The following is a 144,179-nucleotide window of genomic DNA, read 5'->3' as shown; positions in this document are numbered from 1 at the left end:
AGATAAAGAGGTTCCAATCTTGGTTAACCTTAGGTCCTTCTCAGTTCTTAGGTTTACGTCAATCGTCTCTTCCATGATAGCCGTTGGGTCATCATCGAACCTCTTCTTGAACTGCTCAACATGGGAAGTAAGCTCCTTAGTTTGAGGATTTCCTCGGACTCTTGATTCTTCTGATCTTCATCATGGTCGTCCAATTGATCATCTTGGGTATTATGCACCGTTATTGGGCTATCTTGAGCATTTTCCATTTTTGAAAAGTCTTTTTGATTATTATCAGCTTTATCATGTTTTGAATTTATACAATTTTTGAAAAGTTGGAAAAGGTCGTTAGAGAAATGTTGGGGATAGGACGCGTAGGGTCATTAGATGGCCACCCCATGCCTATCTATTTTTTGTTACCGGGACTTGAAGGTGCCACTGGTATGCTTCCAGCGATTCTTAAGATAAAGGGATGATCGACCAATTTCATTCCTAGGTTGGTGTTGGTGGATGAGCACCCTTAGTTGTGTTAGAGCCAACTGTTCACACCTCCTCCAGATCCAGGTCAACAAATAGGTCTTCAATTCCTAATCTTTGTGTGTGTTGAGATGTTGAAGAGGGACTATCCCCTGTTGGGGATTCGAGGATCACTTTCGGCGATTTTGGAGGATGGGAATCGAGAGGATCGAGGCTTTGAATCCCCCTGATATGATGCATGAAGGGCTTGAAGGATTTATCGGGCTTTGAAATAGGGTGAGAATACACCCGAGCCCTCTTTGATCCCCTTTTCCAGTTTTGGCTTCAGGTGATGCAGAAATCGCTTCTTTTACACCTTTCTCTTGACTTCCCAAACCATAGCCAGGTAAGAAGCCTCAGGAAAAGATCATGTGCCAAGCTTCGAAGGACCCGAAGCCGTATCGATGTTGGCAATGGATGATCTCCTCCATCAATGCGGAACTTTGCAAAATTTGAGGGACAGGGTCACCGGCCTTTAGGCGTAAAGTAGCACAATCAGCTTGCTTGAAGGAAGTGATCGGGATTTCTCTGAGCTCGACCCCTATGGCCAGTTTTCCGCTATATGTGCTAGGATTAAGAAAAGAAGGGGGGTCGGAACAAACCTTTGCAATGCCATTTTTGCTTGGAAATTTTAGACACTGATGTAGAGGAAACGAAACCACAAGCTTTCGTGGAGCCAGGGTCTTCCTAGTAGCATGTTAAAAGAAGGTTTTATTTCCAAGACCTAAAAAATTATCGGCTGAATGGTGGGGCTAATCTCGAGTATAAGAGGCAATATGACTGCAGCCTACCTCTTGGTCCCATCATATGTAGTGATGGTTAACTGACACGATTCGAAGTCATCTTGGCTTTTGCCTATCTGCTTCATCGTTTTCATAGGGCATGCATTCAGGCATGCCCCATTATCAACCAACACTCTCCTTATCTCATATCCTTTCATGAAAATAGTGATATGAAGGCGATTGACATTAGCCGAGGTGTCATTGTCCGTGAATATGATTGGCGTTGGTGCAATTAGTTGGTTGATCATCCCGCACAACTCATCCGGTTGTGTGTTGCTCGGGATGTGGGTCTTAGTAAGAACCTTTTCAATTTGCGCTCTATGTGCCAGCGAATTCACAAGCAACTCCAAGATGGAGCTTTGAGCCTGGATCTTCCCAAGATGAGTCGGTAGATCATATGTGGTGGCGAATCCTTGAGTTCTTTTATTAGGTTCATGATCTGCAACCCTTACTGGTGCTTTGGCTGTTGAAGTGGCTCCCATTCTTTCATTAAGAGTGTTTGCCATCAATTGGATGGGTTTGAACACTCGAACAATTCGGGTCAAGGAATTAACTTCGTCAACCTGGAGCTCGATAGGATCAGCCCTAGCAAGAGTGATAGGAGACCTCGGGGTGTTGGCCCCTTATTTGGAAGATGATCCCTTTTCATCAGCTTTGACCATGTCAATCTTGCGGGCATCATCTTCGTCATACTTGTCCCTCTTAGGAGGATCATCAGAGTTTGGGGACAAAGAGTTTCCTTTAAGAAGACTCAAAAGATCTTCTTCAACTTCTTCAAGATATCACAACCAAATATGAATTGGCTAGAATCATCTTCTTCGTCTCTGTTTTCAATCATGTGAATGATAACATCCTCCTTTGAGTTACTTGGACCTCCCGTTTCTTCAATCGTTGTGGCCATATTTTTGGTAGAGGGTTTGTGAAGATATCCATCTTTTGATTAGGTTCTTCAACAAGTTGATTTCTAGGTCCCACTATGATGTCACCCCTATTAATCAACCCTTAAACCACCTGCTTCAAGTACAAACAGGTTAGGGTATCATGGGCAAGGTTTCTATGCCACTTTCACCATCTGTTTTTGTCCTTAAGCTCAAATGGTGGTTGAGATGGTGGTGGGAGATGAACCATGTTTTTCTTCAAGAGTAACTCCATCACTTTTTCTAACTGGTCTTTGATATTTTGAGCGTTAGCTCTAGGCTGACCCCTTCGATTTTGATTTCTATTATTATGCTGGGTGGCTGAACCCTGAGCCGGTCCATTAACTACAATTTCGTTAACCTGACCAAAAGTTTTCCCCTTGTCGTTGCTCTTATTTTTATTATAGGGAGTCTTGATGGGTTTGTTATCGTTCCTAGTATTGAGGGGTGTCCCTCTCGCCCTTTCATGTCGCACCACCCGCTCGATCATGGAGTCAAAAGAGTGGGGGATATGTCCCTGGCTAAAGAAGGTCATATACTCAGGAGCTACATTTTCTAAGGCCATGGAGATTTTAGCTAGGTTCGTAAGTGGACATTCAATGACCCGCATCGCCACCTCGTGGAATCGACTGATAAAATCCTCGAAGGATTCTCCTGGGTTTTGATTGGTTGCACTGAGCTCGCCTAGGGAAAGATATCTTGGTGTCGACCCATGGTAATGAGAGGTGAACTGGTTGAACGTTTCGTCTGGAGTTATGTGTGGTTGAGCGGTCATTAGCCTTCGATGTTATTTTAAAGCCTGACTGTCAAAGTTTGTGAAAATAGGGCCTTCAACTGGTTAAGCCTGTCTTGCAAGGCTCGGACGGAAAGGAGGTACGCATTGACGTGAATATCTGGTTCATTCTTCCCATTGAATTTGTTTTTAAACTCTAGGATGACAAACCCAAGGGGAAGGTCTTCCATGCCTGAAAGGGTCTCATGAACATAGGCCTTTGGGGGTAGGATTTCATGCATACCCATCCTTACAATCATATCTTGTATCGTTTTTAAGGTGCCTTCTTGTTGACTATTTGGTGTGATAGTAGGCCCACCGGTCGGTGGGTTCCCAAGTGTAAATTGGTAAGTTGAGATTTGAGGTAGATGTGGGCCTGTATGGGCCTAAGGTTGATGGGCCATGGTCACCAAGACAGTTTGATACATTTGGGCCTGAGGAGCTACCCATAGGTGACGCTACAAGTTGCAGAAATGGCACGATTTTTTGTATCAGGTGAACTAAGGGGGCCCATTGAAAAATCGGCTGACTCGGTTGTGCTAGGGGTTGGCCCATACAGCTAACTTGGTTTGGGTTTGACCCGTGAGCTGGGGCATGAATAGTGTAACCTAAGTCAAGCAGTCTTTTAAGGGAAGCTTGGATGCCCATCTCGCCTAAGGGTTGATCTAAATTGATACCTTTGCTCCGTACAATGTTAAGAACATCGTGAGCGGTACTATGGTGGATCGAGGTTAGATTGGATCTCCTAGACCTAGGTGAGTCTTAGGTCTGAGACTGCTGCATCCCTGGGTTATCTTGGTTTGCGTTTTCAGAATTGGCGTTAGATGTCGCATGAATGTCTTACCTCGCACGGCTTCTGCTTTGGTTGCCTAAGGTCAGACGGCTCCTACTGTGGCTACATAAGGCTCCCTGTAGGACAATGCCCGGCCATACCCCTTGACTGTTCAATGTTTTCGGCAGAGCCAACTTTTCGGACCATACAGAGCTTAGGGTTAGGAGTGGATCCCTGAGACTCAGCTTCTAATTGAAGACCTAGATGATGGATTAATGGATTGGTCTGAGTTCTGGCTGTAATCCCAAGGGATTGCGACATGCTAGTCCCTAGGTTTGAGAAAGTTCAGTTTAGCGTCAATCATGGAGCGGTCACCATAATCGCCTTGGGTAATCAACATGATGACTTTCTTTGGCCGGGTTCTAGAGTCTAGGCTTAGGTTAGATCTAAACTCGATGATATAGGGCAGACTCAGCCTGACTCTAGGGAAAAAACCTTAACTAAGACTATGGCTAAGACTAGCCCGGAATCTAGACTTACTAGACTCATTGGGTTTTGGTTCAGACCCTAAACTAGCATAAGCCTAGTCTACCTCTAGAAGCAACTCTAAACTTAGACCTATGCAAGAACCTAGACTAAGATCTAGACTAGATGGGTGCGAGTCTCGGCTCGGACTAAGAGTGGGTCTAGGTTCAGATCTGGGTGTGAGCCTGGTTCGGACCTGGACTGAGCTAGGTGCAAGCTTGAGCTTGGACCTAGAGGGTTGTGAAACTCAGAACAGGTGTAGACCTGGACTGGATCAAAGTTTGTTTAAGCGCAAGCTCTGGCTCGGACCCAAAAGGGGGCCTAGGTTCGGACTTAATGTGGATCTGGTTCAGAACTGGGATACGCTGGGTATAAGCCTGAACTTCGACCATAGAGTTTTAATGATCAGACCAGGTATGGACCTGGACTGGATCAAAGAGAGTTAGAAATGAGCCTTCGGCGCGGACCAAGAGGGGGCCTAGGTTCGGACCTAGGTGTGAACCTGGTTCGGACCTTGGTTAGGCTGGGTACAAGCTTGGACTTAGACCCGGAGAGTTTTGAATGATCAAACCAGACGAGGACCTGGACTGGATCAAAGATGAGCTAGGAACGAGCCGTCGGCTCGGACAAAGACGGGGCCTAGGTTCTAACCAAGGCGAAACTTGGTTCGGACCTAGACTAGGCTGGGTATAAGCCCGAACTTGGGCCCAGAAGCTTCAGCTAGAACCAAAGCGGGTTCAGACTAGAATCTAGAATTAACGGATCAAGAATAAGCAAGCAAGCACGTGAAACGTTTGACCTAGTCAGATTATGGGTAGGCTTGGCTTGAGAATGCAGTCCTAACTATTGAAATGCGGCTAGGCTGATATAGGTCCCCACTTAGGCCCTGGCCTCTTGTTATAGGATGTTCACCAGGTCCTACTATATACGAAGTTACTTTGAGGGAAAGGATTACGAAAGGGTGCTCACAGTTAAAGTTACGTGGATCCCAACCGCCTCGACTCTCAAAGCTAGGCTCTCCTCACGCCGTTAACGCTGATTTTGAGGGTTTTCGAAAAAAAAAATTTCTGGTTTTTCGGGATTTCTGGTTCGTGTGTGCTAGAGTGTGTAAAGAAGCACGGAAATGAAAATAAATTCAAGCACATAGGCACACAATAAGAAAGAAACAAGTGAGCACTCGGTGTTGATCGTGCCTAACGATGCGTGATGATGCGTGCTTCTAGGCGAAACTCGCTCGAGGCACAATATAAATGGAGGAGTGAGGAACCCCGAAGATTGTATGGTCAAAGCAGTGAAACCAGGCACAATCCATGCAAAGTCAAGCGTGACCCGAGTCGAGGATGACTCGAACAGGACATTGTTCAACCCTCAACAATAGATATATATATATATATATATATATATATATATATATATATGGGAAAATGATCCAATGAGCCAGTGGGCCACAAGAAAAAATGAGCCCAACAACGACTCAGATTGAATCTGGGCCGATTGACGATCACAGATACTCAATAGTGTTTGGTGAGAAATAATTAAACTAAGCATGATGAAAGCAGGGAAACATGAATTCAACCAAAATTAACTAACTAGAATGAAAATCAGAGTCGAGAATAGAGCCGACCTACCTAAAGAAAATTATTTTCTTGGTATTTTTAAAAAATTTATTTTCATTTTGTGAGCATGCAGCTAAGAGTCTCTGGAAGAGACCTACAAAGTTTCAGAACAATCTAATACTTTTTAGTTTGGGCGACACCAGGTGTGTCGCCCAAAAAAATTATTTTTATTTTAGTTTTTTTATTTTTTTTGATGGATTTTGATATAATGAAACTACTGTAAACTCGCAAAAACAATAAAAAAAAATTTTTTGATGCAATAAATTAAAATAACTGGAAAACAGGGAAGTTCAAGTAGGACAAACCTGTATCAAGTAATTTATTTTGCTCTGAAACTTTGTGAGCAGATTATAGAGAGGTCTTGGAATATATTTACAAATTTTCAGCAAAATGAAAAATGTCTTGGTTTGGGTAACACGGGTAGTGTCACCCTTGTAAGCTAGGCGACATAAGGTGTGGCGCTTAAACAATTATTTTTTATATTTTTTCCTTGTATATATTGGTAAAATAAGCTTGGGAAAACAGCTAAATAAAATATTTTTCTATGAAAATAAATTAAAATAAAGCGACAGGAGGGGACTATAATTAACAGAATAATATTTGTTTTGTATTTTTAAATATTTTATTTTGACTTGAATTCAGTCACAGGAAATCCTCTGGGACACTATTGCAAATTTTCAAAATATTTGGAGATTTTCAAAATTTTGGTGCTTGAATCACGCTCGATAGCCCTATGGTGGGCACCAAACTGTTTATAGCGCAAAATCGACGCGATTTGCGGAAGTAGATCTCTCAGATCTAACACTTTAAACTGAAAAAAAGAAATGAAAAAGCAATGGTAGATAAAGTGGGAATAATTGGATTCAGATCTGATATCAGATCTGCCAAAAAACGAGCAGATCTACTCTCAGATTTGTGGCAGAGCCTGCATGATCCAAAGCATTTCAAAACACGATTTTCAATCAAAATGAATTAAATCTAGATCAAAATAAATACAATAAAAGAAAAGAGGAAATGAAGGAGAAGAAAATATCGGACCGGGCAGGATGGCCCTAGCTCCTGAGGTCTTGGGGCTCGCCCGTATCAGAACCGATTCCTCTTGCCCTTCTGGTCCAGATGTCGATCAACAAGTCTCTGGTAGTGGTAGGCTGATTGTGCCCTAAAACTGGTTTAGAACTAGGTTGATTGTGCCCTAAGTCTAAGGTGTCATAGGTTGGGATTCCTCTCTAGTGTCTCTCTGTGTCTCACGTAGTCTAGGGTTTCAGTCTCTCTAATCTCTCATCTCTCTCCATAAATCTGTCTCCTTTATATGGTACCCAAAATAGGTTTTTATCTACGAGGGATTTGTTGGGTAGGGTTATCCCTATAATAATAAAAAACATAGTCAAATGAATGTTTTATTTTTTAAAATTTAGATTTGACCGAAACATAGAGCATCACATGGAAAAATCACCCAAAAGATAACCGCAAAACTCAAAAAAATACGTTAAAATTGTTTGCCCCAAAACGCGGCTGGGCGACACAGGTAGTGTCGCCCAAAACCATTTTTTTTTTAATGGGTATTGTAAAGCTGTGTCTTACGAAAATCTCATAAAACATTTGGGTCAAAATGTAGTTTTTTACTATTTTTAATGATTTTTTCCGTAAAACAACGTATTTACTAGATTCTGGGTCAAAACAGGCATTTGCTGGGTTCTGGGCTGGCAGAATTGTTCCAGCTCAAATGGTAAGTTGTGTGACCTATGGATTTTGGGTTTACTAGGCCAATTTGATCCTAACGGTCTGCGAAAACCACAGAACTTGCGAGATTTAAGCGGAGTGTCTACATGGCTCTGCGACAGATCTGAGAGTGGATCTGCTCGTTTCCAAGCAGATCTAAATTCGATTTGTCCCACCTTCTCTACCACTGAATTTTCATCTGTTTAAGGTGTCAAGATCCGAGATATTTTCATCAGAAGATCTGACAGATTTTCATCATAAGCAGTTTGGCGCCCACCCTAGTGCTGTTCGAGCTTAATCCAAGAGCCAAAATATGATTTGTATTTACTGTTTTTCATTGATTTTAGTCACAAAAGGTCCCAAAAGTTGACTGTGACCAGAATCCAGGGTTTCGGTGTGGCGAAACCCTATTTTTCCTGGTCGACACCTGCAGTGTCACCTGGGCGATACCACTAGTGCCACCCAGATCCAGGGTGAGAGTCCCCGTGTCGCTCAAATTTCAAAGTTTCAAATTCTTATGAAAATTTGTAAATATACTCTAGGTTATATATTTTGACTGATCAAAAACTTTTAGATCACAATAAACTTTTTAAAAATACCAAAAAAATATTTTACTTGATACTGATTTGTTTTGTCTACAATGTTCTTCTTTACTCTGTTTTAATTTATTTCATCATAAATTTTATTTTTTATAATTTTTCAAGATAATTTTAGCTTTATTTAATCAATATAAACAATATACAAATAAAATAAAAATATAAAATAATAATTGTTTTGGGTAACACTAGCAGTCTCGCCCAATCAGCAAGGGCGACACTAGTAGTGCGGCCAGGGCGACACCACCTGTGTCGCCCAACTGCAAGTGTCCCAAAAATTTTATGGGACCCCACATGTCCCTTTTAGAAGCGTTTGGCCCTCTGTTGACCAATATTTGGCTTAAAATAAAATTTTTAAAAATATAAAAAAATTATTTTTCTTCATATAGGTCTGTTATGTTCCTGGCTTTTTTATTTTATTTTAGTTTGTTAATTTTGACTGAAATAATGTTTTTCTTGCTTTCACCATGCTTATTTTAACTGTGTTTCATCAAATTTAAAAGATAAAAAAATAAAAAAATAAAAAAAAATACATTAACGGTTGCGTGCACCCTCCTTGAACCGTGTCCCGTTCGAGTCACCCTCGACTCAGACCGAGCTCGACTTAGCACGGACTGTGCTTGGTCTCACTGTTTTGACTGTACTTTATTAGGGGTTGCCTACCCCTCCATCTATATGGTGCTTTGAGCGAGGTTTGCCTCAAAGCTCGCATCGGTAGGCACGACTGGTGTCAAGCGCTCGCTTTATTTCTTCAATGCATTGTGTGCATGCCGGCTTGCCACTTTATTTTTTATTGCGTGCATCTTTACACACTCCAGCACACACCATATCGGGAATGCCCGGGAAACCAATAAACAAATATTTTAAAAACCCCCAAAATCTGAGTTAACGCCGTGAGGGGAACCTCGCTTTGAGAGTTGAGGCGATTGGGATTCGTGTCACTTTAACTGTGAGCGCCCCTCCATAAGCATTTGCCTCAAAGAAACTCAGCATATAGTAGGACCCGGTGAACATCTTATAACAGGAGGCCAGGACTTATGTGGAGATCTATATCAGCCTAGCCGCATTTCAATAGTTAGGAACCCACTCTCTAGCCAAGCCTACCTATAATCTAAGTCAAAAGATTTTGTGTGTTGTGTTTGCTTTTTTCTATTGGTTAATCTTAGATCTCAGTTCGAACGCGCTTTTGGTCCGAGCAGAACCCTCTGGGTCCAAGTCCAGGTTTGTATCCATCTTAGCCCAGGTCCGATCTAGGTTTCTCCTTGGTCCAAACCTCGTTCCTAGCTCATCTTTGATCCGGTCTAGGTCCATACCTGGTCTAATCATCAAAACTCTCTGGGTCCATGCTCAGGCTTTTACCCTGCCTAGCCTAGGTCCGAACCAGGTTCACACCCAGGTCTAAGCTTAGGCCCCATTTTAATCCGAGCCAAGGGCTCGTGCCTAGCTTAACTTTGATCCAGTCCTGGTCCATACTCGATCTGATTATCACAACCCTCTAGGTCTAAGCCTACGATTGCACCCAGCTCAGTCCAAGTCCGAGCCAGGTTAACACCCAGGTCCGAACCTAGACTAACTCTTGGTCCGAGCTGAGACTCATGCCCATCTATTCTAAGTCTTAGTCTAGGTTCTAGCATAGGTCTTAGCTTAGAGTTGCCTCTAAGGTTAGACTAGGTTTTACCCTAGTTCAGGGTCTAAACCAAAACCCATTGAGTCTAGCAAGTCTAAGTTCCAGTTTAGTCTTAGCTTAGGTCTCAGTGCCCCTTGAGTCAGACTAGGTCCGCCCTAAGTCGTCCAGTTTAGATCTTACTTAAGTCTAGATTTTAGAATCAGGTCAGAAGCAATCACCATATCAGTCACTCAAGGAGACTATGACGATCGCTCCACGGCCGACTCTAAGCCTAATCCACCCAAACCTAGGGACCAGTATGTTCCGATCCCTTGGGATTATCAAAAGACCTCAGGTCAATCCATTATCCAACGCCTAGCTCTTCAATTAGAGGAAGAATCCCATGGGTCCACTCTTAATCCTAAAATCTATGTGGCCTGAAAAGTCGGCTCTACCCGAAAACTTTGAATAGTCAAGGGGTCCGACCCGGCGCCGTCGTAGAGGGGATCTTAGGAAACCAAAGTAAGAATCAAGTGAGGGAAGATGTTCATGCAGTATCAAATGCCATTTCCCATAACTCAAACCAAGATAACCCTGAGGTACAGCGACCTCAAAACCAAGACCCACCTAGGTCTAGGGGATCTAACCCAACCTTGAGCCACCATAGTACAAATCATGATGCCCTCAAAAGTCTTGTTGACCTAGGTTACATTGTTCATGCCCCATCTTATGGGTCAATCCCAAACCAACTTATTGGTATAGGTCAACCTCTGACACAACCGAGTCAGCCAATTCTTCAATCGGTTCCTTTAGTTGCTCCGATCCAACAAACCGCGCAATTTTTGCAACCGGTGGTGACACCTATGGGTCAGTATGCCCCTCAGGCACAAATGTATCAAATTGCCCCAGTGACTGCAGCTCATCAATCTCAGGCCCATGCAAGCCAACATGTACTAGAAGTTTCAACTCATCAATCTATGCTTGGGAACCTACCGACCGGTGGGCCTACTATCATACCAAATACTCAACAAGAAGGCACCTTAAAAGTAATGCAGGATATGCTTGTAAGAATGGGCATGCATGAAATTCTGCCCCCGAAGGCCTATGTTCATGAGACCCTTAGAGGCATGGAAGACCTTTCCCTGGGATTTGTCGTCCCAGAGTTTAAAAAAATGTTCAGTGGGAAGACCGTTCCAGATACTCACGTCAAGGCGTACCGCCTCTCCGTTCGAGCTTTGCGAGATGGGCCTAACCAACCGAAGGCCATATTTTCACAAACATTGACTAGCGAGGCCTTGAACTTGCATCGGAGAACAATGTCCTCTCGACCACACATCACCCCAGACGAAATGTTCAATCTATTCGTCTCTCATTACTGCGAGTCGACACCAAGACCTCTCTCCCTAGGCAAGCTCAGTGCAACGAAACAAAACCCAAAAGAATCTTTCGAGGATTTCATCAGTCGATTCCGTGAGGAGGCGATGCAAGTCATAGAATGTCCACTTATGGACCTAGCCAAGATTTCCATAGTCTTAGAGAATGTCTCTCCTAAATACAGGACCTTCTTCAGCCAAGGTCTTGTCCCCCACTCCATCGACTCCATGATTGAACGGGTGGCACGACATGAAAGGGCTAGAGGGACACCCCTCAGCACCAAGCCTGACAATAAACCGATAACAAATCCCCAGAATAAGAAAAAAAACAATAACAAGGGGAATGCTTATGATCAAGTTAATGAGATTGTCGTTAATAGACAGGCTCAAGGTTCAGCTGCTTAATGTAACAATCAGAACCAAAACCAAAGGGATCAGCCTAGAGCCAATGCTCAAAATAATAACCAAAGGCGAGAGGATAATTTAACCTCTCTCAAAGACCCATTAGAAAAGGTGCTGGAATTACTTCTGGCTAGAAACATGGTTTTCTCCCGCCACCATCTGAACCACCATTTCAAGTAACAGATAAGAGCAGGTGGTGAAAATGATATCAAACAATGCTCAAGATACTCAAAACTGTTTGTATTTGAAACAGGTGATTCAAGGGTTAATCAATAGATGGGACATCATTGCGGCACCTAGAAATCAACCTGTCAAAGAACCTAATCAAAAGATGGGTTTCACAAATCCATTCCCTAAAAATATGGGGACCGAAAAGCCAGGAGCTCAAGACAACACGAAAGATAATGTCGTTATTCACATGATTGAGAGTGGAGACAAAGAAGATGATCCCAGTCAATTCATATTTTCTTGTGAGCATCACTTTCAAGAGTCCGAAGAAGATCTTTGGAGCCTTCTAACAGAAAACCCTTCATCTCCGGACCTCGATAACCTTCCCAAGTGGGACTAGTATGATGAAGATGATACACTAATGATCGATATGGTTAAGATCAACAAAAAGGGACCATCTTCCAAACAAGGGGCCAACACCCCAAAGTCTCCCATTACTCTTGCTAGGGCAAACCCTATTGAGCTTCAGGCTGGCGAGGTTGATTCCCTAACCCTAAGAGGTTGAGTTTTCAAACCCATTCAATTGATGGCTGATACTCTAGATGAAAGAATGGGAAACACAACGAAAGTCAGAGAACCAGCAGGGGTCGCAGATCATCAACCGAATAAAGAAATTTAAGGATCCGCAACCACCTACGATCTACCGGCTCATCTCAAGAGGATCCAAGCTAAAATCTCCATCTTGGAGCTACTTGCCAATTAACCAGCACACTGAGCCCAGATTGAAAAGGTCCTCGCTAAGACACACATCTCGAGCAACACACAGCTAAATGAGTTGTGCGGAATGATCAACCAACTGATGGCACCAACACCGATCGTGGTCACAAATGATGACATCCCAACCAGCTTCAACCGCTTTATGTCCAACCTCTGTACATCACCGTTTTCATGCAAGGATATGAGATACAGAGAGTGCTTGTTGATATTGGGGCATCCTTAAACATATGCCCTATGAAAATAGTGAAGTAGATAAGCAAAAGCCCAGATGACTTCGAGCCATGTCAACTAACTATCACTGTATACGATGGGACCAAGAGATAAGCTGAAGGCATATTGCCTCTCACACTCAAGATCGGCCCTACCATCCAAGTTATAAAGTTTAATGTCTTGGACATAAAACCTTCATTCAACATGCTGCTAGGAAGACTGTGGCTGCATGAAAACCTCATGGTCGCCTCTACACTCCATCAATGCCTCAAATTTCCAACTAAAAACATTGTCGCGAAGGTATGTGCTGAACCCCCTGCTTTTCTCAAATCCAAGTATACATAGCGGGCAGCTAGTCGTAGGGATCGAGCTCGGAGAAATCCCACTCACTTCCTTCAAGCAAGTTGATTGTGCCACATTATGCCTAGAGGCCTACGACCCTGTTCCTCAAATTTTGAAAACTTCTGCATCGATGGAGGACATTATCCAATGCCGACATCGATATGGTTTTGGGTCCCTCAAAGCTTGGCACATGCACTTCTCCCAAGGCTTCCAACCACAATAAGGCTTCGGGATTCAAGGGCAAGGTGTAACGAAGGTAATTTTTGAATCACACCAAGCCAAAACTAAAAAGGGGGATCGAAGAGGTCTCATGTGTTCTCTCACTCGATTTCAAAGCCAGATAAAGCCTTCATTCCATTCAAGCTTTGTATCTGGAGGCATTCAAAGCCTCGACCCTCTCAATGCATGTCCTTCAAAACAGCCAAAGCTGATCCTTGAATCCCCAACAGGGAATAATTCTTCTTCCACATCTCAGCACACACAAGCACTGGGAATTGAAGCCTTTTTTGCGGACCTAGATTTGAAGGTATGAACAATCGACTCTGACACAACCACGCATGCTCATCTACTGATACAAACACAAGAAATGAACTGATCGATCACTTTATCTCGAGAATCACTAGAAGCATACCAGCTACACCTTCAAGTCTTGGTGCCAAAAAACGGATAGGCGTAGGGCCACCCTGCACGTCTCGTCCCCAACAATTCTCTCACGAGTACCATAAGGGACCCCTCTTGCGATGTTTCAAAAACCAATGAAAATTCAAAACATGATAAGACAGATAAAAAGGAAAAAGAGCTTTCAAAAATGGCAAACACTCAAGATTGCTTGATAACGGTGCATAATACCTAAGACGACGAATTGGACAACCAAGACGAAGATCAAGACAGCCAAGAGTCTGAAGAAATCACTCAACCTGAGGAACTCACTTCCCATGTTGAGCAATTCAAAAGGTTTGATGGTGACCTAATGGCTATCATTGAAGAGATGATCAACGTAAACTTAGGAAGTGAGAAGAACCCAAGGTTAACCAAGATTGGAACCTCCCTATCTCTTGAGGAGCAGGAAAATATGATTTCCTTTCTCAAAAAATATTGCGATGTCTTCGTCTGGTCTTATGATGATATGTCAGGGTTAGATCCCACATTGGTGCAACATAACCTAATATTCAACGAAGGAGCAAAGCCTGTAAGGAAGAGATTTCGACGTCAAAGGACCAACCTTGAGCTCAAAAATAAGGAAGAAATTGATAGACTGCTCAAGTCAAAGTTCATTACCCTCGTTAATTACTCATAATGGTTGGCCAACATAGTGATCGTACCCAAGAAAGATGGGAGGATCCGAGTGTGTGTCGACTACAGATACCTCAACAAGGCATATCCCAAAGACAATCTCCCGTTACCAAATATAGATGCGTTGGTTGACAACACTACGGGGTACGAGATGTTATCATTCATGGACGGCTTCTCAGAATACAGGTGGCAAAACTGTAAGGCCCATCCCTTTTGAAATGCTTTTCAACTTCACTTTTAAATCATCCATTTTAAAAAATAAAACCGTTTTTGAAAGGACTTCCCCCAACACTACAAGAGGTTAAACTGTTAGTGAATCTAGCCTCATTCTCGAAGCCAACTTCCTACACCTATTATGAAGGATTGAAACTAGTCAGGCACTCCATCGTTGTATGAGTATAACTACCAACTACCACATATAAGAGATGGGTGAACTTCACCAATGACGAAATTGGCTAGTCTGTGAACATTTTTCTCTCAGCTGGATCCCTTGAGGGAAAATGAGGCAAGATCATCCTCGTGTGTGCGTATGATGACCCAATAGTTGGAAATTCGGGAAAAAATCCCTACAACCAAGGGGCTGAGTTTGTAAAAATTCAGTTTGAAAAGTGTGTGCAAAGAAAGTGTTATACTATGCTTCGATGAATCAAATACACATGTAGAGATGAACAAAGACCTCCCAACAGGGGCAGCAACATGGAGAAAATAAAAAAAGTAGAACGGATTCCACAGTCCCAGAAGACCAATCAAAATGGGAAATAAAATTTCGATTTTATTCATCCATTGAAAATGAGCTTATTACGTGCATTCACGCAATCAACTCTGGTCGTGAGACCGAAAATTCTTTTCTCCTAATAGACTTCAAAAAAAATAAAAATACTGAAAAACAATGGTGATCATGAGATCAACTTATTCATGCCAAGAAAAGAAAATAAAGAAAAAGAAAATATTTTCTATTCAAACTTTGGTTTCGGATCAACATCCTTCTCCTTGAGTTCCGCCACGAAGGCCATCCATCGAGCCAATTCGACTTCGCCCTCTTCCAAGCTAATGTTAAACACGTCCTCATTGGATTTGATTCGTTTATTTTAACAAGAGGCGCCATCTTCTCAAGGAGACATGAGATCCTGAGCAGGAGCAGAAGGTTCACCACGAAGTCTCGAAGATCTGGGGCATAGTGGAAGAGGACAAGCATGTTCCCACCAAGAATCATAGATGGAGGTAGTTGTGGGCTTGTCTTGCTTGACCAACCCCTCACTGGAAGAGGACTTCTTCCCCTTCCATGACAAACCTCCCTTAACAAGAAGCGTGGAAGAGTGTCGTTGAAGCGGAAAGATAGGGCGACGAACGATCGCCTCTCTAGAGAAATGTAATTTTGAGTATGGCGAAACTGGAGAAGCACCCTTTGAGGGAAGAATTGCCAAGACATGAACATCCCAAAGTAGGTAGAAACAAGGGCACATTCTCAAGACCCCTGATCATCCAATCAAATGACGACAACTTGTCAAGAATCCTGGGAAAATAGTTTACATCACCAGGCCGAGTGGTATCACTGACATATGTTAAACCCAGAGTAACAGACACAGCTGTTGTGGATTGAGGGGGATGGATAACAACGATATGTTCATAGGCCAAAATCTACAAAAAATTAGAAGCTAAAAACACACCATCCGGAGCAGATTGACATGGGCAACACTGGCAGTGTCGCCCAGCCTGTGTGGTCACCACCAGTGTCCCTCAAGCGACACCACCAGTGTCGCCCAACTGACACCCTCTAGGTTCAGTCCGAGATTTCTTCAATAAAATTTTAGTGCAAAAATATTAGATCTACGGACAAAAACCAAAAGAAAAACTGAGTTGCAGGGGCAAAAATAAAGTAAAATTGAATTCGAAAATATACCTGCAAAATCAAAATTCTACCCTCAATGAATCGATCACCTCGGGTGACCTGGTTGGTAAATGCCTGCCAACATGGTCGGAACAATGGTGTAACCCGCTCGCTTCGAGAAGGCATGGGTTAAAGGAATAAGGGAACTTCGAACCTTTGTACGATCGCTTGGAAAACAGCAAAAGAAGAAAAATACGGATCTGTTCGACGGCTCAAGACCGCTCTCGATTCCAGACCAGCAACTCCACATCAACCCACTAACCATGTGGAGAGCCCCCAACAGTCGCACACCCATGATGGAATGATCGTCGGTGGCATTAGAAAGTTGATACGTAATTCCAGCCAAGCTCAAGCTAGAAACCCTGGCAACTTCCTCCATAGTTGGTGTTGTCTCGCCCGTAGGAAGGAAGAAGTTGTTCGTCTGATGGTTGAACCTCTCAACAAGATCTTCAAGGAGTCAAAAGTTCACATGGCAAGAGGCCATGTTCAAGATGGCTATCATTGAAACAAAGCCGAAAAGGCCATTGAGCTCGGACCATTGCTGAACAAAAAGAAACCAATCCCTGAACCAGGGTCCGATGATAGGAAAGTCGTTGACACGTCGAGGAACTTCACCCAATAGAAGGCTATCACGACCATGCCCCGACCTCCGTGCCATACGCGGTGACGGGCATTCGAGTGCGGGTTCGTGAATCCAATTTAATGTTTGTCACTTAGGAAGGAGTGGACTCAATGCCTTTATTTCGGTAATCGAGCAAACCATTAAAAAGAACTGAAATGATAAGTCAACTAGTAGATAAGCAAAGAAAATCGCAAACACCAAAATTCATAATATAAAGTTCTTCCAAAATATTACATTCAGCTCGGGGCATCTATGCCCAAAATTACATGTGTCAACAAAGAACAAAAACCCAGGGTCAAATAGCCTAAACATAAACAAGATCTAAGCACCTTCTTCGCGAAAACTATCGGGTCTTCTAGCCACAAAACCCGAACTCCCAGCCCTGCACCTGTTGCTATCAATCTACAATGAGAGGAGAAATAATGGGATGAGCTATACAACCCAGTAAGTAGGTTTAGTGTTATGCATCTATAGTGATTCTATCCATGTGTGATCACAGTTCAATCCATCAATATAAAATCGTAGTTTAGCACATATGGATATTAGATCAAGACAGCGAGTATGAACATTTCATTTACACGGCAGTTATCATCCTAGGAGCCACGAAAGCCTAAGGATGAGTGCAAGAAGAACCAGTAAGATCAGAGGGAAGACGATGAAGAAGGAAGAAGATGAAGATGAGAAGAAGAAAAATGAATTTGAAGGATGAAGGGAGAATGGGAAAGAGGATGATTTTTATAGAAAACAAGAAATCCGACCCAAAACTCATCCTGTAGATATCCACTTCGGCCAAGAGAGGATTTGGATATCCCTAAAACCTTCCAAAAAGATAAACTTTGATTTTGGAGGTCGGTGGTTTGGGCAACACGCTTGGTGTCACCCAATTTCGCACTCATGTCGCCCAATTTTTTTTGCAATAGCCTCTTTTTTTTTCTACTCCCAGCCAAGAGATTTAATAAAAATAAAAAAAAATGTTTTTTTGGGTGGGCGACACCGATCGTGTCTCGCAGACATGGGTGACATCACCAGTGCCGCCCAAAATATTTTTTTCCAAAATAACCCCATTCAATTTTGGGATCTTCAGGGGATCGATCTTGGTTCTATAATGAGTTTTGATAACTGTTTCAAAAAAATTTATTTTTCAAAAATTTTCAAATGCTCCTCAGTGGCACGAGCCTAAACTGCCAACCAAGTTTCCAAAAATAAAAATTTCAAAAAATAAAATAAAAAAGAAAATGCTTCTCAATGACAAGAGCCTAAACTACCAACCAAAGTCCAATTCAGAAAATGTCAAACTCGTGCAACGTAAAAGAGCAGAGACAGGAAAAACGTCAAACTCGTACGACGTAAAAGAGACGAGACAGGAAAAATATCAAACTCGTGCCACGTCAAAGAGTCGAGACAGGAAAAACATCAAACTCGTGTGACGTAAAAGAGCAGAGATAGGTAGCCTCTAGCCCGTATGATGTGAAAGGTCGGGTGTATCCAGTTCAACGTCAAACTTGTGTGACATAAAAGAGACGAGGCAGGTAACATCTAACCCCGTATGACATGAAAGGCCGGGTGTATTTCGTCTAGCCCTATAAGACGTGAAATGTCGAGTGTGTTTCGTCTAGCCCTGTATGACGTGAAAGGTCGGGTGTACTCTGTCTATCCCCGTATGACGTAAAAGGGTCGGGTGTATGGTCCATCACTGCATGACGCTAAACTACTTAAAGGGCTCTATGCTTGCAGGAGTTAAAACTGCAAACCTACCTTGTTGTTCGAGATATCTTTCTCTTTTCAAAATTTTCACTATATGTCTAGTGTTTTCAAAAACATTCATTTCTTTGTTAAAATTGTAACATGTCCTTGCTTCGGGTTCTATTTCAAATCTCCCCCTACTTTCAAAATTTCTAAAACGGCTTTTAAAATAAAGGAGCTGGGACACCCGTATATGATTATTACTGCATTGCTGCTATTACTGCGTTGCTGCCTCGTCTCTCTCTTCGAAATCCATCAGACAAGTTTATTCCCATAGAAATTCTTTCCCTATAGACTGCCTTAGAAAAATCAAAGGTAATCAAAGAAAATTCCAGGGTTAAAAATTTCAAACTGTAAAACCCCTGAAGTTAAGCGGCATGGCTAGAAAATCCAATTCGAATTTCAAGCTTGTGTAATTCACCGACATCTTATGCCGAAAACCCTAGGAGGAAAAATGCCCTAAGTGGGTGAGCTCGATGAGCGTAATGACTTGGAGGGATTAGTTAGTGTGCCCTCTGACCACGTGACCTCATAAAGAAATTTAAAATATCTGCAATATCTTTGACACTCACCTGTCCCTCGAAGGACAGGGAGTGTCAAAGAGGGGCAATTGTAGACACCCCATTTTAAATCTAGAAAATTCTATGATTTTCTAAACTTTTAGGACCACATTATCCTAGTAAAACAAAATCCATAGTCCACACAGCCTACCCTGTGACCCGGAACCAATCTGCCTACCCGGAACCCTGAAGAAACCTTGTTTGACCCACAATCCTACAAATGCCCTGTTTTACCAAAACAATCATTACAAATAGTAAAAAAATCATTTTTGACCCAAATTTTCTCTGGGAGATTCACAAGAGGCTGAGGAAGACATCTGAAAAGAAAATTTTCAATTTGGACAACATTTGATTTGGGCAACACGAGTGGTGTTGCCCAGGCTTGGGCGACACTAGCAGTGTCGCCTGGGCGACACCACTAGTGTCGCCCAATTTCTTTTGTCCCAAATTGAAAATTTTATTTTTGGAGTTGATTTTATACTTTTTTATGTTATTTATACTATATTTATTTGGGCGACACCAGTCATGTCGCCTAGATCCGTACCATTATTTTGATTTTCTGATGAAGATCTGTTGGTTATGGAAGTATATCCTTTCCAACATATCCTTGACCCTTATGAAATATATTTTTCATGGCAATTCTAATCCATCTCTAGATGGCTTCAGAAGGATTAAAACCCTAGAGGATAGATTTGGTTCAGAGATCCTAGCCTCCTGAACCCCTAACCTTAAGACAGAAAACCTATACCTAGGGCACAACAACTCTAGTTCTAGATCCATCTCCAAGGCACAACAACCCTTTTTATACCAGGGACTTGCGATTCAACATTCGAATCAGAGAGGCAAAAAGGATGTCGGTTCTAATACGGGCGAGCCCTAGAAGACTCGAGAGTTCTGGGCCATCCGGCCAAGTTTAGTATTGTTTCTTCCCTTTTCCTTCTTCTTCTTTTTACTATTTTCATTTTATTTTGATCTTATTTTGATTAGTTTACTTTTAAAATTGTAGTTTTAATGCTTTGGATCATGCTGGCTTTGCCACAGATCTAAGAGTGGATCTGCTCATTTCCAGGCAGATCTGGCCTCATATCTGAATTTGATTTGTCTCACCTTCTCTGCCACTGCATTTTCATTAGTTTAAGGTGTCAAGATCCAAGAGATCTTTGTCGGAAGATCTATCTTATTTTCATCATAAACAGACACCCATTGGCTGGTGGTTAGGAATCCTCGCAATGCTAACCTGCTTAGATTGTCGCATGCAACTCAGAGGCTGACAGTTAGTTTCTATGGAGCTAACTCACCTGGCTCATGAGACACTCATCAGCTGAAGGTTAGGAATACTCACGATGCTCGACGATTAGAAGTTCCCATGGAGCTAACTTGCCCAACTCACGTGACATCCATCGGCTGGCTGTTAGGAATCCTCGCGATGCTAACCTGTCTAGATCGCCATAAACTCACCCAACTCACGTGACACTCATCAGCTGGTGGGTAGGAATCCTTGCAATGCTAACCTGCCTATATCACCGAATGCAGCTCAGATGCCGGTGGTTAGAAATTCTCATGATGTTGATTTTCTCGATCCACGTGATACTCATTGGCCAGCAGCTAAGAGTTTTCGCAAAGACGAGCCACCTAGGTCATCTCGTACTGTTCATTCTCAGAAGAGTCCAAAAAGTACAAACAAGCGTACAAGGTGCATGTTAAGATAGTTCTCAAGCATGCACATTGAGTTCTTACTCAATACGTCCTAGACAAAGCGAGGGAAGCCGTTTAAACAGATCAGTGTCGTACACGTCCATAACAAAGCTGTAGACCGGGATCGATCTGGAAGGAGATCTCTCACGACCTATGAGACAAGTTTCTCAAAATATGGTCGTGTAACACGATCAGGGCTGGTTAGGTGCCTCGATCTCTCCCTCATGATCTAGATCATCTGGCGGCACGTATCTCAAGTTTCTAGGGAACCAGGACTTGAGATCACTCTCTCAGGAACCTTCCTCAAGAGCAAAGGCAGGTATGCCAACCGATGAGAGAGGAATTTAATGTGGGTTCGAGACTTACTCCGGCTGGCTCACGTGGGTGCCCTCTTAGACCATAAAGAAAGCCCCCCAGCTGCTTTAACTGGTTCGAAATCTCTTCCCTTGATGTGCGATCACCTTGTTTTTTGGACAGCATTAACATGGTTAATATTCAAGACAACTAGCCAAAGGGACCCACCCTTATCTTAGGGAAATGTACGTTCATAAGGGAGGGTGATGAAGTGGAAGGTTTAAATAAAGATAGAAAAGAGAAGGGAACGTGATGAAGGGATGAGACTAGCATGATAGCTGAATAGTGACCAACTCGGAGTGGTAGCAAGATGGGCATGGTACTCAAGACTAGTGCAACGATAATACTACTCGAAACTGAGGCCGATAGGACTGTCCTAATCTGGTGTGGTAGCAATACAGGCATGGTACTCAGAACCAACACGATGGCAATACTTCTCAACAACTAGACCGTTAAGGCACTGCTAGATTGAGTGAGAAGAAGAGAGAATGAAGAGAAGGTGTGAGGCAGTGCTAGATTCAGTCAAGTGAGAAGAGAAGGCGCTAAGGCAATGCTAGATTCAGTCAAGTGAGAAGAAGAGAGAATGAAGAGAAGGCGCGAGGCGGCGGAGAGATGGGGTCCCGAAGGTGCTAGGCGTTTCCATCCACAACCATAGAGCAGCAGTGTCGCGGCCTTTGGATGGCTTTAAACACTACTACTCATAGTTAGAGGGTGAGTAGTGATCTACGAGCGACACTGGGCATTTTCGTTGACAACACGTGAAGGCAGCACGCCCCCTCACGGGCGGCGATAGCCTCTTGTGAAGCGCACGATGATAGCCACATGTAAAGCGCGTAGCGATGGTTCTTTCTGAGGCACACGGCTATAGGAGTGGGACGCAAGGGAAACCTGCGGACAACGATGGGCACCTAGCATTCGAGAGAGGCATACGGACGGCGATGGGTACCAAGCCCGTGAAAGAAGCTCACTGAACGCGATAGGCACCGAGCGCGAGAAGAAATTCGTGGACGGCGATAAGCATCAAGCGTACGAAGGAAGCTCGCGGATGGCGATAGGCACCAAGCGCCCAAAGGAAGCTAGCGGACCGCAATAGGTATTGCTGCAACCCTTCTTAGGCAGCAATAGGCATGCAACAGGATGAGATCTTTGCGGGCAACAATGGGCTTCGCTGTCCGTGCTCCTCATAGAAGCGTCAAGAACATATTTGCGGATGGCAATGAGCAACGCCGTCCACAAACCACGCTAAGCGATAGAGACGACCAAAGAGGAAGAAGAAAGGAGCTTACGCATGGCGTTGACTTCACCATGCATGACCTATGAAACCATAGGAAGGGAAGAAGGAAAGAGGCATGCACGACACTGCCACTACCGTGCATGGCCTTTGAGAGAAGCTCAGATGAAGAGGAAGAAGAAGAACAAAGAAAAGAAGAGAAAAATGATTTACCATGAGCTTAGGGGTACCGATCCAAAGGTTTCTCTCTCCTTTCTCTCTCTTTCTCCAAACATGACCCAATAATGAGAAGAAGGAGAAATTTTATTACGCAAAATTCTCCTTTGTGAATGAATCTAAGGGTCCTACGTACAATGGTAGTACGTGGTATATATAGAATTGTGCCCAAATATGGGTGAATTAATAAAATTTAAACCTAATTGCTGGAAATTAAGATTTAACTGAATTAAAAGAAATTAGAAAATAGGGTGCAAAATGACAGATTTGCCCCTTCCTAACATTATGTTGAATTCCAAAACAGTCCTTGTGCTACCCTAGAACGTGCGTTATTTTTCATGAATGGTCCGGGGTTGTTCTGGTCCCCATTTAATAGAAAGATGATTGTTTTCTTGTAGGTCTCGGCATGGCGATTGATTTTATACCAACTTCGAGCCATGGATCGTATTTTTAGGGCACGATCATACGTCTTGAAATTTGGATGAATCTTGAAACTTCAGATCGATAGTATGCTTGTTCCTTGATGTTTTTCTATAATTTTTTTACGGGATCACACTGAGCATGCCGTCACGATAGAGTGGCAATAATAGTAGCTCGATTCTGTGTCCGGACGAAGATTTTGCAACTTTGGAGTGTTGACCAGAATCTAGAATTCCAATACCAAAATTTGTAGTCACTTCATTGGCATCATGTGCAAAATCTGACCGTTCATCATGCGCAGAATCTGACTGTTCATCATACGCAACATTCAGACCAGTGATACGCATCGACCTTACGTATGCGATGGAAGTGGTTTCATGTCGATCGGGCTCGCGATTGCCATGATTTGGCTACTCAAGCGAGGAACGATACTGTTGATTTTCTTGCACTTTCTTCATGGATCAGCAACTTCTTTCTAGCTTTTCTTGGTGCTCGGGCGTCGTCGCGAGGCATGAAACATATCGAAACGCTCATCTTGATGAGACGAACAAGCGTAAAAAACTTGAGCACGATCCAACTCGAAACAGTTGAGATATGAGCGTCGAAAGTCACTGTTTGTGACCATCCCTTTAATGGAGTTGAGTTGCAGGGTGGCCACACGGGAATAGCGTGCGGCTCCTCTTGTTTCGCTCTTTCGCATATAACTTCTTCCTAAAATGTCTGTTTAAGCTAAAATTTGACCCCTGGGGGTTTTCAACAGTTCCAGATCTAATGGAGATTCTCCCCACAACAATTTGACGCACTAAAAATATAGTTCTAGTTATGGAATCCGTTTCAGGGTGCTAGAGGCTAATTCTACCGAAACTATTTCTCAGTCTGCACTGCCTTGGACATGTCAGAATGTGACAAAATGTGGCTTGAGACTTTTAGGATTCATCATGAAGATCTTGACCTGTTCTAGGTCCATTATGAGATTATCAGAATTTTCACTGTTTGTTAGGCTTTATTGACTGGCTTCTCCCTTTATTCCGCATCGGGGACCAAGGTGCTAAAAAATTTATTCAAACAGCTTGCCCCGTAGAATGTTGTTCTTTCAGAGAAATGAGAGGCCCAACAATCAAAAAGGATGCTCAAACGTTTGGATGCAATGTACAGGTCCATCCGTGGAGACTTTAGGGGAAGAAGAGATTTTTTAAGGGATCTGTAGAAGTCCTCACCCTCGATGGACTATTTGTGATTTTGATAGCTTCAAGATTTTGTAGGGACCTCATTGGTTAGAATCAAGCCTATCGGGTGACCAAGTGCGATGAACCTTTTGTCGGCGTCATTTGCTGCTGCACCAGGTTTGCTTTTGATGATCTGGGTATCTCTGTAGGTCCCGTCCATCGGGTTCCAGTCGGGGGCTTCTAACCTATCCCAAAGATCTGGGCCTATCGACTAGGGGGAATTTTGGTGAGGCGGCCTCGAGGGCCCCATCCTTTCGGGTTCAATCGGGGACTTTTTATGGGTCTGTCCCGAAGATCTGGGCATGTCGACTAAGGAAGTTTTTGGCGCGATGATCTCATGGGAAGGCATTACCCTGAAGTCTCTGGTAGGTTGGGCCCTAGCTTTGTCAGTTTCTTGCCTTTGTGACGATCTTTAGCATTTTGGAGGGATCTTTCGATCGTCATCCTCACCTTCAAGGACTCTTGTTGTTTTTGGAGGTGAAGTGTGGGACATCTTATGAGGCTCGCACTCCTGGGTGAACCATTTTGCGTTGTGATTGGATGTTGGTTGTTGAGGACTTTAGTAGACCTCATTAGTCAGAATTATGCTTGTCGTGGCAATTGGGTGCTGGTTGAGGCTATGATTCTATGTCAACCTGTTTTGTTGGTCCAGGCGCCCTTTGTGGTTTTCACTTGAATTGGGGAAGTGGGGCCAGAGAGGAGGTTTTCACCAACCTCCCTTATTTTTGGGCTCTTTTACCCATGACCTTGCGGCCATGTCCACCTTTTTCATCTGTTTTTTCTCACGGTGCCCTTTTGGGGTTTTCACCGTACCTGAGTTTTTGTTCTCATAGAACTCGTTTACTCATGGTTTCGTGACCAAGCATGTCCATCATTTTCATTCATGGTGTTCCCTTGTTTAGGTCTATGCCATGCCTGGTTTTTTTGTGAAGGTGTGTTTAGTGTCATGCCTTCGAGACCTATGCGAAGCCTTCTAACGTCATGCAGCCACAACATGCACTATAGTTTAGGGTCATACAGTTGGACCGTAGTGGAGATGAATGGCAGCCTGTGGAGGCCATGGAGGGAGTATAGTGGTGATTTGACTCACTTTGTGAAGATGGCACGAAGCTACCTACGAAAGATGGATGATGGTGGGCAAAAAATGGTGACCCACTAGCTGATGACGAGTATGGATGGTGAGATGGTTCGCCCTTTTGTGAGCATGGGTGAGACTCACTGAGGGATAATGAATAGTGGTAGTGAAGTGAATGGGTTCACTGGAGAAGAAATGAAGGTGTTGTGCGCACATGAATGGATCGGTTAGGGAAGGCGTGCGTAAAGATGCACGTAAAGGATGTGTGTGCATATGTGGGGGAATCTTTAAGGTCATGCCTCCTGAACCTGGGCAAAACAGTTTAACGTCATGCGGCCAGGAAGTGCATTATGGTTTAAGATCATATAGCTTTAACCGTGGTTATGTAGCTTAAAGTCATGCAACTAGGACCACGCAGTTTAAGGCTATGCAACTAGACCTTCGCTACAGTTTAACCATGATGTTAAGCCTTTTAATGTCATGCAGCTAGGACGTAGACTATGGTTTATAGTCATATAGTTCGAACCGTGGCTATGCAGTTTAAAGTCATGCAGTTAGGACTAGGCATTTTAAGGTCATGCAACTAGACCTCCGTTACAGTTTAAGGTCATATAGTTTGGATCATGGTTGTGTAGTTTAGGGTCATTGCGCTAAGACCATTGTGTGGATCGCCATGTAAGTGAAGCTCCATGGGGGATAGGTCTATGGATAGTGATATGACTCCCTCGGGATAAAAATAGCTAAGGCTATATACAAGAGGGAGCTTTAGATGAAGATGGTGGCCCTACAAGGAGTGGCAAGCGGAAGTAGACTTCACTGCGGATTAAGGGGGTAAGTGTGACTACCTAAGGATGATAGGTAATGATGTGTATGTAACTCTGCTGAGAATGACAAGCTAGAACACAGATGCAACCCCACTGGGGGTTGAAAAGATAAGTAGGACCCTAACTCCCTAAGGATAGTGGGCGGCAATAGGATGTGACTCTTATTGGGGGATGTCGATGGGAAACAAAACCCTCTAGGGACCCCTCTTTTTGCATACACCTAACTCCACTGGGGATGTTGATGAAATACACCTAGCGAAGAGGTGGTCCATCTAGTTAAAGTTATGCGTATGGACTATTTGTCGTACCGTGCGTTACTTTTTTCAGGTCTTGTAGCTTGGAACAAGGCCATGCATTTTAAAGTCATGCAGTGAAGACCATGCACTTTAACGTCGTGAAACTAGACTTTCGCTACAATTTAAGGTCATGTAGTTTGGACCATGGCTGTGCAGTTTAAGGTCATGCAGCATGGACCATGGCTGTGCAGTTTAAGTTCATGCATCCCGGACCATGGCTATGCAGTTTAAGGTCATGCAGCATGGACCATGGCTGTGCAGTTAAAGTTCATGCATCCCGGACCATGGCTATGCAGTTTAAGGTCATGCAACACTGACCATTGTAGTTTAAGGTCATGTAACTAGACCTTCGCTACAGTTTAAGGTCATATAGTTCAAACCATACAGTTTAGGATCGTGCGCCTGGACCATGGCTGTGCAGTTTAAGGTCATGCAGCATGGACTGTTGTATGAGTAGGGAATGTAACTCCAGAGGGAATAGAGTCGTAATTGGGGTCTCGACTCCCTAAGGAGTGAGGTTGTGGTGCAGGCAATGAACTTCCTGGGGAGGCCGGGCGATGGTCCGGGTGGGAGTGCTATGGCATGGGCTCGACACTAAGTCTTGGATGGCGCATGCAGCATTAGACCTTGAGTGAAACACACGGAGTTAACCACTTGGTGAGGTGCGCGACAGTAACTCCTAATGGATGCATGATGATATCCCTTGACGAGGCGCACGGTGATATCATCTTACGTAGTGCATGGTGATTGCCTCTGGGTGAAGCGCACGACGATAACTCTTACGACTCTTGGGCTTAACCCGCCCCGCCTTGGTCTTATTGCCACCAGAAGTGGGAACTGGAGCATCATTTCAAATTTGTGAAGGGCAATTTGTGGTACTACTAAGTATAAGAAGGGGGATAATCCCCACTTCACTGTTTTACCGAAGGGTAAAGCAGTTGAAGAGATTAAAGAGAGAGAGAGAGGGAGCTTCCTTCGAGAGTTTCCCGGCTAGAGTTTTCTCGACCAAAATCTGCAGTTCCCGGCCTTCAGGAGCTTTCTAGCGAGCTTGAGCAGGTTGAGGCCTTCACAGTGTGCTTGTGAGTATTTTTGTGGAGAGTGATGAGGTTCTAAGCAAGGAAGAGGGCTTCTCGGAGCTTCACCGAGACTTTTTCGGTGAAGCTGCGAGAGTGTCAGTGGTGCTTTACCGGAGTTCAAGTGCTTTTTCAGTTGTTCTGTGGTTACGGACAGGTTGCAAAAGGGTCAAGGGGCTCTAATGGCCCTCTAGTTATCAGAAAATAAGAAGGAAGAGCGGCAGTGGGCTCACCGGAACCACAGTGAAATTTCGATGAGTTGTGACGAACTATAGAAGTGCAAAAACAAGGAGAAGAGAAGCCCACAGGGTCACAAGGGAGCTTCTTAGGGATTTCAGTGGTCCTTTCACCAACTATGGTAGCGAGTAGAAGGCAGGGAAGTTTTTTCCGGTGAACAAGAGTGAGTTCCCGACGAGAAGAGGAAACGTTGGTGAGAACTCGAGGCATCACAGGCTTGCAACGGTCCGAGACGAAGGGTTGTGAGAAGGTGAACAGTTGGGGAGGAGCGATGGTTGGGGAAAATGAAGAGGCATGGGAGTTAATGCCTCTTGGGAATTGGTAATAGTGGGAACCGGGGCACCGCGAGGGCATACACGACATTAAGTTGTATGCAGGCCTTCACGTGTCTCTAGGATACGCACGATGATAGCCACGCTCGGGAGCATGCCGCTTGCGGCAATAGTCTCACGCGGTGCTGGCCTGCCTGTGATGATGGTAGCACTCGGTGTTGCGGTAGTTGTCACCTACAGCGTTAAGTCACATTCGGCGATGATCACGCGCGACATTGAGTTGCACGCGGATGCTGACCATAGACGGTGATATCTTGTGGGGGCCAAGAGTGATGGCAAATGAGAAGGCCCTACCGATGTGGTGTGTTGAAAGCCTAGTCCTCCAACACAATAATGAATTCCATGTCGTTTTGGAGGAAGGGAATCCATCATGGGAGCTTGTCATGCCTCGTCAGATGAATTGAGGCAAACTCGAAAATGGTGGCTTCTTCTTTTTGGCCTGTAACCGTCCTCTTTGGAAGCACCCGGTAGATGAATTGAAGTTGACTTCCAAGTGGTTTTGCTTCTTCTTCATGATGAGGGCATTCCTTTTTGGCCTGTAACCATCCTCTTATCCTTAGATGCAAGAGTTTTTGGCTTGTAATCGTCCTCTTATCCTCAGATGCTAGAGCTTTGTAACCTCTCTGATGATGAGCTTTTGATTGTAGCTTGCACTTACGGAAGAAAAAGAAGAGGAAGGAGTAGAAGGAGAGTTAGAATGTTCTGAGTAGCTTTTTACATCGTCGCCAGAATTGGACGTGCGCAGGGGGTATTTTAGGTCTTGCCCCGGCTTTGACCGTTGTGAGGTGTTTTTAGTGTCATCACCCATATTGGACGAATCCCAAGCTATTAATGACTCAAGGATGACAGGATAAGGTGAGATGTGCCTGGGATGAAGTCCTGTAAGGTTGGCAATGGAGGAAGGGGCCCGAAAAATTCTTCCTCGACTAGTGGCTGAGGAACTTGACTCCTTCGACGAGTTGATCTGGGCACTCGTCTGCTTTGGATCCCTGAGGAGGGGTTTGGTTCATCCTATCAGGCTGATGAGTAGCCCTGGCTTGGCGAACTGCCTCACGCTTCAAGGATTTGAGTCTACTTCGTCCATGGTAGACTTCCCAAGGCTGAGAAGTCGAGGGCTCTGAAGGGTCCAGTGTATGCTCATAGGGGCCGTGTAGTGGAGCTTCCTCTTAAATGGGAGCGATGGCTTGGAAGTGATTTGGGAGGACGGCATAAACAATGTGGCCTTCTTGGACTTTCTCCATGACTATAGCTTCGAACCCAGAGCATTCCTTGAGCCCGTGGCCCCATACCTGGTGATATGGGCACCAGAGGTTTTCTGTACCCTAGGTAAGACACTTAGGCTGTCTGGCGGGCTTCGAAGTGACAAGACCCTGTTGGAGCATTTCGTCAAAGAGGTCCTACAGAGGATCTAGCTCAGCACTTCCCTAGGCTTGTGTCGGGAGGTCTTCTTGCACTGGTGGAAGAGGGACTTGAGGGTGTCCTTCTCTGTTACCATGAACTTTCTGGCATTGCTTTATCTTCTTTGCCAATAGCTCATGGAAGCCAGTGCATTCGCTCAAATCATGGCCTCGTATCAAGTGATACGAGCACCAGAGGTTCTCCATTCCTGGAGGAAGGAACTTGGGCTGCCTTGTCGGCTTTGGCATGATGTGTCCCTCTTCGAGCATTATGGAAAATAGTGCACGAAGGATAGTGGTGCCCCATCATCTTCTTGGATCGTCACTATGTGAGAAGCCTCAGTTGCCTCGAATGCTTTCTTTAACTCTTCGGGCTTATAGTGTCTTTTAGCTTATAGCAGTCCTGAGTGGGGTGGCCTACTTTCCTGTGATTGGCGCAGTACCTCTCGTGTGTCTCCATTCCAGCTTGTTCTGGAGTGTTGACTTTTGGTAGCTGGATCATATTTTTCTCTAGTAGTATTCGAAGCAGTGCGAGAACCCATTCCTTATCGAAAGGATAAAACTTGTTCTGGTGTTGGGTCCAGTAGTCACTTCAATTTATGTTTTTAGGGAGCCAGACCTTATTGTAGGATTGCTGCTTTTCCTCGGCATGAGGTGTCTGTGCCTTAGAGAGGTCCAACGTTTGAGGAGCAGCTTTGTTAGTGTCAGTCAAGGTGACGACCTCTCTGATCACCGCTTTTTGCTGGTTGCCCCAACTGTTGAAGCGAAAGTTCGAGCCAGAGGGTTGCTGACGAGATCCACCATGGTGCTTGGACAAACCCTCTATACGAACTACTTTGAAGATGAGCTCTGACATGGAGGGTGGATTGGAGGCCTCGACATGCAGGGCAATCTGGAGAAGCATATTACGTATGCAAGTCTGGACAGCTTCTTTTTCAGTTATGGGAGTGGCATGAAAGGTTTCTAGCTCTCTCCATCGGGCAATGAACTTATCAACTGACTCACCAGGGTCTTGAGTCAGAGTAAGGAGCTCGATGGTTTCCACGTTCCTTTGGACTTCGGAGAAGCCTTGATAAAACAACTACTCCATTTCCTGCCAGGTGTGCATCGAGTTTGGAGGCAACCAATTCCACTGGAAGGCTGGCCCTTTGAGAGTCTCGACGAATTGACGGAGAAGGAGTCGCCCATCAGTCATCGTCTCTCGACAGATCGTTTGGAAGTGAGCAGTATGTTATTGCGGGGACGTAGTACCATTGAATAGGGGGAGCTTTCCTTTTTGATAGTTCGAGGGAAATGACACTTGGTCGATGTACGAGGGGTACAACTTTTGATAAAGCGGTGCCTCTTGCATGCTCGGGACCTTGTTCTTGAGACTGTGGGCCACCATGACATCTATGTCTGTTTGAGAAACCCCACGAGGAGTAGAGCTGTCTTGGGAGATCGGTGAGGGAGTCTGTCTAGGACCTGTGTCTTCACCAGAAGGGGAATCAGTCTCATGGAGAGAAGAAGGGAACCTGGAGGCTTCTAGGAGTTCCATCTTCTCGAGGATGGATTGCATCATTACCTCGAACCTGTTCATCCGCTCTTCTTGAGCGTCGTCCAGCTCGTTGATCGCCATGACACTGACCGTTTCTTCTGGAAGGTCAGTGCCAGGTTGAGTAGTGGATTGCCGGGGTTGGCGAGTCGTAGGAGGCAAGTCGATTTGTAGGGGCTCAGCTTGCCCCGATTGGACTCGAGCCTTGTATGCCAATCGTGTGAGGACTAGTTCTTGATGTTCTTGGGATCATGGCTTCTTAGCGGTGATCACCAAGCAATATTCTTGGACTTGCTCAGGCTCTAGGATCCATAGAGAGAAGAAGGGATTATGAGGCAGGAGGTCACTAAAGGTGGTAACCTCAACTGCCTTAGGGGATTTTTTTGTCAGGATCTGCAAACCTTTCCTATGCTTAATCTTGAGGCTGTTATGAACCTCACTCTATAACCGAGCCTGAGGCTTAAACTGCCCCGTATTTCTTGAGCAGGAGAGGGCCATGTCGATTAGCTGGAGAAAAGAATGGGGTCTAAGGACAGAGGGCAACCTAGGTCACTACCTTGGAGGATGCAAGCTTATGTCTTACATAAGGCCATTGCCCCGGATTCCCTTGTGCGGCTGGGGTATATGCCTGACTTGAGGCAGCTGACTCAAGATGGTACTCTTAAGGAAAACCTTTGAGTATCAGGTCTCGAGATGCTTGCCTGGTGAAGGAAGAGTGACAGAAGAAGGAGCTGGTTCATGACTCTTCCTGAGATGAAATCGAGGAGGAACCTGCAAAGCTAGTGCATGTGCACCTTTAGGGTTAGCCGTCCGAGTGACTTGGGGGTTAGCCCGAGCTCAGTCAACTGGTCCGACCTTGGGAGCTCAAGACCCACGAGCTTGGGGCTATCAGAAACCGAGTGGGAGCCTATCTCTCACATAATGAAGCTATGAGTGCTGAGAGGAAGGACAGATCGATCGACCCTAGTGTGCTCGAAATAGCGCAGAATTGGCGCTGCCCCGTGCTGTGGGATGCAAATGTATGGCGCATGTAGGGTTTGGCCGGAGAAGGCCTAGCCTGGGACACGAGCTCAAGGCAACATGAAAGTTTCCCCAAGGTGTGGCTCAAGTGGGTAGACCACGAGTTTTTAGATGTGTGTGAGAGGTGGAGGCCATAGGGTCTCCACCTTGGTGTGCCGAGCCTTTAAGTATAGAGGTTCGAAATAGAGAAGGAGTATGGGGTATTGCCTTATAGCAACCCTTAGGAGCGATGGCAACCTGCTTGCCTCTCACGAAAATAGTCAAGGCAGCCTTCCGACGTACCCCAGCAATATGACCGACAAGGGACTTGCCAGTAGCAAGACCCAGATGTCATGGAAAGTAGTGCAGAAAGTAAAAGGTGATACTGATCAAACAAGCCCGAACCGACGAAGGGGTAGTAAGTCCCCAGTGGAGTCGCCAAGCTGGTTAGGTACCTCGATCTTGCCCTCCAAATCTAGATGATCTAGCGGCATGTATCTCAGGTTTCTAGGGAACCCAGGGCTTGAGATCGCACTCTCAGGAACCTTGCTCAAGAGCAAGGGCAGGTATACCAACCAATGAGAGAGGAATTTAAGGTGGGTTCGGGACTTACTCGAGCTGGCTCATGTAGGCGCCCTCTTAGATCATGAAGAAAGCCCCCCAGCTACTTTAGCTGGTTTGGAATCGTCTCCCTTGACCTGCAATCACCTTGTTTTCTACACAGCACTAACATGGTTAATTTTCAAAACAAGTGGGTCAAAGGGACCCACCCTTGTCTTAGGGCAATGTATGTTCATATGAGAGGGTGATGAAGTGGAAGGTTCAAATAAGGATAGAAAAGAGAAGGGAGCTTGATGAAGGGACAAGACTAGCATGATAGATGGACAGTGATCGACTCAAAGTGGTAGTAAGATGGGCATGGTACTCAGGACCAGCGTGACGACAATACTACTCGAAACCGAGGCAGATGTGACTGTCCTAATCTTGTGTGGCAGCAAGACGAGCATGGTACTCAGGACCAGTACAGCGGCAATACTGCTCGACGACTAAACTGTTAAGGCGGTGCTAGATTGAGTCAACCCTCAGTCAAGTGAGAAGAAGAGAGAATGCAGAAAAGGCGCGAGGCAGCCGAGAGATGGGGTCCCTAGGCATTGACACCCAAACCGTGAAGTAACAGTGTCGCGGCCTTTGGACGGTGCTAGACACTACTACTCATGGCTAGAGGGTGAGTAGCGAACTATGGGCAGCGCTGAGTGTTGTTGTTGACAACATGTGAAGGCAGCATGCCCCCTTGCGAGGGGCAATGGATTCTTGTGAAGCACGCGGTGACAGCCACTTGTGAAGCGCGTGGCGATAGTTATTTCTGAGGCACATGGTGATAGGCGTGGGATACAAGAGAAACCTGCGAATGGCGATGGCCACCTAATGCGCGAGAGAGGCTTGCGGACAGCGATGGGCACCGAGGGTGAGAAGGAAGTTCGCGGATGGCGATAAGCACCGAGCACGTGAAGGAAGATCGTGGATGGTGATAGGTACTACCGCAACCCTTCTCAGGAGGTCATAGGCATCGCCGTCAGCGATAGGCGCGCAACAGGATGAGATCCCTGGAGGCGGCAATGGGCTTCGTCGTCCGTGCTCCTCACTGAGGCGTCGAGAACACATTTGTGGAGGCGATGAGTAGTGCCGTCTGCAAACCACACTGAGCGATAGAGATGAACGACGAGGAAGAAGAAAGGAGCTCACGCATGGCACTGACATCGCCACGAGCGACCTGTGAAACCACAAGAAGGGAAGAAGGAAAGAGGCATGCACGACACTACCACTGTCATGCATTGCCTCTGAGAGAAGCTCAAACGAAGAAGAAGAAGAAGAAAGAAAAGAAGAGAGAGAAGATTTACCTTGAGGCTAAGGGTACCGATCCAAAGGTTTCTCTCTCTTTTCTCTCTCTTTCTCCAAACGTGACCCAACATTGAGAAGAAGGAGAAATTTTATTAAGCAAAATTCTCCTTTGTGAATGAATCTAGGGGTCCTGCATACAATGGTAGTACGTGATATATATAGAATTGTGCCCAAACATGGGTGGATTGATTAAAATTAAACCTAATTGCTAGAAATTAAGATTTCACTGAATTAAAAGAAATTAGAAAATAAGGTGCAAAATGACAGATTCAACCCTTCCTAACATTTTGTTGAATTCTAAAAGAGTCCCTGTGCTGCCCTAGAATGTGCATGATTTTTTATGGATGATCTGAGGTTGTTATGACGCCCGTTTGATCAAAAGATTATTGTTTTCTGGTAAGTCTCGACATGGTGATTGATTTGATGCCAACTTTGATCCGTGGATCGTGTTTTTAGGGAAAGATCATGAGTCTTGAAATTTGGATGAATCTTGAAATTTCGGATCGATAGTGTGCTCGTTCCTTGATGTTTTTTGCGTGATTTGTTCAATGAATCACATTGAGCATGCCGTCACGATCACGTAGCAACAAACATGGCTTGATTCCCTGTCCGGATGATCACGTGGCAACAAACTTTAGAGTTTTTGGCCGGAATTTGAAATTCTAGTGCTGAAATTTGCTGTAACTTCATTGGCTTTGTGTGCAGAATCCGACCGTTCATCATCCGTGAAGTTCATACCAGCAATAGGCATGGACCTTACGCATGCGATGAAATTGGTTTCATATCTATCGGGTTCCCGAGTGCCATGATTTGGCCGCTCGAGCGAGGCACGACGCTTTTGATTTTTCTGCACTTTCTTCACGGATCAGCAACTTCCCTCTAGCTTTTCTTCATGCTCAGGTGTCTTCGTGGGGCATGCCACATATCGAAACGCTCGTCTTGATGAGACGAACATACTCACAAAATTTGAGTGCAATCGGACTCGAGACGGGTAAGATATGAGCATCGAAAATCACTATTCGTGACTGTCCCTTTAATGGAGTTAAGCTGCACGGTAATAGCACGGGAATAGCTTGCGGCTCTTCCTGTTTCACTCTTTTGTCTATAACGTCTTCTTGGAATGTTTGTTTAAGCAAAAATTTGATGCCTGAGAGTTTTCAACCGTACCGGATCAAATGGCGATGGTCTCACAATAATTAGAAGCACCAAAAATATAGTTCTAGTTATGGGGTCCGTTTCAGGGTGTTAGAGGCTGATTCTGTTGAAAATGTTTCTCAGTTTGTAATGCCTTATACATGTCATAATACGACGAAACTTGACAATAGACTTTTAAGAGTCCTCATGAATATCTTGACCAGTTTTGAGGCCATTCTAAGACTGTTGGAATTTCCACTGTTTGTTAGGCTTTATTGACCGGCTTCTCCCTTTATTCCGCATTGGGGACCAAGGTGCTAAAAAATGTCTTCAAACAGGGGCAGCCACCCAAATGCTCGATGAAAGTGAGGAAACCCCAAGGGCAGGATCGCCCTAGTTTTTTATGACATCGCATCCCTCTTGTCTAATGAGGAGCTCCCGCCTGCTAGACCTCTTGCAAAGAAGGCAAGACACCATCTAGTCATTGAAAATTTGCGCATTGCGTCTATGGTGCGGAATGATCCCACAATACCTCTGATGTTTTTCCCTTTCAAATTTCCAAAATTCATTGCATCGGTCTCAGATAATGAGTCCCCTAGACCTTTAGAACAAGACCCTATCGTAAGTGTGCTGATGGTAAGAACGGGGAACAACCCACCTGAAACTGAAGAAATGGAGCTCTTGAGGGCAATGTTGGCCCAGAAAGAAGCAGAGTTCCGAGCATAGATTGCCAAGCTCGAGGTGTTGAGAGCCGCTAGAGAGGCTCCTAATCTCAGCGGCCCTTCAAGACAGCAGTCCTAGAATCCAACCATGGAGAACCAATCAGCCCCCATGCCTACACCTCTTCAATCTCCAACAAACACTACCTTAACGGAGGAGACAATGCGAAATTTGGTGATGGAGAAACTACGATCACTCCATTTCAAGGATACAAACCCTGGACACTTATCAAAAACCATATCTAGCGTATGTTGATGAAGTGTCGTATCCCACAAGTTATCAGCACCCCAAATTCCTGAAGCTTGATGGGAAAGGCTCCCCTCATCAACACTTGGCTCACTTCGTGTCTGTGTGCCTAGATTCAACTAACTCTTGATGCGACAATTTGCACAATCACTATCAGCTCCAGCTTTTGCGTGGTACTCATAATTACCTCCTGAGACCATATTTATATGGAAGCAAATGCAAAAAGCATTCTTAGCAAGGTTTCACAGCACAGAAAGAGTGGTCCACTTGGCTGAACTCCTCAATTTGAAGCAAAGGGATCATGAACCAGTGCAGGACTATATCACTCGGTGGCCAAATATCAGCATAAGACAAGCAACCCCGCTCCCTGAGGACCAAGAGGTGCTCATGTGTATTAAAAACATGAGATCTAACATTGTAGTACACCTGCATGGTTCCAAATCCCATAACTTCAACAACTTGGTAACTAATGCAGCTAACCTAGAAAGTTTTATGGAGGTTTTGGCCTAAGCCCAAAGCCAATAACCATTAAGAGGGATGCAGATATAGGTAAAGTCAAATTGTTTAATCCAAAACTTCCATGACTACTTCGGTGGTCACCCAAGCAGGGAAAGGAAAAATTATCCACCGCTTAGGAGTTATGACTCTCGACAACCATCGGGACATGGATGAGGAAGAGGTGGAAATCGCGGACGCGTCGGTAGGGAATACTCTTTCGATAAAGACTTGGTTCCCGATATTTTCAAAAATCTTATAGCGGCTGGGACCATTACGCTTCCCGCACCAAAGTAATCTGAGCAGGTCGGTCGAACTAATCGAACCGACTACTACCCATACGATCAGATGGGAGGACATGTGATAAATATTGCTATCCCTTAAAGGATATCATCGAAGGCCTTAATAAGGACGGAAAACGCAAGTGTGTTGAGCAAGAAACACCAGCGGCCAAGACTATGACTGCCAACATAGTTTCTTTGTGATTGATAAAGCTAAACTCCAACCAGTAGCTGAGAGCCTCCCATATCAAGGGCCCTACGACTTTGATAAAGACATTGTACCGTTCATAAATGAGAAGCTCCACATTGTGGGACTTATCCCCCTTGCGAAAAGGTGGAAAACATCAAAAAGAATGCCTCCATTAATAGGAGCTCCCTTATTGCCAATACTATTGTTCCCGTACTCATGGGCTTGAAGATTGTTGGCCAATGAAGGATTTGATACAAGAATACATAAATTAGGGGACCATAGTCATCGATCTTATCCCTCCTAAACATCGGACCCACCAGGTCCCCGTATTGGAGAAGGTCGAAGGTTGCCCTTACCCAGAGCTATTCGAGCTATGCTCAGAATACTCTGGGACTCTCAACTCCTCATTTGATACCGAGGAGATATCAGAGAATGGCTTGACTACCTATGTAAAATGCAATGAGAAAAGGCATATGTATTCTGAAGCTCTGACAAAAACCAGTTTGAAAGATCTTGAGATGACACTATCACAAGCAAGCATAGTCGCGGAAGCTCCTCCCACGCCTCGAAATATTACAAGCGACGGTAGGAACACAAAGAAAGGAGGAAATAGAGGCCCTCATTCAGCAGTACGGCCTCGTCCTACTTTGAAAGACTTTATACCCAGACCCTTGATGATGAATGGTCTTCATGAGCCAAAATCAGCGAATGAAGCCCCTTTGGGAACAATTGCCAATGTGACTTGGGTAATCGAGGCTATGTTCAAGCCCCAAACCACGCAATTGGAGTTGAGATCTGGCAAGAAGACTCCAAGATCAAACCACCCAAAGTTGTGCCCCCTAAGAAGGTAACACCTATGATGGAGGTGTGGGCTGAAGCATCCAATGTTGTTGGACATTCGAAACAACCAGCAGATGGAAAGACTAACGACTACAATGTGGCCTCTCATTTAAGAAGAATCTTGGCCGCCATAAGCATCTATGACACCCTTTTGCTTTCAAAAGAACTCCGGGCTGCTTTGATACAAGCCCTCTCATCCCCTAAAGAATTTCAGGCCGAAGTGGACCAGGTTGAACTTGACCCGGCAGTTCTGCCTGGAGCTATGCCAGTCACCTTTTCTAATACAAACCTGCAACTAGGGATGTAGCCCCATAATTGCTGGTGGAGGGGATCTTACATGGCGTACACATCAATCGGATAATGATCAATGGTGGATCGGCTGTAAATCTACTTCCCTTAAGAGCGTTGATGTCTGTGAGGATGGATGTCCAAAACTTACAGGAAGGGCATATGGTGATACAAGGTTTCAACCAGGCTACCCAACAGGCTGTGGGGAGCATTACATTGAAGCTCAGAACTGGTGAGCTGGAAGCTTATATGACATTTCAAGTTATTGAAACCGAGGCGTCCTACAATAAATTGTTAGGGCTCCCATGGTTACATGACAATGGTGTGATCCCCTCGACTCTGCATCAATGCTTTACATATTTCCATGAAGGGAAGGAGAATACGTTCTATGCCGATCAAAAGCCCATCACCAAGGTAGTGTCTCATTATACAGATGCCAAATTCTATAATCATGAGAATCTTGACTTCCTCTCCATTTAGGAACTAGAGAGTGAGAGTGATTCTGACGAAGATTATGGGATTGGGCATGCATTAATCAAAGCTTTCGAAGGTCTAGACATCGAAGAAGGAGCCAAGTCGCTCACTACAAGTATTTCGGTAAGTGTTGATCCATAGACACCATACTAGATCCAAGAGGATGTACTCAATTCTCTGTTAAAGACAAAATTCAAAGGACGGCAGGAGGAGAATGAGCCTTGCCCCTTGAAAGATGGAGCTTCAAAACCACAATGGTCCCTCTATAGCCCTAAGGCTCACAGGATCATGAGAAGTATGAATTATGACCCATCCACCAATCATGGCCTAAATGGCGGAAAGGGGATGATATTACCTTTTCAAGCAATCAAAAATGTATGTCGAAAGAAGTTCAATACTCAGGTACTCAGGTATACTTTCACTCTTAGGACTGGCGACATAGACAGACCAATGTGCCATAGCGTCTCCAAGTAGCCACGATGACTATAATTCAAGTTCAAAAGATGAGATGGAGCCTGGACCATGCTAACTGGAGGACAGAGATCAGGCCACAGTTGACGAGTTAATAGAAGTTGAGTTGGGTGAAGAAGGAGATCATAGACCCACCTTCCTAAGTTCATCTTTGAAACCAGAAGAAAGGGAGCAATACGGCGATTTCCCCCATTGTAATCGAGACATTTTTGTATGGAATTACCATGAAATGCCCTGGTTAGAGTAGTGGCATCTCACATGCTCATCGTCAATCCTCACATCAAACCGGTGAAGCAACCTTAGAGGAAGTTTCATCCAGATATAGCACCCCAGATTGAGGCCAATGTTAACAAATTAGTTAAAGCTGGGTTCATTAGGGAAGTCTTATACCCTAAATGGCTTGCTAATATCGTACCAGTCAAAAAGAAGAATGGACAGATAAGGGTATGCATTGATTTCGCAACCTCAAAGATGACTTCCCTTTGCTCCCTTTGCCTCTCACTAAAATTATGATTGATTCAACTGTAGCATGTGAAACCTGCTCATTTATATATGGGTATTCTTGCTACAATCAAATCAGGATGGCCCTTGAAGACGAAAAATTGACAGCCTTCGGGACCACGAAGAAAATATATTGTTATAAAGTAATTCCCTTTGGGATTGAAGAATGATGGTGCCACTTATCAGCATACCATGACAATTATATTTGAAGACATACTCCACGATGTCATCGAATGCTACGTCGATGATCTGGTTGTCAAGTCAAAGGATCAGTTCACTCACCTCACGGATCTAGAAGTCATATTCAAAAGGTTGAAGAGACACCAACTGAAGATGAACCCATTAAAGTATGCCTTCAAGATGAAATCAAGGAAATTTCTAAGCTTTATTGTGAGGTACTGGGGAATCGAGATAGACCCTACCAAAATACACATCATTCAGGAAATGCCTCCGTCGAACTTGAGGTAGTGGAAATCTCTCCAAGGTCGGTTGGCATACATTCGAAGGTTCATATCTAATCTTTCGAGGCGATGCAAGCCTATTCCTAGGCTCATGAAGAAAGATGTCCCTTTTGAGTGGGACAAGTCTTGCCAGACCACCTTCTAGGACATCAAGGACGATTTACTGAACCTGCTGGTTCTCACAGCTCCCGTCCTCGACAAACGGCTCATTTTATATGTGACTTCTTTGGAAGGATCATTGGGTGCCCTCCTAGCTCAGCACAACAAAGAAGGGAAGGAGGTAGCTCTATACTATTTGAGTCGTACCATGATGACAACCGAGCACAATTACTCTCCCATCGACAAAATGTGCCTAGCACTAGTATTCACCGCCCAAACGTTACAACATTATTGGCTCGCTCACCCAGTGCATTTGATCTCTCGAGTTGATCAAATTAAATACCTCAAGGTAAGGCCAGTCATTTTTGGTCGACTAGCTAAGTGGACTTTACTCCTTATGAAGTTTGACATCACCTTTGTCCCACAGAAAGCTATTGAAGAGCAAGCATTGACCAACTTTTTAGCCAATCATCCATTACTCAAAGGGTCCTCTTTGAATGAAGACCTGCCAGATGAGGAAGTCATGTGTGTAAATAAACTTGCCTCATGGCAAATGTTCTTTGATGGTGCTTCTCAAGCAAAAGGCACTAGAGCAAGTGTGATATTCGTCACACCAGATAAGGGACTCTTGCCTTATGCCTTCTCACTATATATATATATATACATATATATACATATATATAGGAAAAAACTGGGGTTAGCCCACTAGCTCATGTGAACATATGAGCCCAACGGCCCAGATTGAATTTGAGCCGATCTGACGATCATGGATGTCAGGTAGTGTTTAACTTTTTTTTTTTTTTTTCTACAAATCCAAATCACTTGAAATTTTAGGTGTGTGTTCATCAAAAATAGATGAATCTTCGAAAAATACCAAAAAACATATTCATTCCTTTCTCTCCCCTCTATCTCTTGCACATCTCGGCAAAATTTTATAGCAATGCAATTTGAGGGCACAATAAAAATGAAGTTCAGACCTATCACACACTTTATTGCTTCACCATAAAATGTCTTTGAGTAATATGTCATGTCAAATTTTGGGTGTTATTAACAATGATATTGCAAACTCGATAATTTTGAAATGTTGTCTCACTTGGAACACCAGAAAATATGATTCAATAATCACATTAATGGAAATGGTTTTTTTTTAAAAAAAATAATAATAATTAAAAAATTTGATATTTCCAAGAAAAATAAAATCTAGACAATCCAAATAGGGAATTTGCATTTTCTTGATTTCTACCAGATGCGATCCAAACTGGAAATTGACTTTTCCAGGATTGAAATCTCAACTCCAAGATTGACGTTTCCCACGATTGAAATCTCAATTATAGGAAATCTCAATTCCAAGAAATCGTAACTCCAGGAAATCTTAATTCTAGGATGGAAATCTCAATTCCAGGAAATCTAAACTCCAAGATTGATTTTTCCCAGGATTGAAAAATCCAAGGATCCAAATGGGCCCTTAAATTTTGGCCATTCAAATGTCCTCATATTAATATCACAGCATTGTACGATCATACTTGCCCACCTCTAAGGCCAAACATTTAAATAGGGAAGTGAGTAGCTTGCTTGAGTTTACGTTTCTTTTAACAGGAAAAAAGGCAAGTTTTTTTTGTCTATTAAGGGCCCTTTTGGTTTCTTGGATTCAGATTTTTAGGAGTCACTTTTTCTGAAAAAATTGGGTCAATCGTATTTGGTTTGCTTAAAGTTGATATTTCTATTGGAATTGAGATTTCTGTGAGATACTTGAATGCTCATTTTAAGCCTAAATTTTGGAAATTTCAATTCTACCAAAATAAGTGGAATTGACTATTCATGGAAATGATCATATTTTTCTATTGAAGAACAAAAAATATTAAAATTTTAAAAAGGGAAACTTTATCAAATTATAAAGAGGGAAAAACATATTAAAATTTTAGAGAAGGAAACTATCTCAAATTTTAGAGAGAGAAAGCATATGAAATTTTTTAGAAGGAGAAACTAAATGATTTTTTAAGAGAAAAACTATATCAAATTTTTAGAGAGAGAAACTATCTCAAATTTAAACTTTTAGAACAACAATATTAAAATTCTAGAGACGGAAACTATCTCAAATCTTAAATTTTAGAGAGAGAAAGTATCTTAAAATTTTAGAGAGAAGAACTACTTAAAATTTTTTAGAGAGAAATATCTCAAATCTTAAGTTTTAGAGAGAGAAATTATCACAAAATTTAAGTTTTAGAGATAGAGCACATTAAAATTTTAGAGATTAGAAACTATATCAAAATTTAGATAGACAAACTACTTGAAAATTTTAGTGAGAGAAACTATCCTAAATTTTAAGGTTTAGAGAGAGAAAATATCTTAAAACTTTAGAGAGAGAAATTATATCAAATTTTAGATAGAAAAAGTACTTAAAATTTTTAGAGAGATAAACTATTTAAAATTTTTAGATCGAGAAACTATCTCAAATTTTAAGTTTAAAGAGAGAAAGTATATTAAATTTTTTGAGAAAAAAACTACTTGAAAATTTTAGAGAAAGAAACTATCTCGAATTTTAAGTTTTACAGAGAGAAAATATCTTAAAAATTTAGAGAGAGAAACTATATCAAATTTTAGATAAAGAAAGTACCTAAAATTTTTAGAGAGATAAACTATTTTTAAAAAAATAGAGAGAGAGATATCTCAAATTTTAAGTTTTCAAGAGAGAAAGTATATTACAATTTTAGAGAGTGAAACTACCTGAAAATTTTAGAGAGACAAACTATCTCAATTTATAGAGCGAAAGCATCTTAAAATTTTAGAGAGAGTAACTATATCAAATTTTAGAGTGAGAAAGTACCAAAAAGCTTTTAGAAAAGAAAATATCTTAAATTTTTTAGAAAGAAACTATCTCAAATTTTTAGTTTTAGATAGATAAACTATTTTAAAATTTTAGAGAGAGAAACTATATCATATTTTAAATAGAGAAATGACCTAAAATTGATTAGAGAGAGAAACTATTTCAAAAATTTTATAGAGAGAAACTATCTCAAATTTTAAGTTTTATAAATAGAAAGTATCTCAAAATTTAAAGAGAAAAACTACATCAAATTTTAGAGAGAGAAAGTATATAAAATTTTTAGAGAGAGAGAAACTATCTCAAAATTTAGAGAGAAAGAGAGAGACTATTTCAAATTTTATGTTTTTGAAAGAAAGCGTATTAAAATTTTAGAAAAACTTTTAACGAGAGAAACTATCTCAAAATTTTTAGAGAGAGAAAAAAGATTTGCATTTCCAAAAAACAGATATTCCAAGCAATCCACACAAAAATTTGTACTTTCTTAATTTCTACTAGATACAATTCAAACAGCATCCCACCATATTCCAGAAAACACCAATTCCAGAAAATCTCAATTCCAAAATTGACTCAAGAAAAATCCAGGATCCAATACGCCCCTAATTGAATTTGCCGAGGGGTTGGAACTGCCCCCTATTTTAGAGTGAAAGGAAGCAGGTCGAAAGAAATTGAGCTGCTAATGCCAATCCCATCCGTCCTTGCCCATTTGCTTGCATGATGCTTCGCTTTGTGGACCAACGAGCAGAATCAAAATCACGTTCCCAAACGTCAACTGTTTTTTCGGTTACCGGGACATGCGTCAATAGCCCACCGGTTGTCCACAATTAGCGGCGCGAATCCTCCCCACAGCCCTTCATCTTTGCTTTTCTATTTTTCTCTTTATTTTTTTTAAGATAAAAAAAGTTTAAAAAAATAGATTGGTGAACTAGATTGGCCACCTCAAAAGTTATGTTAGAATGGTGTATCGGTTCTCCGGATCGGAGAATTGGCCGTAGCGGTTGGTTTCGACCTTAAAAAACAATTTAAAAAGAATTGAAAATACTTAAAAAATAGTCTTTTTTTGGTTTTGAAAAAAATTGGGGGTGTTACATTATCTATTTTTATTATTTATAAAAATAAATGAATATTACGTTGTTTTCGTGTTGGATGTCCGTATAATTATTAGTTACAATATAATACTATAATATTGCATCAAGCATGATTCAAAAAAAATATTAAACCACACTTCCATATTATAAGATTGGCAAAATAATACCCCTTATAAAGTGACTATCACATTAAACATTTGTTAATACTGTCTACTCATCAAAAATTATCACAAACTAACCAGCTATAGTACTAATTGAAATTGCAATTACTAATTTATATTTTATAATTATTTTACTATACAAATAAAAATAAATTAAAAATTTATCTTATAAAATCAACTCATTTAAAAAAAATTTATATACAACTACAGTATAAAATAATATATTATTCTTAATATGGATAAAGTAACAAATAAAATACAAGATTTGGTTATTGATAAGATTAAAAATAAAATAAAATATGACTTTAAAACAAACTAAAAAACAATACTTTTTTCTCTAAAAAAATGGAAAATAAGAACATAAAATTTTAAAAAAGCTAGAAATATCAAAAAATAATTGAAGCACACACTATATGTATCAATATATTGTATGCCCGGTTTAAAAAAACGCCGAGTCGAGCTGGACTCGCCCGGTTCGACTCGAGAAGCGCCACAGAACGAGCTGGTTCCACACTTAAAACGGGAACCGCCCGTGTCTAGAGAGAACCGGGTGGTTTTAAACGATTTTTTGATTCCACACAGACACGTGCAAACGTCACCACTCCGACACGGACACGTGGACAAAATCACGTGCCACATATCACGTGTGATGTTGCCCCAATGTTTCCGCGTGTGTGTTTTATTTCATATTACATAGTTATTTATGTAGCAAAGTTGAATACCCATCCTTCGATATGGGATAATTCTCAAACATCATTAAATGAAAACGGAATGTAAATATATTCTATTAATCAGCAACTTAGAATCACATGCGACGAGGCAGTGTGATGGTTATGACCTTTGCTATTTCCTTTGACCTCCCAAGGTTGAATCCCCTTAGGTGTTATATTTTTGTTGTATAGTAGTTTTTGTTGTATATAGTGGTATAAATATTTTTGTAAATAATATAAAAGACATAAAAAATGAAAAATAAAAAATTTAATTTTTTGTATAGCAGTTAATTTTTGTTGTATATAGTGGTACAATTATTTTTGTAAATAATATGAAAGGCATAGAAAAATAAAAAATAAAAAGTTTATTCTATTTGAAATCTCCCTCTTTCTACTAAGAATATCTTTCACTGAATTTATTATAGAAATCTAAAAAATTAAATTTTTGAAACATTGAAGTGTTATTTCCAAAATTTGTACGCATTTTATTAATTTTTACATTGATAACCAATTCCTTTATTTTATTTATTAATTTTTACATTATAAATTATGTAATGTACTATTTTTCTTACAGTTGTCAATAAATACATTTTAAATTAGATAATATTATAAAATATTTTAATTTGTTATTATTTGTTTAATAACATAATTATAAAATATAAACTAATAATTATAATTTCAGTATATAGTTAGGTTGTAATAATTTTGGATTATAGTTAATTAGGCTATAATAATTTACGTTTTTTTAGCGGATTAGGGTTTTTCGCCAAAACGAGATTTTAATGGCCATTCTTTCATTGATTTAGTCTACTCTTTATTATAGTCCATGTATAATTATATATTTTATCCATGATAATTCTATGATTTTTCTTTTATGTGATGCAAATTTAATGGTTAACATAAGTTTATACAGGGAAAGAGCATCTCAATATTCACAAATTGATGAAAAAAATGAAAGTTAATAATGTAGTACCCTCAATTCTTATTGGATTCGTAAAAGATAATATTTATAACGAATTTTAATATTTTTTTTGGAATTTTTTTAAAGCTTAATCCGACCGATTCAGTCGATTCCCGATCCGGATCGTCGATTCTCCGATCCGGATGAGTTTTTAAGATGCCCAATCCAGGTCACCGGTCCGCTTTTTAAACCACTTATTGTATGTATCAAAAGTCCAATTTTATTCTAGAAATTATTCATTTTTAAAACAGGATTTCTCGAAATCCCCAAAACCAATATGCATTATGACCCAAAATCCATTTTTTTTAGATTTCTATCCATGGTATTGGATCAGTAATATAGAACACCTGTCTACAATTATTTGAAATCAAATTTCAAGGAATTTGATTCAAATTTGAGGAAGAATATGATGAAATGGCATAACCTTAAAATCCGTGGTACATTCATGCAAAAAAAATTGTAAAAAAAATTCAAAATGAAAATTAGATATACTTGGTTTATATGAGAATCAAATATCTTGAGGCCATAAAACCTACTGAAAGAAGACCAAAATCAACATAAATTAAAAATTATATAATAATTTGTATCTACCATTTACTTTTTTGTATACAACACCCTCTCTCTCCTTGTATATTACTCATTCCTCTCTATTTTGTGTTACCCACCCCTCTCCCTCTCTCTTTTAGGGCCTATTTGATGATTGAAAACTAGAAGTTCCCAAATAGTTGGGTTTTTTGAAATCCTGAAGTTGGATGTTGTGATGTATGGAAATAATAAAGACAATATTTGATAACCTGCTTGGAATTCTAGAAAGTCCAGTAACATGTGTTTGATTGAACATGAGAATTGAAAACTCGGAGACCTGGAATGAGCCAATTCTAACCATTCACTAAAGATTTCTTATGGCATAGTGATATTTGTTTTAAAGTGGCCGAGATATTAAAATCAACTACCATATGTTAAATAAAATGTGCAGTTTAGATCATGAAAAATAAAGCTAAAAAGATTTAATTTATAATTTCTTTTATTTAGATTTTTTTTATTTTTATCATGACAGTAAGTATGTAATTTTGCAAGAGAGAATATCACCAACGGCGGTGCTTATAGCATAAGAGCACTCCCTGCTAAGGAGGGGCTTTAATCAAGAGAAGAGGTAAAATGAGATAGAGTGAGAGAGGGGCTCTAATCTAGGAATTGAGAGAGAGACAGAGGCTTTAATCAAGAGAAAAGCTGAAATAGAGAGAGACAGGCTTCGATCAAGAGAAGAGCTGAAAGAGAGAGAGAGGGAGAGAGAGAGATGTACACCTAAGTTCGATGCCCAAGTCTATAAATGATGGGTGAAAGTGATACCATGGTTTTTTTTTATCGGGACCCTATTCACAAGCACGCCAACTTTTACGGGCACGTTTCCAAAATTTTCTCTTCCATAGTGGGGGTTGAAACGGGAGGTATTTTCGTTTAGAGGATAATAGAATTTCCAACAATATTAATTATTATAGCAGTTCTAATTAACAAACACAAAATTATTGTAGAAAGTGGGAAACGTTGTTTCCAAACTAATAAGTCCCAGTCATCAAACACGCCCTTAATGTTTTGGGCACTTTTTCTCCCCGACTCTCTCTCCGGGAGAAGAACGATTAGGGGAATAGTCGTTTGGGAGTGTGAGGGCACGTGGCGTCTCCTGGATCGTAGGGATGTCGGCCATCCACGTAAGAAGAGGGCGTTTAATTTATGCATTATAAAATATAATTTAAATAACAGATTGTTGAAAACGCAAAAGGGAGTGGGTTCCGCCACTAACCCTCTTTCCTAATAAAAATTTCCAATTTCCAATTTCCAATTTTTTATTGGGGCCGTTATGGCTGGAACCGGTCGGCTAGGAGTAATGCACCAATTTTATCCAATGTTCGCAAAATCGAACCGGAACTGTTAACTGATTTTAGGGTTGGATGCGGTTTGAACCGGAACCGAACTAACCAGGGCGGTTAACTGTTTTAACCGGTAAAGTAGTTTTTTGTTAAAAAAAAGGTAAAAAAAGTCAAAAAAAATAAAAAAAAATTGAAACAAAATAGAAAACCTTAGATTAAGTGTATACTATTATATTACATACATTTATCTTACAAAAAAAAGTGAAACAACTGTTTATATAAATTAATATTTGAATACTATGAAGGTATGCAAGAAAATTTAAAATTTGACATTAATTCAATTAATGAAGTTACAAAGTCCAACTAACAATGCTAGTAGTAATGAGAGGAGCGAGGGGGATCATGATATTGTTGTGTTTCACTATCAGGATTTATGGGGCAAAAAATCTGAGTCAAGCTTGGTGGAATCTGTAATGCCGCAGTTGTGCTCCATCGCCAGTCAAGAATATTTCTTGTGGTACCAGTGACAGTGACAATTAATGTAACAATCTTAAACTTTCAAAAAAAAAAAAAAAAAAAAAAAACAAAGAAAAAAAAAGAAACTTTTAATAAGTGATGGTCCATATGAGCATGATAGTCCTTAAGGACCATCACCATTTTCAAAGCTTTTAATATGAGTTTGTTTGTTTGCTGCTGCCTTACCACGTCCGGTGGACGTGGGCTTTAAGTGTATAAGAGGTAATATAAACGTTACACCTCGTGTATGAGGTGTAACTTAATAAAATATTATTATAAAGTGTCGTAAGAGTTTAAATACGAGAGGCGAGGTTTCTTTCTCTCTCTAGCCGAATTTTTATTGGAAGCTCTCTCACAAAATATTTTAGGTAATTGACATCATCTTCTTGAAAAATAGTTTGTTTTTAATAAATAGTGATATTTCCGTCCAGGATCTTTATTTTATAAGCTTTGTGTGCAAGTGACCTCATTGTCTCGAAAAATAATCCATTCTTTTTAAAAATAAAATGAAATAATAGGCGCAATAAATTTTATGGGCACGCGACCTCATTATCTTGAAAAATAATCTTTTTAATAAAAATTGTGATATGTTATCTATGTTACTAATTTTAAATGCTGTAAATTCTTAGAAATAAATTTATTTATTTTTCTTGTCGATTGTTAGAAAATTTTAGATACTGTAAAATTATTAGAAATAATTGTGATAATTCTACTTTTACTAAAATTGTGAGATTTCTTTCTACTGTTCTTTTTATATTTAGACATTGTAAAATTCATGTGCAAAGGACTGCCTTATTATTTAAAAATTGACATTTTTGCAATTGATTATAGTATTGTTGTAAAATGTTTATTTGTAGATTGATATCCCATAAATTGTGATAATTCCGTATTCTTGAATTTCTATAAGAGTTTTTCTATACATATTAAATTGGCAATTATGCTAGAATGCCTTTACAAACTGCTACCTTTCTAAATGTGAGCCCAAAATATTTGATTGGTTATTTTTGAAATGTTATAGAGAGTGACTGTTATTAATGGTTTAAGTGAAATTCATATTAATGATTTCAGTGATATGTTGAGTACATGATATTGTTGCTTTCGAATGTTTAAAGAGATTTAGAAATAATTTAAGTATGCAAGTGGACTCATTCGGTTCGCCGGTGAGGTATAAGTGGACCTATCTGGGACGCCCGTAGGGATTAAGAGGACTCATCCGGTACGCCGGTAAGGTATAAGTGGACCTGCAGGGATTAAGTGGACCTATCTGGGATGCCGATAGGGATTAAGTGGACCCATCAGGACGTTGATGGGGTATATAGGTGACCTACTTGAGACGCCAGTAGGGTATTTTGTGAAATCCTTTGAATTATGCACTACCGTTAAAGTGTTATATGCATTTCAATTATTCGGATTATACTTAATTATGCATTTATTGAAAGTGAAACTGTTGATGCATTTCTGTTAATATATCTCCCTTTGAAAAATATTGATATCTTCCAACCATGATTATTTTTAGGATTATGATGATCACTTACTGAGTAGCCAAACTCATCAAACTATGGTAAACATTTTTTCAGGATAACTGCAGATTCATTTTGAGTGCTAGTCAAGATCAACTTTGAAAGATATTGTTGTTGTGCTAGCTTTCTTTATTTCCTTTGTAAGACCTCGCCACTGTAAATTTGTCCTATCAATAGATGTATATATGTTTTGTCTGTCACATCTCAGGAATAACAGTATTGTAAATTCTTGGGGTGTGACAGTACCCCCTTGGCCAAAGTCTCCTAGACTCATCCAGCCTTCTTGCTCTCCCCCACCCTGTTCTGTGTTATGGCCCTCAGCATCTTCAATATTGTCATCATCATGAATTACCAGGCTACGGTGACGGCTATGGCTTCGTCTCTCCCTTGTTGAGTAACTCATATGCCTCAATGCCTGGACTTCTTCCCGAGCCAATCTCATTAAATCTTCATGTTCATCAGGCACTGCATCATGTTGTGCCCCTTCAAAGTCCTGGATGACTAATTCTTACCAGTTGTTTTCTGTTGTCCCATCTGTTTCATCATCTTGTGCCTCATCTTCATCCTGTGTATAATTGTCATCCATGTCCATTGTCAAGTCTCTTTCATTGGATGTTGCAACATTCACATTATCATCCATATCGGCAACTGCCCCACTAAGAAAATCTTGGTCTAGTAGTGGGGTCCTTAGTGACATCTACTCATCGGTGAGGTCCCTTCGGAAGATGTAATCAAGGTTGATCGGCGTGTAGTTTGTGGGGGTCCTCCTTATATGTTTCTCACTCAATTTCAAATTATAATGAATGTACACCAAGTTTTGCAGTGTCTATGCCTTTAACCTATTCCGCCTCGGGGTGTGTATCCACTGAAATGTACTCCAGTTTCTCTCACAGCCTGAGGCCCCGAGGCAGCATAGGTTTGACTCAAAATTCTAACGGTAATCTTTTGCAATTGCATTTTTCAAATTCTGTGTATCGTCCATCATTATGCTGACACAGACAAAGATATAAATACTTAACAATAAAAAATAAATTGATTTTAAAAAAACAAAAAATAGTAGTGTACTAAACTATTGCAAGTTTTAACTTAAAACTAACTTGGGTACAATTTTGCAGCTGCATTTTTAGCATTGTTGTATACAAATTCTCCATTTTTTTCCATGTACATGATAAGCTAGAAATAACAAGATGCATTTACAAGAAATTAGTATTACATAAAAATGCAATTCATTATTGTAAATTGAAATTTTATTACATGCACGTTTTGATTATGGTTTACCTGTTGCATACACTCCATCTAAGTTTCAAGATCAGGTTCAAGCCTGTAGATGCAGTTTCTTACCCCCTCCATGATATCTGCATCATCTAAAGTGGCATTGGAGTACAAATTTTGTGGATTAAGAAAGAACCCGGCACATGGTTTGTTATATTATTAATTACGGTAACTTTTCTTGGAGTTGAGAAAGAGTCATGAATTGCGACAGTGAATCATAAATTACTTGCTGCATGGATATCCTAGTGCAGTTGGTCTCTCCACCTACGATCAACAATCTCCAATATCTCTTCATTCCATATGTTATTCTCAAATATAGCTTCCCTTGCACGTCTCATTGCATCGAACAGAAACCCCATTGCGGGTTTATCATCAAAGTCATTTAACCTCAACACTTGTACTAAAGGTTTAGTTACAGAAACAACATGGTTACATCGAGCCCAAAACCTTTGCTTGAGAAGGGTAGTTTCAACCTGCCTTCCAAGTTGACTCATTGCTGCCCTATCAGTTTGCCATTCATTCGAGCATATCATGGACCTCAATCCTGCTTTGTTTACCAATATCGATTGTATCGTAAAGAATGCTATAGCGAATCTGGTAGTAGACTCCCTGACAATCTCTCGCATGCAATGCTCCTTCATCAAAGCATGAAGATACGTGTGATTTTATATAAACCTTGTAATCAACTTGCTCTTCAAAATACAATATTTAACCCTCTTCAACTTCCCTATATCCTTGAGCATCAAATTAATACAATGGGCAGCACAAGAAGTCCAATAAAGATTAGGTCTTCTTTGCATTAACAACAAGCCTGTTGTTCTGTCATTCGCAGCATTATCAGTCACTACCTAGACCACATTTTCAGGCCCAATCTCATCTAAAATTTTATCTAGGTGTGTGCATATCAGTCTCCCAGTATGTCTCGTTCTTGATATATCAATGCTAGAGTGGTAAACAATGCCCCTAGGGCAACCTATTAAAAAATTGACAAGATATCTACGAGACTTGTCCTTCCAACGTCAGTCATGACGGTCACTCTTGTACCTGCCCAGCAGACCTTAAACTGTGCAACATGCTTATCAACATCATAAACAATAACTTCTAAACATGGGCCTGCAAGCTCCTTCGCAGTTGGACCTCTAACACCTAGCCCTGCCTCAGCTATAGAAGCTACCATTTGTGGGTAGAAGTCTGAGCTTGCAAAATTAAATGGTAGTGCATTAGCATATCAGAACATGCTAATCATCTTTCTCGCTTTTTCTATTAATACACCTGCTGATGAAAATTTTAATTTTTTTTGATGATATTGTGACTTGTGGGGATCAGGTCCAAAGGGTTCGCGGGTCATTGAAGGCGCATCTATGAGTTCATGTCATTTAGTAGTAGATGACCGACTACAAGAGGATGGGCGACTAGAGAAACTACGTCTCAATCTACTAGATGTGGATCTAAGCAATGAGGGCCCACATCCTCCCCTACCCAGTACTATATGCTCTTGAGGTTGACGGCTACGAGATGCACCATCCCTTCTCCCATATAACTCTTGAATTTCCATTTGTCTATAATTAAGGTCTTGAATACTGGCAATCCTAGCTCGTTCCATTTGCGTCTCAAATTCTGCCTCTTGGTCATCTTCCTCACCTATTGGATTTTTGTACCCCCTCCCTATCTCCTCTGCATCCCTTTCTCTCTGCACTTTTTTTCATTTTCTTTTTGTAATTATTTTTATCATTAGTTGTTTTACTTCTGGTGGCACTTCTTTACTTCTGGTGGCACTTCTTTACAACTGGTGACATTACCCTTTACCCAGGCAAGATGTTCTTTTAGGCGATAAATACCACCACCCATTTCCTTGTTACAAAAATTATATCGAAGTCTTCCTTTGTCATTCATTTTTGTATCATACTGCCATGTCACATCTCCCCTTCTCATCTTATTATTTTCTTGTAAATTTTCCTGAACATAAAATGTCATTAAAAAAATATTTATTTGGGAAAATCACTCTACCAAGGGGACCTTGTAAGCACGGATATTTAAGCCCTACTTTCTCATGAAAATGAACAAGTTACAATAACATTCAATAGAAAAAAAATTATAATTAAGATGACCATGAATCACCATGTCATTCAATTAATATTTCTCAATAAAAAACATGCATATGTGCCTCTAGACCATGAAAGCTAAAAAAGCCATGCATGAGGGGAATGCATTAAGAAATGTGGTGAAATATGTTTACTAGAGGGCTAAGGTCAAATAAATCCTTCAATGGGGAATATGAACAAAAATAAGTGCCCAAACCTTTCCCAAAGCATATGGTACATAAAGAAATTGAATAAGAGCAGCAACCTATTAAACAAGAAGTAATCCATATAAAGATACCTCAATTCCTGGTCAGCAGTTTGCATTTCATGTGATAGTGACCCTTGCCATGAATATATGTTCAAGGTAAAAAGTATTTCTCAAAAGGTTCTAAATGGATGCATCAGAAGGGAAAATACATCCACTTTCCAAAAGTGGAATTCAATACACTCCTTGCTAGAAGTTTAAACTATAAAGCATGCATTACTCCAAGGAGTTCTACAAGCTAGTATAATAGATCAATTTTGTAGGTTGATCAAAACTGAAGATCTGATAAGATATGCTGCCAAAACTGAAACCTCTAAAAACATCGACTTTAAACACAATTAAAGTTGAACAACTAAATATATCCATTTTTCATAACAATTGCTGCATACATAAAGATATAAAATCTTAATTCCTGCATACATAAAGATATAAAATCTTAAGGCTTTACGACACAATTGCATAATGAAATAGAGCCAACAGGTAGTCCGACACTTAAACAATACTTGGAATACTTAGTGTTTTTTTAATCAAAATGACTCCACAAAATCAAATCGTTCATAAAAAATGTCTCCTTAAAATTTAAAGAATACTGAGAATACAATTTTTTTTAATTGAATATATATATATATATATATATATATATATATATATATATAATATTAAAAACAATCCTCACAAAAAAAATATCAATTTTATTTTTCATTCAATAAACCCTAAAATCCCCAAAATCGACTTCCAAATTTTTGTTTTTGTTCTAAAATTCGTTCATTTATTTTATGCAATCAATAATCTCACACAAATATTGTTTATATATATTCTCATATTCATCACGAAAAACATATTTTTATAAATATATATATTATATAACATTAAAAACAATCCTCATAAAAAAATATCAATTTTATTTTCATTCAATAAACCCTAAAATCCAAAAAATCGCTAAAATCACCAAAATTGACATCCAAAATTTTGTTTTTGTTCTAAAATTCGTTCATTTATTTTATCCAATCAATAATCTCACACAAATATTGTGTATATATATTCTCATATTCATCACAAAAAACATATATATATATATATATTATAACATTAAAAACAAAAAAAACCCTAAATTCCTAAAATCAAGCTCCAAATTTTGTTTTTGTTGTTAAAAAATCTTTCTTTTATTTATTTTAATAAATAATACTAATCAAATATTGTTTGAAAAATCCTAAAAAAGCTTCAAAATTAAGAAAAAATTTTAAAAAATTTGGGTTCGGGCTTACCTTGTCTGCTTCAATCTCAAAATCGAGCCCCAAATCTCTCCATTTCAATGAAATCAGGAGTCTTGAAATATATGTATCTTTGTGATCATCAAAATCCCCAACTTTTTATCGAAAAAAACTGAAAAACTGAAAAACCAAGCAAAAATTGAAAGAATGGCAGATTTTTCGTTAAAAAATGAAGGACACAAAAAAACGCACAAAAAATTCACCAAAATCGATCTTATCTTGGAGTTTTTGATTCAATATTGATAGATTTATAGAAGATTTGAAGGTATAGTACAATAATTCAGCCAAAAAAAACAAAAAAACGGCAAAAAAAAGTATAAAATAACTGCAAAGAATGACGGATCACGGGTTCTTCCCAAATAACAGGTACTGTTACAAATAACGGTAGTTATTTTCTGTGGCGCCGTTATTTTGTTATATTGCCTGTTATATCGCCAAATCGGACCGGTTTTTACAAAATCGGACCGGTTTTTACAAAACCGGCCGGTTTGGTAAAAAATTCGCCGATTCAAGGCCAAACCGGCCGGTTTTTTAACCGATTTTTTTCAAGACGATGTGTTTTTTTACTAGTACACTAAAACCGGACCTAACCGAAATCGCCACCACACCGGTAGCGAGCTAACCGGCCGGTTCAAGTTCTGACCGGCCACTTTTTTAAACGCTCGCTCTATCATAGCTCTTGAACAGACCGCCTCGAGGGAACTGGCCGCACCCGATATTTCCTTATCCAAATCGGCCATTTCCGATCCAGTTATTTTTTAAAACCAATTTTTCAAACCTTGGTTGTGGGAAACCAAGGTGGAGCAGTGCGTCGATTTGAACATGATTATCCCCAATATACTCAACCTAATCTCACTGAAACTCAAAACTCAGAGGTCAGAATGAGAGAGAGAGAGGGATTTGAAATCAATTCATGATGCATGATTCTTTTATGATTGAATTGTGTCCCACCCTCGCACAAACGCTGATCAATTGCTGAAATTGATCAGAATCAAGAACGAAGTTAAAAACTCAAAAAAATTAAAAAGAAAAAAAACTAACAGGAATTCGAAGGAAGGGAAAACAAGACAGATATCGGCCGCGCATCACATATATGAACAATTGTTTACCTCAAAATTAATAATACATACACCATTAACAATATAGCAACAAGAGAGAGGAAAAATGGAATTTTTTTCCAGTACATGGTGACGAAAATAACCTAAGAGGAGGAGATAGTGGTGCTGTCGTTATTTCTACAGAAACCGGACACGGCAGCATCCCCAGTGCCGTGGATTGTAAAGTGCGCCAGCATCTCAGCCCCTGCGGGCAGAACCACCATGTTCTCAGGGCACAAGAAATGGTTGCTGTAAGCCCTCTCCACATCCCTATTAAAGTCATGAACAAAAACATGGGTGGGCATGTGGCTCCCTTTCTTGGTGCTCCTGGCGAGCACGGCAGCAGTAAATATGGCCGACATTCGGCCGGGTGCCAACGGGCTGTAACCACGGGGACCGTCCACCAGTACAACGTCCCACGGAACCTGGTATAGCTCGTTTGGGAGGTCATTTATGGCGAGAGGGCATTCAGAAAAAAGCAAGTTCTGAACAGGTCTACAGTCTCCACCCACCTGTTCCTTTGCAGCCCTCATCAGATCCTCCTTTTGGGCAACCTTGGTGGTGTATTGGACGTCGTAGGCCTCGATACCAGGATGCCTCTTCTCAATATGGGCAATCCAGTACTCACTCTCGTCCAGGAAAACCGTCCGGCCTCCATGGTTTAGTGCCCTCCAGACCAAGCTCTCGTGGCCGAGACCGAACACCAAAAGATTGCAGGGGCATCTGCGTACCAAGACATCTGCTATGGCCCTCATCTCGCGTACTGTCATGCCCCCTGTCAAGTTGGAGGTGGAGTAGTGAAGCAGGGCATGGACTATGTCTTGAGGGATCTTCTGCCCCTTTTCCATGTCGGATCCATGTCCCCAAGGAGAAAAAGAGGAGGAGGCGGAGTCGCCGGTGGCCAAGTGCTGTGCTCCCTTTGTGACAAGGGCGGCAAGGGAGGCGAGAGTGAGGAAGGAGATAAAACCCAAAACGCATAAACGGTAGTAACCCTGTTTCTGCAGTCTGTGTATGGAAGAGGAAGAGTGTAAGAGGATCATTTTTGCTGCAGCGGGCTTCATATGGACTACCTCCCCTCCCCCCTTCTTCTGGATCTTTCCTCTCTCTCTGTAAGGCCTGCCCTCGGAATGAATAGTAAGTAATAAAAACTGATACTAAAAAAGGCAGAGGAGTCGTAAATTTCCTCGACGTCTGGACAGAGATGGCAGTAGCTCAGAGGTTGCTATTAAATTTTTTCTTTTATTATTATTATTATTAAAAAGGTTTGGCTTCTTTTGTGAGGCGATCCATTCCTTTTTACTTTACAACGCAATTTCTGTATGCCAAAACATATTATAACACTGTCTATTTAGGCCTACGTTTAGAACCTCAATAAGAATTAATATTAGGATCCTAAATTTGAGGATGTGAACTTCTCCAGCTAAAAAACACTTTACTAATTGTATTTTTTTGTTTCTTTTTTTTGGGTAGGTTAGTAGGGGAGAAGGACTTCGACCTTAGTTTCATTAATTATTTGAGAATAAAAATGGTTACCCCTCACATCTTTTACAGCCCTAGAATAGGGTACCTGTTACAAATCATGTAAGAGAAATAAAGTTCGGCGAACGAGTACTCTAAACAATAGCTTGAAAACGAGATGTAGTCCTGTTTACAAGAAGAGTAATAGAAAGGTAATGATTTTATGAGACTGTCCGATATTTATATGTGTAGTACCTCAAATGATCACTATTAAATTTGGCACAGAGTTTTAAAAAATTATCACATAAGTGTAAGACCTGACTTTTATAAAGATCTGTACCAAATTTAATGATGATATTTGAAGTCATACACACATGAGTGTGAGAGGGTCTCACAAGATTATTTTCCTTACAAAAATATTAGCTACCATGTTGTGCTAACGAAAAATATAGATCATAGGCCACCCACGATTAGAGAGCCTTCGTCTACAATTTTCTCCAATTGTATATAATGTATCAAAGATTTAACTGAGACTATCCAAGTTTTAGATGATGAGATCCAAGTATTAAAAAACTTGAAATTTTTTGTTTTTAGAATAATCATCTAATATTTCTTAATAACTCCTCAAATGTCAGATTCAATAGATCCTCGTATGTATGATTTATGATCGAGGGAGTAGAAGTAAACTATAATCCGAGGGAGCATAATAAAGCTGCTCGTTTTATATTGTGCCCTAACATTTAACCAAAAGACACGACCACCACATAAAAGGACTTCTTAGCTGATACGTACTTTTCCAAGACTGGTAACAACGCATGTCTCTATCCGAAGTTTTACCCTTACTTGTAGTTACTATCTTTGACCGGTTTTAGTGAACCTCGCATTCTTGAAACTTATTTAACGCATCGTCCTTTACATACTGGGAAAAACTTATATAGAGCCAAGGCACTTAACAATCAAATTAGAGCCGACCTCAAAAATTTCATTAAAAGAGGTTGTTTTGTTGCTTAAATATCTTAAAATTGACCATCTCAACATTAAGAAGCATGGACATGAGAAAAAGAATCGATTTCAAATTTTGAAAATTGTACATCTTGTAATGCATATTTGGACCGTTAATTTTCATAATTTTCAAGTATTCATAGATCTACTAGATCTACACTGCTTTTAAAGCTTTTAAATTTTATAACTAAAGACAAAAAAATATTTTAAGACTATAACAAAATTTCCAGTGTTAAAACCACATTTGTCGACATTATTTGATGGTGTGCTTTACTTTGATTGTTTGGAGCCCCAGCACTATACAAACCACGTCCTTTACATTATTACATCCAAAGGAGAAGAAAAGATAGATGCAGTACAGTAGTACATCACTGTCAACGACACCTTCCTCACCTCACTTTTTCTATTCCCCTCTTTTTTTTGAATGTTTTTATAGTCATTGTAGTAAGGCAAGCACCTTTCTTTCGCCGGTTATTTAAAGTCCTCATAAAATCTAATATAGCGCTATGTTTTGAAAGTTTTGTTTTGCTCATGAAATTCTTTGGAAAAGATTTGACAAAAAGCTGAAAGAAAGAACTGCTTAAAATTTTTTGGTATTTTTTTTTACAAGAGTAATTAATTTCATTAATTCAATTGGCTCATTACAATAGTTTTGAAACTAAAACACAAAATGAAAAACTACTAAAGTGTACTAGGAAACCCCTTTCTTAGCCAGATCATCAACAATAGTGTTAGCCACTCTATAAATATGATTGAAATTAACTTTCGGTATGTGAACGTTCGCTGCTATCAATATGGTGGACACCACCGACATGATTTCCCATATGTAAAAATACATTTTTTGTCACAAATTTTCAATAAGTTTATATTAAGGAAATGGATGATGAATTGCCATAATGTTTTAAAAAAACAGACATTTTTTTAAAACAAAGAAATTTTTATCGTACTTTATTCTTCACCAAATATTTTTGTGATTCCAAATTTCAAAAAGTAATAAACCTCCTATTAATAATAATAATAATAATAATAATAATAATAATAATAATAATAATAATAATAATAATAATATTATTATTATTATTATTATTATTATTATTATTAACAAGTTGCAACCTCACGGACTGATATATTCATTTACGAATGGGGAAGCATGTAAAGTAGTTCACCGCATTCGGTTGCGATCTCACATCCCACCCACTCTCCTTTCATTACGAAGAACAAACCCCATAAATAATACAAACCTACACAAGTCCTTTGCCTTTTTATATCAATGCTTTTTTTTGGGTAAGTAAAAAAAAAAGAAAAATAAGTCGGTGTGGATTTGGCCCTTACACTTTAGTGAGAATAGAATCCGAGACGTTATTGTAAGGTTTGTTGGTAATTGCCCCGTCCATTCTCAAAAAAAGCTAAGTCAGTGGGGATTTGGGTCCCTACCTTTTGGTAAGAATGGAGTACCTTTTCTCTTAGGGTAAATGTCCCATCATAATTTGAATTTTCATGGCCACACACATCAATATAGTTTTTTTTTTAATGGTAATGTATGACTTATCATTAATTCAAATATAAAATTCAAGATGTTCAAACAAAGACACAAGATTACAGAAATTAAATAACCAACACGTCAATGTAGTTCTGTATCGTGGTCATGAAAGTTTTGGAAATTCCCAAAGATTCTTGACAAAAGGTCAATAAAATTAGGAGGATGCTACGAGAATCTATGAATTTGATTTTCTACAACTTTAGAGAGAGAGAATTGTTCTTGGGTTAAGCCTTGTAATGTATTTTATGTAAGAATGATTTATGTATGGACCTTAAATTTTTTTTCTAAAATATGTAAGGCTCTGTATAGGCAGAGATTAAAAAAAAAGGTTAGTCAACCTGTCTTTTTTAATTTTTTCAACATTGCCCATTGATCCAAGAAATTTTAATTTTAGTTTTTTAGTTTTTTTCATTAGTAGGGAAACTAAATTAAAATTAAGACTAAAAAAACTTAAAAATTAAAATTAAAATTCGGTCCGAAGATTCTATCCTCAGACAGAGAGGAAATTTTTTAATTTATTATTTTTAAAAAACACAAATTGGCTGACATTCTTTGTAATTTCCACCTATAATCGAAACATTTCGTATTTTAATAAAAAGTTCAAGATCCGTACGTAAATCACTCTTATGAAATAATGGTTGTCGAATCATAGTTTACGTTTGAAGCACCACTGTTTTGTTTTATAGGACACCGGTGATTCATTACTTCAAACCATGTGACTTATGTTTCGCACTTTATTTTGATCGTGGTCCATTAGGTAGGTAGGTTTAGGTGCGAAGATGTTCCATTTCCCAATCATTGTAGCAAGATGCCCAACTAATCATAATATATATAAAAAAATCTTATTTGAGGGAATCTTATATAGTATAGTTGTAAGACCAGTTCTACGAACCGGATCATGCGAGAGACCTGGTCCATTAGGAGCCACCAAATGTCTTAATATGGAGCTTGTATGGGCTTTTAACGCTAGTGCTGGTCTTTGGGTTTAATTAATCAAATTCTGCCATTGTCATTTTGGAGGAGAAAAGTAGGTGGGCAGGAGCATCACATGGTGCAAGCAAGATAGCTAGATGTGCATCATTCATTTATCATCTCCTTTTGTTTGTCTTGTAAAATGATGTTTCTATAAGGCCTAGGCTTTATGAAATTAAAATAAAGCCTCACTTCAAATCGTCGTAGAAAAAGTACTTCGGCAACGGAAATTTTCATGATGGTTCTAAAATCAATTTTCAACACCGACAATGAAATTTGCAACTAAAAAAATGGAACCGATCTTGTGAATCTATAAATACTTATTTTTAGGGGAAAATAGACTATCTAGATAATTTGTTACAATAATTATCTTTTTAGAGCTTAAAATCCTCTGTTTTTTTTTGCTTTACTTCTTGACTGGAGGCTGTGTGGTTGGAAGAAAGGGAAGTAGTGGATCTAGTGAGAAATGTCTGGATTAGTACGACAGGAAGGGGATGGGCAAGTTATAGAATTTTTAAAACGCTGATGGTGGCGAAACAAAAACTTATTCAATAGAAAGAAGAAAAACATTATTGGATTAAGTCGAAAATTAATGAGGTGGCATCATTGATTCAAGACATTGATACAGAAATGGGTGTGAATGGTGCTTTAACAGTTGAGACGGCACAAGATTGATCAAATCTAGCTAGCCTTATGCAGGAGCATTTGATATTGGATGAGATGTTTTCGAGGCAAAAATCAAGAGTAAAATGGTTGAATGAGGGAGATCTTAATACTAAATTCTTTCATTCCATTGCAAATGCTATGTGTAGACATAATGATATGTCTGGCATTTCCTTTGGTGAAACTGATAATAATGACTCTGATGTGTGGGAGATGAAATTTTTTCATTATTTTCAGAAAGGCTTTTCGAGTGAGATCCCTTTAGAGCTAATTTGGAAGGGGTGCCTTGTCAACAACTTCCCCATCAACATGCATTAGATTTTGAAAAGGGAGCGGATGTGGAGGAATTAAAATTTGCAGTGTTCTCATTGCTTGGAGATAAGATGCTAGGACCAGATGGTTTTTCAATGCTATTCTTTCATAAATTTTGGTCTATTATGAAAGAGGAATTGTTGCTGATGGATAATGAATTTTTGGATAGCGGTGTTTCAAATAAAGGTGTTAATTCAACATTTATTGCTTTGATTCCTAAAACATCTTCAATTGTGGGAATCAACAAGTTTAAACAAGATTATTGTTTGAGGTCATTTTCTACCACTTGTATCACCTGTGCGAGAGCAGTTCTCGACTTAGGACCGCATGCACCAAATTGCCTGTGGTCTACGGAAGCCGTAGGTCAATAAGCCCTGATCTGAAGTAAAATTTTTGACAGTCACGGAATGGCCCAGAAACGTACAAGAATGCAGCTAAGGGCCTCCCCAGGACACCTGCTAAGTTTTGTCGCAATCCAACAAGTATAAGGTAGTGTAGACGACAAAACAGTTTCTGGAAATTCTACCTCCATCATGCTGAAAATGGACTCTGAACTACAACACTATTTTCAGAGCATCAAATGGTCTTTAGACCATCGCCGTTGGACTTAGAACTCTTGAAAACTTGCACGTACCAATCTTCGGTGCATTTGGACGCTTCTAGAGCAAGTTATGACCAACTTACCTAAAATGGGGTCGTACACTATTACGGTGCACCCTCCGTGAACCAGTTTCCATTAATGGAAATTGTGGTTCTCAATTTCGGGGGTAAGCTTTCCATGGTTGCATCTTCCTCATCCTGGGCAAATAGAGCCCAAATTTTGGGACCATGTTCGTCTTGTTGATCCGGTCGATTTGATATGTGGCACCCACGATGACACGGCCTGAGCTGGGAGAAATCGAAGAGAGAAATTCGTCGGAAAGTACCAAAAGTAGCAGGAAATTTCCAGCAGCACGTTCCCTCTATCAAATGCTCGCATCACGGTGCTCGTGAGTTGGATCGATGCAAAATTGGACCCGTTACGACCACAAGATCGAGAGCTTCCTATAGGTCGAACGCCATGGGTGATGGACAGTCAGATTCGTCAGAAATCAGGGATGAACAGTGGTAAATTCTGACCAAAGTTTTCCAATTTGGAAAACAGTCATTCGAGTATCAAATCGAGCCATTCTTTTTGCAGAATGATCGTGATAACTTGCTCATCATGCTACAACGAAGAAATCAGTGAAAAACACTAAAAATGGGCTGAATCCAAAATCTAGGGTTGCACTTTTTGTCGCATCATGATCATAGTTCAAAACTCCGATCCATGGTTCGAAATGAATACCAAAACGACATTCTTCTCTAGCTCGTCAAGAATATAGTATTATTGTAGCCGGATGGTAGCCGGAAAGGCTCTGAATCAGCCATGGAAAGCCTTCACGAAGAACGGCCATTACAAGGACTGATTTGGAATTTTACGGATTGTTGATGCAGGGGCAAAATCGTCATTTTTTCCCATTTTTTAGAATTTATGAAATTAATTTAAATGTTAATTTCCATCAATTAGGTTAAAAATTGATTATCCACTCATGTTTGGGTTTGAACTATATATATATCACGTGATGACATTGTACAAGGGACTTCACTTTGGATTAATAAAAATTCCATGTTTTGTTCACTGTTGGGTCACGTTTGATAGAGAGAGGAGAGAGAAAATTTGAACGGGTACCGTTGGGCTTAAAGGTAACTTTCTCTCTCCTTAGCATGCTTGACCAGAGGCCAGGCTGAGCCTTATGATGCCGTGTCAGTCTTGTCGTCGAGCAGTTTAGCTGTCGTGTCGGTTTGAGTCTTCGTGCCCGTCCAACTGCCACGTTAGACCAACCACCGTGTCAGTCTTGTCACCGAGTAGTTTAGCCATTGTGCCAGTCAAGTCACCGTGGTCGTCTAGCTGCTGCGCCAATCTTGCCCCTGTGCCAATTTAGCCGTCAGGTCAAACTTCTTCTCTCTCTTCTTTTTTCTCTCTTCTCTATCTTTCTCTCTTCTCTTTATTTCTCCCTCTTCTTTTCTCTCTTTTCTCTTTTTTTTTCTCTCCTCTTTATTTCTCCCTCTTCTTTTTTCTCTCTTCTCTTTCTTTCTCTCTTTTTCTCTTTTTTCTTTCTTCTCTCTCCCGTCTCTATGTCTGCACTGCAGTACCCACTGCCGAGCACAATATTTCTCTCCCTCTCTCTTTCTTTCTCTCTTCTCCCTGTTCTTTTCTCTCTCTTTCTCTCTTAATTTTTATCTCTCTTCTCACTTCTTTCTTCTGTCTCCTCTTTATGTCTGCACAGTAGTATCCACTGTCGAGCACGACATTTCTCTCTCTTCTTCTCTCTCCTCTCCTCTCTTTCTCTCTCTTCTTTCTTTTCTCTCTCCTCTCTATGTCTGTACCGTAGTACTCACTACCGAGCACGTCATTTCTCTTTCTTTCTTTTTTCCCCTTTTCTCTCTGCACGTCCACCCACTTTATGTCGTGCTCCCTCATGTCCACTCTCCCCTTTACTCACACTGTGCACCCTCATATCTACATACTTCCCTTTTTCTTTTCCCCTTTTCCTTTGTTATGCTCCCTCATGCCCACCTGTCGTGCTCCCCCATGACCACCTCCACGTCTCGTGCTCCTGCACATCCACACCCACCTTTCATGCTCCTATGCGACCACCTCCACCCATCGTACTCCTGCGCGATGACCTCCACATGCTGTGTTCCCGCTGGTCTACGACCGCTGCCATGCGCCTCTCTCCATTGCCGTGCACACTTCAACCCTGCCGCACGCGCCTATCCACTACCGTGCGCCCCTTCCCATCTGTCGTGCGTACTTCAACCCATCTCCACCACCCTGTCATGCACAGCCCATACAAGACACGACCACCTTATTGCCGTCTATAACCATGATCACTTACTGCCACCCCTTTCTCTAAACCTCTGTTGGTGGCCCCTATACCATTTCCACCTTCTCTCTCTACAATCCTCTCTCAACCGTCCGTTACTCCCGTCCTCTTTCGCTCTTCAGCCCCCTCTCGTTCACCTTTCCATCTTGCCCCCTGTCACGACCCTGCTCCCTGACCCCGACCTGAGGCCGACAGAGTGAGGGATCACGATCGGAGGTCGCGAACGTCACTCAGATGGGAGTGGCACAATGCATAAAAATACGGAATCGAGAGCTAACCACGGAAGAAAACTAAAATAAATCCATTCCTCAAATAAATATCAATCCAAAAGGTTCAACCATTTCATTCATTCAATATCAAAGGTCTTTACAATTTCTTCAAGCCACTAATGGCCCAAAATACAAAATGAAATATACATCATGTTGCTGAAATCACCAAAACATACTGTGAAAGTCTTCAAAATACGGCTTCTCAAACTTATAAACTTCTTCAAAACCCCCAAATGGCCACCTACCTTTCACTTTACAGTTATGAGATTATGATGGAATGAGCTAAAAGCCCAGTAAGATGATCTACATCATTGCATTCCAACCAGCATAACAGAGATACAACATGCAATGCACTTATATAAATATTCACAAGGTATCAAGTGAAAACCTCGAATATGTTTCTCATCATTATAATAGCAATATGATAAAAGAAGTTCAATATACAATGCATAAGTCATAATCACTTTATTTAAAGCAGAGTTGTAAGGACAACAAATCACAGGTACAATTAAAATTTCATGCAAAAAGCTTAAATAAATATAGGCAAACAGATCTATTTACTCCTGAAGTAGAAGCCACATCGGTCAGGCTAGGCCAATCCTGAACTTGGGACTTCTACCCTCACTCAAGAGGGAGGACAATGACAAGAGGGTAAATCCACTTCGTAATGTCCCCACTGACGAACACAATCCCCAGTACGCTTTAGGGTTTCGATAGGCAGTGGCCTTGCATGACACGACCCTCTCCTTATGCCCTTCTGACGAGAAAGCATTATACTACCATTAGGTGACCCAATACGTAGTGCCTACATAGATTTGGGGGACCCTCCCAACTACTCACATCCTGAGTCTTGTCCTATCATGGGGAGTCAGGGGAAGATTGCAGCTGCCGGCACCATCATTCACATAGTAGGTGCCATTCCCAGCAGGCAGTTGCTAGCACTATCATTCACATAGTAGGTGCCCATTCACATATCACATAAGCAGCATGATACCATCATTCACATAGTAGGTATCCAGTCACATATCACATAAGCAGTATGATACCATCATTCACACAGTAGGTATCCATTCATATATCACATAAGCAGCATGATACCATCATTCACACATTAGGTATCCATTCACATATCACATAAGCAACATGATATCACATTATAACGATATCAATATTTCATCATGATATCAACAATATCGCATTAGATAGTGGCATATCACCTTTAAACAACATCATAATGACAGTACCATAGTAATGCTGACATTATTCCAGTTAAGCCTTACAGCTCGATTTTCTGCCATTAAGGGCAATGACTTGCTCTCATCATGAGGGTCATAACTTTTAGACTGTTTAGAGTTTGAAGATAATTCCAAAACTAATTTTGTACTAAACACAACTATCCTTCAAATGGGATTGATTTGAAGACAATTTGGGCCCCGTTTGATCTCTTAAAGGTTCAAAGAGATGAGGGTTTATTAGCAGCACCCTGAGGTGCACAGGGGACATCGACATACCCAGCTTCGTATAATTATAACTCCCAAACCGTGAAGTAACTTGTGACAGTTTCAAATTTAAAGTTTAAGCCAAAACACATATATTTCTAAAAAATTTAATTTGAAAGTATTTAGATTCCAATTAGTGGTTCAAAAATTAGTGCTAACCAAGATGATAGTTCTGGATTTTATCAAAACTGCCCACAGTGACATAGCTTTATAAAATAAAGCATAACTTTAAATATAAGAAGAATTTCATAATAGTTTCTAACATGCAAATTTTAGCCCATTCAAAGATCTTTCAAATGGCTATATTTTGGCAGAAAATGAACATCGTTTGGTTGGTTAAAATAAGTGACCACAGTGGTATTAGTGAAAAATCCAGGAAAACAGTCAACAATGATATACCTTATCATTTTGAAACATTACTTCATTTTTGTAAAGAGTTTCAACAGTGAACAAATACAAACATTTTACTAGACTTGTACATCTTTCTCATGGTGGTGATTTGAGGTCAATCGGACCCCATTTGACTATTCAAAAGCCTCTTATAAGAACATACATATTTTTGAAATTTCACCGTGGTATATAACATCTTAAGAACACAGTCCATGGCTTTCATTTCATGGTGAGGAACATGATAACAACCATTCACTCACAATGTACACACATAACTTGAATCACTCACCTAATCTAAGAATCATACATTCAGTCTCAGCATCTACTTTCATTATAGAACAAAGCCCCCAAATTTCATGTACACTTTCCTTGCTTATTTCACATGCATAAATTCCCATGCATCCTGACGACTATTATGCAATGGTGATGAATCCACTTACCTAAACAACAACGGTGCCTTCTCAAATCTTCCTTTCATAGCTCTTACCCACTCAACAATGGCTGCCCTACAATAGCCATTCCTTCGAATCCTTGTTTTAGAGAGAGAGAACATGTGAGAGGAGAGTGAGTGGTGTTGGAGAGAGAGGCGGCTTAAGTATTCTTGTGGGTGGGGTGGACACTCAAGTGGTGCCAAAGGACTTCAAAATATGGACAAGTTGAACTCAAACAATATGCATTCAACAAGTGACATACTCAACTCATACATGTTAAAGACACAGCCGGCGCTGCTTATCTACACAGTCCACGCTGGGCTTTCTACTCAGCCGGCGCTGGTTTCTACTCAGCCGGTGCTGCACACAACCCAGCCGTCGCTGCACAAAACCTAGCCGCTGTTAACACTTTCTCGTCTTCACAGCCGGCGCTGCAAACAACCCAGCCGATGCTGCACACAACTCTGTCGGTGCTGGAACTCTATCCTCTGCTTAGCCAGCGTTGCACACAACTCAGCCGGCGCTGCACATAACGATGATGACACTCAACCCAGCGGCATTGGCACTTTCTCCTCTACACAGCCGACGCTAAGCTCTCTACACAGTTGACGCTGGGCTTTCTTCTATCCTTCCTTCCTCCTTATCCCGCCATGCAGTCTAACCAGTCGGGAAGAATTGGGTCGTCACATCTTCCCTAATCAGGACCGGCTCATACTTTAGGACGTGGGACGGATCAAGCTGATACTTTTTCAATAATGACACATGAAACACATTATGGATGTTTACCAACTCGGGTGGTAGGGCCAATTGATATGCCACAACTCTAATCCTTTCCAAAATCTCAAAGGATCCAATGAATCGTGGACTCAGTTTCCCCTTCTTGTCAAATCTCATTATGCCCTTAGTTGGTGATATCTTCAAAAAGATTCGATCACCCACCACAAATTCAAGTTCCCTTCTCCGACTGTTGGCACAACTCTTCTGCTGACTTTGAGCCATTCGAAGGCTTTCCTGAATTAAAGCGATATTTTTTGGGGTCATTTGAACAATCTCTGGCCCTAACAGTTTTCTTTGACCAACCTCGTCCCAACATATAGATGATCTGCACTTTCTCCCATACAATGCCTCAAAAGGTGCCATCTGGATACTGGACTGGAAACTGTTATTATAAAAAAATTCTATCAGAGGCAGATGATCGTCCCAGTTTCCCTTGAAATCTGTAACACAGGCCCTCAACATATCTTCTAGGATGTGTATAGTCCTTTTCGACTGTCCATCAGTTTGAGGCTGGAAAGCAGTACTAAAAGTGAGTTTAGTCCCCATTGACGATTGCAGGCTGATCCAAAATCTTGAAGTAAATCTGGAGTCTCTGTCGGACACAATACGAATAGGCACCCCATGAAGTTTTGCTATCTCCTTAATGTATAATTGGGCCAATTTATCCATGGTATAAGTAGTACGCACCGACAAGAAATGAGCGGCTTTAGTGAGTCGGTCCACAATGACCCAAATACTATCATGCCCCAAACTTGATCTAGGCAGGCCAGTCACAAAATCCATTGTTAGATGCTCCCACTTCCATTCTGGCATAGGTAAGGGTTGCAACTGCCCAGCAGGTTTTTGATGTTCAACCTTCGCCTACTGATAGGTCAAGCACTTAGAAACAAATTGTGCTGCTTCTTTCTTCATGTTATTCCACCAAAAGACTCTTTTTAGATCCCGAAACAATTTCATGTTCCCTCCTCTAAAATAGCCCTTTTTACCTTCTCATTGTTAGGGTTACAAATCTAACCTTTAAATCTTAACATATCATCACTGCCCACTTTATTTCCTCAAAAATTTTCATGAACCAAGGGTCCTCCTTTTGTGCTACTCGGATTTGCTGAAAGAGATGGGGCTCTATTCTGATACATGAAATTATTCCTTTCCTATCATCAAGAGGCCGAGGTAGGTGTCATTTTACTACATCTTCTAGTAGCTTCATCTCTCGGACCATCATGTGAGCCATTAACACTACAGGCTTCCTACTTAAGGCAGCTTCTACAACATTGGTTTTATTTGGATGGTAGTTGCTGGTATAATCATAATCATTGAGCAAGTCCATCCATCTTCTTTGCGTCATATTCAATTCTTTCTGAGAAAACAAGTACTCGAGGCTCTTATGGTCGGTGAACACTTTAAATTGAGTTCCATACAGGTAATGTCTCCAGATTTTTAGGGCAAAAACAATAGCTGCCAATTCCAAATCATGAGTGGGATAATTCTGCTCGTAAGGTTTTAACTGCCTGGAGGCATAAGCTATAACCTTTCCCCTTTGCATCAGTACACACCTCAGCCCTTTATGTGAGGCATCAGTAAAAACCAAAAAATCTTCATTCCCCTCAGGCAAGGTTAGTACCGGGTTGTAGTTACTCTCTTTTTCAGCTCCTGAAAACTTCTCTCACAATTATCAGACCACACAAACTTGACTTCCTTTTGGGTTAGGCGAGTTAGGGGAAGTGTTATCTTTGAGAACCCCTCTACAAAACACCTGTAATGCCTTGCCAGTCCCAATAAACTGCGAACTTCAGCTACATTCATTGATCTTTCCCATTTGAGTATAGCCTCAATCTTACGAGGGTCAACTACAGCCCCTTCTTTGGAAACAATATGCCCAAGGAAAGCCAAGCTTGGAAACCAGAACTCACTCTTACAGAGCTTAGCATACAATTTTTCCGTCTTTAGCGTTTGGAGGACCACTCTTAAATGTTGTTCATGATATGTCTGATTCCTGGAATGCACCAAAATATCATCTATAAAGACCACCACAAAGTCATCCAGATAAGGTCTAAAACCTCTGTTCATTAGATCCATAAAGACAACTGGGGCGTTTGTTAACCCAAAAGGCATGACTAAGAACGCGTAGTGGCCATAAAGAATCATGAATGCAATCTTAGAGATAACCTCTTTCTTAACACGCAATTGATGGTACCCAAACTGGAAGTCAATTTTAGAAAATATTTGGGCCCTTTGCAGTTGATCAAATAAATCATAAATTCTGGGCACTGGGTATTTATTCTTTACTGTAACCTGATGCAACTGTCTATAATTAATGCATAGCCTCAAAGACCCATCTTTCTTTTTTCACAAATAGAACCGGTGCGCCCCATGGTGATACATTAGGTCAGATGAACCCCCAATAATTCTTATAATTGCTCCTTCAATTCTTTCAACTCAGCCGGGGCCATCTTATAAGGGGCTTTAGAAATTGGAGTAGTAACACGGGCCACCTCTATTTCAAATTCAATCTCTCTAACTAGGGGCAGAGAAGTTAACTCTTCAGGGACGACTTTTGGATATTCTCTTACCACTAGTATCTCTTATAATTTAAACTGAACACCACGGTTTTCTACTACATAAGCCAAGTATCCAATACATATTTTGGCTAACAGGGGAGAGGCCCGAAGGGCTGAGATGATATGCAAAGGAGCAACATTCTTAATGCCCTTGAAATACAGTTCAGGTTGACCCGGGCATCTAAAAGTTACAATCTTATAAAAAAAGTTCACTATAGCATGGTGGGTAGACAACCAATCCATACCCAAAATAATATCAAAGTCTTAAATATCTAAAAGTATCAAATCTATAGGCAGCAAATGCCTTTCAACCACAATCCCACACTGTTTATACATTTTATCAGTTTATAATGATTCTCCCATAGGTGTACATACTACCAGAGTCCAAACAAGTTGCACAGGCTTAACATTCAAGTGACATACAAAGTGTGGTGCAGCAAATGAATGGGATGATCCAGGATCAAATAAACTTTTGCCTCAATTCCACATATAGAAAGCGTGCCTCGAATCACAGAGGTTGACGCCTTAGCCTCTTGCTCGGTCAGGGCGGACACCCGCCCTTGAGCCCTCGATCAGTCTTCTGATCCCCTGACGGGACAATCTTTCATTAGATGGCCCAATTTACTGCACCGAATGCAAGTCTTGGTCTTTCTGAAGCATTCAGCCGCCGTGTCATTTCCCAATCCACAGTGAGGGCAGACTGGGAGTTGGTTGCCCCTCACATCACTTGGAACAGCCCTCGAAATCCTGATGCCACCTTGATTGTTTCTCCCCTTCAACTCTCTCCTTGGTGTTGGTCGCGCCTTCTTCTTAAAACTCTCAGGCTGGTCGACACCCAACCTTCCGTCTCTTCTGGCCCGTAAGTCATCATCATCTCTCTCCATTTTTAGAGCTAGGTCCACCAGCAGGACAAAGGTCTTATTGTTGGCTGCAATAATCCTTCTCCTTATATTGGGGCGAAGGCCCTTCTCGAATTTACTAGCCTTTCGCGCCTCAGAACTAATGATATGCAGCGAATATCTAGAGAGTTTAACAAATTTTCCTACATATTGCTCAACGGACGTATTCCCCTGTTGCAGCTTTGTGAATTCCACCTCTTTCCTTTCCCTCACTGAGTTGGCGAAGGTTTTCTCATAAAAGACTTCTAAAAAATTCTCCCAAGTACTTCCCGCGACTATTTTACTGAGCTTTACTAGTGCTCAGCTTCTCCTTCGAGCATAAATGTACCCAACCTAACTTTCTGCTCATCTGCACAATTAAGAACTTCAAAGATCTTTTCTATATGCGTTCTCCATCTCTCAGCCTTTTCTACTCCCCCATGCCCTACAAAGTTTGGAGGTACAATCCTCCTGAACCTTTCTATCTGATTACTATCATTCATATCAGAGGTGGGGGTAAATGGCGCTGATACAGCTTCTCTCATCACTTGTGTCATGGTCTCCAAAGTTCTGATGATTCACCGAAGGCCTCGGTGTTCCCGTTACTTGAACTCGTGTGGTTGGTACAAGTCCTTGGCATCTCCAACCTAAAACATAAACACCCAGTTACTAGCCTATCAAAGAACTATCCTACAGACACTCTTAAGAATCCCTAGGCCAGAAATTCTATTATGTCTGCTCTGACACCATAACTGACCCCTGTTGGAGGGCGACAGAACGTGGGATCGCGATCGGAGGTCATGAACGTCACTCGGGTGGGAGTGGCTCAATGCATAAAAATATGGAATCGAGAGAAAACCACAAAAGAAAACTAGAATAAATCCATTCCTCAAACAAATATCGATCAAAAAGGTTCAGCCATTTCATTTATTCAATATCAAAGGTCTTAACAATTTCTTCAAGGCACTAATGGTCTAAAATACACAAAATGAAGTATGCATCATGTTACTGAAATCACCAAAACATACTGTGAAAGTCTTCAGAAGACGGCTTCCCAAACTTCTAAACTTCAAGCTTCAAAACCCCCAAACGACCACCTACCTTTCACTCTACAGTTATGAGATTAAGATGGAATAAGCTAAAAACCTAGTAAGCAGATCTATACCATTGCATTCCAACTAGCATAACAACGAAACAATATGCAATTCACTTATATATATATTCACAAGGTATCAAGTGAAAACCTTGAATATTCTTCTCATCATTATAATAGTAATATGATAAAAGAAATTCAATATACAATGCATAAGTCACAATCACCTTACTTAAAGCAGACTAGTAAGGACAACAAATCACAGGTACAGTTAAAAGTTTATGCAGAAAGCTTAAATAAGACAGGCAAACATATCTATTTACTCCTGATGTGGAAGCCACATTGGTTAGGCTAAGCCAATCTTGAACTTGGGACTCCTACCCTCACGCAAGATGGAGGACAATGACAAGCAGGTAAATCCACTTCGTAATGTCCCCAGTCACGCACACAATCCCCAACACGCTTTGGGGTTTCGATAGGCAGTGGCCTTGTAAGACACGACCCTCTCCTTATGCCCTTCTGACGAGAGAGCGTTACACTACTATTTGGTGACCCAATGCGTAGTGCCTACATAGATCTGGGGGGCGCGACCCTCCCAATTGCTCATATCCTGAGTCCTGTCCTATCATGAGGAGTCAAGGGAAGATTGCAGCTGCCGACACTATCATTCACATAGTAGGTGCCCTTCCCAACAGGTTGCTGCCAGTACGATCATTCACACAGTAGGTGCTCAGTCACAAATCACATATGCAGCATGATACCATCATTCACACAGTAGGTATCCATTCACATATCACATAAGCAGCATGATAGCATCATTCACACAGTAGGTATCCATTAACATATCACATAAGCAGTATGGTATCACATTGTGACGATATCAACATTTCATCATGATAGCAGTAATATCCCATTAGATAGAGGCATATCACATTTAAGCAATATCATAATGACATTACAATAGTAATGATGACATTATTACAGTTAAGCTTTACAACTCGATTTCCTGCCATCAAGCGCAATGACATGCACTCACCATGAGGGTCGTAACTTTTAGATCGTTTAGTGTTTGAAGATGATTCCAAAACCAATTTTGTATTAAACACACATATTTTTCAAATGGGATTGGCTTGAAGACAATTTGGATCCCGTTTGACCTCTTAAAGAAAGAGGTGAGGGTTTACTAGCTGCACCATGCGATGCACAGGGGACAACGACATACCCTGCTTCATATAACTATAACTCCCAAACCGTGAAGCTACTTGTGATAGTTTCAAAGTACAAGACGCATATCTTTCTAACAAAACTAATTTAAAAGCATTTGGATTCCATTTAGTGGTTCAAAAATTCATGCCAAACAAGGCGATAGTTCTGGATTTTATCAAACTGCCCACAGTGACATACCTTTATAAAACAAAGCATAACTTTCAATCTAAAAATAATTTCAAAATAGTTTCTACATGTAAATTTTAGCCCATTTGAAGATATTTCAAATGGCTGTGGTTTGACAAATGAACGTCGTTTCGTTGGTTAAAGTCAGTGACCATAGTGGTATTAGTAAAAAATCCAAGAAAACAATCAACAATGATATACGTTCTCATTTTGAAACATAACTTCATTTTTGTAAAGAGTTTCAATAGTGGGTAAAAACAAACATTTTACTAGAGTCGTACATCTTTCCCATGGCCGTGATTTGAGGTCAATCGGACCCCATTTAGCTGTCTGGAAGCCTCTTATAAGAACACTCATATTTTTGTAATTTCACAGTGGCATATAACATATCTCAAGAACACACTCCATGACCTTCATTTCATCGTGAGGAACATGATAACAACCATTCACTCACAATGTACACACATAATTTGCATTTCTCATATAATTTAAGAATCATACATTCAGTCTTAGCATCCACTTTCGTTATAGAACAAAGCCCCCAAATTTCAGTGAAAAATTTGTATGGATTTTCTACTTCACATACACTTTCCTTGCTTATTTCACATGCATAAATTCCCATGGATCCTTATGACTACCATGTAATGGTGATGAATCCACTTACCTAAACAACAATGATGCCTTCTCAAATCTTCGTTTCACAGTTCTCACCCACTCAATAATGGCTGCCCTCCAATAGCCACTCCTTCGAATCCTTGCTTTAGAAAGAGAGAAGAGGTGAGGGGAAAATGAGTGGCATGGGAAAGAGAGGAGGCTTAAGTATTCTTGTGGGTGGGGTGGCCACCCAAGTGGCACCAAAGGACTTCAAAATCTGGACAAGTGGCACTCAAACAGCATGCATTCAACAAGTGGCATACTCAACTCATGCATGTTAGAGACACATCCGCCACATGTTATCTACAAAGCCGGTGCTGGGCTTTCTACTCAACCGGCGCTAGTCTCTACTCAGCCGGCGTTGCACACAACCCAGCCGCCACTGATACTTTCTCCTCTTCACAGGTGGTGCACTGGTACTCAACTCAGCCAACGCTGACACTTTCTCCTCTACACAGTCGGCGCTGGGCTCTCTACACAGCCGACACATGTTATCTACAAAGCCGGTGCTGGGCTTTCTACTCAACCGGCGCTAGTCTCTACTCAGTCGGCGTTGCACACAACCCAGCCGGCACTGATACTTTCTCCTCTTCACAGGTGGTGCACTGGTACTCAACTCAGCCAACCCTGACACTTTCTCCTCTACACAGTCGGCGCTGGGCTCTCTACACAGCTGGCACTGAGCTTTTTTTTATCGTTCCTTCCTCCTTATCCCGCCATGCACTGTAACCAGCCTGGAAGAGTTGGGTCGTCACACCCCATTCTCTTCCCCGCAACCTCATCGCTCTCTGTGTCAAAATCCCACAAGCGAAACCTATTTCCCCTTTTTTCGTCCTTTTTCTATTCGTTTCGTTAACCTCCTTTCGTCCAACTTTCTCACCGTATCTTTCGTGCTTCTTTCCCTCTCCAAACCAAATAACAAACCCCCACCTCCTTTTCGTTTAATTTCGTTTCGTCAAGTTCCATGCAACTCCTTCATACCCTTTCCTTCAATTTTATCTAACCCTCTCACCAATAAGCCAATAATAAGTTCTCTTCCTCTCTTACCAACTTACCTTCTCTTTTATTATTATTATTATTATTTTACTTAACCTCACCCATTTCATGTTACCATAGTTTGTTTTCGTTTATTCCATTTATTTTATTTTATGTTCCCTCATCTTATCTTATTTACTTCATTTGTTTTATTTTTTTCTTCATTTCATTTATTTTATTTTACTTTGCCTTGTTTTATATTATTTTATTTATCCTATTTATTTTATTTTACCTCATTTTATTTTATTTTATCCCTTTCATTCTTTTTATTTTATTTTACTCTATTTTATTTTATTTCCTTTCTTTTACCTCTTTTATTTCATTTTACCTCACTCATTTTATTTTATTTTATTTTCCTTTATTCTATTTTATTCTATTTATTTTATTATGCGTATTGTATCCTACTTTACTTTACCTTATTTTATTAAATTTTATTCATTTATTTTATTTCACTTTACTTAATTTTATTTACCTTCATTTTATTTCACTTTACTTTATTTCCATTACCTCATTTTATTTTATTTTTTAACTCTTTCATTTTATTTTACTTTATTTTATTCTATTTCTCTTACTTATTTCATTTTATTTTATTCTAATTATATTTTTTAATTTTATTTTATTTTTATTCACGCCTTTCTATTTCATTTCACTTTATTTTATTTTCGACAAGTCTGGGTCCCCAGACCCACTCGTTGCGACATCTCATGTGTGTGTGTGTGTGTGTGCAGGAACACAGAACAACGAGTCAAGGGAGTTGAAGCCGAACCGGCCTCAAGCTAGGGGGCATTTTTCGTGATCTAAGAGGACGCCCATGCTGCCAGCCCGAGCACGTCACGGAGCGACGTGAGGTAAGTCCTGGCTTACGACCATAATTCCTCTCTCACCGGTTGGTATACCTATCCGCATCTCCTTCACGTGGTTCAAGAAAGTGATCTCAGGTCTTGGGTCCATCTCGAACCTGGAACCACGCCACCGGTCATCCCGACCTAGAGGGCAAGATCGAGGCACCTAACCAGCTTTGCAACTCCACTAGGGACACGCTATCCCATCGTCGGCTCTTCTTGATTGACGAGTTCTATGTTATTCCAACACACACTCACACGTCATAAGGGTTATTCAACCCCTATATCCTAATCGGGGATTTCATAATCCCCATACTCAAGGACCGGGTTCCTCGAACCTCGTTCCCTAATTTCCTTCTGAGTGTCGATTCAGTTTCACGCTCCCGGGTTCTTACTTGGCTTGAGGCGAGGAGGGATTCACAAGTCCCTCACTCTCTATCTCTTGGCATCGGCAAACGTATCGTCTGTCTAACTTGCACATGTGGCATGGTAGCCGCTCCTCACAGCATTCACCTGGCTACCGAAAAGTTACTCTCCGGTCATCTTGCTCGGGGAAGCTAAAAGGGTCGCCCCCCCTGCCCCTCTCTCTTTCACAATTGGCAGCTCGCCTGTCAGTGCTTATGGGGGTCGCCATATGGCCACCTCCCATTTTCCATCACTCTGAACTGCCAGGTCTGGAGGATTGACACAAAGAGGAGGCTTTAGAGCCACTTCCTCTCACCCACCTACTAAGGCTAGTGGTTTATCCACAAGGTCCACATCTCGGAGCAGCCCTAAAGCTACCCCAGCTCACTATCACGGGCTAGGTCATGCACAAGAAGAACCCAAGGGTCACTCTGCCAAGCATGATGCATCTTTGTCACTTTGCTCTAGACAGTTGAAAGGCCTTGTCCCAACGAGCACACATAACAGAACACATATCTATTCACCTAACGAATGGTGCCTACCAAGTTGCCTTATCGTGCACACTTCATGACAAGGCCGACACTACTAAAGCCAGATCCTTTGTCCCTTCTTGGGGCACTCCTAGTACCGGCCTGAACACTTCTTTGCACTGTGCACACATGCATGGATCTAAGGCCTCTTTTGGTTTTGAAGGAATTCATGTAAAAGGGTTGGAAGAACAGCTAGCCTTTGCTCGAAGGTAGTTCTACCTGGCCAGGAAGAAGGGAATCATGGTCAAGCCCGAAAATGGGGACGGGAGACCAAGACATTGAAAGCCCAGCTCAGGGGCAAAGAAAGAAAGTGGTTGAAGAATTTCCTTCCAAAGATGTGAGCCCTTTCCCCCCTCTCATTCCCCTTGATGCGGATGATGCTGGAAAAGCATGGCATGAGGTGAATGCCAAAAATGCTCCTTAGGGCATGATGAAACTGGTTATCTTTGAAGATCCAAGCCTGACTCTGAGCAAAGGAGAGTCTACAGTGGGGCAAAGAGCCAGTCTGACCCCAGTGACCCCATCAATTCTGATATAATGACCCAGACTTTCTAAGCAAGAGAAAGTGCGCACGATGGTGAGAGAGTACACACGACAGTGAGAGAATACACATGGCGGTGAGAAAGTGCGTACAACGATGGAGAGAGAAGAAGAAGAAAAAGTGCACACGACGGTGAAAGTGCGCATGGCGATAAGAACGTGTGCATGACGGTGAAGAGAGAAGAAGAAGAGAAAGTGTGCATGGCGGTGAGAGAGTGCGCAGGGCGGTGAAGAGAGAAGAAAAAGAGAAAGTGCACTACACTGCTGAGCCTTAAATGACTCATGGATGCGACTTGCCTACTGCATGCTACCACAACTGCCACATGTCAAACTGCATGTCATTGAACTGCCCACCTCACACTTTTGGAGTACATAAGCCTCTCTCTCTTTCCCTCATGATATGTTCTCACTCTTACAAGCCAAAGCACTTAGCATTTGCAGCCTCCTATTCTAACCTTTGTTGGAGCCCAAATTGAGGAGCTTGAGGAGTGAGTTGTGGGAGGAAATATGGGAACACCATTGCACATACAAGGTAAGTGGGTCAACTATCTTGTAGGTCCTTAAGAATTGATTTAGCATGAATTAAGCATAAAAATGAGCATGAGTAGATGCATGAATAGTGGATGTATGTGTACACTGTTATACCATGATTTCTAATACTTTAGCTTGCCTTTGCATGCCCAAAATGAGTATCAAATCTTCCTTGCTTTCCATGGAAAACTTGTGACTAAGTACTTATATGTATCTAATGGTTAATAAAAAGGTTTTTTGTTAAGATGTAACATAATTTGGGATTAATTGGTTGTCATTTCGAATAATACTACCACTGCACTGTAATTTCCAAGAAGGTTTTATGTTTTTGAAATCTAATTTTGACCTACCAAATGAGGTCCAAATTATCTTAAATTTGCCATTCGAAAGATATTTGTGTTGACTAAAATGTTCATGCTTTGATTCTTGCTCGAATTCTTCATGCATGAAGAGTTATGCTTCAAAATGTGCAAGTAGGTCACTATTAATAGATATAGTAGAGTGTTTCAAAACTGATGTCTCTGTTGTCACGAATTTTGACTAACCAAATGGAGTCTGTTTTCTTCTAAATCACTATCATTTGAAAGATCTATGAGTATGCTTGAAATCACATGTTGAACACATTTCGAAATTCCTCCTAGATTGAGAGTCATACAATTATTTGCGAAGATATGTCTCTGTGGATAGATATCATAAAAATCCAAAGCCGTTACCTTAGTTGTCACAAACCTTTGAATGCCCAAATTGAATCCAAATATTCTCAAACTGTCCTTGTTTGATAGATAAATGTTTTTGCTCTATTTTTGTTGGAAACACTTTAAAATTTCTTATGGATTGAATGTTATAACTGTGCTAAGTGGGACATGTCATTGTCCCAACTGCACAGCAGGTTTCAGATAGGATGCCTCTTTTCTAATGATCTTTTGAAGGGCCAAACGGGTTCCAAACACTTTCAAATCACCCCAATTTTAAAGATACGTGTGTCTAGTGAAAATTTGGTTTTAGAACTATGTCTGAATTCCAAATGGATTTAGCATTATGGCCCTATTTGTCATAGGACGTCACTGTTTGAAATTGTAGAAAAATAGGATAATGTGATTCTGTTATATGTGCTATGACCACTACGCCATGAGTCCTCCATTGGTAGTGGATACTGTGATTCTGTTATATGTGATTAGGTTATATGTGCCATGACCGCTATGCAATGGGTCTTTTATTGGTAGTGGATATTGTGATTATGTTATATGTGATTTTATTATATACGCCATGACCGCTACGCAATGGGTCCTCCATTGGTAGTGGATATTGTGATTCTGTTATATGTGAGACTGTTATGTGTGCCTTGAGCAATGCGTCCTCCATTAGTAGTGGATACTATGATTATATTATTAGTGAGACTGTTATGTCTGCCCTGATCACTATGCAATGGGTCCTCCATTAGTGGTTGGATTTGTGATTCTGCTATATTGAAACTGATATCTGTGATATAATCACTATGCAATGGGCCTCCATTGGTAGTTGGGTATATTGTACCTCGACTCCTATGATAGGAGTTGAGTCCAGGAGTGACTATGAATAACGGGGTGGGTCGTGCCCCCCAAATTATGGGCACTACGCATTGAGCCCTCCAATGGTAGTGTAACACCCTCTCACCTGAAGGCATAAGGAGAGGGCTATATCTTGCAAGGCCTCAGCCTATCGAAAGCCCTAAGCGCATTGGGGATTGTGTGCATGAGTGATGACACTATGAAATGGGACCTCCATTTATCATTGTCCTCCCTCTTGAATGAGAGTAGAAGTTCTAAGTTATAGGATTGGCTTAGCTTGATCGATGCTTCTACTTTGAGAGTAAATAATCTTTTCTGCCTGTCTGACTTAGGCATTCCGTGTGAACATCTGACTATAATAAGCATAGATGTATCTGCCATCTTAAGAACAATGGATACTCTGATATATGAATGTTACTCTCTTTATATACGACACACACACACACACACACATATATCTATATTATGATGCACGATCCTACTCTATGATGCCAATATGATTTCTGTTGAACCGTAAAACATGTTATTATATATATGCATGTAGGTGGCAATGCAAGGACATTGATCTACTTATTGGGCTTTTAGATCATTCTTCTTATTTTCCCATCTATGTAGAGTGATAATCGACTATCCTTGAGGGGGGCAACTGGATAATGGTGGCAGGCGGCTGAAGCTTGGGATTGATCAAGGAACGTTTTGATAGTAGGTGTCGGGTGGCTATGCCACAATGTTGTTTTGATGTAACACTGTCTTGTTTATGTCAGGCCGGTAGTGCCTTGGGCAGAATTGTAAAGAACCTTTAAAGATTTTATATGTACTTAATGGTTTTAGTTTGTGCGGCATTACTTGATGAATGAGTTTTAATTTTCTTTCGTGGTTTTCTTTGATTCCTCATTTCTAAATGTGTTGTTCCACTCTCACCTGAGTGACGTTCGCCACCTCTGATCGCAATCCCACACTCTATTGCCCTCCGACTAGTACGGTAGGGGTCAGGGGGCGGGGTCGTGACAATTTGGTATCAGAGCAGCCAAGATAAGAGTCTTGGCCTAAGAATGTTTTAGGAGTATCTTTGGAATAGTTTTGGGTAGATTAGTAACTAAGTGCTTGTGTCTTAGGTTGAAGATGCCGACGACGAGAGCCAATAATGCAAGCTTCAGTAATGAAAACACAGAGACTCTCAGTAAATTTGCCAAAACCTTAGGGGCCATGACACAGATGATGAAAGAAGCAATGCCGACCTTGTCCACCCCCCCCGCTGACCTAAATGACGGTAGTTTGATAGAGAAGTTTAGGAGGCTAGTTCCTTCGACTTTCTTTAGGCTTGGAGTGGTTAGGTGCCTCGATCTCGCCCTCCAGATTTAGGTGATCTGGAGGCACGTGTCTTGAGTTTTTAGCCAACCCGGGATTTGAGATCGCTGTCTCAGAACCTTGCTCAAGAGCAAGGGCAGGTATACCAACCGAAGAGAGAGGAATTTAAGGTTAGTTTGGGACTTACTTGGGCTGGCTCACGTGGGCACCCTCTTAGATCATGAAAAAAGCCCCCCAACTGCTTTAGATGGTTTGGAATCGCCTCCTTTCACATGCAATCCTCTTGTTTTCTGCACAACACTTCTTTGGTTAATTGGCGAGACAAGTGGGCCGAAGAGACCCGCCCTTGTCTTAGGGCATCACAGGCTCATATGAGGGAGTGATGAAATGGAAGGCTTTCAATAAAGAGAAAAAGGAGGACAAAACTTGACAAAAGGGCGAGACTACCATGATGGCCGGGAAGCTACCGACTTGGAGTGATAGCAAGACAGGCATGGTTCACAAGACCAGCACAGTACCAATACTACTCTAAACCGAGATTTATATGGCGGCGCTAGGCTAAGTCTACCCTCAATAAAGTAAGGAGAGAAAAGAGTGAAGAGAAGGAAAGTGAGCGAGATGACGGGAAGGGAATGACCCATACGACATTGGGTATCACCGTTGGCATCATGAGAAGGCGTCGCGTCCCTTGCAGGCGGCGATTGCTTCTAGTGAGGCTCACGATGATAGCTTCCCATGAGGCACACAGTGCCAGTCATGGACTACGAGAGGAAGCCCGAGGACAGCAATGAACGTTGCCATTGGCAATGCGAGGAAGCAACACATCCATTGTGAAAAGTGACGACTCCTGATGAGGCGCACGGTGATGGCTTCCAGTAAGGCGCACAGTGACGGGCATAGAGAGCCACAGAAGAAGCTTGCGCGCGACAACGGGTATTGCCGTAACCCCTTTGCAGACAATGATGGACATCGCCGTCTACAATAGTCGCGTGTCAAGGTGAAGCCCTTACAGACAGCAATGGGCTTAGCTGCCCGTGTTCCTCGCTGAGATGTTGAGGGTACGTTCATAGACGGCAATGAGCAGTGCCATCTGCAGGTCTTACCGGGAGGTAAAGAAGAAGACAGAGGGGGAGGAGAGCTCAAGCATGACGCTGACATCACCATGGGCGACCCGTGTGATCACTGAAGAGGGATGTACGACACTGCCACTACCGTGCATGTCCCCTGAGGAAAACTCAAGCGGAGGGAAGGAAAGAGAGAGAGAGGAAGAGAAATAAAAAGAAGAAGAGAGAGAAGAAAAGAAAAGGAAGAGAGAAGATCTACCTCATTCTTAGGGGTACCTATCAAAATTTTCTCTCACCTTGCTCTCTCTCTCCAAACTCTCTCTTTTGTGACAGGTTGAGTCGTTGTAGTACGTAATGATGATACGTATATATAGAATTTGCCCTAAACATGGGTGGATGATCAAAAGTAACTTTAATTATTTAAAATTAAGAATACAATGATTGAAAAGAAATTAGGGTGAAAAATGACAGATTTGCCCCTTCCTAACAATTCATGAAATTCTAGAACAGTCCCTGTGTTGCCTTAGAACTTGCGTGATCTTGCAGGGATGATTCATGGTCGTTCTGATGCCTGGTGGATCGTAGGGCTCGGCATGGCGATTGATTTGATACCAACTTCGAGCCATGGATCGTGTTTTTAGTGCACGATTATGTGACTTGAATTTTGAATGGATATTGTAACTTTTAATCGATAGTGTACTTGTTCCTTGATGTTTTTCGGTGATTTCTTCACTAAATCACACTGAGCTTGCCGTTACGATCTAGGGGCAACAAACGTAACTCGATTTCATGCCCAAACGAAGATTTTACAATTTTGGAATTTTTTCCAGAATCTAGAATTTTGGTGACAGAATCTATAGTGGCTTCGACGGCTTTGTGTGTGGAATCCAGACGTTCATCATGTATGGGGTTTAGGTCAGAGATGACCCGAGACCTTACGCATGCGATGGAATTGGTCTCTCGTTGATTAGGTTCGTGAGCGACGTGATTCTACCGCTTGAGTGAGGCACAACACAGTTGAATTTCTTACAATTTTTTCACGGATAGCAACTTCTCTCTAGCTGTTCTTCGTGCTCGGGTATCGTCACGGGGCGTGCCACATATGGAATCGTTAGTCTTAATGCAATGAACATGCTCACTAAATTTGAACACGATCCGACTTGAGACTGGTGAGATATGAATGTCGAAAGTCACTGCTCGTGACTGTCCTTTCAATGATGTAGAGTTGTAGGGTCCCCGCACGAGAACAGCACGTGGCTTCTCTTGTTTACCTCTTTTGCATATAACTTCTTCCTAGATTGTTTGTTCGAGCTGAAATTTGACCCTTAGGGGTTTTCAACCATACTGGATTCAATGGAGGTGGTTCCACAAGGAATTGAGATATCGAGAATGTAGATCTAGTTATAGTGTCCGTTTCAGGGTGCTGGAAGTCTATTTTGCCAGATCAGTTTCTTAATCTGCACTACCTTAGATATGTTGGAATATGACGAGACTTGGCGGGAGACTTTTGAGAGACCTTATGAAGACTTTTGTCAGTTCCGGGGCCATTCTAAGACTGTCGGGATTTCCACTGTTTGCTAGGCATTCGTGAGCGGGGACCCCATGATGATGAAAAATATCTTCCAACATCATGCCTCGCCGAATGTTGTGATTCGAGATAATCAAGAAGTGTAATCATTCGGGAAGTTTGAGGGATCTTGTCGAAGTCCTCACCCTCAAGGGACTATTTGTGATTATGAAGCGTGAAGCCTTTGTAGGGACCTCCTCGGATATAATCAAATGTGAGGTATCCTGTCGAAGTCCTCGCCCTCGAGGGACTATTTGTGATTCTAAAGCGTGAGGCCTTTGTAGGGACCTCCTCGGACAGAATTAGGCCTACACGGAGGCCAAGTGCTAAGAACCTTTTGATCGACATTGTTCGTTGCTACATCAGGTTTGCTTTTGATGCTCAGGGTATCTCTGTTGGTCTCACCTAGCGCGGTCTAGTCGGGGGCTTCTGACCTAACCTAAAAGTGTGGTCCCATGTAGGCTAGGGGATTTGGCGAGGAATACCCTGAAGCTTGTCGTAGGTTAGACCCTGGCTTCATCAGTTTCTTGCCTTCATGATGGTCTCTAGTATTTCAGAGGGATCTTCTGGTCATCGACCTCACCCTCGAGGACTCTTATTGTTGGGAGATCTTATGCAACTCTCACTCCCTGGCGAGCCATGTTGTTGATGTTTGAAGTGGGGGAGATCTTATGTGTCTCTCACTCCCTAGTGAGCCATTTCATGTTAGTTGATGCTTAACGTTTGAGTATTTTAAGTAGACCTCATTAGGATTGTGATTGAGTGTCGGCTGAGGTAGTGGTCGTGTGTCAACCTGTCTTGTTGGTCCAAGCGCCCTTTACGATTTTTTACTCGAACAAGTGAAGTGGCGCCGTAAAGGTGATTTTCACCAACTTCTGTTATTTTCGGGCTCTTTTACCCAAGAATTTACAATCATGTCCACCCTTTTCATCCGTTTTTGCTCATGATGCCCTTTTGGGGTTTTCACTGTCCTTGGGTTTATTTTCCATGGAACTCTTTTACTTATGGTTTCATGACCATGGTTTCATGACCATGCCCGTCCGTCATTTTTACTCATGACGTTCCCTTGTCCAGGTGTACACCATGCCCATTTTTGTGAACGCATGTTTTTAGGGTCGTGCCTTCGAGACCTGTGCAAAGCCTTTTAATGCATGCGGTTAGGACGTGCACTATAGTTTAAGGTCATACAGCTGGACCGTAGCGGTGGTGAATGGCAGTGAGCGTGATTGTGGCTTCGACTCACTTTTGAGGAGATGGCACGAGGTTGCCTATGAAGAGTTGATGATAAATGAATGGTGGGTGAATAATGGTAACCCACTAGTTGACGGCAAGTATGGATGGCGAGATAGCTTGCCGTTTTGTGAGCATGGGTAAGACTCACTGGGGAATGATGAAATATGGTAATGATGAATGGACTCCCTGAGGAGGTAATGAAAGTGGTGCGCGCACACGAATGGGCCAACTAGGGAAGACGTGCACGAAGATGCACATAAAAGATGTGTGCGCTTGTGTAGTCTCACTGGAGAGGTAATGGAGGTGGTGCGTGTACGCGAATGGGCTGGCTAGGGAAGATGTGCCCAAAGATGCACGTAAAAGGCATGTGCGCATGGGTAGTCTTATTGGAGAGGTAATGGAGGTGGTGTGTGCATGCGAATGGGCCGGCTAGGGAAGTCTTGCACGAAGATGCACGTAAAAGGGGGTGTGCACGTATGTGGGGGCATCTTTAAGGTCATGCTTCCTAGACTTGGGCAAAGCAGTGTAACGTCATGCAGCCAGGACGTGCACTATGGTTTAAGGTCATCTAGCTTGGACCGTGGTTATGCAGTTTAAAGTCATGCAACTTGGATCGTGCAATTTAACGTCGTGTAACTAGACCTTCGCTACAGTTTAAGGTCATATAGTTTGGACCGTGACTGTGTAGTTTAAGGTCATGCAGCATGGATCAAAACTATGTAGTTTAAAGTCATGTAACTAGGACCATGCAGTTTAAGGTCGTGTAACTAGACCTCTGCTACAGTTTAAGGTCATATAGTTTGGACCATGTCTGTACAGTTTAAGGTCATGCAGCATGGATCATGGCTATGCAGTTTAAAGTCATGCAACTAGGACCATGCAGTTTAAGGTCGTGCAACTAGACCTCTGCTACAGTTTAAGGTCATATAGTTTGGACCATGGCTATACAGTTTAAGGTCATGCAGCATGGACCATGGCTATGCAGTTTTAAAGACGTTTAGCTAGGACCATGCAGTTTAAGGTCGTGCAGCTAAACCTCTACTATAGTTTAAGGTCATATAGTTTGGACCATGGCAGTGCAGTTTAAGGTCATGCAGCATGGACCATGGCTACGAAGTTTAAAATCATGCAACTAGGACCATGCAGTTTAAGGTCATGCAACTAGACCTCCGCTATAGTTTAAGGTCATATAGTTTGGATCATGGCCGTGTAATTTATGGTCATGCAGCATGGACCATGACGTGGGTCGCCATGTGAATGAAGCTCTATGGGGGTAGGCCTATGAACAACAATCTGTCTCTCAGGGGATAAAATGGTTAAAGCTATTCACAAGTAGAGAGCTTTTAGATGAAGATGGTAGCCCTACGAAGAGTGGCGAATGGAAGCGAATCTTCATCGGGGATTAGGAGGGCCAGTGTGACTCCATGAGAATAATGATGAGGCTTCATGTAACTCCACTGGGGATGACAGTCGGGAATGCATGTGTAACCCCGCTAGGGGTTGAGAAGATAAGCCTGAACCTAACTCCCTGGGGATAGTGGGTCACAATAGGGTGTGACTCTCACTAGGATGTCGGTGCGACATAGACTCATTGGACATCAAAGGGGTAGGTATGACCTTTTTGCGAACACCTAACTCCACCGAAGATGTCGATGACATACACCCTAGCGAAGAGGTGGTCCATCTCTCAGTTTAAAGTTATGCATGTGGGCCATTTGTCATGCCGTGCAATACAGTTTTAAGGTATTGTAGCTCGGACCATCGCTATGCAGTTTTAAAGTCGTGCGGTTAGAACCCTTGCTACAGTTTAAGGTCATGTAGTTTGGACCCTGGTTGTACAATTTTGAGTCTTCTGACAAGGCTTTAGCAGTTTAAGATCATATAGTTTGGACCATGCAGTTTAGGGTCATGCATCCGGACCATAGTGTGGTGTGGAAAAGTGTCTCCATGGGGAACAGAGCCGTCACCGGAGATTGGACTCCCTAAGGAGTGAGAATGTGGTGCAGGGAATGAACTTATTAAGGATGCAGGATGAAGATCCAGATGAGAGTGCCATTGCATGCGCGTGGCACTAAGTGTTGGACGACGCATGCAGCATTAGGTCTAGATGATGTGCGCACGGCGTTAGGTCCCTGTGTGAAGCGTGTGGCAGTAGCCGTTGACGAGGCACTCGGTGACGGCTCTTGATGAAGGCAAGCGATGATGGCCCTTGACGAAGGCGTGCGACGATGGCCCTTGAAGGCGCGTGGTGATAGCCCTTGACGAAGATGTGTGGCAATGGCCCTTTTCGTGTCTCAAGCTTGACCCGCGAGGGCCCGGTCTTTTTCCCGTCGGAAGATGAGGACTACAACATCTTTTCAGATTTGTCAAGGGAAATTTTGGTACAGCTGAATATAAAAGGGGAAAAACTCCTCTTTACTGTTTTACCGAAGGGTAAAACAACTGAAGAGCCTTCTTAGAGAGAGAGAGAGGGCCTACTTATGGGAAGAGATTTCCTGGCTAAAACTTCTCGGTCGAAATGCGCAGTAGAAAAGGAGCTCTTTCTGGCGAACTTCAGTGGGTTGTGGGCCTTCGCGAGGTACTTGGGAACATCCTTGGAGAGTGCCGAGGCTCTTTCTGCAAGGAACAGGGTTTCTAAGGGCCTTAGCCGGTTTGCAGAGGTGCCGAGGCTCTTTCAAGTCACATGATCGTACACCAAAAACACGATCCATGGCTCGAAGTTGGTATCAAATTGATCGCCATGTCGATCCCTATAAGAAAAAACATCATCTTAAGATTAACCGGGTACTAGAACGACCCCAGATCAGCCATGCAAGATCACGCAAATCCTAGGGCAACACGAGAACTGTTATGAAATTTAACAACTTGCTAGGAAGGGGGCAAATTTGTCATTTTACACCCGATTTTTTTTTTTAAATCAATTTAATCTTAATTTCCAGCAATTAGGGTTTCTTTTGATCATCCACCCATGTTTGGGGCACATTTTTATATATATGTACCATCATTGTACGTAGAGAAAAAAAAAGAAGAGATAGAGGCATACACATACAAGAGAGTTTTCACTTGATACAAGTATCTCTTTCTTACTATTGTGGTGTCATGTTTGAGAGAGAGTGAGGTGAGAGAAATGTTTGATCAGTACCTCTAGAGTTGAGGTAAACCTTCTCTCTCTACTTTTTCTTTTCTTCTTCTCCCCTCTTTTCTCCCTCTTCTTCGTCTGAGTGCCTAGCAGAGGTAGTGCACAGTAGTGGTAGTGCCGTGCATGCATCTCCCTTGGTCCCATAGGTTCTGCATGGCGATGGCAGCGCTATGCACGAGTCCCCCTCCCCTTATATTCGTTTGTCTCTTTCTTCCAGTGAAGTTTGTAGATGACACTGCCTATTGCTGCCCACAGACGTAGTCGTGATGTCTCGACAAAGAACCCAGACAGCGAAGTTGTGGCTGCCTGCAAGGGTCTAGCGAAGATGACGATACCCATTGCCGCCTGCTAGAAGCTCAGGCAGCACCCATCGCCGTCCGCGAGCTTCCTCCATGCGACTGGTGCCCATCATCGTTCTCCTTGCGTCCCATGCCTCTCGCTGTGTGACTTAGGAGAAACCATCGCCGTGTGCCTCGTAAGGAGTGAGCACCATCAGTAAGGGATGTGTCATCTCCTCGCATTGTCAAATACAATGCCTATTGACGTCCGGATTTCCCCTTTTCTTTGTTGTCTCGTTCTTTCCTCTTTCTCCTCTCACTTGACTGAGGGTCGATCTAGCCTATCACCAATGCACTGACCTTGGTCTCGAGTAGTATTGCCGCTGTGCTGGTCTTGAGAACCACGCTGTTCTTGCTACCACTCCGAGTCGGTAATTTCTCGTTGTCATGCTAGTCTCACCCCTACGTCCAGCTCTCTTCTCTCTTCTTTCTTTCACCGAACCATGCACTTCATCGCCTTCTCATGTGAACGTGCATTACCCTAAGACAAGGGTGGGTCCCTTCGACCCACTTATCTTACAAATTAACCATAGAAGTGTTGTGCAAAAAAACAAGAGGATTACAGGTCAAAGGAGACGATTCCGAAACAGCTCAAGTAGGTGGGGGGACTTTCTTCCTTATCTAAGAGGGAGCCCATGCGAGCCAGCTCGAATAAGTCCCGAACCCACCTAAAATTCCTATCTCATTGGTTGGTATACCTACCCTTGTCCCCGGGCAAGGTTCCAAGAGAGCGATCTCAAATCCCGGGTTCACCAGAAACTCGAGACACGTGCTGCTAGATCACCTGGATTCGGAGGGCGAGATTGAGGCACCTCAGCTTGGCGACTCCACTGGGGACTTACTACCCCTTAGTCGGTTCTCTCTTGTTTGACCAATTTCTTTTTTTACATTTTGCACCTATTTCTATGGCACTTGGGTTGTTCAACCCTTTCATCCGGGTCGGGGACTTCCTTATCTCTGCACTCGTGGATGTCCTAGGGAAGCGAGTCACTCAAGCCTCCTTCCCTACTCTCCTTCTGAGTTAGGACTCACGATCCAGCTCCTAGGTTCTCACCTAGATTGGTGCGAGAGGGGACTTAAAGGTCCCTGCCTCCCTACTTTCTCGCCCTGGTGGACTCTCCACCAAAGGCCGTTGCATGGGTAACACTCCTTCTACCGCACACCCTTCTATTGGCAAATCTCCTGCTGGTCATACTACTGTGGTATGTCAAAAGGCTGCCCCGTCCATCTCTGCAAAAGGCAAGCATATTACTATCGCTCCTGAGGTTTGTCACAAGACAAACCCCTGTGCTCCTTCACTACTCCCAGCCTCCACACCTGGAGGGTCGGTACATAGAGGCGGAGGTCCTGAGGTCTTCACCCCTCGCTGAACCCTACATGCGTCTTGCATTCGCTTTCCACTGCTCGGGGCAGCGCTAGCTCTATGCCACCTCAAGCATAGGGGGGTCGATCGTTCCGTCTTCCTTCCCATCACACACATCTTCACCTTGTGAGAGACAAGATCCCACCTCGTCCCTCACAAACACAAGCTCGTGGATCTAGGCCACCTCTGGTCGAACCCATTGATTGAGCTCGGGCTGACCCCCAAGTCACCCTGACGGCTGACCTTAAAGGTGCACACGCACCATCTTTGCAGGTCCCCCTCGGATCTAGACTTAGGTGGAGTCATGAACCAGCTTCTTCCTTTATCGCTTCCCCAATGTCAGACATGCACTTCGAGCCCTGATACTCAATGGTCTTCCCTAAGAGTACCATCTTGAGCCAGCCCCGGGTCAATCGAACACCTTGGCCTTGCAAAGGAATTCGAGGCAACGACTTGATGTCAAACAGAGGCCTTTAGCCTCCGAGACAAGAATCCAAGCTGCCCTCCATCCTTGGGCCCACTCCCTGCTCCATCTCATAAACATGGCCCTCACCTGTTCAAAGAAAACGGTGCAGTGCAGCTCTCAGGTTCAGTTTTGGAATGAGGTCCACAACCGCCTCACGATCAAGCAGAAAAGAGGCCTGCAGATCCTAACAAGGGAAACCTCCAAGGCAGTCGAGGTCACCACCCCTGACGACCTCCTGCCTTGAAATCCATTTTTCCTTCTTCAAACTCCAGAACCTGAGCAAGTTTAGGAATACTGTTCGGTGATCACCACCCAAAAGTCACGGTCCCAAGACCATCAAGAACCGGTCCTCACAAGATCGACATACAAAGCCCGAGTCCAGTTGGGGCAAGCAGAGCCCCTCCAGACTGACTTGCACTCATGACTTGCCAGCCTCAATAGTCCACTGCATCACCCGACTCTGACCTCCCAAAAGAAATGATCAGTGTTATGGTGATCAATGAGCCAAACGACGCTTAGAAGGAACAGATGAACAAGCTCAAGGAAATGATGCAAACCATCCTCGAAAAGATGGAGCGCCTAGAGGCCTCTAGGTCCCCTTCTTCATCTGATTCCCTATCGGTGCGGACACAGCTCCTAGGCAGACTCCCCCTCAGGTTATGGTGGCCCATAGCCTCAAGAGCAAGGTCTCGGGCATGCAGGAGACGCCACTCTACTAAAAGTTCTATCCTTCTTACATTGACCAGGTGCCGTTTCCCCCCGAACTACCAAAAAGGGAAACTCCCCCTGTTCAATGGTACCACGTCTCCTCACCAGGATACGGCCCACTTTCAAGCTGGCTGCCTGGAGACGGCAACTGACGGATGTCTCTTCCTCCACCAGCTCATCAACACTCTTGAAGGACCAGCCTTTCAGTGGTATTCTCAGCTGCCACCGAACTCAGTGCACACCCTGGCAAGAAATGGAGCAGTTATTCTACCAATGCTTTTACGAAGTCTAAAGGAATGTACAAACAATCGAGCTCCTCACCTTGATGCAAGACCCTGGTGAGTCGGTTGACAATTTCTTCACCTGATGGAGAAAGCTGGCAACCTTTCACGCCACTCCCATGACCGAGAAGGAGCAATCCAAACCTGCATATGAAATATGCTTCCCGAGATCGCCCAACATGTCGAAGCATCCAATCTACCCTCCATGTCAGAGCTCATCTCTAAGGCAGTTCGTATCGAGGGATTGTTCAAGCACCACAGCAACCCTCGTCAACAATCCTCCGGCTCAAACTCTGGCTCTAGCAGTCAGGGTAATCAAAAGGCAGTGATCAACTCGACCATCATTATGACTGACATTAAGGGCACGACTTCCTAAACTCTCGACCTCTCTAAAGCACAGACGCCTCAGACCGGGGGCAAGCAACAGTCCTACAATGCAGTCCCATCTTCTAAAAACAGTAAGCAGAACAACTACTGGACCCAGCATCAGAATAAGGTTTACCCCTTTGACATGGAGTGGACCCCTGCATTGCTCCAAATGCTATTAGAATAGAACATGATCCAGTTGTCAGAGGTCACCACTATAGAGTCACCGGGGCAGGAGTTGAATGAGAAGTATTGCGCCTATCATGGGAGGGTAGGCCACCCCACTCATGATTTCTACAAGCTCAATGACACTATCGAGGCCCTCATCAACAAGGGCCAGATAACGCCCGAAGAGTTGAAAAAGGCATTTGCGATAGCTAAGGCATCTCACATAATCACGATCCAAGATGACGACGGGGCACCCGCTATCCTTCATGTATTTTTCTCTATAATGTTCGAAGAAGGGATCACCACCCCAAGGCTGACAAGGTAACCCAAATTCCTACCTTTAGGGACTGAGAACCCTTGATGCACATACCACCAGATACAAGGTCATGACATCAGCGAGTGCACTGGCTTCCATAAAATCTTGACAGAAAAGATGCAGCAATGTCAAGAGGTTCAGCACAACCCGGCAAGACACCCTCAAGTCCCTCTTCTACCTGTGCAAGAAGACCCTCTGACGCAAGCTCAGCAAAATACTGAGCAAGGCCCTTTGTAGACCCACTTTGAGGCAATGCTCCAACAGGGGTCATATCACCCCCAAGTCAACCAAACAGCCTAAGAGTCTTGCCCTGGGAACGGAAAAACTCTGGTGCCCTTATCATCAAGTGTGGGGTCACGAACGCATGGAGTGCATTGGGTTCGAGGCCATAGTCACGGAGACAGTGTAGCAAGGCCACACCATTTGTGTGGTTCTCTCAAGCCACGTCCAAGCCATCGCTCCCGTTTAAGAGGAAGCCTCGCTACAAGCCCTTTATGAGCATGCACTAGACCTTTCCGAGCCCTTGACCACTTAGCCCTGAAAAGTCTACCATGGGCGAAGTTGGCTCAAATCCCTGAAATGTGAGCCAGTCTACCAAGCTAGGGCCACTTACTAGCCTGATAAGGCAGTCTAAACACCCCCTCAGGGATCTCGAAGGAGATTCCGAGTACCTAGGTCAGGCTGTCAAAGGAATCATCTTCCTCAGCCATTAATGGATGAGGAAGAATTCCTCAGGCTCCTTCCTCCACTGCCGACGTTGTGGGACTTCATCCCAGGAGCAGCTCACATCATCTTATCGTCCAATCAGGCAGAGAGCCCTAAGTTATCAATATCTCAGGAGTCTGCCAAAATGGACGACGACGTTAAAACCACCCCACAATGGTCAAAGCAGGGGCATGACCTTAAATACCCCCTTCAAACGTCCAATTTCGATGATGACATAAAAAGCTGCCTGGAACGTTCTAACTCTTCTTCTCCTTCCCCCTCCTTTATTCCTTCTGTAGGTACTGCTTGACGATGCCCATATTTCGACACTCTAAAAATAGAGTTTGAAGGCACTAGCCTCACCATGTCGTAATAAGAACACCTCAAAGAAATGCTGGCCCAGGCGGCAGGATTCTCGACAGCTGCCGATGCCCTGGCAGCTCGGGCAAAAGCTGAGTCATCCTCTATCTCCTCTTCTAAAGAAGCCTCCCACATGGTGCACATCTTGAAAGTACCAGCTAGCATGGGGCAAATGAACTTAAGATCGGGAAAGAAGCTACAACCCACACCTCAAAAGATCAAGATCCTCAAATTTCCTGATCCTTCACTTTCCCCTAAGCCTAAACCTCAAACCTCTACATCCCTAGTACAAATTCCTATTATTGTCCCATCAACCCAGACTACACCGGCTGAACAAAGTCAGCCATTGTCACAAACCAGAACTCAACCAAAGCCTGTTCCTAAGCCTACCCTACCACCTACACCTGTAACTAGATCATGAACATAGAAGACGAATGAGGACAAAGTAAAATACGAGGTAATTGGGCACTTGAGAAGGCTTTCAGCCCTTTTAAGTATCGATGATGCCCTCCTGCTGTCTAGAGACCATCGTATGGCTCTGGTTCAAGCTCTTTCTAACCCAGAGGTCTATGAAACTGAGGTAGAACCTATTGAGGTTGACCCAGCCATTCTAAGTGGGTGCCTGAAAATCGCCTTTTCTAAAGATGACCTTCAGTTGGGCGGAAAATTCCACAATCGCCCCCTCTTCGTGAATGGTGAACTGCATGCCTACCCTCTCAATCGAATCATGCTGGACGGAGGGTCAATAGTTAACCTGATCCCAAGAAGGATTATCACCCGACTGGGATTAAGGTATGATGACCTCACTCCTACCCAGTAAGGAGAAACGCTAGCCGGCACAGTGGGTCTTTGCCTCAAGATCGATGATCTCAACAATTCCGCTCAGTTCCACGTAATCGACACCGATACCTCTTACAACGTCTTGCTTGGTCGTCCTTAGCTTCACGACAAGGGGGTGGTTCCAGCCTTGCTGCACCAATGTTTCAAGTATAGGTGAGATGGAAGGCAACACATGGTTTATGCTGATAAATGACCGTTCCCCATAGATGAAACTCACTACACTGACACCAAGTACTATTTCACAGACCTTCCATCGTCAGAAAAGTCAAAAGATGATGATCAGAAGTCTATGAGGAGGACATGACCCTTTTCTCATGATGACATTGAGGATCTAGGGAGAATGATCATAAATATGTTCAAAGAAGAGGAAAGTCAAGGCAAGATCCTCCCTTTGACCCCTATCCACCCAAGTATACCTTGCCACCTCTCCAAGGTCGTGGTATCCTCTCCCGAAGGTGAAGCTCCTCCCTCTACTTCTAATTCACTAGAACAAAATGACGAGTCATAAGTAGTCCCTGAGCCCGAGGAAGACCTTCCAGTGCTAAGAGTCACCTATACGTCGGGCCAACAATTCTACATATCCCCATTGCCCTTTTAAAGGCAAAGCTGACGCACCAACCGCCACGGAAGGTGCTTCAAGTTCCATCCTTCTTAAACAAGGAAATCACTGTTAGCCAAACGAAGGACTTACACTTCTCCGGGGTTGTCGAGGAAGTACATGCTGACAAGAGGCAGCCCTCTGGCTCTCAGGAACAAGACCCCATGGCGAAGCTGAGGAGTGAGGTGCGTAGCCTCCAGAACTAGTTGAAGGTTATGTGCGTTGCTTGAAAGCACTTAAGGGAGTTTGTTCACGAGATTATGATTTATGATGAACTCAAGACCAACGCACCTTGAATCGAAGCCAACCCCCCCCCAGACTAGAGCATTTGCAGCGAGCAAGCTTATCAAATCATGAGAACCATGAATTATGAGCCCCTCTCCAATCAAACACTCAGGGGTGAGGAGGCAACTTATCCCCCATTCGAGGTCATTGAAGCCACGACAGGCTGCCACAAGGCGAGGAAAGGGGTGGGATATTCTTTTTCGTCTCACACTAACAAGGGATGAAAGCAATAAAAGAGGAAGACAGGAGGGCGAAAGACATGTCGCACAAACACTCTAAGAAAAAAGGGGACACTTCATTCATACAACTAAAAATTCATACAATTATCGTTGTTATCAAAACCAAAAATTGGTGTACAAAAGGTTATAAACGAGAGTGTTCACTCAAGTCTCAAGACTAAGCCTATAGTGGTCTTGTTGTGTCCGCTTGATTCCGTCCTGCAGGGCTGCCTCCTGAAGGAGAGTAAGCTTTCTGACCAAAGGAGGGTATTCTCCACGTACCAACTGAGGAGAGAACGGGTCTTTCCCTATCTCCCGGGCCACAACAAGCAAGCCTTCCAGATCGTTGATATTGCATTCAAGAATCACCATGTCATCCTCCTTCTCAAAGCATGCGATTTCTTTAACAATCGAGGGAACCTCCGAAGGAAAAATCTCAAAATCCGAGTGAATGAATTGATGCATGAGAAAGTTGGTTCGGAGGTCACCTAAGGGTGTTGCCTCGGAATCAGTGACAGTCAGAGGCTCGGTAAAGAACCTAAGTAAACGCATAATACAGTGATACTTCTCAATAGAAGCTGATTATTTTAAAAATAAAACTTCCTGAGCCTGTCAAGCCATTTCAATCACCCTCGTTTTGAACAAGTTTGCGCAAGGAACCTCGAAGTATAAAAGGTTGTCTAGCAACTTCTTTGCCAAAAAGGGGAACATGATCAGCTCAAAGAGAGATGCTCGGTAGAAAAGTTGATAGGCGGCTCTAAGAAGATCAAGACTGTTGTCAGCAGAAACATTACGGCGTTGAGCTTGGTGAGTTGTGCAGGGAAAGGCATCACGGCCTGCGAAACAACAAAGCCTCCCCGAATGTGCCAAACAAGAGGATGAATAACTTGTCCCGAAAAGGAGGTGACTACAAAAGCTGAGCCTATGATAGGTTCCCTTCGAGCGGAAGATGCACGGCCCCCTCTCAAGGTTGGCAAGAGGAATCACCTTGTTGTTCATGATTATCAGGTCATACTCGCTCTCACCTCCAGAGATATGAGGTTTAAGGAAAGGGATGCGGTTCACTTTTAGTAATAAGAGGGTCCTCATCCTCAATAACTATAAGGTCCCTACTTGAAGAGGTCTACCTCCTGGTAGCTTTAGAAGCCTTAGCTGATCGTCATGAAGACATTTGTCCGAGGACATTAATTATCGCCAAAGGCAGGACTATCACCGTCTTCTCTTCAAGCCACTATCGCTGTCTCATAGCCAAGGCAGAACTATCACTGTCTACCACCAGAAGGGAATCGTCATCTCACGATCAGCCAAGGATTATCGATGTCCCACAAACCAAGACGTATTAATGCCTCACTCCAGCTGTTAGCGTGTGCCGCACGTTCGACCCTTGAAATCGGGACACACCGCCTGACACTTGCGGTGTGGCCCGTCGCCATTCGTGCAAAGGGTGACCGTTTGCCTCCCCATGACTCTTCATCTTCGCAACCATTACAATCCGCCATGCTTTCGGTTCCCACTGGCGTTTTACCTCTTCACTGGGAGTTCACTCTCGCTCACTGGAGTTAGCGAAAAACCACCAGAAGTCCCCAAAAAAAGTTCCCCTAAGTCCTTGCGACTCTGCGGATTGGCCTTCTCCCTAGTTTCCCACTTCAGCAGTTCACTAAAGCTCACCAGGATTCCACTAAATTTCTGGTGAACTCGATGCCGCCCCGTATACTTCTCCTCCAACAACCAGAGACCTGATAAAGCCCTCTGAACACTCTGCAACCCCCCCTTTAGCAGCAGAACGACTGGAGGAGCACTAGAACTCTAGTAGGGCACCTCTGCAAATCCATCTAAGGCCCCGAGAAGCCATGTTCCTTGCTCAAAAATCCTCGTCACTTCCAGAAAAGGTTCGCAATCACACTGCAAAGCTTCACACCTCCTGAAACTTGCCAGAAAAATCCCTAATCCTGTCTCTGCAAGTTTTGGTCAAGAAGGGCTCATCGGAAACCCTCAACAGAAAGCTTTGACTCTCTCTCTCTCTAAAAAGCTTTCTACTATTTTACCCTTTGGTAAAACAATAAACTGAGGTTTTTCCCCTCTTTAAGCCCCGTAGTACCGCGAACTGCCCTCGAAAAACTCAGAATGACACTTCAGTCCCCAGCTCTTGATGGCGATAAGACCGGGCTGGGGCGGGCTAAGCCCAAGGCCAGAAGCATCATCGCCGCGTGCCTTGTCAATACTTGTGTCGCATGCCTCATTAGAAGGCTTGTGCCACACGCCCCATCAAGACTTTTACCAAGCTCCTCGATCAGAGATTATCGTCATGCATCTCGTCCTGGGGTCATTGCCATGCGTCTTGTCCACAGATCACCGCCACACGAAATGTCAAGGGCTTCTCTAATGTGCTTCACCAAGGGACTTAACGCATCACCTAGGCTTCTTGATGAATTTGCCACTCCACACTTAGTGTCATGCACAGGCCTTGGTACTCCCCTTTAGACCATCGTCTCTCATCCTTAGGAACTTCATTCCCTTCATCACAATCTCACTCCTCAGGGAGCCCAATCTATAGTGACTACTCTATTCCCCAATGAGTCACTTCCCCTCATGACTACCACAACGATCCGTGCTGTATGACTTTAAACTGCACTTTCGTGGTCTGTGCTGCATGACTTTAAACTACACTGCCACGGTCCGTGTTGCGTGACTTTAAACTGCATTGCCACGATCCACGCTGCATGACCTTAAACTGTACTTCCACGGTCCATGCTGCATGACCCTAAACTGCACAATCATAGTCCTTGTCACTTGACTCAAAACTGTACGACCATGGTCCACATTATATGACCTTAAACTATAGCAGAGGTCTAGTTGCACGACCTCAAACTGCAAAGTCCTTGTCACATGACTCAAAACTATACGACCATGGTCCGAACTATATGACCTTAAACTATAGTGGAGGTCTAGTTGCATGACCTTAAACTGCAAAGTCCTTGTCACATGACTTTAAACTTACGACCTTGCTCCAGATGTGTGACCTTAAACCACAGCGCGTGTCCTGACCACATGACGTTGAAAGGCTTAACACCATGGTTCAAACTATACGACCTTAAACTATAACAGAGGTCTAGTTGCATGATCACAAACTGCATGGTCCTAGTTGTATGACTTTAAAACTGCACAGCCATGGTCCAAGCTACAAGACCCTAAAACTGTAACATGCAGTGCGACAAATTGTCCATACGCATCACTCCAACTAGACCCCCAATGGAGTTAGATGTATGTAAGGGTTGTACTCACCTCGTCATCTCCAGAGAGTTAAAGCCATTCTTACCCCTTCAACCACGATATTCATTATCTCCGTGGAGTCACACTAACCCTCCTAATCCTCAGTGAAGCCTCCCCCATTTACTACTCCTTGTAGGGTCACCACCTTCATCTACATCTCTTCGCATGTGTATAGCCTTAACTATCTTTATCTCCAGGGAGTCAGATTGCTATCCACATACCTACCCCCCATGCAGTTCTAATGACATGATGATTCATACTCAGTCCATGCTGCATGACCCTAAACTGCATAGTCATGGTCCAAACTATATGACCTTAAACTATAGCGGAGGTTTCGTTGCACGACTTTAAATTGCACTGTACTGGTTGCATGACCTAAAACTACATAACCACGGTTGAAGCTATATGACCTTAAACCATAGTGTGTGTCCTGGCTGCATGACATAAACTGCTTTGCCCAAGTCTTGGAGGCACAACCTTAAAACCGCACACCCCTTTCACGTGCATCTTAGCACACGCTTTCCCTAATCGACCCATCTGTGTGCATGTACCCTCTTCTTCTCCCCAGTGAGCCTACTTAGGCTCACACACCCTTTATGTGCATCTCCACGCACATCTTCCCTAGTCGGGCCATTCATGTGCGAGGGTCACCTTCACCATCTTTCACCATCCCCCAATGAGTCTTACCCATGCTCACCAAACGGCAAGCCATCTAGGCACGCATATTCGCCGTCAGCTAGTGGGTCACCACCTTTCACCTACCATCCAACCAACTCTCCAAAGGCAACTTCATGCCATCTTCCCAAGTGAGTCAAATTCATCACCTGACTCACTCTGTGGCCTCTACAGACTGCCATTCGTTACTGTTATGGTCCAGCTATATGACCCTAAACTATAGTATGCATCCTGGCCGCATGACGTTAAAAGGCTTCGCACAGGTCTTGAAGGCATGACCCTAAAACATGCCTTCTCAAAAAAAAAAAAAAAAAGGGCATGGTGTACACCTAGACAAGGGAACGTCATGAGTAAAAATGATGAATAGGCATGGTCACGAAACCATGAGTAAAAGAGGGCACCATGAGAAAAAATGGATGAAAAGGGTGAACATGACCACAAATTCATGTGTAAAAGAGCTCAGAAATAACAGAAGTTGGTGAAAACCATCCTCACAGCGCCACTTCCCATGTTCAAGTGAAAACCCGTGAAAGGGGGCTTGGACTGACAAAGCAGGTTGATGCATTTCCACGACCTCAGCCGACTCCTTGATTTCCTAGCTCATCAGGGAGTGAGATCCACATAAGATCTCCCCAGTTTCATGGCTCGTCAGGAAGTGAGTGCACAAAAGATCTCCCCGGTTTCATGGCTCGTCAGGGAGTGAGTGCACAAAAGATCTCCCCGGTTTCATGGCTCGTCAGGGAGTGAGAGCCTCATAAGATCTCCCCGATTTCATGGCTCATCAAGGAGCGAGCACTGCATAACATCTCCCTGGTTTCATGGCTCATTAGGGAGTGAGAGCACAAAAGATCTCCCCGGTTTCATGACTCATCAAGGAGTGAGAGCACATAAGATCTCCTCAGTTTCATGGCTCATCAGGGAGTGAGAGCCACACAAGATCTCCCCGATTCGTGGCTCATCAAGGAGTGAGAGCCTCATAAGATCTCCCCGGTTTCATGGCTCATTAGGGAGTGAGAGCCACATAAGATCTCTCTGGTTTCATGGCTCGTCAGGAAGTGAGAGCACAAACGAGCTCCCCGGTTTAATGGCTCATTAGGGAGTAAGAGCACAAAAGATCTCCCTGCATTCATGGCTCATTAGGGAGTGAGAGTCGCATAAGATCTCCCCGGTTTCATGACTCATCACGGAGTGAGAACCGCATAAGATCTCCTAAGTTTCATGGCTCATTAGGGAGTAAGAGCCACAAAAGATCTCCCCTGTTTCATGGCTCATTAGGGAGTGAGACATGCATAAGATCGCCCTAGTTCAAGAATAATAAGAGTCCTTGAGGGTGAGGATGATGATCAAAAGATCCCTCCAAAAATGCTAAGAGCCATCGTGAAGGCAAGAAACTGATGAAGCCAGGGTCTAATCTGCCACATGCTTCAGGGTAGTCTTCGCCAAGACCCCCTAGCTAACATGGGACTTGACTTTCGGGTTGGGTAAGAAGCCCCCGACTAGACCTCGCTAGATGGGACCTTTAGAAGATACCTTGAGCATCAAAAGTAAGCCTGGTGTAGAAACAAACAACACCAATCAACTGTTCGTAGCATTTGGCCTTCAAAAAGGCCTAATTCTATACGAGGAGGTCTTGACAAAGGCCTCATGCTCCAAAACCACAATAGTCTCTTGAGGGTGCAAACTTTGATAAAGATACCTCAAACTTCTCGAATGATTACACTTTTCAATTCTCTCGAAGCACAACATTCAGTGGGGGATGCTGTTGGAAGGTAAGTTTTCATCAACATGGGGACCCTACTTAATAAAGGCCTAGCAAGTAGTAAAAATTATGACAATCTTATAATAGCCCCAAAATTGGCCAAGGTCTTCGTGAGATCTCTCAAGAGTATCTTGTCACATTTCATCTCATTCTGACATGTCTAAGGTAGTGTAGATTGAGAAACAGTTTCGACAGAATCGACCTCTAGCACCTTGAAACGGATCCTTATAACTAGAGCTACATATTCAGTATCTCAAATTGCTATGGCACCACCACTATTGGATCCGACATAGTTGAAAACACCCAGAGGTCAAGTTTCAGCTCCAACGTTCATTCCAGGAAGAAGTTATAGGCGAAAGAGTGAAACGTGAGAAGCCACACGCTAATCCCGTGAGACCACCCTGTAACACTACACCATTGAAGCGACAGTCACGACCAATAAATTTCGATGCTCATATCTCACTCCTCTTAAGTCGGATCGCTCTTAAATTGGTGTGCTTGTTCATCTAGTCAATAAGAGCGATTCGATATGTGTGGCGTCCCCTGACGATACCCGAGCATGAAGCAAAGCTAGAGAGAAGTTGTTAATCCATGAAGAAAGTGCAGGAAATCCAGCAGCATTGTGCCTCGTTTGAGTGGCCAAATCATGCCGCTCGCGAGCTCAATCGACGCGAGACTAATTCTATTGAGGTCTCGAGCAATCGTTGACCTGAACCCCATACCTGATTAACGGTTGGATTCTGCACACGAAGCTGACGAACAAACTGCAAATTCTGTCATCAGAATCCTTGATTCTGGCCAAATTTCTAAACCTACTAAATCTTCATTCGGCCATGGAATCAAGCTGCGTTTGGTGCCCCGTGATCGCAGTGGCATGCTCAGTGTGATCAGCGAAGAAAACATTAAAAAAAATTAAGGAACGAAGACACTATCGATCCAAAGTTTCAAGATCTACTCAAATTTCAAGTCACATGATCTTGCACAAAAAACAGGATCCATGGCTCGAAGTTGGTATCAAATCGATCGCCATGCCGAGCACTACAAGAAAACAATCATCTTACGATCAACCAAGCATCAGAACGACCCAGATCAGCCATGCAAGATCACGCAAGACCTTGGGCAATGCGGGGACTGTTCTGAATTCTACACCTTGTTAGGAAGGGGGCAAATCTGTCATTTTGCACCATATTTTCAAATTTCTTTTAATTCAATTTAAACTTAATTTCTAACAATATGGTTACTTTTGATCATCCACTCATGCTTGGGGCACATTTCTACATATACATACCATCATTGTACGAAGAGAAAAAAAGAAGAGACAGAGGCATACACACACAAGAGGGAGTTTTCACTTAATATAAGTTTCTCTTTCTTACTATTGTGGTGTCACCTTTGAGAGAGAGTGAGGTGAGAGAAACATTTGATCAGTACCCCTAGGGTTGAGGTAAACCTTCTCTCTCTACTTTTTCTTTTCTTCTTCTCCCCTCTCTTCTCCCTCTTCTTTGTCTGAGTTTCTTGCAAAGGTTGTGCATGGCGGTGGCAGAGCCATGCATGCATCTCCGTTGGTCCCACAAGTTGTGCATGATGATGGAAATGCCATGTAAGAGTCCCCCTCACCTTCTATTCTTCTGTATATTTCTTCCAGTGAAGTCTGTAGATGGCATTGCCTATCGCCGCCCACAGACGTAGTTGGGACGTCTTGGTGAAGAACCTAGATGACGAAGTTTGTTGCCGTTTGTAAGAACCTTCCTCTACTGTGTGTCAAGAGAAGACGGCGATACCCATCGCCGCCTGCTAGAGGCTCTGGCTACACCCATCTCCATCTGCAAGCTTCCTTTGCATGACCAGTGCCAATCACCGTTCTCCTTATGTCCCAGGCCTCTTGCTGTCTGACCTAGTAGAAACTATCGCCGTGTGCATCGTCAAGAGTCAGCGCCATCGGCAAGGGATGTGTCGTCTTCTTGCATTGTCAACGGTGATGCATATTGACATTCGGATTTCCCCTTTTCTTTGCCATCTCGTTCTTTCCTCTTACTCCTCTCACTTGACTTAGGGTAGACCTTGCCTATCACCAATGCGCCGACCTCAGTTTTGAGTAGTATTACCATCGTGCTGGTCTTAAGAACCATGCTCATCTTACTACCACTCCGAGTCGATAATTTCTGATTGTCATGCTAGTCTCACCCCTACATCAAGCTCTCTTCTCTCTTATATCTTTCACCAAACCTTGCACTTCATCGCCTTCTCATGTGAACATGCATTGCCCTAAGACAAGAGTGCGTCCCTTCAACGCACTTGTCTAACAAATTAACCATAGAAGTGTTGCACAGAAAAACAAGAGGATTACAGTCAAGGGAGGCAATTATGAACCAGCTCAAGCAGTTGGGGGGCTTTCTTCGTGATCTAAGAGGGCACCCAAGCGAGCGAGCTCGAGTAAGTCCCTAACCCACCTAAAATTCCTCTCTCATTGGTTGGTATACCTACCCTTGCCCTCGAGAAAGGTTTTGAGAGAGCGATCTCAAATCTTGGGTTCTCCAGAAACTTGAGACACGTGCTGCAAGATCTCCTGGATCAGGAGGGTGAGATCGAGGCACCTAACCACTTGTATGTGAGTATCCTTTGTTTTAGACCTCACCACCAAGTCATCCACATAACACTTGACCTCCTTGTGGATCATGTCCTTGAAGATGGTCATCATGGTTCCTTGGTACATGGCACCAGCATTCTTTAACCCGAAAGGCATTATAGTGTAGCAAAAGACACCTTTTGGGGTCAGGAATACAGTGGCCTCCTCATCTTCTGACGTGATCCTAATTTGATTATAACCAGAGTATCCATCCATAAAGGAGAAGATTTGGCAATGAGCAGTGGAGTTGACAAGCATCTCGGTGAACGGCAGGGGGAAGTCATCCTTGGGGCTGGCGGTGTTCAAATCACGAAAGTCAATGCAGACCCTGATTTGACCATTTTTTTTCTTAACTGGGACAACATTTGCCAGCCATCTTGGGTATTTGACTTCGCGTATGAATCCAACTAGGCTGAGCTTGTTCACCTCAACGTCGATCTACATCTCGAGGTCAAGTCTAAACCTTCTTGATTTCTACTTCATGGGTTTGATGGTTGGATCAATGCCATTTCGATGGAGAGTAATTTGAGGGTCTAGACTGGCCATCTCATGATAATGCTAGGGAAAGACATCTTGATTTGCTCAAAGGAGAGAAATATAATTTTATTTCTCCTTTGGGGACATCTTTGCTGAGATGAAAGTTGGCCTCAGGTCGGCCTCATCCCCCAGGTTGATCTCTTCAAGCTCGTTAGCCGTGGCCTAACCGCCTTCTTCCCACTCTTCTGGAGCTTTCTGATGTTCCTCATCAGGGGACTCACAAGGATTCTCATTGACCTCAAGTTCAGAAACCCATGATCCTAACAACTCGACTTCTAGGAGGGGCTGAGTTTGGGAGAGGATCAGTCTCTAGCATGTCTAGGCGACAAAATGGTCAGCCTCGAATGAGGAGTTCATGATCTCGTGGCTGGGATCACTTGGTGCATGCCTCGAGGTAGGTGCTTCATGCTCTTGGATCATGGGGCAGGCCTCGTGGGAGCGGGAGCTTGGGAATGACTCGATTTTGGCTTGGGTTAACAAGGCGTTGGAGGCAATAGAGAATCCAGCCGCCTGGACCAACATCTCTTTAAGGAGATCTTGATGTGGCTAGGTGAGGCTGTTGCCTCCAAAATATTTGTTTAGAGTGTCGAAGTGTTGGCACCTTCGAGCTGTACCTATAGAGAAAACAGAGGAGGGAGGAGAAGAAGAGTTAGAATGTTCCGGGCAGTTTTTCACATCATCGCTGAAATTGGACGTGTGCAGGGGGTATTTTAGGTCATGCCCCAGCTTTGACCATTGTGGGGTGCTTTTAGCACCATCACTCATATTGGAGGAATCCCAAGCCACTGATGGCTTAGGGATGTCACCTGTTTGGACGAAAGAATGAGGCGAGCTGCGCCTAGGATGAAGTCTTGCAAGGTGGGGAGTGGAGGAAGGGGCCTGAGGAATTATTCCTTGACTTGTGGCTGAGGGATGGGATTCCTTCGATGGGCTGACCTAGGTGCTCGCTGTCTCCTTCTGGATCCATGAGGGGGTGTTTGGGTTGCCCTCTCTGGCTGGTGAGTAGTCATAGCTTGATGAACTGCCTCACGTTTCAGGGACTTGAGCCTACTTCTCCCATGGTAGACTTCCCAAGGATGAGAGGTTGAGGACTCTGAAGAGTCTAGCGTATGCTCACGAGAGGCTTGTAGTGTGACTTCCTCTTAAACGGGCACGACGGCCTGGATGCATTATAGGAGAACCGCACAAACAATGTGGCCTTGTTGGACTTTCTCCGTGGCTATAGCTATGAACCCAGAGCACTCGTTGAGTTTGTGGCCCCATACTTGGTGATATGGGCACCAAAGCTTTTCCGTACCCTGGGCAAGACACCTCGGTAGCCTGGCGAGCTTGGAAGTGACAAGACCCTATCGGAGCATTGCCTTGAAGAGGGCCTGTAGAGGGTCTTGCTTGGTGTTTCCCCAGTCTTGCGCCCGGAGGTCTTCTGGACAAGCGGAGCTAGAACTTGAGGGTGTCCTTCTGGGTTGCCATAAGCTTCTTGACATTGGAAGATCTCGTGGAAGCCAGTGCAGTCGTTGACGTCATGGCCTTGTATTTGGTGATATGCGCGCCAGAGGTTCTCAGTCCTTCGAGGCAAGAACTTGGCCTTCCTTGTCAGCTTGGGAGTGACGAGTCCTTCTTCGAGCATTATGGAGGAAAATGCATGGATAATAGCGGGTACCTCATCACCCTCTTGGATTGTGACTATGTGAGAAGCCTCAGTTGCCCCGAATGCTTTCTTCAACTCTTCGAGCTTTATCTGACCCTTGATGATAAGGGCTTTGATAGTGTCGTTGAGCTTTTAGCAGTCGTGAGTAGGGTGGCCTACTCTCCTATGATAGGCGCAATACTTCTCATTCATCTCATGCCGAGTTGACCTTGCAATATCGGCCTCCAGCAGCTGGATCGAAGCAATGCGGGAGTCCATTCCTTGTCGAAGGGGTAAACCTTATTCTAGTGCTGGGCCCAAAGATCGTTTTGCTTAGTATTTTTAGGGGATGAGATGCTGTTGTAAGACTACTGCTTGCCTCCAGTTTGAGGTGTTTGTACTTTGGAGAGGTCCAGAGTCGGAGGGGCCGAGCTCTTTGTGTCAGCCACGGTGATGGCCATGTTGATCACTGCTTTTTGGTTGCCTTGACTGTTGGAGCGAGAGTTTGGGTCGGAGGGTTGCGGACAAGGGCAATCATGGTGCTTGAACAACCCCTCAATACAAACTACCTTAGAGATGAGCTCTAACATGGAGGGTGGATTGGATGCCTCGACCTGCAGGGTGATCTCACGAAGCATGTTTAGTATACAGGTCTGGACCGCTTCCTTCTCAGTCATAGGAGTGGCATGGAAGGTTGCCAACTCTCTCCATCAGGTGATGAACTTTTCAACTGGCTTCCATCAAGGTGAGGAGTTCGATGGTCTCAACGTTCCTTTAGACTTCATAGAAGCGTTGGTAAAACAACTGCTCCATCTCTTGCCACTTGTTCACCAAGTTGGGAGGCAGCAGAGCATACCATTGGAAGACTGTCCCGTCAAGAGTCTCGACGAACTGGCGGAGGAGGAGTTGTCCGTTAGTTGCCCTCTCTCGACAGGCCGCCTGAAATTAAGTAGTATGCTGGTGCGGAGACGTAGTACCATTGAATAAGGGAGGCTTCCCCTTTTGATAATTCAGAGGGAAGGGTAGTTGATCAATGTACGAGGGTTATAGATTCTGATAAAGCGGTATCTCTTGTATGTCTAAAATCTTGTTTTTGAGGCTATGGGCCACCATAGCATCTATGTCTATTTAGGAGACCCCGCGGGAGCCAGAACTGTCTTGGGAGACCGGTGGGGGAGTTTTCCTAGGAACTGTGTCCTCACCGATTGAGGAATCAGTCGAATGGTGAAAGGAAGTGAGATTGGAGGCTTCTAGGCATTCCATCTTTTCAAGGATGGATTGCATCATTACCTAGAACCTGGTCATTATATCCTCTTAGGCTTCATCTTGATCATTGATCACCATGACACGAACCGTCTCCTCTGGGAGGTCAGAGCCAGGAGGAGGAGCGGACCGCCTGGGTCGGAGAGTCATGGTGGTAAGTCAGTCTGCAGGGGCTCAAGTTGCCCCGACTGGACTCGAGCCTTGTATGCCGATCTTGTGAGGACCTATTCTTGACGGTCTTAGGAACGTGGCTTTTAGGTAGTGACAACCCAGCAATACTATTGGACTTGTTTAGGTTCTGAAGTTTGAAGAGGGAAAAAGGGGTTACGAGGCAAGAGGTCATCGAGGGTGGAGACCTCGACTGCCTTAGAGGCTTCCTTAGTCAAGATCTGAAGACCTCTCTTTTGCTTAACCCTGAGACGACTGTGAACTTCATTCCAGAACAGAGCCTGAGACATGGTCTACCCCACCTTCTTTGAACATGCAAGGTCTATGTCTAAGCGTTGGAGCAAGGAGTGGGGTCTAAGGACAGAAGGCGACCTGGGTTTCTACCTTGGAGGCTAGAGGTCTCTTTTTGACATTAGGCCACTGCTCCGAGTTCCTTTGTGGGGCCCATGTGCACAACTGACTTGAGGCTAGCTCAAGATGGTACTCTTAAGGAAGAACTTTGAGTACCAAGGCTAGAGGTGTTTGACTGGTGTCAGGCGAGCGACAGAGGAAGTAGCTGGTTCATGACTCCACCAGAGTATGGACCGGGGAGGAACTTGGGAAAGCGGTGCATGTGAACCTTTAAGTTTAGCCATCCGAGTTACTTGGGGGTCAACCCAAGCTCAGCCAATTGGTTCGGCCTTGGAGGTCGAGACCCACGAGATTGTGTTTGTGAGGGACGAGGCGGAGGCTTATCTCTCACAGAGTGCGGCCATGTGTGCTGGGAGAGAGGACGAAGTGGTCAACCCTCATGTACTCGAGGTGGCATAGAGCTAGTGCTGCCCTCGAGTTGTGGAAAGCAAATGCATGACGCACGCAGGGTTCAGCCCAAGAAGTCTTAGCCCTTGATGCGAGCTCAATGCAATGTGGGGGTTGCCCTGAGGTGTGGCTCGAGTGGGTGGACCACAAGTGGTGTGCCTAGCCTTTAAGTCTAGAGGTTTGAAGACTTGAAAGAGTATAGGGGGTTGCCTTACGGCGAACCTTAAGAGCGACAGCAACTTGCTTGCCTCCCGTTAAAGCGGTTAAGATAGCCTTCTTGCGTGCCCCAGCAATATGATCGGCAAGAGACTTGCCAGTAGCAGGGTGCGTGCTATGCGGTGGCAGACATTCGACCGATGCAAGGGGCCTTGGTGGAGGGTCCACCATGGAGAGGAAGCGGGAGCCAGGGATGTTTAAGTCTGCTCTCGCACCGACCCAGGAAAGAACCTGGGAGCCGAACTATGAGTCGTGACTTAGAAGGAGAGTTGGGAAGGAAGCTTTAGCAGTTCACTTCCTTGAGACAGTCCCGAGTGCGGGGACGAGAAAATCCCCGACTCGGATGAACGGGTTGAACAACCCAGCTGCCATAGAAAGTAATGCAAAAGTAAAAGAGGATACTGGTTAAACAAGAGCAAACTAAGGGGTAGAAGTCCCCAGTGGAGTCGTCCAGCTAGTTGGTACCTCGATCTCGCCCTCCCGATCTAGGAGATCTGGCGGCACGTGTCTCGGATTTTTAGGGAACCTGAGATTTGAGATCGCTCTCTCAGAACCTTACTCAAGAGCAAGGGCAGGTATACCAACCGATAAGAGAGGAATTCAAGGTGGGTTCGGGACTTACTCGGGCTTGCTCATGAAGAAAGCCTTCCAGCTGTTTTACCTGGTTCGCAATCGCCTCCCTTGACCTAGAATCCTCTTGTTTTCTGCACAACACTTCTATGATTAATCGGTGAGACAAGTGGGTCGAAGAGACCCACCCTTGTCTTAAGGCATCGCATGCTCATTAGAGGGAGTGATGAAACTGAAGGTTTTCAATAAAGAGAAAAAGGAGGAAAAAACTTGACAAAGGGGCGAGACTAGCATGACAGCCAGAAAGTTACCGACTCATAGTGATAGAAAGACAGGCATGGTTCTCAAGACCAGCACGACGTCAATACTACTCTAAACCGAGATCGATATGGCAGTGCTAGGCTTAGTCTGCCCTCAATCAATTAAGGAGAGAAAAGAGTGAAGAGAAGGAAAGAGAGCAAGACGGCGGAAGGGGAACCCAGATGGTAATGGGTATCTCCATTGACATCATGAGAAGACATTGCATCCCTTGAGGGCAGCGATGGCTTCTTGTGAATCTCACGGTGCCAGTCATGGAATACGAGAGGAAGCCTGTGGACGACAATGAACGTCGCCATTGGCAATGTGAGGAAGCAACACGTCCTTTGCAGACGGCGATGACTCCTGACGAGGCAAGGAACCCGCTTGGATGCTTTGGATGCGTATGAGTGTGTGCATCTCATATTGTGTTGCAGAGAGAAAGGGAGAGGGAGAGTATGTAAAATAAATGTGTTGTGTAATCAACATTCCAAAACTTAAAAAATAGAGATCCCCATTCCCTAAATGCTGGAGCACGATTCTGAAGCAGGATAGCCATGGGTGATCCCAACAGGTTCAGTGATTCTAAGTCTAGCACATCCAATTAAATCTTGTGTTGTGCAGAGATTACAAATAACTAAAGAATTTCCACACCCAGTGAGCAAGCAAAGAGTCCAAATGTCTTTAGTGTCACTTTGATTTAAGAAAACGTACTATCACGACACTCATCTCCATATAATATTTACTAATGTAATTACCAAACTAGATAGAGGAAATCCATAACCCCTTTCATATTGACTAGTAAAATTTGATAGGTCTCCTGACTCGAGGAGAATACAAGTTTCTAGAACTCTGAAATTTTTCAAACCATCCCCTTAATGTACACAGGAGAATGTGAAATGACTCATTTCAGAACCATTAAAGTGAACGTCAAAATTGAGAACTTGTGAAAATCTCGTAAGAACAAGTACTGTTGAAAGTGCATAGGATAGTGGATGGCAATGAAAATACCCTTGAGGTACACAACAAGCATGTATACATTTCAATGTGTAGAGTTTTCAACATATTTCCTAGTCCTTTATTTCATATTGTAAATACTGCACATGCAGATTTTTTGTTTCTTACCATAGCAAGAAGCAAGAGATTCGCCAAATCCAATCCAAGGTTGATCCTAAGTACTGAGCCATATCTTCCACTTTTGATGAAATACTTTAGCATTGGGTATCGATATTTGATGATTTTGATCCGGGAGGCCCTAGTTTGTCCCCTACGCCCTTGTATAGGGATAATATCGGTGTTATCAGGATTGCCTATACGTTGTCCGTTGCCCAAGGGTTACTTAGTGTTTACTAAGTTTTGCAATTTCTTCCTTTGTATACAATTGTACCCCCATTAGTTGTCTATTGGGATTTTTGCCACAACCTAGTAAACAATGTTCAAGAATTGAGCTTGAGCACAGGACTCAACCTTGACCGAGCATAGTAACTCGCGAGAGGTGGAGTGGACTTATCTGAGACAATGTAAAGGACTAAAGGGGGAAACAAAAACCTAATAAATAAATTTATTAAAAATGAAATAAAATAGTAAAATCAAATAAACTAAAAACAACATTAGAAGTCCAAATAAGATGGCAAAAATATTTAAAACATTGATTTAAACAAATTGACCTATAGCCGGAGACATTTTAGATTAATCTAAAAATGAGGAAAATTATGAAAATAGGGCATATGACAAGAATCATTTCTTTATTCCTATTTGGACATAAATTCCTGTAACTAAAGGTACTTAGCATTTTCTCAAGAGCTTGGTCACCAAATCATTTTAGTTGTATATGAAAGTATATCATATAATCATATTTAGGTGCTTCCTCATTTAAAGAGAGAGGAACAATTCTAGAACATCTATACATAAATATTCCAAATTTGTAAATGAAAATTTAAAAGAGCTCCTTCCATCGTTCTAATTAGAAGCGCAAATGGTCCGGGCCAGGCATGGGGCTTGTGGGCTGGGCACATTATGGGCCGTTCTGGCTATACTTGAGGCCTTCAGGCCGTGTCTCGGCCGACCTGCTAAGGCCTGTTTTTATTTCAGGTTGAGTAGGGTCTGGCAGAATAGGCCAGTGGCTAGCCCGAACACTAGCCTCTTTAACCTCCTCTTTTCTTTCAGCCTAAAATCAAATCTCTCTCTCTCTCTCTCTAGCCCTCTTAAACCGCCTCTTTTCTTGTCATCTGGAAACCAACTCTCTCTGCGAAACCCATTCTCTCTGAAAAAACCTAATCACTCTCTCTGTGTGTGTGCTCAAAACCGCATCTCTCTCTTTGTGAAACCAATCTCTCTCTCTCTCTCTCTCTCCCCCCTTACGTTTCCACGTAGGGGAAAGAAGTTCACATTGTTCTCTTCAATCTTCAAGCCATTGGAGTCTGCACTAGCCAACCTTCGAGACTTTCTCCTTTCCACCAATACAAGAGAGGGAAATCAAGCCCACTCGATGTTGACAGGGACGGTAGGACTGAGGGCTCATGAAGTGATCTTTGTGGGTTTATTTGAGCTTCTAGTTGGTCAGGCATGGCTAAGATAACCATGTAGCTTTTCAAAAGCATGACAGAGAAACACTCTAATCTCCAAACCTATGGACACTACACTTGTATTGTTAACTTTTTAGGGAGAACTACATTCAGTCAGTGAAGAAGCCAAAATGAAATATTTTAAAGTGATGTTGGGGTGCTATTTTTTTTTTTTTTGAGATTATGCTAGAGCAGAGAGGTGAACAGGCTTCGACATCAAAAAGTTAATGTGCACAATAGGCTCAACTATTGATCCATGGAGGTAGGGCTTAGAGAAATGGTTAGCTTTCTCTGCAAGTGTGTGGAAAAGAAAACTAGAGAGAGAAAATGTGGACCTTTGGAGAGAGATAAAAAAGTTCAAGAAAATTGTTTTTTAAAGAGAGAGAATAGGGCTTTAAAAAGAGAGGTGGCTCGGGGAATGCGTATGGGTTTTTAGGGAGAGAGGTGGGCGGTGGGGTGCATTAATGTGATTGCATTCACTCATACTAAACTTCTCGAGGATTTTCTTATAATGAGTTGCTTGAGACAAGTGAAGAATACGAGCTCTATCTCTTATTATCTTGATTCCCAAAACAAAAGATGCTTCTGCCAAGTCTTTCAAACCAAAACTCTCTGATAACAAGGTCTTTGTTTCCCTTGTTAAGTTTAAGGAACTACTAGCCAAAAGAATATCATCCACATACAAGGTTAAGAAAATGATGCCACTCCCGCTAACCTTAGAATATACGTAATCATCCTCCTCATTGGATTTGAAACCATTTTTAACTAGAGTTTGATGAAACCTTATGAACCACCTCCTTGAGCCTTGTTTCAAGCCATACAAAGACTTGACAAGCCTATACACATGTTATTCTTTCCCTTTTATTATGTAACCATCAGGTTGCAACATATAAATATCGTTTTTAACTCTCCATTAAGGAAGGCGGTTTTGACATCCATTTTGTGAAGCTCAAGGTCTAAATGGACGGTTATGGCAAGTATGATTCTAATGGACGACATTTTAGCAACTGGTGAGAAAGTATCTTGATAATCAACCCCTCCTTTTTGAGTGAAGCCTTTAACTACCAATCTAGCCTCATACTTCTCTAATTGCCACTCCGAGTTTAGTTTCTTCTTGAAAACCCCCTTACATCCTATAGGTCTCCAATTAGATGGTAATGGAACAAGCTCCCATACTTGGTTTTTTCTCAATAAATTTCATTTCATCATCCATGGCTTCATTCCATTGCTTTCTTTCGGGACAATTAATGGTTTCTCGGTACGGAACGGGTTCATGATCAGGTTCATCACATAAACCTTTCCAAGGTAAGTAAGAAACTCGGGTGCTCTTCCCATTCTTTGACTTCTTCTAGGTAGGTTTATGGGTGTTGTCGTTCTCTCAACTTGTTTGTCTCTTCTAATTTCATAAAGATCTACTTGTTTATGACTCACCCTTTAAGAAATTCATCCTCAAGGAAATGTGAACCATAACTTTTAATCAGATTGTCATTGGACAAATCATAAAACTAGTAATCTTTATCATGTGAGGGATAACCAATGAAACATATTTGATGGTTTTGAGTTCAAGTTTGGTTCTATTTAGAGAGGGTATCAAAACACGGGCTGAACAACCCCAAACTTTGAGGTGCTTAATAAAAGGTCTACATCCCATGTACATTTGGTAAGAAGTTGATGCAACTGCCCTTGGTGGGAGTCCAATTAAGGACATAAGTTGTGGTTAGAACTACTTTACCCCAAAATTCAAAGTGCAAGCTTGGCAGTTCCCATCATACTCCTAACCATTTCAATTAATGTCCTACTTCTTCTTTCCGTGACTCTGTTTTGTTCGGAAGAGTATGGCATGGTAGTTTGGGGTATGATACCATTTACAGAATTATGAAAGGCATTGGATGTATACTCACAGACCCTGTTCGACCTAAGGTTCTTAATTTTGGTTCCAACTTGGTTTTCTACTTCGGTTATATATTCCACAAACTTGCCTAGAGCTTCACTTTTGAAAAAAATGAGGTAGGTATTGTTGGAATTATATCCTTTCAAGGCCTTAAATTCTTTCATTTTCAAAGGCTCTTGACTTTAGTGAGAGTATGAGAGCGATATGACCCTAGAATTTTGACGCACTTGGACTAAGAGTCATGGAACCCAGATTTAATCATGAGGAGGATTTACATATGAGAGGTAACGAGAGGGTTGAGAGTTACCTCTAAGTTAGGGTCAGTTGTTATGTTTGTGCTTAATGATTGAATGATGGGCTAGGGCAATACAATTTATATATGAGCTTGAAGATTAAAAGTCTTGTACATGAAGGTTAGGGCTACTAGAGGGCATTGGCCTAAATCCTTGACAACTACAAACCTTCGCATAACATGTGTGTATACAGTCACAATGCATGGGAAACAGCCCTTCCAAGGATCCACTGGATAGAGCTACTTATGCGCCAAGAGAGGAGCCCCTGCATATGTGCCAAGAGAGGAACCCCCGCACCTTGTGTGCATGTCCTCTAGGGGGTGCACTTGAAATCCGCTTAAACTTAGGAATTAAAAGTTGCATCAGTTTGACTTCGATAGGTTAATACCATCAGCCCTGATTACACACTGTGGGTCATGAGTCTGTTGGGTCATTTCAAGAAGGTTGCTTTGGATTCCAGATGTGGACGAGTGGAGTGCTTTGTTTTGTAATTCAACTTCAAAGATCATAATTTTCCTTGTAAATGTTTTAATCAATGTCAAAGTGTTTTGTTCTAATGAAAATTATTAAAGTAATTTGTGCATTTAAGGGAATTTTCTGAACATTTTTTAGCAAGAAAATTGTTTCTCAAAATTGTTTCAAAGTAATGACAATTAAGGACAGTCTCGCGACCCACATGGGACACCTAAATGGCCAATGGGTGTCCACGTGACAACCCCATGGGGACCCATATCACCCCCATGTGGAGATGACGTGTGGGAGACGTCAACCCCATATGGGGACCCCCTTGTCATTTCATTTTTTAATAAAAAGTGTTGTGTAGTGTTGAATTTTTATTTTTCATAAATGTTGGTTTTTTGGGTAATTTAATTGAGCACATATTAAATGCCTAAAGAAAGCAGTTTGTGCACATATGGAGAGTTCTATAATGGATATAAGGTTTGTAATTATAAAGCTAACTGTAAGAGCATATAGTAATAGAGCACATAATCACTTAGCTTATGTGGCATGTTTTCATTAGACCCACATGCTTTTATAAAATCAACGAATTTTCAAAGATTTATTTTTGCTGGAAATTTTATTAAATGACTATTAGGGTATACCCTCCATTTTGGTTTTAAGGTTTATTAAATGTGAAGAGCATGGGCTTTTTTATAACAAGGGAAATTGGAGTGAATTAAAGGAAAATAATGGTGTTTAAATTTATACCACACATCTTGATGGCATGATAGTGGATGATGGGCTAGGATCATGTCTTTCTTTATAGCCTTTGGTAGATGAAGGGCCATGATTCATCATCTAGAAGCATCTCCACACTTGACACTTGAAAAGCTATAAATACCCCATTTAATCAATTTTTTCCACATGAATTTGCATCACAAATTTTCTATCCAAAGTCGCATGCACCTCTCTTCATTCCCTCCTTGGTTGGCACGCCCAAACTCATATTTTCTTCCTTTCTCTCTAAAAATATTTCTTTATGTTGTGAGAGAGAAGAACTCCTTTAAGGTCTCATGCTACTCCATTAATGATGATCCAAAGCTCAAAACTCAAGCCATGGATGATCTGGTCTTCATAGCCTTTTTCTCAGCATCGTCGTCAGGGCACATTTGTAGATTAAGCTTTGTCTTCTTGTCAATAGGCGTAGATATGGGCTTACACTTATCTATTTCAAATATAGAAATATGGGCTTACACTTATCTATTTCAAATTTTTTCTATACTCTTTTGCAATAAGTAAACTAGGAAAGTTGAATGGTGCGGTTTGCTCTATTTCTTATTATCTTGATGCCCAACACATATGAAGCTTCCCCTAAATCTTTCACATCAAAGTGTTGTAAACATGAAGGCCATTGAGCTACTAACTATTACCATATCATCCACATAAAGCGATATAAACACAACATCATTCCCACTCACCTTCTTATAATGCAATAATCTTCCTCATTTAGGTTAAGCCCCGGCGTGGACAAGGTTTCTTGAAATTTGATGTACCACTATCGCAATACATGTTTTAGGCCATAAAAGGATTTATGAAGTTTACAAACTAGGTACTCCTTTCCTTTGTCTACGAAACCCCCAAGTTGATTCATGTATATCTCTACTTCTAATTCCCCATTGAGAAAGGTTGTTTTCACATCCATTTGGTGAAGTTCAAAATCAAAGTGGGCAGATATAGCTATCAGGATCCTAACAGATGGAAATTTTGCAACTGGAAGAAAGTTTCATCACAATCAATCCCCTCCTTTTGGGTGAACCCTTTGGCTACTAGTCTAGCTTTATATTTTTCTAGTTTCTCCTCTGAGGTCAACTTCTTCTTGAAGATCCATTTGTACCCAATAGCCTTGTGGTTTTGAGGGAGAGACACTAATTCCCTGACATGGTTTTGGGATATGAAATTGTATCCCTCATTCATGGCTGCTAGCCAATGGTTCTTTTCAGGACAGCTTATGGCTTCCTTATATCCAGTAGGCTCATGATCTAGTTCATCTCCAATTCTTTCATAGTATTCCCCCCGGTGGGCAAAGAACTCGGGTGGTCTCCTATTATGGTTACTTCTTCTAAGGGATTGTGGTTTGGGTTCCTGAGACACAACCTTGTCACTAGCCATCTCCTAGAGATCGGCCTTCCTGTGACTAGTCTCTGCTTCAAGGAACTCATACTCAAAGAAATGGGCATCCTTACTTTCTATGACACCCCCATTCTCAAGGTTGTAGAATCGATACCCTTTACCGTAGTCCAAGTAACTAAGAACATACTCATACATCATTTTTCACATTAACATATACACATATATATATATGCAAACATATACATATAAATATATTTATATATACCAATGTAAAAGAACATTTAAAACATCCCATCAAACCTGTGAGATAACAAAGGTTTGTTATGAAGCATCTAATGCAGTTCGTATGTGTGTTGTTGCCGATCATGGAAGAGGAGGTTCAATGCAATCTACAAACCTCATCATAACAACATTGAAGATCAACTGAAGGAACAAAGCCAAAGGAGCTCGACAGCAATGAGTTGTGACATAATACTCACCCTCACAACTAAAACAATCAACCATCTCTTTTTATTTTCTTTTCCAGGAATGATAGAATCTCCTAGGAAAACAAAAAAAACTTGGGTGGAGCAATAGTCAAGATCACCAACTAATCATCATCATCATCAGATCCTTTTCCCAACTATTTGAGGTCCATAAACAAGTCTTGGTCTACTATTCTGCTCTATTAACGGTCATACCCTCAATGAGGTCATAAGTCCCCATATCTTTTCTCACTACTTCCAACCATGTCCTTTTGGGACTACCCCTTGCCCTTTTTGAACCTTCTACATGAATCAACTCACACCTCCTAACAAGTGTTGTATTAGGTCTGCGCTGCACATGCCCAACCCACCTATGTCTACTTTCTCTTACCTTATCGCCTATTGGAGCCACACTTAAGTTCTCCCAAATGCAAGATCACCAACTAATTTGAGTTGTTATAAACGCATAACTCAAGAGAGGAGGATCACGGGATAAACAAGACAAGAACTAACCAAGCAGCATCCACATACTGGGCATAACACAAACACAAAACATCTCGACATGAAACTTTACGAATGAAACTTTTAATTATCAATGGACAAAATACATCATCTGCAAGAAGTTGAAGCTTAAACAATGATTCTATTGGAGTTTCATGCTTTCAAGTTACCAAAAAAAAAAAACAAAAAAAAAAAAAAAACTATAGGAATTTAAACAGCCTTATCATCAGTGACATGTGTCAGAGGTTAATGCAATGAAATCACAACCATAGTTAGTTGTTAAAGGGGATAACCTTAGGTGAACAAGCACATGCCAAATCCTATTTATGATGTCCAAGGTCATTCTTTTCAATAACCGATGAAGATAGCGTATACTATTTGTGACTACAACTGTCATTTCTTGTCATAACAATGTGCACAGACACCATTCTCATTCCCCACCGATCCTTGCGTCTACTTTACTTATCTGGAACATAGTTGTTGGAAACGCCTGAGAACTCGAATCGTTTCAAGAGCCGGAATTGCGCCTGGCCTGAAGTTTCTCATTGTAGGAATCATTGTCCGTACAATAGGAATCGTTGGGAACAAGATTCCTTATTTTTAAGAATCGAGTATCGATCGGAATAGGTCCAAGTTTCATCCACATATGGAATCCTGATTCCAGCCTCCTTGGAATCGAGATTCCCATCCCCTTGTGTTCGACACTCCAAGTGTCAAGTTTCATGAATTTGCGGAATCGAGTTTTCTTCATCTATGGAATCGAGTTTCCGTCATATGTAGAATTGAGTTTTCATCATTTATGGAATCGTGATTCTAACATATTTGAAATCGAGTTTCCATCATCTATGGAATAGTGTTTCCAACATATTTGGAATCAAGTTTCTGAAGTATATGGATCAAAGATCCATGCTGGTTTGAAATCGAGAATTATAATAGCAGAATCGACTTTCCGACATCACTTGATTCGAGTTTCTGACATATGTGGTACATAGATATGTTGTTGTTTGAATCGTTAGTCCATGTATGTTGCTTTATATGTTATTAAATGATTTCAATATTTTATAGACGTTTAAATTAGAGGTGAATAAATAAAACGAATGTTATTAATAACCACATTACATTCAATATTTCAATATTAAGCAATGTTGCGAGGCTACACATGCTATAAGATCACTTAAGCAGTCTTTTCAGATAACATGTGAGCACGATTAACATACCGAGGCAGTTTACATCACCTCAAATATAAGAAACATTATTCTATGGGCATTTAAACAATTTCACCTAATATATGAGTAAGATTAAGAAACCAAGGCAGTTTACATCACCGCAAATATATGGAACATTATTCTATAAGCATTTAAATCAGGAAAAAAAAGGTAAAAATAACATTACTAATAACCATTTTGCAATCAGTAGTACAGTACTAAGCAATGTTGCAAGGCGAGACGTAGTGCAAGTTCACTTAAGCAATTCACATAACTATGAGCAAGGTAAAGAAACTATAGTACATTAACGCGGATATAAGAAATATAATAAAGATACTTAAAAAAGCAACACAATCTCATTAAATTCCTTCTAAAATACATGCCTTATAAATAATAATACCCCCTTCTAGTACACATGTTGCCTGATGCTACCGTTTGGGACCTTAAAGCATGATATCCACTAGAAAATAAAAACATTACTTTTGTGGTTATTATTTACCAGAAACCAATGTTTTATACAGTGTCGATGATTCAAAACCATAACAAATTACTTGTAGAATCGTGTATCATTTAACATGAACTCAAGATTTAAACCTCGCTAGAAGTCATATTCAATCTATTTGGGAGCGTCTACCCACAATTAGGGGGTTCAAGTTTCTCTATATCTGTTGGATCCAGATTCTGAAATTAAGGAATCGAGACCAAAACTAAAGAATTGAGTTTCCATGGTTCTGAAAAATATTTTTAAAAGAAGTGTTGAATCAAGATTCCGAAATTAAGGAATCGAGTTTCCTTGGTTCCAAAAATAGGTTTCCACATATGTGAGGAATCGAGATTCCAAAATTAAGGAATTGAGTTTCCTATGTTTCAAAAAACGGTTTCCACCTAGGTACGAAATCGAGATTCCGAAATAAAGGAATCGAGTTTTGTTGGTTCCGAGGAGTTTCCTTAACAGAAACGTGGAAACAAGTTTCGGAATCGGAATCGCATGGTCCGTGGAGAGATTCCGGTAACTATGATCTGGAAGCACTACCATTCAAAAAACTAAAGATTCAATCTACTTTCTCATGGTATCAAATAATCAGAACCATGGAATCCAATTAGTGACAAAAGAAAACTACTTAAAACCATATTCTACAAGGTGTCTGCTCTCAAAATTATACCCATTGCCAGTACATTTTCTTCAACTCACTGGGTTTGTTGTTCATACATATGGAATTGTCTCAAACATGTGGCACACAGACACATTTAGACCTAAACTTTACGTTCTTTCCCTTTCACCAAAATAGAACATTTGAATTCTTTAGTAAAAACAACATTTTAAAATGCGGCCGCATAGTCACATATGCGTCCGCATCAGGCGGTATGCGATGGGCACCGCATCGGAAAAGGCCGCATATGCCATTTGGAGGTATGCGAGCGCATATGCGCCGCATCAGAGCCGTATAGTGCATCTGGCCGCATACTATTCCGTGATGTTATTTTCGATTGTGCCCCTCGGGGATGGGCAAAATGGTCTTTTGACCATCAAAAATTGGGATAAATAGATTCGGGGTATTAAACCCCCTAAACGAGAAATCTAGCACTGCTTCAAAGTTTAGGTGAATTTGGGCTTATGGTTGTCGATTGTTGAATGTTTAATGAAGCTAGTTTCAAGTTTCTAGTTTTTATCAGGGGATAGTGGATACAAAATCTTCGACAGCTAATATTTTTGGAGTTAATCATTAAACTAAAATACCTACTATCACATATATCACCTCCATATTTTTTTTTTATGCATTAACCTATTCTTTTAGATTTTTTAGAATTTTTTATATCTATAGACTGCATCTTCGTGATGCACCAGCATCCGGACCGCATAGAGCCGTATCGTTGCATCGCCCCCCACAGCTTTTGGTCGCATCCCGCATTTTAAAACACTGGGTAAAATGATATAATGTTTTCTGTTTGAGTGGACCATTATAGATGCAAGTTTGTCCAAACATGAGGGAAACAAACATGCTTGAAAATTAGCAAGTTTGGCTCAACCTATCCACATTAACTCTATGCTTTAAGATTGTGCTATTAGTTGATGAGAAATTCTGATTTCCTTCTTTGATGGACAATACATACCAAATTTCATCGATTGCATATCTCTAGCATGTTGATACATTATTTATTTGATTTCTTTGTTATTGTATGGTTTTTATGTTGTTCTGAATTGTATCAAGGAGATAATTCTTTGTCAACTTTGGTTTCTTTTGCCATCATCAGAGCCTTACCCCAACTTTTTGGGTCGGCTACACGAATCTTGCTCTGCCATTCTGCTCGATCAAGGGCCATACTTTCAATAAGACCATAATTTTCATATATTTTCTCACTAATTCTATCCATGTCTGTTTGGGCCTTCCCTTGTCCTTTAAGAGCCTTCTACTTCAACCAAGTCGCACCTCCTAAGCAGTGTTGTATTGGATCTATGCTGCCCATTGCCAACCACCTAAGTCTACTTTACCTCATCTTATGGCCTATTGAAGCCACACCTAACTTTGCTTTCTTTTGCCAATCTGAGCCTATTATTTTATGGGTATTCAATCTTGTGCCTGCAGCAAACTTTTAGAGCGACATTTTCCCAATCTGAGTAAAACTTTAGAGCCTATTAATTTTATGAGTATTTAGTCCTATGCCTGCATCAAAACTTTAGTGACATTTTTTCAGTCTAGCTTCCCTCTTTCCTTTTTATTTTTTTTTTTTATTTTTATTTTTTTTAATTTTTTATTTTTTATTTTTTTGTCAATGTTGACGATTGTATTACTGTAAGAGAAGATTTACAAGTTTTAGTCCGAGAGTGCCCTGCTAGACAGGACTCTCGACAAAAAAGAATAGGCCAGCAAACCCTATGCAAAATGGGGTTATAGGTTTGCCCCTTTACAGAGTATACAAAAATGGGGTCATAGATTTGCCCATTTGCAGTCTACCTTCCCTTATTTTATCGCCTATTGAAGCCACACCTAACTTTGCTTTCAATTCCCAATCTGAGCCTATTGATTCCATGGGTGTTCAATCTTGTGCCTATGGCAAAACTTTAGAGTAATATTTTTCCAATCTGAGGGCTGCTTTTCAGGGCACAATAATTTGATTGCAAACATGTACTTTCAGAGATCCGCTCATATTTGTGAAAAAAAAAAAAAAAAACTAGTTCAGAAGATTATTTGTCCTGTTTGGAAGGCTTTAGTTATGAGTTTGATCTTTTTACATAACATGATGTAATACAAAACTATATGAGCATATTAGCATAGTTATTTTCCACCAAGTTACACAATAATCTTACATCTAACCCTTTTGTGAGTTTGTCTTAAAATATGTCGAGGGAGAAGATACATGGGTCACACTAATAAGACTTCAATACTGAACCCTATTGATGATAAAATTTAGATGAACTGATGCAATTTTCTTTTCTATGGAAGGAGTTGTGTCAAGAAGGTTATCTAATAGTCCAATGTTGTCAAACTTCTTCATCAACTAGAGTAAAGTATCATAGAACAAACAGTGTGCAAGAGTACTATAACACACTCCCCCTTATCTAGAATACGTGAGTGGCATACGCGGTATACATTCATATTGCGCTATTGATCACCAAATGAAAGCAACCAAATTCTTATCATGTTCACAATAAAATATAATTGGCAGCTATGAGTATTTTGGGAATCGAGTTCAAGTTATCTTCAAATGGAGGACACAAAAACAGGAAAATCATGTGCCTCAACCATGATTTGAAGATCATCGACGCTAAATTTAAGTTGAACATGAAGCTCACTCATCAGGATGTGTTTTCCTGGGGCAACAATCTATGGTTAAAACGTGGATAGTCTATGTAAATAGTATGAACAATTTCTCCAGTTCACCAATCATTACCTTTAGCAACCTAGTGACTCAAGGTCCCCTAAGTTGCCAGCTGCTTATCTAAAAAGTTCATGAATATTTGGACGAATCTATAGAAAAAGATAATAAAGTATTAGGAACGATCAAACTCAGCCAGTTTAAATGTGCATGGTTTCAGGCTTAGCAGGGTGCCAAGCCTGGGTGATTTGGGTTAGCCCTGAGTGGGATTCACCTGAGTTTCTACAAGGATCACATACAATCAATGCTGCTGATGAGCGGAGTAATTACTAAAGCAGATTTCTCCATCATATGCAAATATTTGCTGGCCAGAAATGTCAATTAACTGCACATATCCTTAGTTTAGTGAAAACTTTTTTTTTTTTTTTGAGAGAGCATCCCACAACGACATTAGTTTAGTGAAAGCTTATTCAATAAATATATGATGTTCGGCCAGCACCAATTCTTGGTCAACAAATTAACATTTGTTGATATCAATGTTTTGGAAATCACCTCTCAGCCATCTTGTGTACAACTCTAGAAAAGCAGGAAAAGTTAAAAAAAAAAGAAAATAAAAAATCTTCAAAAATAATAAAAAATAAGAAAAAAAGACAAGAGGTAATAGAAGTTATAGGAGACTAAAAAGATGAAACACAAAATCTATAAAAGATAGGTTATTGAAAAACTTGATCTAGAACTTGAATATTTTAGAAAAATTTGGAAAAGGCAAAAGATATGAAAGTTCTCAAATCATCTTAAAGACTGTCAATATCATCTAAAACTTGATTCTAACTAATAGCGTAGTGTTTTCCAATTTTTTTGCATTTTCTCTTTATTTATACATTTTGTTTTTTCTAATTTTTCCCTCATTTCGGGGGGGGGGGGGGGGGGGGGGGTACTTGCCGTAGCCTTCACACCAACTCAAGCTTGGCCAAGTTACTCGGCAGAAGCCCTTAACAATGGTTGATATCTAGGATTGAGTTCTTAGAGGAATAATCTAAATATTTGGGAATTGGCCCCATGTGAAAAAAAAATTTATTTTATTTTTTTGCATTAATTCCATATCTGTAAATTAGTCCCAAATTAAGAAGTATTATATATATCCCCAATTGGTTTCAGTGCTGAGAATTACTAAAGGACCATAAATTTCTGATAAGGAACTTTGAACCTTGCATTTGTAATATACAAGAGGTTATTCCATTTCCATCTTTTGAAATAAAAGCATCCATGACACCACAAACATTCACAACACTAATATTATATCCATTTGAGCCAACAAAAACTTCATGGCTAGTTGAAGAGAATTTCATAAACAATCGATGAACCATTTGCCGGTGTGTCGTGCATAAAACCACATCACAGCTTTAGTGTTCTTTGCACATTAGATCAGGAAAAACCATTAATATCAGTTGAACTTAAACCATCGATTCATTAATAGTTCATTTGCGGTACTTCTCTCCAACACAAGACTCAAAACTAATTTAAAAAGTGTATGCTTCTTGATTTCAAGCAGCTCCAAACCATTTAAAACAGGTTGAAACATCCAAACTATCAAAAAAATGGCTAAAATCTACTCTGTAACCTACTTCACAAACTCCGCAGAACATAAAAAATGCTTATAAGAAAATAATGAATAAACAAAGAAAAAACCTGTTTGATGACAAAGGAACCCTCTTGCTCCCCAACTACGATGTAGACGAAATTGAGGTTGCCATCGCCAACTTCCTTCACATTCAGCCCTTCATGGAGCCTGTGGCCAAGAAGAGAAGACAGAGAAGGAGTCGACTCAATGTAGTGAACAAGGGACTTCCATCCAAAGGGTGGAACCCCATCGCTATCTCTTTTCCTTCTTCACCTCTGATGTCCGAAGTCAGAAAAGATTTCTTCTCGGTTGAGAGGGAGACTCGAGTATAGAAAGAGTTCGGAGGAAAGTGCGTTAACTCTCTCTGTCGCGTGGCCCACGCGTGCCGTATGCGAATTCCTTGTGAGAAGCGGCGTCACGCGTCCGAGGCAGGAGAGAGAGAGTTGCGCGGTGTCACTTCCTCCGGTGATTGGCTTTGCCTCCCCTTGCTTTAGTTTCTTTGTATACCCACAAGTTGTTTTTTTTTTTTTTGGGTGCAGTTGGCATACGGATGCATCCGTGACGGTAGAGGTAAGGTGTACCTTCAAATTTTATCGTGGTATATAATTTTGGTGTAAAATGTTCTTGAGATTGTCTCAAAATCTATTTTATTATCTAATTATAAAATTTTAAATTTCAAAATTGATTAAAAACAAGTAGATATATAAACATATGAAAATCTTGAAAATGGATGGTGTAGATAATATCTTGTAAAATGTATTATTTTTTGGACTTAAATTTTTTTTATTTTCATTGTCATACATCTCGATATCGAGATGATCAATCAAAGGTTTTTTCAACATTAAAACTTCCTTTTCCGATGGATTTTTTAGGTGCATCCGTAGTTCGACATTATAAGGTTGCATCCTTATATAAACTTTTTTCTTTTTTTTTGTTTTTTTTTTAAAAATCTTATATAGAGCCGAGGCTCTAAACTATCAACTTAGAGCCTACATCAAATTTTTCTCTAGAAGAGGTAGTTTTGATGCTCAAATATCCTCAAATTGATCATCTCGACATCAAGATGCATGGACATGAGAAAAAAAAAATTGGATTTCAAGTTTTGCAAATAGTGCATCTTATAATGCAATTTTGGACCGCCAATTTTCAACATTTTTAAGTTTTCATATATCTGCTCGATCTACAATATTGTTGAAGCTTTAAATTTTATAATTAACTATGAAAATATATTTTAAGACTATCACAAAGATTTCCAATGTTGAAACTACATTTCTCAATACTATTTGAAGGTGCATTTTACTTTGATTGTTTAGAGCCTCGACTTTATACAAACCCTACCCTTTTGCGAATAGCTTTTTTATATATTTTTTTCGGCCACGGTGAGGTTTACCTTTAACTTTATAGAGTTAAAATAAAGGAAAAAGTGTATATAAAGTGTCAACCTTATACTTATATTGTACAAGTAAGGTGCATCTAAAAAATAGCAATTTTTAGAGAAAGAACCCAGATGAAGCGTTGAGTTTGAGAAGAATTCGCATCCAAACCGAGCTGTTGGACAATCGGAGGGCTTTGTAATTGTTCTAAGAGGGTGAATGCCCGGACGTATCCCCTAACCCCAAATGACAAGGTAGGCATTCTAACTTTTCTTTGCCGATTAAAATCTCTCTTATCGTTGGTTTCTATCTGCACCAAAGAGCACATTCGCACACTAAGAGCACATAGGCCCCCGCGGTTGTTTGAGAGAGGGTTTTCCTTCGCGAAAACCAGGCCCCGACTAATCACCCACATGAGAATTTAGTGCCACTAGTCTGCTCTATGTGGGTGACATCATACCCCATGTGGGTGATGTCACACCCCTCTTAATGACCTGAAATACTTTTATTAAAAAATGCTCCATATACAAAACAAGGGTATATAAGAGTCCAAAATGGTTGCGTACAATGATAAATTACTCGATAGTGTAAGCACCCTAATATAACCCATATATATATAGGCAAGGGTTTCATGCAACGGTTGCATAGTAATATAATGCAACAATCTTCAAAAATTATATTAGGGCCATTTGTTTGATCCAAATTTTGAAGTATACACTCTTTTGATTCTAATGAACAATCGTAAAAAAGAAAAATTTGTAAATTAATTCTAGAAAGTATTTTTTTAGCCCAATTAATATAGGTTGTATATTTTGATAAGATGGTTAGATCCAGGCCTTAGAAGGATTTTTTCATTTCTATTTTTTTTAGATGGCTTTATTATCATTAGATAAACAATATTAAAAAATAAAAAGTGATTTTGAGTCTGTAAAGGCTAAGATCTTGAAATTCACCAAATGAATGGTCTAGATTCGTTGTTGGAGGGGACTCATTTTGACCATATCTAGGGTTCAAATCCAACTTTTTTTTTTAGGGATTGATTATTGAGATGAAGAGAGTGTGTAAAATTTTGAGTCATACAAATACCACAAACATGAGTTTCTAGAAGTGTGGTTGCATTATACTTTGATACAACCGTTGCATGCGATCACTGATTGAAGGTTTAAATTTTATAACCAGAGATGTAAATAATTTTTCGGAGCATCACATAGATTTGCACTAAGACAGACACTAGTTAACGGTGTGCATCACTTTGATTGTTTAGGGCCCCAGCCTTGCACAAACCACACCCTTATTTGGATGTATTGTTTTGTTTTTTTTGTTCTTGAATTGTTAATGGTGAGATGCTGTAGTAATTAATTACTTGGTTGTTTGGCAACTTTAATATAGTTATTTTAGATAATCTAATTGGCGGTTTTATATATAAATTTATTTGTTTAAGAAATATTTGTATTTTATTCAAAATAATTTGCTAAAAAACATACATTTTTAACTATAAATAACTAAAAATAGTTAAAATTAGTAAGATGCATATCAAACTCATTGGAAAAAGGTTTTTTATTTATTTTTTTAATTGATCTTCTCGACATCGAGATGTATAGACATTGAGAAAGAAATATATTTCAAGCGTAAAAAATTGTACATCTTGTAATGAATTATCGAGACTATTATTTTTCAAGATTTTTATATGTTTATACATCTTCTTGACCTAAATTATTTTTAAAATTTTAATAGATTCAATGTATTTTAAGGCTATTCTAAGACTTTTGGACTCCAAACTTACATGTTTAGACAAAGTTTGGAGGTGCCCGTACTTTGATTGTTTCAGGTTGCAACTTTATACAAACCACACCCATATAATATTGGGTAGAGTATATTAATTTAGATAATATAAGTCCACCCTCTGATAAGATTAACTATCGTCCATCGAAAGATGCCCTAAAATTATGTGTCTGCTTGAATTCAAGTGTAGCTCCGATGATGATATCTAAAGTTTTGTATATTCCATTGAAGAGGTAGGAACTAGTTTCGTCGTGATTTTGAGTGTAACCAGCGTTATGCGACTTGAACGAGTTGGGGAATTTTGGGCGAGTGGGTGCCCAATTCGTCCTCTACAAAAACCCTGTAAAATTTTAAAATAAAAAAAGGAAAATATAAATAATGATCAATATGCTGCTTAGAAATTTTTTAGATCATTTTGATAGTTTTTAGGATAATTTATAATCTTTCATAATATCTTTTATAATTTTTCAAAAATATTCAATATATAAATTAAAATTTTAAATAGACCATATTATATATTTTTTAAAATTTTTTTAGCCTTTAACACTAAAAACTTTTCCTAATTTGTTAAAAAAATTAATTTCTTTATATCTTAAAAGTAAAGGTTGCATAGCTCGGGCAGTTCATTCCTCGCGCCAAGACGAATCACGAACACTATGTAACAGGATGTCTTTTATGACTCTAGATTTGGAATCTATCATATATTCTTTGGGTCATTTGGGAACCTTTTATACCACAAAATGAGTTTTTACAAAACCTAGTTTTGACTCAAAATAGCGTTTGGCTCAATAAAAAGGCTCAAAACGAGTTTTCCATATCTCCAAATGACTCAAAACCAAAATAAAGATTTACCCCCAAAATACATGGATTACTTTTATTTCAGTTTTTGTTGGTTCCCGTGTTACTTGAATACCACGCCGCTTGTTGCTCCTTTTTTACTGTATTTTACTCCTCGTCTCTCTTTGTTTGCGGAGCCCTCCTCTGCCGTTGAGAAGCAGTACGCAAAGAGCCCTCTCTACACCATCTCTCACACAGATTTTTACCAAGAGCTCGAAAAATCTATTGTTGGTGGAATCATTAGTAGGTCGAGCTCCATTGTTCCTGGGTTTTTTCAAGAACCACCAACCTCCCATCCGCTATTAACATCGGAGCTCCAATTTTATTTTTTTTTGTAAACCTATTTCTCTTGCTAGGGTTTTGTTGTTCTTCAATCCCTATATTTTTTCCCATGATTTTCAATTAATGAATGTGTTTTTGCCAATTTATGCAATTTTGGGCTGGTTTTGGAGAAATCAGGAGATTTGTGGCATTTTAGTTAAGAATTTTTTGAGGATTTCCTATTATTATAGTTTGATAAGTATTTTTATGGCATTCTTCTTGGAGATTTCTTGTTTGATGATCTGTGATGTCTTCCTCATCGAAAAACACAATTAGATTATCTATGTGCTCAGTAATCTGTCGCTCTATTCTCATGGAGTGAATAGAGATTATGGTTTTCAATTTGGGGCTTAGGGTAATGGCTTCTCATGTTAATGACTTATACTCCCTTTCTCTTTCTTCTTCTATCTCTCTCCTATTCCCATTTTATTGTGCATGTTTATATTTGTTCTGTAGTTTTCTTAATTTTTTTTTTTTATGTTCTGTTTTTTAATCATTTGTGTAGTCCTATGGGCTTAATATTAGCTAAATATTGCATTACTGAATCAGTGATAGCTTTGATTTATTTGGCTGGTTTCCTTTTTGTTCTAGATGAATTGCTTTGAGTGATGTGGTTGGTCGGGGCCTGGGTCAAATCGGTCGCATTTGACTCCCTCTTGAACAACCGCGTGGCCTCATGAGGGTCGCTTACGTGTCTCGTGTGTCACTTATGTGGATAGGTGTGTCCAACTTGTGAGAGGATTTTGAAATAACGGTGAAAAGATGGACTAGTGCACCTACCTCGTACTCTTGCTTCAATAAACTACCAATGAAGTTTGTGCAAAGTATGTCTCTCTAGATACTTCGTGTCCCCAATGGAGTCGTCAAACTGGTTAGATACCTCGATCTCGACCTCCTGGGCGAGTCGACCTGGTGGCATGGTCCGGGTTAAAGATGGACCCAATACCTGAGATCGCTCTATCGGGAACCCTGCGAAGAAGGTACGGGCAGGAATACCAACCAATGAGAGAGGAATTAGGGTCGCAAGGCGGGACTCACCTCACGTGGACCCGTGACATGCTCGGGCTGACTCATGTGGGCGTCCTCTTAGATCACGAAGAATGCACCCTTGGCCTATGGCCAGTTCAGAATCGCCTACCTTGACCTGTTTCTCTTCTTACCTGCAAAACACACACATTAGACTACAGACTACACACCTTGTCATAGGGTGAACACACACGTGTGTTTGTACTCGAAGAGAAATGAAAGGAATAACATAAGAGCGTCCATGTCAATTTGACAACCTTACGGCGTCTCCTTGACGAGGGACTTTTAGTAAGATCCTATACTAAGGACAGAAAGAAAGGGGTGAGGTAGAGGAAATGATAGAAAAAATGAGGAACGGTTTGAAGGCTGGTATATCTTTCAACTAGTTCTTCAAAGAAAAGTGGGACGGAGGTTGGATTGGATTTCACCTACCTCCTAGAGGCTAAGAATAGAGATTTTTGGGAAGAGAAGAAGAAGAAAACGAATGAAAGAAGTGAAGAAGGTCAGCTTGGCACTCATTGGACCTTCAAAAAAACGAAGTTGTTTGACCTAACGGCTAGCCATGCGTAGTGAAAAGACTAGCGCGACAATTAGTTTGGTGCAGTTGGTTAGGTGCCTTGATCTCGCCCTCTGGATCCTTTGGGGATCGGCCGGCACACACCTCAGAGGTTTCGAGGGAAGACATGGGACGCTTTTGATATCGCTCTCTCGGGAACCTTGTTCGAGAAAGAGAGCAAGTGTTACCAACCGGTGAGAGAGGAATTTAAGGTGGGTTCGGGACTTACTCGGGCTGACTCGCGTGGGCGTGCTCTTAGATCATGAAGAAAGCCCCCCAGTAATAAACTGGTTTGGAATCGCCTCCCTTGGCTTTTATTCTTCTTGTTTTCTGCAATCACATACATAAATGGCAAAGGTTATAAGACAGGTGGGCCAGACATCACCCTTTTCCTTTTTGATGAACGTACACAAGCATGCACATTCAAAAAGAAGAAGAGAAGAAAGACAGGGGAGAGAAAAATTTGACCAAGTGAGAGGATCGGAGCGGTGACTAGGCTGGTGAATAATTGGCCTAACGTGGTAGCAAATTGGGTCCCGCAAGTAAGACCGGCTCAGAGGATTACTACTAGACGTCATTGTCAATACCGACTAACTAGGCACGATGGTTAGTCTGTCGTGGCAATAAAGCGGGTCAAGTAATCCTGGCACAACAACATTACAGCTAGACGACATGACTATCATGAGAGGCTAACCTCAATCCCTCTTAGTCGAATGAGGATTATGAGGAAAGGATAAGAAGAGAAGAAGGGAACAAAAAGAAGGAGGGAGAAGCAAGGAAGAGAAGAGGATGAAAAATGACAGGACGAAGGAGAGAGAGGGAAGGAAGACGCAGTCGATGCTAAGCATTGCCGACTGTGTTAAAAGGAAGAGGGAGAAAACTAAGCTTCACCGATTGTGTTGTATAAAGGAGAAGAGAGAGGAGACGCAGTCGATGCTAAGCTCACCGCCTGTGATAGAAGAGGAGAGAGAAATCCATCGGCGCTGGGCTTCATTGACTGATAGAAGAGGAGAGAGAAAACCAATCGATGCTAGGCTTTACCGATTGAAAAAAGAGGAGAAAGAAAACTAGTCAATGCTAGACTTCACCGACTGATAGAGGAGGAGACAGAAAACCAACTAGCACTAGGCTTCGTCAGCTGTGACAAAAGAAAGAGAAAACCAACTGACGTTAGCCTTCATCAGTTGTGATAAAAGAAGAGAGAAAACCAACAGACGCTAGGCTTCGCTAATTGTGATAGAAGAAAGAGAAAAATAACCGACACTAGGCTTCACCGATTGTGATAGAAGAAAGAGAAAACCACCCGGCGCTATGCTTCGCCGATTGTGACAGAAAAGAGAGAAAACCAATCGGTGCTAGGCTTCACCGATTGATAGAAGAGGAAAGAGATGAGGGAGATAGAGATGAGAAGAGAGAAGGAGAGAGAAAGATAAAGAGACGAGAAGAGAGGAGGAGAGAAAGAGGGGAGGAGAGAGAAAGAGATAGAGACTAAAAGAGAGGAGGAGAGAGAAAGAGATAAAGATGAAAAGAGAGGAGAGAGAAAGAGATAGAGTCAAGAAGAGAGGAGAAGTGAGAAAGAGATAGAGATGCTAAGAGAGTAGGAGAAAGAAAGAGATAGATATGAAAAGAGAGGAGGAGAGAGAAAGAGATAGAGATGAGAAGAGAGGAGAAGAGAGAAAGAGATAAAGATGAGAAGAGAGGAGGAGAGAGAAAGAAGGGAGAGAAAGTTGCTTGCTCGAAAGGTACTGGCCCTTTCTTCTCTCCTCTCTCTCTCCAAAACGTACCCACAAACTCAAGCAAAAATCAGAATTTTATTGATTGATCAAAGAAGAATGCATCGGTTTTTTATACAGTGAGGCATTGCCTATTTATATAGAATTGGGTTAAAACGTGGGTGTATGCCAAAAAACTACTTAAACTCGAAGATAATTATAATTTAATTGAATTTAAATAAATTTTAAAAATGGGTGCAAACGGACTATTTTGCCCTTACTTAACAATGTGTGGAATTCCATAACAGTCTCTACTACTGCTCGATAACTTTCATGATTTTTTGTGGCTGACCCGAGGTTGTTTTGATGCCTGTTCAATCGAAAGATTCTTATTTTCTTGTAGAGCTCTGCATGGCGATCATTTTGATACCAACTTCGAGCCATGAATCATGTTTTTGAGCCATGATCATGATGACACTTGAAGTTTAGATGAATCTTGAAAACTTTGGATCGATTGTGTGCTTGATATTCTTTCGTAACTTCTTCATTGAATCATACTGAGCATGCCGTCACGATCACGTTGCAACGAATGTAACTTGATTTCGTGTTCAGATGAAGATTTTGTCGTCTTGAGTTTTTGGTTGGAATTTTGAATTCGACGGCCAATTTTACAACAGCTTTGACGCCTTCGTGTGTGAAATCCAGCTGCTCATCGTATGCAAGGTTCAGACAAGAGATAGCCTCTGACCTCACGCACATAATGCAATTGGTTTCGTGTCAATCGGGTATGCGAGCGTGGGAATCTGGCTGCTAAAACGAGGCATGTTGCTGCTGAATTTTCTGTAACTTCCTTCACGGATCAGCAACTTTCATTGAGTTTTTCTCTCTGCTCGGGTATCGTCAAGGGGCGTACCACATATCGAATTATTCATCTTGATGAGACGAACACGCTCACCAAATTTGTGAGAGACCCAACTTGGAACAAGTGAAATATAGGCCCTGAAAGTGACTGCCCATGACTGTAAAAAACAACCATCTTTTATGGTGTTTTGATGAAGTAAGGCCACACAAGAATAGTGTGCGGCCTACCCCTTTTCGGTATTTTACCCATAACTTTGTTTTAAAGTGCCCGATTAAGATGAAACTTGACTCATAGCAGTTTTCGACCATGCTAGATCTAATGGTGGTGGTCCCACAGCTGCTTGACGCATCAAAAGTATGTATCTAGTTATAGGGTCAATTTTATGGTGCTAGAGACCGATTTCGCTGAAATTATTTCTTTGTGTTCACTGTCTGAGACATGTCTGGTTGCGATGACTAATGGTCTTTTGAAGTGCTAATGAAGATCTTGACCAATTTAGGGGTCATTCTAAGACTGTCAAGAATTTCCACTGTTTTGTTGGTTTTATTGACCTGCTTTCTACCAGGGATCAAGGTGCTGAAAAATACGTTCAAACAGCTTGCCCCGCCCAATGTTGTGCTCCAAGTAAAGCGAGAAGGACAATCATTCAAAAAATTTCCTTCGTCTTTTACTTTTTCCCTTCCTAGCCACAAGACCACATGAACGTCGAGGAGATTCACATAATGGTGTAACTAGGGTGCTTTGACATAGGGATGCATTGTTCGCGGGTCCATCCATGGAGACTTTAAGGGAAGAAGAAACTTTTTTGAGGGATCTTGTAGAAGTCCTCACCCTCATGCAGACTATTGGTGATTTCGAAGCTGAGGATTTAGTACGGACCTCGTTAGTCAGAATCAGGCTCGTCTGGCAATTGAGTGCCATGTAGAAGCGCATTGTTCCTATTTGGTCTAAGCATTGGTTTTCTTTGGTAGGAGTGGTTTGTTGCTACACCAGGTTTTCTTTTGACGTTCAGAGTACCACTGTAGGTCTCGTCTACCGAGTCCAGTCGGAGGCAGGTTCTATTAGCGGATCCTGAAGGTCTGGTCGTGTCGGCTAGGCAAGCTGACGTCTCTAACAAGTTCCCCCTGGCTTTATCAGTTTCTTGCCTTTGGATTATTTGTTTCTAGAGTATGTTTGTGACCTCATGGGAATAATTTTCTTCCTCATGAGACTTGTCTTGCCATCTTGGCAAGTCTTCTGTCTTTCGAGTCCTTTTTGCAACTGCACTCAGGCTGTCGGAATCTTTTCCATGAAGCTCATATTTTTGGTGTTCTGACATTGTGACACCAGGGTTTTTCTTCTTTTTAGTGGGGGCTGAAGTCGCCTGTTGAGGCGAACGCTGCATCAACTTGTTTATTAGTCTAAGTGTCCTTTATAGATTTTCACTTGAACTTGGGAAGCGAGGTTGTAGTGACGGTTTTCACCAACTTCTTTTTTATTTTGGGGCTCTTTTACCCCTAACCTTTCAGCTACATCCACTCTTTTTCATCCATTTTTACTCACGATGCCCTTTCGGGTTTTCACTGTTCCTAATTTTATTCATGGAACTCTTTTACTCATGGTTTCATGACCATGCTCGTCCATCATTTTTACTCATGGCATGCCCTTGTGAAGGTATACACCATGCCTGTTATTTCATCATTTTTTTTGTGAAGGCGTGTTTAAGGTCATGCCTCCGGGACCTGTATGAAATAGTTTAATGTCATACGACCAAGACGTGCATTATGGTTTAAGGTCATACAGCTGAACTGTGGCGGTGAAGAATGGCAGTTGGTAGAGGCTATGAAGTGAGTATGGTGGTGGTTTGACTCACTTAGGGGAATGGCATTAGGCTACTTATGAAAGATGGATAATGTATGAATTGTGAGTAGACGATGGTGACCCACTAACTTAGAACGGATATAGGTGGCGGGAGGGTTTGCCATTTTTTGAGCGCAGGTGAGACTCACTAGGGAATGATGTAGGATGATGAAAGGAATGAACTCACTGGGGAGGTAGTAAAGGTGGTGCGCGCACACTAACAGGTAGGGTAGGGAAGGCATGCGTGAAAGTGTACATAAAGGCATGTGCGTGTTTGTGGGGGCAAGTTTTAAAGGTCATGCCTCCGAGACCTATGCAAAGCAGTTTATCGTCGTGCAGCCAGGACGTGCACTATGGTTTAAGGTCATACAGCAGAACCACGGTTATGCAGTTTGAAGTCATACAACAAGGACCGTACAGTTTAAGGCTGTGCGACTAGACCTCTGCTACAGTTTAAGGTCATATAGTTTGGACCAAGGTACTGAGCCTTTTATTGTCATGCGGCTAGGATGTAGACTATGGTTTAACATCGTACATCTGGACTGTGGTTATACATTTTAAATTCATACAACTAGGACCGTGCAGTTTAAGGTCTTGCAACTAGACCTTTGCTACATTTTAAAAGTTATGCAGTTTCTTGCAGCACTGACCGAGGCTGTGTGGTTTAGAGTCATGCATCACGGACCGTGGTTGTGTAGTTTAGGGTCGTGCAGCACGGACCGTGGCTGTGCAGTTTAGGTTTGTGCAGCACAGACCGTGATTGGGTCACCATGTAGGCAGAGCTCCATGGGAAATAGGTCTGTGGATGACAATCCAACTCCCTAGGGATAAAACGGTTAAGACCATTCACAAACTGAGGGCTTAGCTGGAAATGGTGACCTAATGAAGGATGGCCAATAGAAGCTGAGTTTATTAGGCCTTAGGGGGATAAGCATACTCCCTAAGGATAAGAAAGCTTGGTGTGAAACAGACCCACCGAGAATTGAAGAGGTAAAAATGACTGTAACTCCACTGGGGATAATGGGCTGCAGTATGGGTGTGACTCCAATGGGGATGAGGGATAGCTCTTGACTCCATTAAGGATGATGGGTCATAGTTTGGGTGCAACAGCCTGGGTGTAACATCACTGGAGATGATAGGTCACGACTTGGGTGCAACAGTCTGCGGATGATAGGTCACGGCTTGGGTGTAACTCCACTAAGGATAGTGGTAGGACACACAATACTTCAACCTGTAGTAGGTGACAATAGGATGCTTGAAATACGGCCGGCGTCAGGTGTAGCGCTAGTGGTTTCTTGTGAGTATTCAATCGGCGTTGAGTTTTTAAAAAACACAACCGACACTGGGTTGTTAAAAACTCAGCTAGTGTTTTGAATGATCCATGCTTTTGTTTGGACACAACCGGTGCTAAGTTAACGGTGCTAGGCTCGTTTGGAAACACACCCACCGCCAAGTCAACAGGCGTTAGAGTTGTTTAGAAACACACTCTGTGCAAGTCAACTTGCACTAGGGTTGTTTTGGAATTCACTCGGCGCTGGGCGTGGATCGATGAGGGTTACCTCGAGCGTCGAGTCAAAGCTTATCTTGGATTCGACTTGAATTCTCAGTTTGTGAGGGCATTTGAGGGTAGTGTGGTCTATATAAGGGGGTAAAATCCCATTTTACCTCACTTTTCACCAAGGGTAAAAAAAACTTCAGCAAAATTTTCTTAACAGTGAGGAAAGGGTGCTCCGTTGAAGTTTCGGCCAGAAGTGGGACTCCAACAACGGTTTTGTAAGGAAGGTTTTCGGCAGACAGTGGGATTCTAGCAAAGGTTTTACAGGGAAGGCTCTCGGCAAACAGTGGGATTCCAGGCAGTTTTGCAGGGAAGACCTTCGATGAACAAACTTTGCTAAGAATTTGGTGAAGTTGCAGAGAAAGAAGCGGGAAAGGAGAGTTCTCCAGGGAATTTTTAGGAAACATAAGAGGTTCCAACTGCAATAGTTTTTATTAAAAGAGGCAGGAAGTGAAATAGTGAGCATTTCCGCGTGTCTTAGGATTTTCCTGAGGATTTTTAAGAGGTTTCCCGGGGATTGTGGTAACTTTCCAACATTGTTAGTTGTGTTGCAGAGGTTCCCGGGGACTTAGGGGAAGTTTGCAGGAGTTTTCAGTGAGGTTCTGGTGTTGTCTAGGTGAAAAACGCAGACAAAAAATTTTTTTAGTAAGTTTTCCAGTGTGTACGGTCACAGGAGGTGAACCGTCATGGACATGAACCGTTGCAGGGAAGGTGTACGATTACCTCTGAAAATTGTGCGACCATTAAGGAGGTGGGAGACGTGGTGACGGTTGGCATTCACTCATGTGTGAGGCGGTGCCGAAGGATGTGGAGACGGTTGTCAGTCGGCCCTGCTAAATTCGAGGTGTCACGACTAAGATTCGTGCCACATGCGAGACATCCAATCTCAACGGGCACTGGCCTTCGAAAAGCTCAACCGGTGCTGGGTATTGGCAATCTCAACCGGCACTAACTGTTGACAAACTCAACTGGTGCTAGTCACCGGCTCTGGGCATTGGGAAACATAACTAGCGCTGACTATTAGCATACTCAGCTGGCGTTGATCCAGTGTCTTAGTAACATTTGGGAGTAAACCACCAAGCCCTTTAAAATGATTGGTTTTTCTTACCAAATTCTTGATGTGAAGACGCTTCCAAGGAAGGGAGAGATTGGCACCTATGATTTTACAGGCAAGGTTTTATCAAGGGGTGAACCCATTTGGTTGACCCAACCAGTATGCGAACCAGTGCGGCCCCTCATAGTCACTTTCATTACTGAACGCATTTGTTTCGAAGTACACGAGGGCAATGATGGCAACATCAATGCTGAAGAAGGGATGGCACTTCTTCATTGCATGCATAGGAGCAGAGCTTCCAGGGAGAACTTGCCTACCTTAGGGAAGCGAATGGTATAGGCAAAGGGGCTACTAATGTGGTCAACAAAAGGCCTCTGGATTCAAGGGGAGCACCAATACCTGAAGGGATACACTTTTTGGACTGCCAAGGTATTGGTGTCATACAAAAGAACTCTTGAACGTGTTTCACTATTGGCAGCGGTTCAGTGTTCGGGTAGCTACTATGAGCGGTGCTCTAATACAGTAAAGGTATTGCTGGAGACATTGAGTCATGTTAGTAATAAGTAATACCTGATTTCTTGGGCATGGGGAAGCAGGAAGGTCCTTACTAGATCTTCATTTTATTGGAGGTCTCCCAATGATTGGGGCTATGTATGATGACTTCGTGCCTGGTACTAACTTGAGGGATGAAGAGCCACCTGCCAATCTTCAAAAGATCTTTGAGGCCTACCAGTCGATCGTCGATGAGTCTAGCAATGGTAGGGTCACTTTCACGGAGTGGGTTAAATTCTTTTGTGGGGATCATCTTGAAGGTGATCTTGGCACCCCGAAAGGGAAGGCAGTTGCAAAGGAGACACCTTCCGTATATCAACTTGAGACCGGTGATGACCGTGTATTCTTGGTCACGTATTTGGCCTTATTTTTGGGCAAATTTGTGCTTCTTGACTGGGGGGATGACATTCGTCTAGGCATATTGTATGTGGCCTGTGACATGGCCAGAGGGCGTGAGTATGCCCTTGCTCAGCTGGTCTTGTGCAACATATACCATGACTTGGGGGCCATCTCCCATGGAAAGGCCTACAGGGGAAACGAGGGAGGGAATGGCATTGTTGGAGGAGAGGCTTTTCCCAGGGATTTTAATCCTCCATTCCCTGTGCATTACGTGTACGGGTGGCTAGGGGCCTATTTCCCTGACACCTACATTAAGCATCAGTGCTCGGGAGATAAACTATGGCCCTTCCTGATGAGGATTGCCAACCAGAGGGTCATCTTCCATACCCTAGGGGAGCCTTGGGGTCTATTTGGGAATGATTCTTTGAACATGAGGTGCGTCCCCTTTCCAGTCGGGAGCTTCACCGACCATGCTTTCATTGATGAGTTGAGGAAGGAGCTAGAAGGTGCTCCAACAATGGTTAAGGAGCTCACATTCATCCTGAGCATCAGATGGGGAGTCCTACCTTATTGGACTTGGCACAGTGCTAGGTTAGAGGGGTATTTTCCTCATCGCTTCGCCTGTTAGCACAGGCTTGATCAAGGTTGCCCCTTCTTGTTGCTTTTCGAAAAGCGTCGGAGTAAGGCAAACGAGGGGAAGACAGAAGAGTTTGGAACTTTCCGTGAGTGCTGGTTGCCAAAGCATATACAGACCGCTTGGTCCATGTGTCTAGAGATGACAGAAACCAACAAATATGTAATGCCTCACTTCGGGAGGAGGGTTTAGACGACCAAGGCCTATGTGAACTGATGGAGAATCACCAGTAAGGGATATTGGGATAAAGATCACCCTGGGAAAGGGGTGAAAGGTAACTGACACTAGGATATTAGGTAAAGGAGTTTGGTGGATGCTCCTGCTCCTAGTGCGATATTTGTCTTAGATTATCCCTCTAACTGGCAGGCTTTAGGGCTTCCGTAAGAGATAGCAGCTGATGTGGCCTCTCCAGAAGTCCTTGCCATAAAGACGAGGATTGGGAGTGTCTTTGATAATCTTAGTTCCATCTTCGAGTGGGATGAGGGGCGACAAGTCCCTGGTTATGAGAAGTGTCCCCCACAAGACTTGAATGCCTTAATCGGGAGTGGTCCCCACAGTAAATTGGCTGGAGGGCCTTCTCTAAGAGATGGATCGAAAGCAGCTGTTCTTACTCCGGTAGGGGGGAAGAAAAGGAGGTGCTCAACCACTACTGATACCTGCGCACCACCTTCAGTTAGTGGCCGTACTCGAAGGCGCAAGAGTGCCAAGCTTCTTATGATGTCAAAATTATGAGGTAGCTCTTCCTCTTCTGATTTTTTAGGAACTATTGCAAATCTCTGGACCACCTTATACTTCTCTTGAATTGTTTTATTTTTCAGAAACAGAGGCAGATGACTCCGACCACTCTGAGCCCATTGTCATTGCTTCTGATGGAGAGGTGACTCTAGATCTTGGGGAGGTGCCCTTGAGTCCATGGGTAGTTCATGAGTCAGAGGCGGCTCGGATGGAGACTGACGATGATGAAGGCCTTAAAGCCACTGCTCTAGATAGGGGCTCTGATGTTGATGGCCTCCATGCCTCAGGAGCTTAGTGCCTCGACCGGGACAGGGGCTATGACTCAAGGAGAAGAGCTTGAAGTTGATGACGTGCCTGAGCACCAAGAGGCTGCTGCCCTCGTAGACATCGGTCATGAAGATGAGGGAGTTGAACTCTTCGTGGCCGAGGTTCCGGTTGTTGAAGGTGCGAGCCAAATTGAAGAAACTATGGCTAGAGATGAATTGGCTGGCAAAGGCCAAAGAGAAGAGGCAGTTCCTGAACTTGATAATGTTGAGGCGACAGTTCAAATGGATGAAGAGCAAGTAGAGGTCCCCATAAGAGAGGGTCAAGTCAGCGAGACTGGTATTGAAGAACCCAATCAGGTTGAGGCTGGGGCTGCCTATGAGTCCGAGGGACAAGAAACACTAGGCTTTGCCCTTGTTTTAGAGGAGTTAGTGGCTCAGATGGCTATCACTTCAACATGCCCGATCCTTGAGGTCAAGGTTTCCTCAGTAGTAGTGGTCTTAGCTGCACCATCTAGGCCTGTTTTCAATGGTGTTTCTAGCATGATTGTAAGCATTCTTAGAGCAGGCCTTCAGAGCTTGAGGGAGCTGCCTTTTAATGAGCTGGGTGAAGCTTTGGCAAATCTGAGGGAGTTCGCTGCAACTACTGCAGTTGGGAGTGCACCAGAAGTGCTTTCCCATTTTGATGCAACTCTAAATGAGTTGAAGAGTTGAACATTACATCATGAAGAAGAAACTTGTAAGCTAGCCTCTTTGGAAGAGTCATTCTTGCGTCATCGCGAGAAAATAGATGCCTGCATCGAGAAGAAGGCCACGATAACTGGCCCTCAGCAGGACCTCAAGAGGGAGGCGCAAGGAAGCTTCAAGAGAATGATTGAAATTTGAGAGGAGATGCGAATACTGAGAAAGGAATTTGTGGGCCTCGAGAAGGAGATGATTCAGAGGAAGCCATGGAGGCCTCATTGGTCGAAGATTTTTTCGAACTCAATGGCATAATTGAGTCGGAAATCATGGTGATGGCAGAGGAGACTCAAATGGTTGCAGGACTGAAGGAGAGTGTCCAGGGCATCGAGACTTCTCCTGCAGCACGCTACACAGAGATTAATAAAATGATTGATCGTTTCTGAGCATGTCATTTCCTCTTGCCAGTACTTTGTAAACTTTTTAACTGATGAATAAAGTACTTCTCTCTTTTGACTTTGCTGCATGATTTCATTTTGTTTTTAATTTTGCTGCACCTTATGTGATTTCTCTTCTAAATGCCTCTCGACACTATTATTGCCCCAAGAGGCTAATACCTTAGGCCTTGTTTAGCCCCATGATGGGTTGTCGCGGCTTGGATAGCTTCGAAATGGGGAGTCGTTGCTTTTTCTACTCTTAATGTCTGATTGGCCAAGGGATCATAGTTCATTTTCCTCATGATTTGGTGAGCCTGGTTGCTATAGATAGTTCAATCAGGAGGGACCTCGGCCTCCATTAGTGGCACATTTACCTCAAGCTCATCATAGTTTTTAGTCTCCGGCACGAACTCCTTGAGATGTTTTGAAGCGATACTCATGACCTCCAGCTGTCTTTGGAGACTGCGAACTTCGGTTCTCAAGTTTTCTAGGGGATCCTGCTCTTGAGGGGAAGAAAGTTGCTCTTTATCGAACTGCTCTCCTCCTGAGAGGTCAGGGAAAAGTAGAATTTTCAGCTGGTCGCCAGTCTGAGGAGCATTCTCTATACTTATAGCGACTGGATTTTGAAAAAACTTTCGTGGCAGTTGTCGCGCTGCTTCGGCTTTCAAGAGCGCAATGGGGATATGCAAGACTTTTTGCTGATCCGGCGTATAGTTGATCCTTGGAGTCGAGAATTCTACCCCCATGGCTTGCTTGATCTCAGGAATAACCTCTGGATCATCTTCCGGCCAAGGTGGCTCAAAACTGGAAGCAGAGGGTGAAAACTCATTTTCAAACCAAGGAGAAGTTTATTGAGGGATGATGGTTGGGATGTTACAACAAAGGGTGGTTAGGGGTAAAATTTTGCCCTGCCTTTCTTCTTCTTTGAACATGTTCACCAATGTTCTCCCAACATCCTCAACATCTTCATGAGACAAAGACGCTATCATGATTATAGACTTGTGACCTCCATCATTCAGCTTTTGAGGCGATGCCAAATTTGTGAAGTAATATTTAGCATCAGCATAGTGAGTTTTGACTACAGCGAACGGTCTCTTATCAGCGTAGACCGTATGCTGTCTCCCATCTCGACTATATTTGAAGCACTGATGTAACATTGATGAAACCACCCCCTAGTTATGGAGCCATGGCAAATCGAGGAGAATATTATAGGAAGTTTCGGTGTCGATTACATGAAACTGGGCGTAATCGTTTAGCTCACCAATCTTAAGATGAAGGCGTATCGTACCGTACCGGCTGGCTTCTCTCATGATTGGTTGAACCCTCGAACTGTGACATGGGAAGGGGTAAGATCTTAGGACCCCACCCTAATCTAGTAAGGATCCTCCTTGGAATAAGGTTGACTGCCTACCCTCCGTCAAACATAATTTGCTTGATGGGGCATGCGTGTAATTCACCAGTCACAAAGAGAGGGTGATTATGAAACTTTTCCCCTTGCTGCAGATCGTCCTTTGAAAAGGCGATTCGCATACATCCTTGTAGAATTGCCGGGTCTACCTCAATGGGTTCTACTTCAGTTTCGTACACTTATGGGTTAGAGAGAGCTTGAACCAAAGCCATCTGGTAATTCTTCAAGAGCATGAGGACGTCGTAGACATTGAGAAGAGCCAGAAGTTTCCGTAGATGTCCTATCACATCATATTTCACCTTTACTTGATGAGGGCCTTGTGCTCCTGGTCCTGCCACTGATTTGGGTGGTATGTTGGGTTGAGGGGCAGGTTTGGGTGGAAAAGGTTTATTTTGGCCGCTGGCTGACTTGGTTGTACAGCGGGCTTAGTTTGAGTGATAGAAGTTTGAGGTTTTCGAAGAGATTGAGCGCATGGGATCAAAGGGGTCCCAGGAAATTGGAGGATAGGTGGATTGTTTGAAGTATTGGGATTAGGAAGGAGCCCAGGGAGCTGTAAGATAGGCAGAATAGTCTTTGGATTAGGAGGTAGTGGTTGACTAGGGAACTTCAAGGTGCCCGACTTCTGTGGTGGAGGCTGCAGTGTCTTCCCTGATCAGAGATTTATCTGCCCCATGGTGGATATTACTTTTGAAATTTGCACCATGTGGGAAGCTCTCTGAGAATAGGAGCTTTGCGATTTGATTCTCTCAGTCTTTGCTCAAAGTCAGGCATAGGGGGCCACTAGGTTTTCTTTGGCTTCGACTTCTTGTGCTTCTTTGAAGAAGGTGACTCTGCCTTGGCTTTAGCTACCAAGGCATCAGCAATTGTTAGGAATCCTGCTGCTTGTATTAAAGTCTTTCTCAATCGTTTCTGCTGCATCCTGCTTATATTGATTCCTTTGAATTCTCGGTCGAAAGCCTCGAAGTTTGGGCATATCAATGTTGTACCTACATGGGATGTAGAAGAGAGAGAATGAGAACCAGAAGAAGGAGAAGAAGGGTTAGAAGGTGGGGGACTTTTAAGGTCGTTCCCCTAATCAGATCACTTTGGGCAGCTTTTTATGTCGTCACCAGGGTTGGATTGGTGCAGGGGGTCATTTAGGTCTTTCCCTTGCTTAGACCAATGGGGAGTGCTTTTAACGTCGTCACCCTCATCGGACGTATGCTAAGTGGGAGATGGCATGGGAATTTCTTCTTGACAGGATGAAGAAAGAAGAAGGATCATGTCAGGGATGAAGTCAAGTAAAGTTAGCAGTGAAGGAAGGGGCCTGAGAAATATTTGCTTGACAATGGGTTGAGCAGTCTTGTTTCTTCAGCCAGTAGCCCTTGGTGCCCGTCTCTTTCTAATTTTATGAGGTGATGTTTGATTCGTCTCACTGGGCTCGCGAACAGCTCTAGCTTAGCGAATTGCTTCTCTCCTTAAGGACTTTGAGTTTGCTTCAGCCATGATAGACTATCCATGGCTAGGAAGTCGAGGATTCGACGGAGTCCGAGTCATTGATAAGAAGGTCCTGCTTTGTGAGATATTCTTGCCCCAATAAAGGAATGACTTGGGGATCACTTACGGGGAGAATGTAAATCTCCTGACACTCCTGCATTTTCTTTGGGAAAATATCAAGGAAACTTGTGCATTATGACAGGTAATGGCCTCTTATCTGATGGTATGGGCATCAACGATCTTTAGTCCCCTTAGCAAGGCAACGTGGTTGCCTTGCCTGTTTCAGTGTGATTATACCTTCCTAAAGCACTATAATGAAGAAGGCGTAAAGAATACTAGTCATTTCGTCTTCCCCTTGGATGGTTACAGCATGGGAGGCCTCGGCTGCCTCAAAAGCCCTCTTTAAGTCTTCAAGCTTTATTTGGAATCAGGGCGTCGATAATATACTTCAGTGTGTAGTAGTCATCTATAGAATGATTGATCCTCCGATGGTAGGCACAATAATTTGCCTGAATGTCAAGGCCAGGTTACTTAGGGAAGTGGTTTCTGGAAGCTGCATCATATTTTATTCTAATAATAAGCGGAACAGCACAGGGACCCATTCCTTCTTGAAGGGGTAGACCTTGTTCCTATGCCTG

The 144,179-nt window shown here is 42.1% G+C and overlaps 1 protein-coding gene and 1 long non-coding RNA gene across 3 annotated transcripts; both read right to left on the bottom strand.

Moving 5' to 3' along the window:
* Window positions 1-55,810: 55,810 nt before the first annotated feature.
* LOC18445004 (protein IRX15-LIKE) lies at window positions 55,811-56,945 on the bottom strand. Its single transcript, XM_006855150.4, has one exon. The coding sequence runs from the start codon at window positions 56,876-56,878 to the stop codon at window positions 55,922-55,924; it is 957 nt and encodes a 318-aa protein (XP_006855212.2). The 5' UTR covers window positions 56,879-56,945; the 3' UTR covers window positions 55,811-55,921.
* Window positions 56,946-72,375: 15,430 nt separating this feature from the next.
* On the bottom strand, window positions 72,376-124,585 carry LOC148779137 (uncharacterized). 2 transcript variants are annotated; one of them, XR_016048156.1, is made up of 2 exons: window positions 124,168-124,585; window positions 72,376-72,584 (listed from the first exon to the last, which is right to left on the bottom strand). It is a non-coding gene; the product is annotated as an uncharacterized LOC148779137 (long non-coding RNA). The 2 variants fall into 2 exon arrangements; XR_016048155.1 differs by lacking the exon at window positions 72,376-72,584 and adding an exon at window positions 72,662-73,267.
* Window positions 124,586-144,179: the final 19,594 nt, after the last annotated feature.

The sequence above is a fragment of the Amborella trichopoda genome, chromosome 13 (assembly GCF_054954075.1).
Source record: "Amborella trichopoda isolate Santa Cruz 75 chromosome 13, AtrichopodaSantaCruz75HAP2 v2.0, whole genome shotgun sequence".
Lineage (NCBI taxonomy): Eukaryota > Viridiplantae > Streptophyta > Magnoliopsida > Amborellales > Amborellaceae > Amborella > Amborella trichopoda.
This window is presented reverse-complemented; position numbering and strand designations above follow the sequence as displayed.

What these genes read in the sequence shown, in the direction of transcription:
- LOC18445004 (XM_006855150.4), bottom strand. Translation starts at nt 56,878, where the DNA reads ATGAAGCCCGCTGCAGCAAAAATGATCCTCTTACACTCTTCCTCTTCC.